This window comes from Oncorhynchus mykiss, chromosome 8, assembly GCF_013265735.2.
Source record: "Oncorhynchus mykiss isolate Arlee chromosome 8, USDA_OmykA_1.1, whole genome shotgun sequence".
Classification (NCBI taxonomy): domain Eukaryota; kingdom Metazoa; phylum Chordata; class Actinopteri; order Salmoniformes; family Salmonidae; genus Oncorhynchus; species Oncorhynchus mykiss.
The window spans coordinates 30759421-30881316 of record NC_048572.1 but is presented as its reverse complement, the minus strand read 5'-3'; the positions used below and the strand labels follow the sequence as shown (position 1 = coordinate 30881316).

General features: G+C 44.0%; 1 protein-coding gene and 1 long non-coding RNA gene across 3 annotated transcripts; one reads left to right on the top strand and one right to left on the bottom strand.

Annotated features, from left to right (window-relative positions):
• Positions 1-3121: 3121 nt before the first annotated feature.
• Positions 3122-71828, bottom strand: LOC110529772 (transmembrane protein 121). 2 transcript variants are annotated; one of them, XM_021612290.2, is made up of 2 exons: positions 71336-71828; positions 3122-6008 (listed from the first exon to the last, which is right to left on the bottom strand). In XM_021612290.2, the coding sequence occupies exon 2, from the start codon at positions 5230-5232 to the stop codon at positions 4267-4269; it is 966 nt and encodes a 321-aa protein (XP_021467965.2). In that variant the 5' UTR covers positions 5233-6008; positions 71336-71828; the 3' UTR covers positions 3122-4266. The 2 variants fall into 2 exon arrangements, with proteins under 2 accessions (XP_021467965.2, XP_021467967.2); XM_021612292.2 differs by lacking the exon at positions 71336-71828 and adding an exon at positions 12125-12238.
• A 40143-nt stretch (positions 71829-111971) lies between these two features.
• Positions 111972-114066, top strand: LOC118965507. Its single transcript, XR_005052854.1, has 3 exons — positions 111972-112268; positions 112911-113475; positions 113611-114066. It is a non-coding gene; the product is annotated as an uncharacterized LOC118965507 (long non-coding RNA).
• The last annotated feature ends 7830 nt before the right edge of the window (positions 114067-121896 follow it).

Below are 121896 nucleotides of genomic sequence, written 5' to 3'. Positions count from 1 at the left end.
TTAATTAATCATTGTTTATACAACGGGCGGGTCTAATCCTGAATGTAGATTTGTTAAAATCGCATTCCAGCTGGTGTCTATTCCACAAGTTACCACAGGCTAAATCTATGACGTTAAAATGCCTATTTACTCTGTTCCATCTGACAGCGCAATCCACTGTCTCATCAGCCCAGCCAGGCAAGTTATAAACTTGATCTCCACTTTAAAAAGCATCTAGACATTATCTCACATTTTGTTTTCAACAACGAAGAGATTTGTATAAACCTTGCTGTCTGTTTCTCCGACATTTGCAACATTGTTTCGATATTCAAATTCGATCTCCAGCTGTCCCATAGTAATGAACGTGTCGGGGTCGGTAGTGTAGACAAGACAGACAGACAGGCATCGTATTTCAGCCAGTCGAAATCATGAATCAGCTGGCATCCTTTTTATGGATATACAAAGAAATGGAATTTGAAAAAAAGGTAAAAATGAAACAAAGTGCAGCTAGTTTGCAGTCTTTCCAGCTTCAGTTTGAAGTTGGCTAGCTCCTTCCTGACGAGAGAGAACTTTTTATACGCCAGGAGAAATCGCTACTTATTAGCTCATTGTTATGCATGTATCCAAATGTCACTAGAAAACAGCTTAAACTGTTATTCTGTCTGCACTGTTTGACGTGACTGTAAATTAGCCGTAGATGGCTAGCTAGCAAGCAAGGGATGAGAACGGACGACTGATACAGAAAGATAAGAATTAAATGGGCATGGTCTAGTTATCTGAACAACCAAGTTTAGCTTTCTTAATGAACCAGAAAATCTAGAGTTATTTCTGGCTGTCTATTTTGATGTTAGCTGGCTAAGTCATTGAACCTGCTTTGTAGTATACTCCCGTGTTCTATTTTTATTTGTAAGTATTGTACAGTCACTGGCTAGTATCTCCACTTGCAAATAAAAGCCTCACTCTGGGCAAGAAAATATGCTCCACTGCATAAAATACCTCCACTGCTAGGGCGCCCTCTGTTGCAGTTGAAGAAATATATACATTGTAGTCTATTTGTTCATGTTTTGAGAATATATTTTGATGCATTTCATCCATAGCCACTTGTTAGGAACATTTGTCACATCATTCATTTAAAAGTGTTGTGTTTCTGCGAAACCCAGAGGCTGAGAAATTGGCGATTGAGCTAATCTGACAACCCGACCTCGAGAAAGGAACTAATCTTGAGTGATGAACTCCAGCGGTTTCTGCAAGGTTAGACGGAATGTCTGGGCAGAATTTTAGTAGTGTGCTTTGCATTTTGAGTGAAAGTTCATGAAGACAAAAGCCAAGCGGGCGCATGGAATTATTTCATTGGGATGGACATAACTGAAAGGTATGCAGATATTTGATCTGAAAGGTGGGTGAAATGTTTGCCTCAGTATACATTTCATTAATGTTAAAGTTATGTGTTGTGTCGCTCACGGGGATTCAAGCATTTTTTGATTGGTTTAGGCTCCAGAGAAAGGCATTGAAAATGAGAAATGGCTTCTGACTAGGCCTACAGGAAAAGGTGTGTTGGGTGAGGTGGTAAAGTCTTGATGTATTTTGAAAACTTTTCGGGGACAGTGTTGTTTATTTCCCTTGTGCGTGTGTTATTGCCCTGGTCAAAATATGTGCACTATAAAAAGAACAAGGCGTCATTTGGAATAACCCTCCCTTTCTCTCAATTTGTTGATGAGGTCTCTAGTGGCAAAAGTGTGAATGACATGTACCCACCAGAGGCAGAGCTCCAGTACCTGTATTTCCATATAGATGGGGCTCCTTCTCACACAGTGGGAAGTGGTATTGGGCTCAGGGCAGCTAGCGTGGCTGGCTAAGTGATTCAAGGGTTTGGGGCGTAGTAGAGCAGAGGATAGACCAGCCGCATGGAGATTGGAGAAACAGTCGAGTCAGCAAGGTTGGTCAACACCCACAACACCCGCACTACAGTAGCTCGCCTGAGTCCCCTTATCGCCTCTATGCACGCCGTCCTGAATTAATGTTCTCGAAATTGAATATTTCACCAAGTTATGGATGCAAAATAAATCACAGGTAGGTAGAGATAGAAAGTGCTTCACAAACCTTATTACATATGGAGGGAACACAGTTAATTTCCAGATGCACAGGCTCTGGTTGATTTGTGAATGAGTCTCGCCCTGCAAGAGTTCTCGCTAAGGTGAGCTCCTGCTAAGGCGGCTACAGGTAATTTATCCCTATTTCCAAGTTTGCCATTTACTTTCTCTCCCCTCTGACAAGATTTATTCAAACAATAATGGCAATCTGTGGTGGTGTTAACGTGGTGTTGTGTGTTATTGGAACAACTGTGCCCTGAGCTGGAGACACACTGAGAGCAAGGCGAAGATGTAACAAACCCACATTTATACCTTCTAGTAAGCTGAATGATCTTCACAACAGTATTTCTGTTCGTATCCTCTTTAATCTTAAAGCAATAGTGTAAAGTTGAAAGGGCACTGCTCATTTTCAAAGAATGGAAAAAAGAGAATTGTCATTCTTCCATTTGCTGTCGTCAGGTGCTGCCTTTCTTTCCTTTCCGTAGGTTAAAGGGCACAGTCACTGAGTTCCAGTCAGTTATTGTTGATGGGGTCAAAGGGCCCTGAGGATTCTCCATTGTGTCTTGGAGTGCTGTTACCTGTGGTTGACCTGTGCATGGATCATTCCGGTTACATAATAGTACATTGTTCACGTGGCTGAACTCTCTCTGTAATGCCAGGGTTGGCCCATGTAACAATGTTTCCATGGCAACATCAGAGTTCACATAGCGTTTGAAGTGTGATTTGACAGGGGCCATGGAAGAGTTCAGACAATAGGAGAAAATAGAAAAATATGTAAGTGCTATTTGGAAAAAGTGCATTCAATGGAATTGTTAATTTGTCTTATTTTTTTTTTACATCGGTTTTCTTTAGAAAAACTGAAAAGAGAATGAATCAATTTTCTTGTAGACAAAAGTACATTTTGGATCCTTTTTAACCTGGCTCCTTAAAAGGTTACATTCCTCTTCTGTATAATGCTGAGTACTACAGCACGTCCTCGGTTATGTAGCCTCCAAGTCAGAGACTGTGGGTTAAGAGAAAGACAAATCTCTCACATTCTTTGGACACTTTTATTAAAACATTACTTGCCTCCAACATAACGTTTTTTGTAAAGAATGTACATAATAATAATATTAATCATATGAATAATACTTTAACACTCACTTCATCAGTTAAGTAGAAATAGTTTGCAGTTCTCAGGTTGGATTGTACATTTATATTTCAACGTTTGTCAACGAGGCAAGGTCTGCACTTCTCTGCATTTTTTGACTTCAAGGCTGTACAGTAAGGGAAATCAGCACGATCTTTCTCCCTTCTGTTTTTCTGACATGAACACATCTCTTCTCCCCTTTGTTGTTTCTTTCACACCCACTTTTGTTAAGCCACACGCTTACAGTACATGAAAATACAGTTTCACACGCTCCCCCCCCCCCCCCCCCCCATCCGCCCACACACACAGAGAGTTGGCTGCCTTGAGTGGAGTGTATAGTGCTGAGCTCTGGTGCTTTTATCAGACATTTGGTCATAAAACATCACACTGACAGAGGCAGCAGGCTCCTTTCTCAGCAGAACTAAGCAGAGGCTGAATTTTACTCTTCTATTGCCACCCATCCCCCCACCGCGGCTCAAACAAACCTTCTTATTGACCCTTTCTCCTTCCCGTTCTCTCCATCCTCTCTTTCTCCACTCCAACTGAAGTGCTTCTTCAGAGCGAGGGGTGTACCTCCGTTTCTAAGGACAACAAAGAATAAAAGCCACGCAATGGACGGTCGAAAAGGGGCATTTGAAAAAAATCCCATATATATTCAGGGAGGAACACATTTTCCAATTTACTGTTACACAACATACGTACATCACTGAGCTGCAGAATATGGAGATTGTCCGATATTATTAATAAAGTTTTAAAACGGTTAATTTAAAAACACAATTCGATACACAATTCAATAAAAACCATGTCAGTTCCTTCTTGTCAGAATCAAGAAGGTGAATCTTTCTCCTTCTCCAACAGACAGTCTAGGCTATAAATATCCCTCTAGTTGTTATATCCACAGTTGTTCACAGTTGTATGACAGGAAGAACAATACAATCCTGTCTTGAAACCCATTTCTCTCTTAACACCAACATCTCCACGGCTGGATAGATAGAACAAGTCCAGCCAGAACTTAGGGTTTTGGTTAGTCACTGATCACAACAGTGGAGTGACTCATGTGTCTGGCGGTCATGTGTCTATGTTGCGAGCTGGCGAGGGTTCGTGGGGCAGGTTGGTGGAGTTGGGCAGGGTCTGCGAGTGCGATGTGTGGGGCGCATGTCCATGGCACACCGAGTTCTGCTGCAGCTCCAACGCCATGGTGTTCTGCGGATGGGGGAACTCCTTCACTTGACGCCGGTACTCCAGGAACGTGGACGCCTTCGTAGCGATCGCCACCACGTTCTTGCCCACGAAGATGGTTGAGACTCTACTGTCCTGGAACAGGACCATGTTGACCCCACGGATCAGGATGGTGACCACGTTGATGGTGACTAGGCTAAGGATGGGATAGAGCATCATCTTCTGGGGCGACACGTGCTCCCCTTGCATGGAGATCTCACTGAGCGAGACGCAGGGCAGGATGAGGAGGAGGATGTAGCAGTAGAAAAACATCAGTCCCTCGGCCCAGATTGGCAGGCCGGTCCGCTGAGGCTCCCACAGGTTGGCCTGGATGTCCAGAAGATCCAGAAGATCTAGAGCCACCCAGAAGAGCCTCCCCCGCATGTCCTCCTTCTTCCTGAAGGTCCTCACGTACTCCATGTTGTCCAGAGCCACTAGAACCAAGTAAAGCCCTGGGACGCACACAGACAGTAACAGAGTCAAGGCTTTCCGGGCCACAGTCTCCAGAGACTTCCTATCTGCCTTGCAGTTCTGGAAGACGAAGTAGAGCTTGATCTCCAGCACAAATATGTAGAGGAACCAGAGGATCATGGCGTAGCCGCGGCGGGCCGTGCGTACCTCGGCGCCCACCCACACGGCCACGTAGCGCAGCACGATGAGGAAGCAGATGTCCCCGACCAGCACGATGATGCACACGCCGATCTTCCTGGGCCCCTGGTTCTGCTCCACCAGGTAGGCGTCCATGAAGGCCATGCTGGTCATGATGACGATGGTGGTCAGGCACACGTGGCGTTTGTCCGGAGGTGGCAACACCATGGCGAGGACTGGACCCGACCGCCTGCTGGCCCTCACCTCCAGTTCACGGTGTCCGAGTTTAGAAAAATAATGGGTTCCTGTGGGAACACCAGTGAGTCATACAGTTAATCTATTGAGAGTCAGTCCAGTGAGTAAAAACAGTGAAGTCGTGGGGGAGGGGGGGTGTGTCAGTCTTTGCAGGGCTGCTGGTAGGTCATTTCTCAGGCCATGCGAACACAGGAACATCATCTCATCACTCAGCGCAGTTCCATTGATCCCCCCCTGCTAGTAAAGCAGGCGCCACTGTGAGGTGCTATATGGCTGACGGTCCATGACTGATACTGGGATGCTAATCCACACACTGAGGGGGAGTGGAAGATACACAGAGGGGTGTGTGAGGGGCATGTATAGCACACAGAGTGCAATATGAGGCTCTATGGGGTAGAGAAAAGCAGTGTGTTTGTGCAGCTCAGTCCCTCAGTGCGTGTGGAGGCTGAGAGAGATTCTGTTATTCAGTGTGTGGCGGAATCACCCTGTGGGGCAGCACTGGCGAAGCTGGTGCAGTGTGTGTGGCTCTGTCCAGTGGTGCAGTGTATGTGTTTGTGAATGTGAAAGTGAAAGAGGATTCTGCAGTGGCCAGATCCCCAGTAGCCATAAATCACAGAGACAAGGGAGGGGGAGGTCAGTGGCCCGTTGGGCCCCGCGACCAACGGCAACTTTCCCGGAGGGAGGCTCTCACACTGGGCCAGAGACACAACATCCTCTCGCCTAACGCCACGTGCCGGCTTCGCCACTGCCTGGGAGAGAGAGTGAAAGGTAGAGAGGGGGATGGGGAAAGGGAGAAAGAAAGATAACTGTCAGTATAACTGGGCTATATAATGCAGCGCTCATTACCAAAGACAGCAGGCTGTCCACAAGCTAGAAGCCAGGAAGTGTGTCAGTATGGTTAAGATGTGGTCTTGTTTGTTACAGTGTAGGGAGGGAGGAAGATGCTGCACCACTCAGGATAATTTTAGACCGTATGTCATTGCTATCTCACTGTGTAATAGGGAGTGCCTGAAGACCATGTTAAAATAACTTAGAATGGCAGGTAGGGGAGACTGGGGGAAATTGTAACAGGGGGCAAGTGTAACACAAGCTAGAGTGATAAAACTCACACGGTACATACCCAGAATTTTCATCACTCTGTTGGCCAAACATTGACATGAATGACAGGTGTCAATTTTGTTGTCTCTTGCTAGGCATATGAGGTTTTGTCATGGCTGTTGGGTTGGGGGCAATTATACAGTGCCTTCGGAAAGTATTCAGACCCCTTGACTTTTTCCACATTTTGTTACGTTACAGCCTTGTTCTAAAATTGATAAAAGAAAGACATTATTTATGGAAGTATTCAGACCCTTTGCCATGAGACTCGAAAATAAGCTCAGGTGCGTCCTGTTTCCATTGCTCATCCTCAAGATGTTTCTACAACTTGATTGGAGTACACCTGTGGTAAATTCAATTGATTGGACATGATTTGGAAAGGCACACACCTGTCTATATAAGGTCCAACAGTTGACAGTGCATGTCAGAGCAAAAACCAAGCCATGAGGTCAAAGGAATTGTCCGTACAGCACCGAGACAGGATTGTGTTGAGGCACAGATCTGGAGAAGGGTACGAAAAAATATCTGCAGTATTGAAGGTCCCCAAGAACACAGTGGCCTCCATCATTCTTAAATTAAAAAGTTTGGAACTACCAAGACTCTTAGAGCCTCCAAACAATCGGGGGAGAAGGGCCTTGGTCAGGGAGATGACCAAGAACCCGATGGTCATTCCGACAGAACTCTAGAGTTTCTCTGTGGAGACGGGAGAACATTCCAGTGAAAGGCGCGTGACAGCTCGCTTGGAGTTTGGCAAAAGGCACCTAAAGACTCTCAGACCATGAGAAACAAGATTCTCTGGTCTGATGAAACCAAGATTGAACTCTTTGGCCTGAATGCCAAGTGTCACGTCAGGAGGAAACCTGGCACCATCCCTACGGCGAAGCATGGTGGTGGCAGCATCATGCTGTGGGGATGTCAGGATATATGCAAAGATGAACGGAGCAAAGTACAGAGAGATCCTTGATGAAAACCTGCTACAGAGCACTCAGGATCTCAGACTAGGGTGAACGTATACCTTCCAACAGGACAACGACCCTAAGCACACGGCCAAGTCAACGCAGGAGTGGCTTCGGGACAAGTCTCTGAATGTCCCTGAGAGGCCCAGCCAGAGCCTGATCGAACCTCTCTGGAGAGACCTGAAAATAGCTGTGTCGCAACGCTCCCCATCTAATCTGACAGAGCTTGAGAGGATCTGCAGAGAAGAATGGGAGAACTCCCCAAATACAGGTGTGCCAGGCTTGTAGCGTCATACCCAAGAAGACTCAATGCTGTAATCGCTGCCAAAGGTGCTTCCACAAAGTACTGAGTAAAGGGTCTGAATACTTAGGTAAATGTAATATTTCAGTTGGCTTTTTATTAAAACATTTGCAATAAATTCTAAAAACTGTTTTTTGCTTTGTCATTATGGGATACTGTGTGTAGATTGAGGGGAAAACATATTTTTTTAAATAACATTTTAAATAAGGCTAGCATATGTGGAAAGAGTCAAGGGGTCTGAATACGTTCTGAAGGCACTGTACATGAATTATCCAAATAATAACTTTAAATAGCCTTGGGGTCCTGTAGAGTGACAAAGAAGTTGTAAACACATATCATCTGGGCACCATCAGAGAATTCAGATGTTTTCAGAGGAACTGAATGACCATGCAAAATAATGGGTGTTACTATAAATATTGGTTTCGTACAAAGACATACTCATATTTCTTACACAATCATTACGTGTCTATGATAATAGACAATTCAATATTTTTTAGTTGCTACATTTGAACCCAGCTACTGCAGCTACCCCTGGCACCAGGGCAAATGTAGCAGACTTCCGGACTTTTCTGATTCAAATCAATACTGTGAGCTGACCGTCTTATGTATAGACATAGAAATGGTATGAATGATTAGGAGACAGATGTACGTTTATTTATATATATATAACAAAAAGTTACTAGACTTGTTCAAGTGGTCTCTGAGCAAAAGAGTAAAATACAAAAACGGTCAAAATTGCCCTCAGTCGCCCCTATCATATTGTGATAAAAGATGATAGCTCGTACTACAATAACTTCAGAACTGTTTGGACCTTTGCTCCATTTACTCCTAGATCATTCACAGGATCTGCATTAATCCCAAGTGATCAGAAGTGGGTACACAATATCATAGAATAGACTTCTCAATACACACTTTCACAAGTTAAATAGACAGGATATGTCTCTGTCCAATAGGCCTCCATAGAAAGGAGAGAACGTATTTTCTCAATAAAAACAGACGTCTCAATGCCAGTCAATAACGTTAGAACATTCAGCCGTCCTGCAGAGTGTTACTTAATATATCAATAATGCATCAAGCTTTCCCTCTGATTCTGTTGAATGATGTTTGAAGGTGCGTGTGGTTTGACCTGCTTAGTATTCATATTGACATGCACGTTGAGCGCTATGACAGGTGAGGTCACAGGTGCACTCGTCAACCGTCTGCTCCGAAATTTACTGCACTTTGTAAAACAAAAATGATGCTGGGCGCCCAAACATTACCAGAATACGCCAGCCACTCGATCTTGCTCGCTTTATCCATAAATAACACACCAGCTTATAAATGTTAGAATGTAGAAGAAACGGAACTGGTTAATCGAGCAGAAGTGTCTTCTTCAATTTTAATTGGAGCGTCAGTCGTCACACGGTTACGTCCGACAGCCGTGACAGGTATACAAAATCGAGCACACAGCCATGCAATCTCCATAGACAAGCATTGGCAGTAGAATGGCCTTACTGAAGAGCTCAGTGACTTTCAACGTGGCACCGTCATAAGATGCCACCTTTCCAACAAGTCAGTTCGTCAAATTTCTGCCCTGCTACAGCTGTCCCGGTCAACTGTAAGTGCTGTTATTGTGAAGTGGAAATGTCTAGGAGCAACAACGGCTCAGCCGCGAAGTGGTAAGCTACACAATCTTACAGAATGGGACCGCCGAATGCTGAAACGCTTAGCGCGTAAAAGTAATCTGTCCTCGGTTGCAACACTCACTACCGAGTTCCAAACTGCCCCTGGAAGCAACATCAGCACATTAACTGTTCATTGGGAGCTTCATGAAATGGGTTTTCATGGCTGAGCAGCTGCACACAAGCTTAAGATCATCATGCGCAACGCCAAGCGTTGGTTGGAGGGGTGTAAAGCACGCTGCCATTGGACTGGAGCAGTGGAAACACGTTCTCTGGAGTGATGAATCACGCTTCACCATCTTGAAATCCGACGGATGAATCTGGGTTTGGCGGATACCAGGAGAACTCTACCTGCCCGAAAGTATAGTGTCAACTGCAAAGTTTGGTGGAGGAGGAATAATGGTCTGGGGCTATTTTTCATGGTTCGGGCTAGGCCCCTTAATTCCAGTGAAGGGGAATCTTAACACTACAGTATACAATAACATTCTAGACGATTCTGCCCTTTCCTGTTTCAGCATGACAATGCCCCCGTGCACAAGGCGAGGTTCATAGAGAAATGGTTTGTTGAGTTCAGTGTGGAAGAACTTGACTGGCTTGCACAGAGCCCTGACCTCAACCCCATTGAACACCCTTGGGATGAATTGGAACGCTGACTGCGAGCCAGGCCTAATCGCCCAGCATCAGTCCCGGAACCTCAGTAATGTTCTTGTGCCTGAATGGAATTAAGTCCCTGCAGCAATGCTCTAATATCTAGTGGAAAGCCTTCCCAGAAGAGTGGAGGCTGTTATAGCAGCAAAGGGGGGACCAACTCCATATTAATGATATGAGATACTCGACGAGCAGGTGTCCATATACTTTTAGTCATGTATTGTATGTAGCATTTCAATTTCATGTACAGTGCAGCATTTAAAAATATATACCTGAACTACTCTTTAACAAAGTTGTTCAACATTGAAATGATTTGGTCAAGAAAATGAATAGAAGTGCATATACTGTACATATCCTACATTACGGCTTCCTATATCGCAACAAAGCATCCTTTACTCATGTTGCCAAACATACCCTCGTAAAACTTACCATCCTACCGATCCTCAACTTCGGTGATGTCATCTATAAAATAGCCTCCAACACTCTACTCAACAAACTGGATGCAGTATATCATAGTGCCATCTGTTTTGTCACCAAAGCCCCATACACTACCCACCATTGCGACCTGTACACTCTCGTTGGTTGGCCCTCGCTTCATACTCGTCGCCAAACCCACTGGCTACAGGTTATCTACAAGTCTCTGCTAGGTAAAGCCCCACCTTATCTCAGCTCACTGGTCACCATAGCAGCACCCACTCGTAGAACGCGCTCCAGCAGGTATATCTCACTCTTCACCCCCAAAGCCAATTCCTCCTTTGGTCGTCTTTCCTTCCAGTTCTCTGCTGCCCATGACTGGAACGAATTGTAAAAAATCTCTGAAGCTGGAGACTCACATCTCCCTCACTAGCTTTAAGCACCAGCTGTCAGAGCAGTTTACAGATCACTGCACCTGTACTTAGCCTATCTGTAAACAGCCCATCTATCTACCTACCTCATCCCCATACTGGTATTTATTTTGCTCCTTTGCACCCCAGTATCTCTACCTGCACATTCATCTTCTGCCGATCTACCATTCCAGTGTTTAATTGCTATATTGTAATTACTTCACCACCACGGCCTATTTATTTCCTTAACTTACCTCATTTGCACTCACTGTATATAGACTTTTTGTTTTCTTTTGTTCTACTGTATTATTGACTGTATGTTTTGTTTATTCCATGTGTAACTCTGTGTTGTTGTATGTGTTGAATTGCTACGCTTTATCTTGGCCAGGTCGCAGTTGCAAATGAGAACTTGTTCTCAACTAGCCTACCTGGTTAAATAAAGGTGAAATAAAATAAATAAATAAATAAATACATTAAATACTCTTCCAATAACATACCCTCTTTGTTTGACACTGCAAGACAGAATATCTCAGCACTATATGTTGAGACTCAGAGCTGCGTTGGACACAAACGTAGATTGCCACTTGTGAGAGGAAGCTTCAAGCAAAGACCATCTGGTGATACAGGCAGTACTGCAGTTTCACTTCTGTTCAGGAGAAACACAAGGCCATGCTGCTATGTGCTTTTGAAAATCCAAATGTGTTAATGCTGGAGGGATGATCAACAAGCAGTATTAACCAACATTGATCTACAAATCATTAGGGACACAGTCAGACAAATGTGTGCATCCTGAAGCTGACTGTGTAACATGCATTGGCATGAAAGGATAAAGTGAACATTTTAAAAGAGACATTGCCCCTAAAAGAAATGGAATTATGAAACTCTGAAAATAATTTTGTTACTGTATGTACCTGGCCAAGAATATGTTAACACACTATATTGTGATGATAATTGCCTGTTGAATAGTAGGTCTTCAAGGCTGAAGCGATAGGTGTGGTTGGAGGTGTGTCCAACTCACAGGTGCCATCTTGAATTGGGCTGCAAGCCCAATGTTTGGGTGGTCAGTAGTTTCCACAGCCACAATGTCAAAATTGGCTATACAGTAAAAATGTATGAAAACAAAAATGTCCTTTTTGGTCTTAATTTAAGGTTAGGGTAAGGCATATGGTTAGCAGTGATAAGGGTTAGGTTTAAATCCGTATTTTAAGAAGATAAATTGTATAAATAGGCTGTGGTTACTAGCAACGACCAATTGTTTGAGGAGAGCCTTGTCACAATGCCTCGATTGTCTTGGCAATGCCAAGCACATTCACATAGAAAACCCCCCAACTAAATGTCCCTTCTCTGTCACGAATGTTGAACACAGGTATTTGAACTTACTCTGCCGATTGTCCGTGGTGTTGATTCTTCAGCTGGTCGAAATTGTAGACACAATATCCTCAGTATTATTAAACTGACTTTGTGTGTGGCAATCAAAATGTTTGCTCATGACCAAAGTACATGCACGCGATGCATGCATACTAACAGGCGCTTACATGGTTTTGCACCTGAGCCAACTGGCACTCTAAAAATGTTGAGCAGCTGAAGGACCAACCGGTAGAGGTAGTTCAAATGTAATTTTATTAAACATTCTGGCTTGTAAGGAAAATGTCCTCTATTTTGCAGTGCTTTGTTTCAGACTGTATATGTATCAAAGTCAGATTTTTTGGGGCAAAGGTGAGCCTAGCATTGTTTGCTAAAAATAGTGATTTTAGGCCACTTTTCTCTCATTCCAGACTGCTTTAGTGGAAAATAGACAGAGCTATCTATTTCCATTAGACCTATTGGATTTCTGTTGGATAATTTACTTTATATTTTCGTTTTTTTAATGTTTTTTAATTGGACCGAAGACCCAAAGCCTCAACCAGAGGTTCACGTAGGGCTCAGGTTTTTGATTTACATCTTCGGACAGTTGGCTCTGACAGGACTATTCATTTGTTGAACCCCTATGATTTTCCAATCGATAGACTGATATTGCAAAGACCAAGTTCCCTAATCTTTCATTTCTGACAAGTTTGTGGTTTATGAAAGTAACTTTGCCTTGTGTCGAGCCCTATTTCTTGTTAGTTATTTTTGTTTGGAAGAAATCGATAGATACACATGGTAAGAGAATGAAAGGAATGTGGTAGGTTTTGGACAACACCGTGGATAGAAGAAGCCTTGTAAGGGCACTGTGCACCTCGTTTGTAATCCTATCGAGTGTTTGAATGTTTAATACCTATTATGTAGAACAGGGCCAAAGTGAGAGATTAAATTCATAAAATGTTGATTAATTGACTGATTAGCTGAAGCCTGTGTGTCATTCTCATGCTATAAGGGACAGTGCGCCCATATATATATATCACATAATAGTTTAACTGACATTAATTATAAACTTTGTCAGAGATCTGTTTTCCTAATGAACGGATTAGCGTCTAAATGCTTGTGATAACATGAGCCCGGCTGGACGGTTTGGACCTCTTCAGGAATGAAATGGGGAGAACCGTGAGATGCCATCAATGTTTCAGTGCCACGTAGTGAAGCGAGAACCGGAAATTGTGATACATTTTGGCAGTAATGGATGATTGTTAATCTACTCTGTCACATTGTCTGCTAAACCGCCGTAGTCTGCAGAAACGTTGAGTGAGGCGTGTGTGGCAGCGCTTTGCATATCAATTCTATTAGCACATCCGTAATGTGTTGCTCTCATCCACTGTAGATCCATCTTGGGGTTTAGCATAGAGCTAGAATAAGTAGAATGGACATTCCAGGACAATGATCCATTATGTGGATTGGCAGCCATATTGGGTGTATTATTTAAAGCGTTTGATGAATTAACACCTATCACCTGAGGAATTGATATGCAATCAATTACAGTGCCTTCAGAAAGTATTCACGCCCCTTGACTTTTTCCACATTTTGTTGCGTTACAAATTAATTACAAATGAAAAGCTTAAATATCTTGAGTCAAGTATTCAACCCCTTTGTTAAGCCTAAATAAGTTCAACAGTAAACATTTGCTTAACAAGTCACATAATAAGTTGCATGGACTCACTGTGTGTGCAACAATTTAACATTGTTTTTAAATGACTACCTCATCTCTGTACCCCACACATATGTAAGGTTCCTCAGTCGAGCAGTGAATTTCAAACAGATTCAACCACAAAGACAAGGGAGCGTTTCCTTATGCCTTCCAAAGAAGGTCACCCTTTGGTAGATGGGTGAAAAAAATATCCCTTTGAGCATGCTGAAGTTATTAATTACAGGTTGGATGGTGTATCAATACGCCCAGTTACTACAAAGATACAGGCATCCTTCCTAACTCAGTGGCCGGAGTTCAATGGCTGTGATAGGAGAACGCTGAGGATGGATCAACAACATTGTAGTTACTCCACAATACTAACACAATTGACGGAGTGAAAAGAAGGGAGCCTGTACAGAATAAACATATTCCAGAACATGCATCCTGTTTGCAACAAGGCATTAAAGAAATATTGCAAAAAATGTGGAAAAGCAATACACTTTTTGTCCTGAATACAAAGTGTTATGTTTGGGGGCAAATCCAATACAACATATTACTCGGTACCACTCTCCATATTTTCAAGCATAGGGGTGGCTGCATCATATGATGGGTATGCTTGTAATCATTAAGGACTCAGAAGTTTTTCAGGATGGAAAAGAAACAGAATGGGGCTTAGGAAAGGCAAAATCCTAGAGGAGAACCTGTTTCAGTCTGATTTCCAAATTACAGAGAAAGACAGAGCTGTAATCACTGCCAAAGTTAAACATTTTTGCAATAAAAAAATAGTTCATTTTAATACTATCCAATTGGTAGTTACAGTCCTGCCCCATCGCTGCAACTCCCGTACGGACTCGGGAGAGGAGAAGGTCGAGAGCCGCGCATCCTCCGAAACACAACCCAGCCAAGCCGCACTGCTTCTTGACACAACGCCCGCTTAACCTGGAACCCAGCTTCACCAATGTGTTGGAGGAAACGTACATCTGGCAACCGTGTCTGAGAGAATTGTGCCCGGCCCGCCACAGGACTCGCTAGTGCACGATTGGACAGGAACATCCCTGCCGGCCAAACCCTCCTCTAACCCGGACGACGCTCGGCCAATTATGCACCACCCCATTGGTCTCCCGGTCGAGGCCAGCTAAGACAGAGCCTGGACTCAAACCAGGATATCTAGTGGCACAGCTAGCACTGCGATGCAGTGAATTAGACCACTGCAGGACTCGGGAGGCCCTTCTACAAAGTATTGACTTCGGGGTGTAAACTCTAAATTTCATTTTCAATTAATGTGCAAAAAAAATGGGGAATTATGTGTTGATGGGTGAGAAACAACAATGCAATCCATCTTGAATTCAGGCTGTAACACAACAAAATGTGGAATAAGTCAACGGGTATGAATACTTTGAGGGCACTGTATCTCTATAATTATCACATCATCTCTCAGAATGCTTTGTTCTTCATGCAACAACAATACTATGGAGGAACACTATCTATTTTACCCATTCTATTTACACTGAGGAAAACATTCCGCGATGCTGGCCCATGTTGAGGCCAATGCTTTCCACAGTTGTGCTTGGGTGGTGGACTATTCTTGATACACACGGTAAACTGTTGAGCGTGTGAAATCCAGCAGCGTTGCAGTTCTGGACACATTCAAACCCGCACACCTGGCACCTAGTACTATATAGTACTGTTCAAAGTCACCTAAATCTTTTGTCTTAGCCATTCACCCTCTGAATGGCACACATACACAATCCATGTCTCAGTTCTCTTAAGGCTTAAACATCCATCTATAACATGTCTCCTCATCTACACGAATTGAAGTGGATTTATTAACAAGTGACATCAATAAGTGACCATAGCTTTCACCTGGTCAGTCTGTCATTGCAAGAGCAGGTGTCCCTAATGTTTTGTACACTCAGTGTACATGGCAGCCACAGCCTTGTTATCTTGTTGTCGTTCTGGACATCCAGGGTCCTATCTAGACACTTCCTCAGGCCCAGCTATGTATCACACCAGTGACAGAGGTCGGGGCAGACAGTGGGAGTAAAGCACCAATTTGTTTCTTTGCCAACTGCTCTAAAACACCACTGCCTGGAGAAGGGAAGACAGGACAGGTGTAACAGGTGATGAGGGAGAAGAAGACGACAGAAAGGTTGCAGAGCTTTAATAGTTAGCTATCTAGGTTTATCCAACACGGGACTTCAGGGGTTTAGAAAAGGATTTACAGGTAGCTTATTTGAGGTATTTTTACATTTTCATTTCAGGTTTTTGCTTTGTTGTTGGATGAGTGTGTTTTCCATTTGCACTTTTCATTACACTTGATTGTTTGGCGTATACCGTATGTTAGCTTTGTGCCCAAGGGCATTCAAGTCTTTGAAAACTACTAGTTTCCACAGAAGTACATTTTTTCTTTCGTGAAGTTTGTTTGGTGAACTGTTGCCTTGAGATAGACATGCGTTTGTGGTGCCAGCACCTTAGAAACTCCCTCCCTCATGTCAAAGCTTTGAGCATCTGCCTCTTTACCTGTGGCTCGGTGTCTTCAAAAACGGCGTACTCATTTATCGGAGTCGTGATGTTTATGCTGTTGGGAAGATGTATGGTTATGCATTAAATAACTATCATAGTATGCAGCTTGGCTACAACCGTAAACCAGCTTCCTCCTCCCACTCAAAATACCCCAGGTCGAATATACAGAGTGTTTGTTTCAGTGTTTGATTTAATTCTGTGTTTTACTACTTTACTTGCTTCCATGTCAAAAACACTGCAGTGGGGGGGACAGCTTGGATCTGCAGTGACTGAGGAGCTGTTCTTTGGCTTGCAAGCCTCCCCCTTTTTCCTCCAAACATAACGATGGTCATTACGCCCAAACAATTATATTTTTGTTTCATCAGACCAGAGGACATTTCTCCAAAAAGTACAATCTTTGTCCCCATGTGCAGTTGCAAACCGTAGTCTGGCTTTTTTTTATGACGGTTTTGGAGCAGTGGCTTCTTCCTTGCTAAGCGGCCTTTAAACTTATTTCGACATAGGACACGTTTGTGGATATTTATAATTTTGTATGACAGCTGTGTGGTCCCATGGTGTTTATACTTGCATATTATTGTTTGTACAGATGAGCGTGGTACCTTCAGGTGTTTGGAAATTGCTCCCAAAAATGAACCAGACTTGTGGAGGTCTAACATTTTTGGCTGATTTCTTTTGACTTTCCCATCATTTCAAGCAAAGAAGCACTGAGTTTGAAGGTAGGCCTTGAAATCCATCCACAGGTACACCTCCAATTAACTCAAATGATGTCAATTAGCCTATCAGATGCTTCTAAAGCCATGACATCATTTTCAGGAATTTTCCAAGCTGTTGAAAGAAAGTCAACTTAGTGTATGTAAACTTCTGACCCACTGGAATTGTGATACAGAGAATTATAAGTGAAATAATTGTCTGTAAACAGTTGTTGGAAAAATGACTTGTGTCATGCACAAAGTAGATGTCCTAACAGACTTGCCAAAACTATAGTTTGTTAACAAGAAATTAGTGGAGTGGTATAAAACTAGTGTTAATGACGCCAACCTCAGTGTATGTAAACTTCCAACTTCAACTGTATTTATGTCTCGCTGTTTTCATTAGTCTGCAAAATGAGATCCATATGTCGGCCTGGCTCTCCGCCATCGCTATCCCTCCCAGCAGGTGCTTTCTGATTCTGACGTCCTTTCGTGTTTGGGCTGAGCAGTGAACACTCTGCCAGTTTTGCTGATAGGTGGCAGATTGCCTAAGACCCTCCCAGTGGAACACAGAGGAACTTTGCACACAGCTCTCTCTCTTCCCTGTCTTATTGAAGGGGAGGAGGATGCTGACAGGGTGGTTATCATTGGATCATGTCTCTCTCACATTCACGTCCATCACTTCCGATCACATGCTGGAACCACATGTTTTTTTTTACAGCAGTAAAGCATCATAGTCCAACCACCTTAGTATGTTTGTTATACCGCCTACTGGGGCTAGTCATAATAGGCCTGAGTAAGAGACCTGGGTTCAAATACTCTCTTTTGTTATCATTATTTCAGGCGTGTTTGTGTCAGTTGTTTTCTGAAAAAATGCAGTTTAATGCAGTTTAATTTGAGGCTTGGGCATTTTGCGCGAACACAATACCGTGCTCAGCTATTTAGGCACACCTTAAAACCCCATTCTTCTCTCGGTTGCTTTACATTATTAGTGTGGTACTGCGGTATAATTTGGCTATAATTGCTTGTGAGGTTGCGGTGGGGCGGAATACTGAGTAGGACAACCTTTTGAGTAAAGAGGCTCGTGGTGTTTGTAGCTGTGGCTGAGATTATTTTACCATCCATTACGGATGATTAAGGTTGATGTTCCCTCTCTAAAGCACTCTGTCATATTGTATGTTCAAAGAGCTTGAGTGTTTCAATGCACTCTCCTGTGATCAGGATTCCTGAAGCGTATTCAAGAGCTTTCCTTCAACGATTGTTGAAATAGGATCAAACGTAATCGCCCAATCGAATATATCGAACATGACATGCGTTGGACGTGCTAAAAAATACTTCTCTCTCTCTCTCTCTCTCTCTCTCTCACTCCCCTAGGTTACATTTATGTTTAAAGCCCCTCGGAAATCTCTCACTCCAACTCAATCTCAACAGTAAAAACCGGGGGCTTTTCAACTTGACAGACGTGTATTTTTCATTAAAATATTAGAAATGTGTGAAAAAACGTCACACGTGGCACATTCTCTACTCACGAAGCGAGGGGAAAGAATCACGGCGAATCACGACATTAAGAGTCATCATCAGACGGAAAGCCACAGACCTCTGACATCACATCCCTCCTGACAGTATAAGTCACTAATGCAGGGGAGGAACAAACAGTACTTGTAAGGGCCAAGGTCCTCATCCGTGTAGAGAGTGACACTGTCACTGTGTGGGAGTATTCATAAAGTCCTTCAAAGGAGAGGGGGATTTCAATCTCCTTTGGTACTTTTGTGACAGTCTGGTTGGAAAGGAGAGAAGAGGAGGATACTTGAAAAAGCTTTACATCAACATGTGAACCCACGTAACCCAGGGTAGACGCATATTCCAGTGTTGGCAGAGCTACCACCAGAACCCTTGTTAAATAAATAGTCCAAATAGCCCCCCCAAAAAACACACAAAAAAAACGATTTGAAAGTGCCTTTCTATTGAAGTATCACATGGTATCTTTTAGTTTTACTGGTTAGGTAACATTGGGCCATTTTTTGCCAGGTGTTTATAGAGGGGGAACCTGCACCCCTCAGCATAGCAGCAAAAAAGGACGAAGAAATGAAGGATCGGTGCTTCACACAGCAACAGCAAATAAATATACTGTGGTTATAGTGGTTAGAAAAATACTGTAGTTATTCCAGTTCTTGGAAATGTCTTGTAATGATTCACATCCATCCTTCGTGTCTTAAACTGGTAACAAGCTACTGTATGTAATAAAGCAGCCTACCGCTTAAGTGGAATTCTCCCTCAGTGAGAGTTAGAAACATATTGATTTTGCCTGTGCAAAACATGGCACAGTTCTCTAATGATGATTTGGTGCTCTGATCACCTCAGGCTAGTAGTGATTTTTATCCACTGGTTATGCAGGGGAGATCCACTTAATCTTTGTGTCGATACTTCCCCCCCAACTTCCTCTTTGGATGTGCCTTGCCATTTCTCTCTCTCTCTCTCTCTCTCTCTCTCCTCTCTCTCTTTCTCTCTCTCTCTCTCCCTCCCCTTTCTCTCTATTTCTCTTTCCCTCCCCATTTCTCTCTCTTTCTCTCTCTCTCTTTCCCCCCTCTCCCTCACCCCTTTCTCTCTTACCTCTCTCTCTCTCTCTTTCTTTCAGACAGTTGCCATTTCTGCTCTTGCCGCACTACGGGAGTGGCGTCTAACTTCATTGTATTGATGTTGCATGGCATTCTTGGTATCATCACTGCCTCACGATATCGACAAAAATGACTCTCAAAAGACGGACACAATCCCAGAGACCTAGCACGATATAAAATAAAGCAGTAATGGATTTAAATGCTGTAATTATTATCTGTTTAAAAAATGTCCTTTTAAAAGTTGTGAGTTTTGTTGTTGCCCCCAGGCCAGACGACTCGCTGTAGTTCCTATCCCAGGTAAACACACACCACAAACACACAGTCTCCCTTCGCCCCTATGGCGTGCTTAAGACCAACGTGTAGTGAAGGGGAGAGAGCAGTCACTTTCATGCACCGGCGCAACGGTGTAGAGGAGTGGAAATAAAGGAGTGGAGAAGAAGATACTGAGGGAGAGCGAGAAGGAGGGAGGGAGAGATGAGGGAGAAGGAAAGAGAGGGAGAGATGAGGGCAAGAGAGGGAGAGATGAGGGAGAGGGAAAGAGTGGGAGAGATGAGGGAGAGGGAAAGAGAGGGAGAGATGAGGGAAAGAGAGGGAGAGATGAGGGAAAGAGAGGGAGAGATGAGGGAGAGATGAGGGAGAGATGAGGGAAATAGAGGGAGAGATGAGGGAGAATGAGAAGGAGGGAGGGAGAGATGAGGGAGAGGGAAAGAGAGGGAGAGATGAGGGAAAGAGAGGGAGAGATGAGGGAGAACGAGAAGGAGGGAGGGAGAGATGAGGGAGAGGGAAAGAGAGGGAGAGATGAGGGAAAGAGAGGGAGAGATGAGGGAGAATGAGAAGGAGGGAGGGAGAGATGAGGAGAGGGAAAGAGAGGGAGAGATGAGGGAGAGATGAGGGAGAATGAGAAGGAGAAGGAGGGAGGGAGAGAGAGATGAGGGAGAGGGAAAGAGAGGGAAAGAGAGGGAGAGATGAGGGAAAGAGAGGGAGAGATGAGGGAGAGATGAGGGAGAGGGAAAGAGAGGGAGAGATGAGGGAAAGAGAAGGAGAGATGAGGGAAAGAGAGGGAGAGATGAGGGAGAGGGAAAGAAAGGGAGAGATGAGGGAGAAATGAGGGAGAGGGAGAGGGAAAGAGAGAGAGAGATGAGAGAGAGATGAGGGAGAGGGAAAGAGAGGGAGAGATGAGGGAAAGAGAGGGAGAGATGAGAGAGGGAAAGAGGGAGAGATGGGGGAAAGAGAGGGAGAGATGAGGGAAAGAGGGGGAAAGAGAGGGAAAGAGAGGGAGAGATGAGGGAAAGAGAGGGAGAGATGAGGGAGAATGAGAAGGAGGGAGGGAGAGATGAGGGAGAGGGAAAGAGGGAGAGATGAGGGAAAGAGAGGGAGAGATGAGGGAGAACGAGAAGGAGGGAGGGAGAGATGAGGGAGAGGGAAAGAGAGGGAGAGATGAGGGAAAGAGAGGGAGAGATGAGGGAGAATGAGAAGGAGGGAGGGAGAGATGAGGAGAGGGAAAGAGAGGGAGTGATGAGGGAGAGATGAGGGAGAATGAGAAGGAGAAGGAGGGAGGGAGAGAGAGATGAGGGAGAGGGAAAGAGAGGGAGAGATGAGGGAAAGAGAGGGAGAGATGAGGGAGAGATGAGGGAGAGGGAAAGAGAGGGAGAGATGAGGGAGAGATGAGGGAAAGAGAAGGAGAGATGAGGGAAAGAGAGGGAGAGATGAGGGAGAGGGAAAGAAAGGGAGAGATATTTTTTTTTTTTTTTTTATTTCACCTTTATTTAACCAGGTAGGCTAGTTGAGAACAAGTTCTCATTTGCAACTGCGACCTGGCCAAGATAAGGCATAGCAGTGTGAACAGACAACACAGAGTTACACATGGAGTAAACAATTAACAAGTCAATAACACAGTAGAAAAAAAGGGGAGTCTATATATACATTGTGTGCAAAAGGCATGAGGTAGGCAAATAATTACAATTATGCAGATTAACACTGGAGTGATAAATGATCAGATGGTTATGTACAGGTAGAGATATTGGTGTGCAAAAGAGCAGAAAAATAAAAATAAATAAATAAAAACAGTATGGGGATGAGGTAGGTGAAAATGGGTGGGCTATTTACCAATAGACTATGTACAGCTGCAGCGATCGGTTAGCTGCTCAGATAGCAGATGTTTGAAGTTGGTGAGGGAGATAAAAGTCTCCAACTTCAGCGATTTTTGCAATTCGTTCCAGTCACAGGCAGCAGAGAACTGGAACGAAAGGCGGCCAAATGAGGTGTTGGCTTTAGGGATGATCAGTGAGATACACCTGCTGGAGCGCGTGCTACGGATGGGTGTTGCCATCGTAACCAGTGAACTGAGATAAGGCGGAGCTTTACCTAGCATGGACTTGTAGATGACCTGGAGCCAGTGGGTCTGGCGACGAATATGTAGCGAGGGCCAGCCGACTAGAGCATACAAGTCGCAGTGGTGGGTGGTATAAGGTGCTTTAGTGACAAAACGGATGGCACTGTGATAAACTGCATCCAGTTTGCTGAGTAGAGTGTTGGAAGCAATTTTGTAGATGACGTCGCCGAAGTCGAGGATCGGTAGGATAGTCAGTTTTACTAGGGTAAGTTTGGCGGCGTGAGTGAAGGAGGCTTTGTTGCGGAATAGAAAGCCGACTCTTGATTTGATTTTCGATTGGAGATGTTTGATATGGGTCTGGAAGGAGAGTTTAGAGTCTAGCCAGACACCTAGGTACTTATAGATGTCCACATATTCAAGGTCGGAACCATCCAGGGTGGTGATGCTGGTCAGGCGTGCGGGTGCAGGCAGCGAACGGTTGAAAAGCATGCATTTTGTTTTACTAGCGTTTAAGAGCAGTTGGAGGCCACGGAAGGAGTGCTGTATGGCATTGAAGCTCGTTTGGAGGTTAGATAGCACAGTGTCCAAGGACGGGCCGGAAGTATATAGAATGGTGTCGTCTGCGTAGAGGTGGATCAGGGAATCGCCCGCAGCATGAGAAACATCATTGATATATACAGAGAAAAGAGTCGGCCCGAGAATTGAACCCTGTGGCACCCCCATAGAGACTGCCAGAGGACCGGACAGCATGCCCTCCGATTTGACACACTGAACTCTGTCTGCAAAGTAATTGGTGAACCAGGCAAGGCAGTCATCCGAAAAACCGAGGCTACTGAGTCTGCCGATAAGAATACGGTGATTGACAGAGTCGAAAGCCTTGGCAAGGTCTATGAAGACGGCTGCACAGTACTGTCTTTTATCGATGGCGGTTATGATATCGTTTAGTACCTTGAGCGTGGCTGAGGTACACCCGTGACCGGCTCGGAAACCAGATTGCACAGCGGAGAAGGTACGGTGGGATTCAAGATGGTCAGTGACCTGTTTGTTGACTTGGCTTTCGAAGACCTTAGATAGGCAGGGCAGGATGGATATAGGTCTGTAACAGTTTGGGTCCAGGGTGTCGCCCCCTTTGAAGAGGGGGATGACTGCGGCAGCTTTCCAATCCTTGGGGATCTCAGACGATATGAAAGAGAGGTTGAACAGGCTGGTAATAGGGGTTGCGACAATGGCGGCGGATAGTTTCAGGAATAGAGGGTCCAGATTGTCCAGCCCAGCTGATTTGTACGGGTCCAGGTTTTGCAGCTCTTTCAGGACATCTGCTATCTGGATTTGGGTAAAGGAGAACCTGGAGAGGCTTGGGCGAGTAGCTGCGGGGGGGGGGGAGCTGTTGTCCGAGGTTGGAGTAGCCAGGCGGAAGGCATGGCCAGCCGTTGAGAAATGCTTGTTGAAGTTTTCGATAATCATGGATTTATCGGTGGTGACCATGTTACCTAGTCTCAGTGCAGTGGGCAGCTGGGAGGAGGTGCTCTTGTTCTCCATGGACTTCACAGTGTCCCAGAACTTTTTGGAGTTGGAGCTACAGGATGCAAACTTCTGCCTGAAGAAGTTGGCTTTAGCTTTCCTGACTGACTGTGTGTATTGGTTCCTGACTTCCCTGAACAGTTGCATATCGCGGGGACTATTCGATGTTAGGAGAAATGAGGGAGAGGGAAAGAGAGGGAAAGAGAGGGAAAGAGAGAGAGAGATGAGAGAGAGATGAGGGAGAGGGAAAGAGAGGGAGAGATGAGGGAAAGAGAGGGAGAGATGAGAGAGGGAAAGAGAGGGAGAGATGGGGGGAAAGAGAGGGAGAGATGAGGGAAATAGGGGGAAAGAGAGGGAAAGAGAGGGAGAGATGAGGGAAAGAGAGGGAGAGATGAGGGAGAATGAGAAGGAGGGAGGGAGAGATGAGGGAGAGGGAAAGAGAGGGAAAGATGAGGGAAAGAGAGGGAGAGATGAGGGAGAGGGAAAGAGAGGGAGAGATGAGGGAGAGATGAGGGAAAGAGAGGGAGAGCGAAACAGAGGGGGGAGGGAGAACCATACAGAGAAAGGAGGGAACTACCATGAAAGGGGAGAGGCGCCAATACAGAGAAAACGAGCGAGGAAATCTCTCAAACTGATTGAGTGCCAGCCAGACACACAGGGAGAATCATCTAAAGCACAGGTATAATGAACCAGACTATGTAGCAGTCCCAGGAAGCGTTCTAAAGGAGAACATAATGAATTAACTTTTTTTTTTTAGAGACTTCCGCAGAGACCCACAAATGAGGCAGTGTGGATATGTCAGACAGGTCTTCCAACCCCTTTTGTGTGATTCATAATAATATTTTGGATGTTGTCTTGCGAATAACTCCAAAACAGGAGTTTTGATGAAATGACACTCAACTGTCGCTCTCTCGCTCCCCACAGCGACACCTGCACTGTACGATAATGAAATGGAAAGCAATATTTCACTCAGGTTTAGAGATTCCTGTTCACACCACGACAAGACACCACCACACGTTGACTTCCATAGCAACCGGTTTCCGGCGAGGAATGAGCGAAAGAAAGAATGAAGTAAAAGTTTGTGAAGGTGTGTTGTATGTGTGTCATACAATTCATATGTACCCATGGGAACTGCATCCCCAAACATGTTATTTTAAGACAATGCAAATATATCTACACTCTTAGAAAAAGGGGTTATTTGAGGGTTTTTCTCTTTTTGGAAGACGAGACTTCTTTGTAAGGCAACGGGTTCTACCTAGACCATTAATCATTCTAAGAACAGTTGATGATTCTTTGAAAGCCAAGAAGGAATCTACATAGAGCCCTTCTGCATCTGAATAAACTTTTTGGCTATTTTGTATATTTATACCCTCATATGACCAATATATTTGACATACAGTGTATTCGGAAATTATTTCGCCCCATTGACTTTTCCCCATTTTGTTACGTTACAGACATATTCTAAAATGGATTAAATTAAAAGTTTTCCTCATCAATCTACAGACAATACCTTATAATGACAGAACAGGTTTTTCATAAATGCTTGCAAATTTATAAGTAAAAACAATAAAATGCTGTATTTATATACGTTTTCAGACCTTTTGCTTTGAGACTCGATATTGAGCTCAGGTGTGTCCTGTTTCCATTGATCATTCTTGAGATGTTTCTACAACTTGATTTTAGTCCACCTGTGGTAAATTCAATTGATTGGACATGATTTGGAAAGGCACACACCTGTCTATATAAGGTCCCACAGTTGACAGTGCATGTCAAAGCAAAAATCAAGCCTTGAGGTCAAAGGAATTGTCCGTAGAGCGCAGAGACAGGATTGTGTCGAGGCACAGATCTGGGGAAGGGTACCAAAACATTTTTGCAGCATTGAAGGTCCCCAAGAACACAGTGTCTTCCATCATTCTTAAATGGAAGAAATTTGGAACCACCAAGACTCTTCCTAGAGCTGGCCAAACTGAGGAATTGGGGGAGAAAGGCCTTGGTTAGGGAGGTGGCCAAGAACCCGATGATCACTCTGATAGAGCTCCAGAGTTCATCTGTGGAGATGGGAGAACTGTCATGTATTGTCATGTTGTGTCTTTCTGTCCTTTCCTTTCACCCTGTCTCCCTCTGCTGGTCGTACTAGGTTACCGTTTCTGTCCCTCTTTCCCCCAGCTGTTCCTTGTCTTCTCTGACTACCTCATTCACCCCTTTTCCCACCTGTTCCCTTTTTCCCTCTGATTAGGTCCCTATATCTCTCTCTGTTTCTGCTCCTGTCTTTGTCGGATTCTTGTTTGTGTGTCTCATGCCTGAACCAGACTATCATCGTGTTTGCTGCAACCTTGTCCTGTCCTGTCGGAATCTACCTGTCCATCTGAGCCCACGTGTGTTCATCATTAAAGAAACTCTGTTTGTTAATTCGCTTTTGGGTCCTCATTCACGCACCTGACAGAAGAATCCGACCAAGAATGGACCCAGCGACTTCGGATCCTCTCCACTCAGCCGTCGAGATCCAGGGAGCGATGCTAGGCAGACACGAGCAGGAATTGTCTGCTGCTCGACATGCCGTTGAGACCCTGGCCACCCAAGTCTCCAACCTCACAGAACAGGTTCACCATCTCCGCCTCGATCCACCGGCTACTTCCAGGGCTTTCGAATCTCCGGAGCCCAGAATCAATAACCCGCCGTGTTACTCTGGGGAGCCCACTGAATGCCGCTCGTTCCTCACCCAGTGTGATATTGTGTTTTCTCTCCAGCCCAACACTTACGCCAGGAGCACTGCTCGTGTCGCCTACGTCATATCTCTCCTTACTGGACGGGCTCGTGAGTGGGGCACGGCAATCTGGGAGGCAAGGGCTGAGTGTACTAACCAGTATCAGGACTTTAAGGAGGAGATGATACGGGTTTTTGATCAATCTGTTTTTGGGGAGGAGGCTTCCAGGGCCCTGTCTTCCCTATGTCAAGGCAATCGATCCATAACAGACTACTCTATTGAGTTTCGCACTCTTGCTGCCTCCAGTGGCTGGAACGAGCCGGCTTTGCTCGCTCGTCTTCTGGAGGGTCTCCGCGCAGAGGTAAAGGATGAGATTCTCTCCCGGGAGGTTCCTTCCAGCGTGGATTCCTTGATTGAACTCGCTATTCGCATTGAGCGACGGGTTGATCTTCGTCACCGAGCTCGTGGAAAGGAGCTCGCGTTCTCCGTTGCCCCCCTCTCCGCATCACTACCATCTTCCTCTGCCGGCTCGGGAGCTGAGCCTATGCAGCTGGGAGGTATCCGCATCTCGACTAAGGAGAGGGAACGGAGAATCACCAACCGCCTCTGTCTCTATTGCGGTTCTGCTGGTCATTTTGTCACTTCATGTCCAGTAAAAGCCAGAGCTCATCAGTAAGCGGAGGGCTACTGGTGAGCGCTACTACTCCTGTCTCTCCTTCAAGATCCTGCACTACCTTGTCGGTCCATCTACGCTGGACCGGTTCGTCAGCTTCCTGCAGTGCCTTAATAGACTCTGGGGCGGAGGGCTGTTTTATGGACGAGACCTGGGCTCGGGAACATGACATTCCTCTCAGACAGTTAAGGGAGTCCACGGCCTTGTTCACCCTGGATGGTAGTCCTCTCCCCAGGATTCAGCGTGAGACGCTACCTTTAACCCTCACTGTTTCTGGTAATCATAGCGAAACCATTTCTTTTTTAATTTTTCGTTCACCTTTTACACCTGTTGTTTTGGGCCATCCCTGGCTAGTTTGTCATAATCCTTCCATTAATTGGTCTAGTAATTCTATCCTCTCCTGGAACGTCTCTTGTCATGTGAAATGTTTAATGTCTGCTATCCCTCCTGTTTCCTCTGTCTCTTCTTCACAGGAGGAGCCTGGTGATTTGACAGGGGTGCCGGAGGAATATCACGATCTGCGCACGGTGTTCAGTCGGTCCAGGGCCACCTCTCTTCCTCCACACCGGTCGTATGATTGTAGTATTGATCTCCTTCCGGGAACCACTCCCCCCCGGGGTAGACTATACTCTCTGTCGGCTCCCGAACGTAAGGCTCTCGAGGATTATTTGTCTGTAGCTCTTGACGCCGGTACCATAGTCCCCTCCTCCTCTCCCGCCGGAGCGGGGTTTTTTTTTGTCAAGAAAAAGGACGGGTCTCTGCGCCCCTGCATAGATTATCGAGGGCTGAATGACATAACAGTGAAGAATCGTTATCCGCTTCCTCTTATGTCTTCAGCCTTCGAGATCCTGCAGGGAGCCAGGTTTTTCACTAAGTTGGACCTTCGTAACGCTTACCATCTCGTGCGCATCAGGGAGGGGGACGAGTGGAAGACGGCGTTTAACACTCCGTTAGGGCACTTTGAATACCGGGTTCTTCCTTTCGGCCTCGCTAACGCTCCAGCTGTCTTTCAGGCATTAGTCAATGATGTCCTGAGAGACATGCTGAACATCTTTGTTTTCGTTTACCTTGACGATATCCTGATTTTTTCACCGTCACTCCAGATTCATGTTCAGCACGTTCGACGTGTCCTCCAGCGCCTTTTAGAGAATTGTCTTTTTGTGAAGGCTGAGAAGTGCACTTTTCATGCCTCCTCCGTCACATTTCTCGGTTCTGTTATTTCCGCTGAAGGCATTAAGATGGATCCCGCTAAGGTCCAAGCTGTCATTGATTGGCCCGCCCCTAAGTCACGCGTCGAGCTGCAGCGCTTTCTCGGCTTCGCAAACTTCTATCGTCGTTTCATCCGTAATTTCGGTCAGGTGGCAGCTCCTCTCACAGCCCTTACTTCTGTCAAGACGTGCTTTAAGTGGTCCGTTTCCGCCCAGGGAGCTTTTGATCTCCTCAAGAATCGTTTTACATCCGCTCCTATCCTTGTTACACCTGACGTCTCTAGACAGTTCGTTGTCGAGGTTGACGCGTCAGAGGTGGGCGTGGGAGCCATTCTTTCTCAGCGCTCCCTCTCTGACGACAAGGTCCACCCATGCGCGTATTTTTCTCATCGCCTGTCGCCGTCGGAACGTAACTATGATGTGGGAAACCGCGAACTGCTCGCCATCCGGTTAGCCCTAGGCGAATGGCGACAGTGGTTGGAGGGGGCGACCGTTCCTTTTGTCGTTTGGACTGACCATAGGAACCTTGAGTACATCCGTTCTGCCAAACGACTTAATGCGCGTCAGGCGCGTTGGGCGCTGTTTTTCGCTCGTTTCGAGTTCGTGATTTCTTATCGTCCGGGCTCTAAGAACACCAAGCCTGATGCTTTATCTCGTCTCTTCAGTTCTTCAGTAGCCTCCACTGACCCCGAGGGGATTCTCCCTGAGGGGCGTGTTGTCGGGTTGACTGTCTGGGGAATTGAGAGGCAGGTAAAGCAAGCGCTCACTCACACTCCGTCGCCGCGCGCTTGTCCTAGGAACCTTCTTTTCGTTCCCGTTCCTACTCGTCTGGCCGTTCTTCAGTGGGCTCACTCTGCCAAGTTAGCCGGCCACCCTGGCGTTCGGGGTACGCTTGCTTCCATTCGCCAGCGTTTTTGGTGGCCCACCCGGGAGCATGACACGCGTCGTTTCGTGGCTGCTTGTTCGGTCTGCGCGCAGACTAAGTCCGGTAACTCCCCTCCTGCCGGCCGTCTCAGGCCGCTTCCCATTCCCTCTCGACCGTGGTCTCACATCGCCTTAGATTTTGTCACCGGACTGCCTTCGTCAGCGGGGAAGACTGTTATTCTTACGGTTGTCGATAGGTTCTCTAAGGCGGCTCATTTCATTCCCCTTGCTAAGCTTCCTTCTGCTAAAGAGACGGCACAAATCATCATCGAGAATGTTTTCAGAATTCATGGCCTTCCGTCAGACGTCGTTTCGGACAGAGGTCCGCAATTCACGTCTCAATTTTGGAGGGAGTTTTGCCGTTTGATTGGGGCTTCCGTCAGTCTCTCTTCCGGCTTTCACCCCCAGTCTAACGGTCAAGCAGAACGGGCCAATCAGACTATTGGTCGCATCTTACGCAGTCTTTCTTTTCGCAACCCTGCGTCTTGGTCAGAACAGCTCCCCTGGGCAGAATACGCCCACAACTCGCTTCCTTCGTCTGCGACCGGGCTATCTCCTTTTCAGAGTAGCCTCGGGTACCAGCCTCCGCTGTTCTCATCTCAGTTCGCCGAGTCCAGCGTCCCCTCCGCTCAGGCTTTTGTCCAACGTTGCGAGCGCACCTGGAAGAGGGTCAGGTCTGCACTTTGCCGTTATAGGACGCAGACTGTGAGGGCTGCTAATAAGCGTAGAACTAAGAGTCCTAGATATTGTCGCGGTCAGAGAGTTTGGCTCTCCACTCAGAACCTTCCCCTTAAGACGGCTTCTCGCAAGTTGACCCCGCGGTTCATTGGTCCGTTCCGTATTTCTCGGGTCATTAATCCTGTCGCAGTTCGACTTCTTCTTCCGCGATACCTTCGTCGCATCCACCCGGTCTTCCATGTCTCCTGTATCAAGCCCGTTCTTCGCGCCCCCGCTCGTCTTCCCCCCCCCCCCCCCATCCTTGTCGAGGGCGCACCCATCTACAGGGTCCGTAGGATTTTGGACATGCGTCCTCGGGGCCGTGGTCACCAGTACCTCGTAGATTGGGAGGGGTACGGTCCTGAGGAGAGGAGTTGGGTTCCCTCTCGGGACGTGCTGGACCGTGCGCTGATCGAGGATTTCCTCCGTTGCCGCCAGGTTTCCTCCTCGAGTGCGCCAGGAGGCGCTCGGTGAGTGGGGGGGTACTGTCATGTATTGTCATGTTGTGTCTTTCTGTCCTTTCCTTTCACCCTGTCTCCCTCTGCTGGTCGTACTAGGTTACCGTTTCTGTCCCTCTTTCCCCCAGCTGTTCCTTGTCTTCTCTGACTACCTCATTCACCCCTTTTCCCACCTGTTCCCTTTTTCCCTCTGATTAGGTCCCTATATCTCTCTCTGTTTCTGCTCCTGTCTTTGTCGGATTCTTGTTTGTGTGTCTCATGCCTGAACCAGACTATCATCGTGTTTGCTGCAACCTTGTCCTGTCCTGTCGGAATCTACCTGTCCATCTGAGCCCACGTGTGTTCATCATTAAAGAAACTCTGTTTGTTAATTCGCTTTTGGGTCCTCATTCACGCACCTGACAAGAACCTTCCAGAAGGACAACCATCTCTGCAGACAGAAGCCACTCCTCAGTAAAATGCACGACAGCCCGCTAGGAGTTTGCCAAAAGGCACCTGAAGACTCTCAGACCATGAAAAATAAGATTCTCTGGTCTGATGAAGCCAAGATTGAACTCTTTGGCCTGAATGCCAAGCGTCATGTCTGGAGGAAACCTGGCACCATCCCTACGGTGAAGCATGGGGGTGGCAGCATCATGCTGTGGGGCTGTTTTTCAGCAGCAGGGACTGGGAGACTAGTCAGGATCGAGGCAAAGATGAACAGAGCAAAGTACAGAGATCCTTGATTAAAATCTGCTCCAGAGCGCTCAGGACCTCAAACTGTGGTGAACATACACCTTTCAACAGGACAACATCCCTAAGCACACAGCCAAGACAATGCAGGAGTGGCTTCGGGATTAGTCTCTGAATGTCCTTGAGTGGCCCATCCAGAGCCCAGACTTGAACCCGATCGATCATCTCTGGAGAAACCCCAAAATAGCTGTGCATCGACACTCCCCATCCAACCTGACAGAGCTTGAGAGGATCTGCAGTGAAGAATGGGAGAAACTCCCCAAATACAGATGTGCCAAGCTTGTAGCAGAGATATTCACAAGTCTTTGAGGTAAAGTCCAAGTCAAGTCTCAAGTATTTTAGTGCCAAGTCTAAGTCAAGTCCCTTTTGGCAATGGCTTTCTTCCTGCTGTTGCATGTTACAATGTATTGTACCTAACAATCAGACTCTCCTTCAATTGAGCTTTATCTTCATGTGGTTTGAGGACATCATGATCAAGCCAGAACAGGCAGAGGGACGGGTCCAGAAGTGCAGCCATTATGTATTACATTGTCATCAAATGGACGTTTTGTTGCCTGTTCATCCGAGTGCTCCATTCTGACATTCACAAACACCCCCTGGAATCGGCGTTTGAGTGACTACTGCAGTGCTTTTACTTGACTGACTAGGTGACGACTTGTGCTCAGTATACTTTGCAGATGATAGTTGAGTGACAGTACACAAGGAAGGGCAGCACTGAGTCACCACTTTCTCCCCCCGAGTAAAGTCGGTGGCCTGGACAAAAAGGGTCCAAAATGTCCACTAGATCCAATAGCTGTCTCCATACCCTTGGTGATAAGCAGAGCTCCTTGTGTCCTTGGGCCTCAAGTAGAGTATTGAGGCTTTGTTGATTCAGATTGGTGACTGCTTTAACAAGCTGGAGGATGGAATTCCATCTGGTAGACACAACAGCAGGGATACTACGATTGGCTCCGAACTCAGCTTCACATGCTTCTTTCAGACCACAGGTAGTATGTAGTAAGCTGCAAAGTTTAGTTACCTTAGCCATCACACAGTTTATGTTTTTTGTTTCCTTTAGTCCATCTCTAAATCACAGTTGTAATGAATGGGCAAAGCACTTTAAGCACTGTTGCCCGCAGTTGGTTTAGATAGCTTCTACATCAGCAATGTACTCTTCACCAAATTATTCCCATAGGCTTCCCATCTTCCCATCATCATCATCGCTTGCTTTGGGGAAACAAACTGTGAAGGCCCTTTCATGTTTGCAGCGTTATCACATATGATATCATCTAATTGATGTTTTATGGCAAAATGATCGCAGATTATTTCAAATGTGTCACTGATTCTTTCCCCAGTGTGTGACCCGGTGAATCTATCACAGCTCAACAGAACTGACTCCAGTCGGGGTGTTTTTTTTCTCTTCCATGGGCCATGTAATGGGCCGTTACTCTCATGGTCCTGTCAGTCCATATATCTACAGTGACAGACACTGATTCTGTCTGTTCTAGGGCACTTTTGATTGTAGCCTCTATGTTCAGTGTTAAGTCATGCAGGCGCCTGGTCAACGTGGGCCTATTTACTGGTCTATATTTGTCATCTACCACTGACATGAAATGCCTAAAGTGAGGGTTGTCCACTAAGGACATAGGCAGGTTGCAGGAAATGATCAGGTCTTGCAGTGGTAGCCTCTGTTATGGCCTTCTGCCTGGGGGGGGGGGGGGGCTGTACACATGGACACCTGTGGTGGCCAAGAATGAGTCAATGCTGCTCTGTCCTTCTGTCCCTGCGCTGGCCACCGTTGCTTTGCAGAATTCAGTGAAACTGCAGATGAACAACATGATGGATAGTTGTTGCTGATTGGAGATGGAAGTACAAGGACACAACCAAATATATATTTTCCTGCAGAAATGTCCAAGAGGTTGCATGCTTTGAACTCTAGTTTCATACTAAGCTACTTCCTAGGACCAGGCTACAACAGAAAGTACATTACATCTCAGAGTGGTATGCATGACCCCGAGATATAACTTAATAATTTCTGCTTAAAAGTAGACATTTCCAGTTAGCTAGAAGACGACACGCAAGAAAGCTAGCTATATATCTAGCTGGCATCTGCTTAACAGACTACTATTAGTCTAACCACATTGTAATGTTGTTAGCTAGCTAGCCTAACTGACCTCTCACGGTGCGTTTTCATACGTTGGGTGAAGTTCGATGGAGTTGCGCCAGCATCTTTAATGTTCATTCCACAAGTTTTGAAAAACAGCATTTTGTTTTTTTTTGTCACTGGCATTAAACTGCAGGTTCTTGTAACCAAATGTAATAACGAAAGCCTCACCACCTGATGACATTGTTGCTGATGTACGATTGTTTCGCTGTAGTACTACAGTGACGTGCGAATGAGGCAGACGTTCTAGAACGTTTTTCAGCCTTCTGTATTAAACTACTTTCTCTGTGTTACAACACCGCCTCTTCCATGTTATCTGACAGAAAATGCACAACAAAAACGTATCCCAGTACTGACTTGCATTGTTCACGAGTCTCATCTAAGGTCCAAGTCAAGTTTCAAGTCAATTGATCACTACAAGCCAGAGATAGAAATTCGAGTCCGAGTCTCAGAAAATGACTTGCAACTTGACTTGGACTCGGATTTCTATCTCTGGCTTGTAGCGTCATACCCAAGAAGATTCAAGGCTGTAATCGCTGCCAAAGGTGCTTCAACAAAGCACTGAGTGAAGGGTCTGAATACTTATGTGAATGTGATATTTCATTTTATTTATTTTTTATGAATTTGCAAACATTTCAAAAATGTTTTTGTCATTACGAGGTATTGTGTGTAGATTGATGAGGGAAAACAAATATTTAGAATAAGGCTGTAACTTAACAAAATGTGGAAAAAGTCTAGGGGTCTGAATACTTTTAGAATGCCCCGTATATGGATTACCTAGAAGCAACAATCATAGCAAAATATCAACATATTTCCTATCAAAACATCATTAGACAAGTAAAATTACAGTTCTTTTCCATATAGTGTAAAATGTACATATTTTTCCCCTTAATGAAGTAATGTGCAGCTTTTACAATCCACATAAGTACTAAACAGATGATTTACAATAATTTGATGGTAGTTGACTACCATTTAGTTTTTTTTTACCACAGCATTCTGTAGCGATACGCCATCCCCCATCTGGTTTGGTTTAGTGCGACTATCATTTGATTTTCAACAGTTTAATGACCCAACACACCTCAAGGATGTGTAAGGGCTATTTGACCAAGAAGGAGAGTGATGGAGTGCTGCATCAGATGACCTGGTCTCCACAATCACCTGACCTCAACCCATTTGAGATGGTTTGGGATGAATTGGACCTCAGAGTGAAGGAAAAGCAGCCAACAAGTGCTCAGCATATGTGGGAACTCCTTCAAGACTGTTGGAAAGCATTCCAGGTGAAGCTGGTTGAGAGAATGCTCAGCGTGTGCAAAGCTGTCATCAAAGCAATGCGTGGCTACTTGAAGAATCTCAAATATCAAATGTATTTTGATTTGTTTAACACTTTTTTTGTTTACGACATTCCATATGTGTTGATGTCTTCACTATTATTTTATAATGTAGAAAATAATAAAAATAAATAAAAATCATGAAATGACTAGGTGTGTCCAGACTTTGGACTGGTACTGTCTGTATATGGTAAAGATGACAGCCATCTACAGGGGCAGTACACCAACATGTTAAATATACTTACTTTTATTGACAACAAGTGATTCATCCATTGATATTGAGAGAGAATGACCAAAACTATGGCTTAGATGTCTTTTTTTGCTTACCCCACAGCTAGCATTTGCATCGCTGCTAGTGAAACAATTGGAGTGGTAGGGCCTATGGCAGGGTGCTTCAAAAATTCATGGCTAAATCCTCAAAGTCAATTCAAACCAAATCTTATAGCAACCGAAATACCATAACAAGATGCACGTATAGAATAGTGGAGGATATTCTGGGAATTCTGGTATTTATAGAACATTTCCTGTAAAATAAAAAAAAATCTGAGAATACGCACGAACAGTTCTACCATGTATTCATACCGCTGACATACTTTTCTAAGCTGTTTTGACTGCAGCTAAGAATATATGAAAGGTAATTAAAATTTTGTTTACACTAATGCCTAGTTATAACCATAGGTGAGTACGTAATCTGCAGATGATCTGTCTATCTTGTCAAAATCACTGATACGGCGCCCCCTCCACCCTCTGGTGGTATGGATAACGTGTTATTATGTCTCCAGAGAAACCTAGATTCCAAGAAATGTCCTATCTATGAAATTACCATTGGTGGAATTAGGTGGTTTTGGCTGGGACTGATACAGAAACACCAAACTATGATTTAGATTTATAAATAACTTGTTTATTGGCAAAGTCATGAAAAACTGGAAGATTTGAATGAACCACCTATTGGGATATGTTTAAAAACAAGATGCCTCTGGGGTCGTCGGTAGTATGGGGGTTATGTAGTGCCTGAGCATGATTGTTTACCTCAGAGTTTAAACTTTAACATCAAGAGTTTGAGTAATCTGAAACTGCTAAAAAGATAGCTGTGAGAATATTCATCGGTACCTAGAGTATAGGAATTGTTGTGCATGTGTCTGGTATTCTCTTAATCATTTTACATATCCAGTACTGACAGTTATCTTTGCCATGATCTCTGTCTTTAAAATGTGTTTTTTTTTCTCTGTGATTTTATTGAACAGATAGTAGGAGAAGAGAAGGGAATCGGAGTGAACAAGCAGAGTTTTGTATGATACGCAGCAAATTGGCAAGTGCTACCTAGGGCTTTTTTGTGACTCAGTGGTGTTAAAGAACCCCAGCGTTGAGTGTGATTACATTATGCCGCTTTTACTCTGAATAATCAAAACCATATCCATCATTATCGTATTTCCCAGCATCCTCTATTGTAGGTTGGTTTTCAGAATTGCTTGTTTTAATATCTGTGTTTTTGCATGTACATTGATTGGTTTATTAATCTTATGCTGCACAAAGATAAATAACATACATTTTTTACATCTGTTAGTAGTTGGATTTATTGCACCAGTTACTGAGATGGTTGTTCCAGTTTAGATGATCGAGGTAGTCTTCATACCCTGGCAGTCATTCTAAATGGTGGTTGCGGCTGATTCAAAGATCCAATTGTTGAATATCTTCACTTTAGCTGGATTCCAATAGGAATTACACATAATTTTGCAAGTCAGTATAATGAGACTTGCAGGCCTGATTTGGCCTAAACCAGGAGTTTAGACCACTGTGTTTGGGTGTAACTAGGCCCTCAAAGAAAGGACTTATGATATACAGTATGTGATGTATTGTCAGAGTTACATTTTTTAAATAACAAAACTAAAGGGTTCTTGGCAGAACCGTTCATAGAGGGTTATAGGAATAATCTTTAGACGATGAAAGGGTTATTGGTAGAACCATTTATAGAGGGTTCTATGAAGAAGCCAAAGAACCCTATATGGTTATACTTAGCACCTTTCTTTCTAAGAGTATAAACACAACTTACAAATCAATACTCTATGTACACTATTCAGTAAAATACATCCATATCAGTCTATCTTATTCCCCTAAGAGGCAGTTATCTACCACTGAGGCCAAACAAAACAACAGAAGCCTTGTTTGGCATCAGCAAACACAAAATGACAGCTCAGTGGCAGCTTTCCCCATTGAAAAGAACAGACTTCTCCTGACACTGTACTACACAAACAGATAGTTATTAAAGGGACTCGCAAAGCAATCCCCACACAGACCGATGCCATGCGCCATCCACAGCCAGGGAGATCCAGCCAGGCTGTCTGGTCTCAATCCCCCCCTAGAGGCCACCTAACTGGGGAAGGATCACAGAGGAGCCTTTAACCCACCCACCCCTCCTCCTCACCAGACGAGAGTGCTTGTCAGCTGATCGATTGATGTCTGCGCCTGATAGGCTGGACGGTGTGTAGTCGGTTAAAAGCCAAAGTGATCAATCAACCACCTGCTAACAGCCTCTCCAGAATGAGGACGGATACCTCAACGAGCCAGAGAGAGAACCTCCTCTGCTCCTCCCCTCCTCTTTTCCTCCACTGCTCCTCTCCCCTGCTCCTCTTCCTCTCCTCCTCCTCCTTCAGTACATTGTACTGATCTATACCAGACCTCCCACAGAAGCGAAGTGTGAACGACCGGCGTTCAAACCCATGTCTCCTGTGCACCTCAAGATTTGGTTAGCCCCCTGAGCTAAAGGCCCTTAGCTTGAGCCACTGTGAGTATTCAGGTCTAATGAAATGGTCATCTCCCTTCATCACACGCATCGAAAGGGAGATGCCAATTACACTGTCCCAAAAGGTTCACCATTCATTCTCAACCGTCTCCACTCTCATCCCAATATGTTCATTTGTAGGGTGTGGGCTAGTGTAATGAACCGATTAAATGCCAAAGTGTAATTGAGAAGGAGGAATTCATCAAAAGAGCATTGGCTGTCGGGCCCTGCCAAAATGGGACTAAATCACTCTTGAAGATGTCGTCTCATTTTCGCTGCTGTATTATGAAGACCGCTCATCATTATCTTGGAAGGAAAGACACTGTAGTGTGCTAGTTCATGTTGGGTCTTTGCTATGGCCTTTGACAGAAACCTGTGAAGGCCTGTGTTTAACTGCCTCCCACATACGGCGCCTTCAGAAAGTATTCAGACCCCCTGACTTTTCCCACATTCTGTTAGGTTACAGCCTTATTATAGAATCGATCAAATCGCTTTTTCCCCCCTCGTCAATCTACGCACAATACTCCATAATGACAAAGCTAAAACAGGTCTTTAGACATTTTGGGGCTCTGGCTGGGCTACTCAAGGACATTCAGATACTCCCAAAGCCACTCCTGCGTTGTCTTGGCTGGGTGCTTAGAGTCGTTGTCCTGTTGGAAAGTGAACCTTCACCCCAGTCTGAGGTCCTGAGAGCTCTGCAGCATGTTTTCGTCAAGGCTCTCTCTGTACTTTGCTCCGTTCATCTTTGTCTCGATCCTGACTAGTTTCCCAGTCCCTGTCGCTGGGAAGACATCCCCTCACCATACTTCACCGTAGGGATGGTGCCAGGTTTCCTCCAGACGTGACGCTTGGTATTCAGGCCAAATAGTTCAATCTTGCTTTCATCAGACCAGAGAATCTTGTTTCTCATGGTCTGAGAGTCTTTCGGTGGCTTTTGGCAAACTCCAAGCGGGCTGTCATGTGCCTTTTACTGAGGAGTGGCTTCCGTCTGGCCACTCTACATTAAAGGCCTGATTGGTGGAGTGCTGCAGAGATTGTTGTCCTTCTTGATGCTTCTCCCATCTCCACAGAGGAACTCTGGAGCTCTGTCAGAGTGACCATCGTGTTCTTGGTCACCTCCCTGACCAAGGTCCCTCTCCCCTGATTGCTCAGTTTGGCCCGGGCGGCCAGCTCTAGGAAGAGTCTTGGTGGTTCTGTAAGAATATTTCAAAGATAAATACACAACGCAGAGGACTAAAGGTCAAGAGGGAATGAACGATGAATGGAAATAATGTTTTTTTTAAATGAATGATCAATGGGTCAGAGACATGGGAGGAATTTGTCTGTACATTGAGCCTGAAACAGGATACTTGTTATTTGGCCATTGGCCCAATTTTACTGCAAGGAATTCTAATTGGTCAACCACAGGCTAGAGTTGGTGGTTATAAATTTCATCCTGTCACTTTGTTCTATGGATAAAATCACTGGGGAGAATGAACATCGCCCCTCTATTCCCCAGCATGATTCGTTCTCTTTGAATAAACCTATTTTTCTCCCCCTGATTTGCTTTGGGGTCTGTCATTGAAGAGTAACATCAACGGCTAACAGTTCCTGTCACGTTCTGACCTTAGTTCCTTTGTTTTGTCTTTGTTTTAGTAAGGTCAGGGCGTGAGTTGGGGTGGGCAGTCTGTGCGTTTTCTATGATTTGTTTGGACTGGTATGGTTCTCAATCAGAGGCAGGTGTCGTTAGTTGTCTCTGATTGAGAATCATACTTAGGTAGCCTTTTCCCACCTGTGTTTCGTGGGTGATTATTTTCTGTTATGTGTATGTCACCTTTCAGAACTGTTTCATTTCTCCTTTTGTTATTTTGTTTAGTGTTCTTGGTTTAATAAATATATGATGAACATTTACCACGCTGCGCTTTGGTCCTCACCTCATTCCAACGACGAGCGTCACAGTTCCAAACTTCTTCCATTTAAGAATGGAGGCCACTGTATTCTTGGGGACCTTCAATGCTGCATAAATGTTTTGGTACCTTTCCCCAGATCTGTGCCTCGACACAATCCTGTCTCGGCGCTCTACGGACAATTCCTTCAACCTCAAGGCTTGGTTTTTGCTCTGACATGCACTGTCAACTGTGGGACCTTATATAGACAGTTGTGTGCCTTTCCAAATCATGTCCAACTAATTGAATTTACCACAGGTTGACTCCAAGTTGTAGAAACATCTCAAGGATTATCAATGGAAACTGGATGCACCTGAGCTCAATGTCGAGTTTCATAGCAAAGGGTCTGAATACTTTTGTAAATATTCTATTTATGTTTTTTTTATTTGTAATACATTTTTTAAAAACTGTCTTCTCTTTTTCATTATGGGGTTTTGTGTGTAGATTGCTGAGGATTTGTTTTGATTTAATCCATTTTAGAATAAGGATGTTTGGAAAAGGTCAAGGGGTCTTAAACGCAATTTAGTTTTTACCAACTATAAGTTGCGGCACTCATACATTATTCCCTGCTCCTTAGTGCTCTCTCTGTTTCTGTGTCTGTGGCTCTCTCTGTGTCTCTCTCTCTCTCTCTGTCTCTCTGAAACATACAATTACAATTACCAACCCATGCCTTTGAAAACAAATACCAAAGCCTACTGTTTCATGTTATTCGTACTGGTTTCTCAAATCAGTAGACAACCAACTCTCTAGTCTGAAAGAACTGCAGGTCTGCTTTTGAAGGAGAGGCAGGGAAGGTGAAGGTGAAACAAAGCAACGCAACAACAGCAAGAGAAGAAGAAGACGACAAGAGGAAGTAGGAACAGCTGGAGACATCCAATTACTGTAACACCGAGACGCTTGACATGGATCCTCCGTGACACATTGTGTTGCTTGTTAGTGAACGAACGCATCGTCACAACAGACGCTAACTAGAATCTAGTGTTTTATTATTCTAAGAATGGAATTCTGAACTCCTCACATGCTTTTTTTGGGGGGCAGAAATGTAGAGGGAGCAGAAATGCAGGGATCGAACCGGGATCCCTCTGCTGCAGGGGGAAGCAAATGTTTCCGAGGGCAAAAGTGTCACCCACTTGATCAGACTCTGGTGAGAGTCAAATGTTTCTAATGGGATAACAAGGAGCTGTCAATCTATTCCAGATACACTTGTATTGTTATTTATTACAGTTAGTGGAACTTTGTTAATTCAGCATGATCAGGGCTGTTGTAATGTGTGTGTGTGTGTGTATGTGTGTGTGTGTGTGCGTGTGGTTCAGTAAGTGTGTGTGTGTGTCTCTGTGTTCATGTGCGTGCATCCATTCGTGTGTGTGTGGTTATGACTGTTAATCGATGCCGTGTGGCTGTGTTGTTCTGTATGTCTCTCCCAAGTCCTAGTCATCTCTCCCCAGGCAGGCTAAGACCTCTCCTGCTATGTTGAGGCCCGAACTGGCTGAGCTTTGGAGAGAGAAAGAGGGATTTCAAAGCTGTAACGTTAATGGGAGGGGTAGAGAAAGAAACCATAAAGCTGCAATGGATAAAACGAATCAATAAACGTTCACGCTCACATGTATATATACACACACACGCACGCACGCACGCACACACACACACACACACACACACACACACACACACACACACACACACACACACACACACACACACACACACACACACACACACACACACACACACACACACACACACACACACACACACACACACACACACACACACACACACACACACACACACACACACACAAGAGCACACCTCTCACAAACCTGAGCTTGAATGATGAGCATCCACCAGGGAAAAATTCTCAAATTCTCCAATTTCTCCCCTTGACTGAACCCCCGCTTTCCTCCCTGCTCCCTCGCGGCTCTCTTCTCATCAGAGAATATTTTTTTTCTTCGAAAAGACAGATCTGCCCTCTTCAACTCAGAGTTCACACTCATTTTCATTCAAAAGTTGTCTGCTGAACGTTTACTGAACGTTTACTGAATGTCCATATGATGTAGCTCAAGCCTCAAGGTCATTTACCAGATAATGAAGTGCAAGTTATACATTTATAATTATTAATAATATTTAGGGCTAGGGTCCTTTTTTCAGTATTTCCGCCTGACTGACGTGCCCAAAGTAAACTGCCTGTTACTCAGGCCCAGAAGCCAGGATATGAATATAATTGGTACCAGTGGATAGAAAACACTTTGAAGTTTGTATAAATGTTAACATAATGTTTGAACTATAACACAATTTATATGGTAGGAGAAAATCCAAAGAAAAACCAACCAGAATTGTTTTGTTTGAGATCCCATGCTCTTACAATGGAAAGCAATTCCTATGGCTTCCAGTAGATGTCAAATAGTCTTTGTTCAAGGTTCGAGGCTTGTTTCTTCCAAAACGAGGAAGACTTTTGAGTTTTGGCACTGGGAACACTTGCTAATTTTATATTTCTATTGAACATACTGTCGGGAGAACAAGTTTTTGATACACTGCTGATTTTGCAGGTTTTCCTACTTACAAAGCATGTAGAGGTCTGTACTTTTTATCATAGGTACACTTCAACTGTGAGAGACGGAATCTAAAACAAACATCCAGAAAATCACATTGTATGATTTTTAAGTAATTCATTTGCATTTTATTGCATTACATAAGTATTTGATCACCTACCATCCAGTAAGAATTCCGGCTCTCACAGACCTGTTAGTTTTCCTTTAAGAAGCCGTCCTGTTCTCCACTCATTACCTGTATTAACTGCACCTGTTTGAACTAGTTACCTGTATAAAAGACACCTGTCCACACAAGCAATCAAACAGAGTCCAACCTCTCCAAAATGGCCAAGACCAGAGAGCTGTTTAAGGACATCAGGGATAAAATTGTAGACCTGCACAAGGCTGGGATGGACTACAGGACAATAGGCAAGCAGCTTGGTGAGAAGGCAACATCTGTTGGCACAATTATTAGAAAATGGAAGAAGTTCAAGATGACGGTCAATCACACTCAGTCTGGGGCTCCATGCAAGATCTCACCTCGTGGGGCATCAATGATCATGAGGAAGGTGAGGGATCAGCCCAGAACTACACGGCAGGACCTGGTCAATGACCCGAAGAGAGCTGGGACCACAGTCTCAAAGAAAACCATTAGTAACACACTACGCCGTCATGGATTAAAATCCTGCAGCGCACGCAAGGTCCCCCTGCTCAAGCCAGCGCATGTTCAGGCCCGTCTGAAGTTTGCCAATGACCATCTGGATGATCCAGAGGAGGAATGGGAGAAGGTCATGTGGTCTGATGAGACAAAAATAGAGCTTTTTGGTGTAAACTCTACTTGCCGTGTTTGGAGGAAGAAGAATGAGTACAACCCCAAGAACACCATCCCAACCGTGAAGCATGGAGGTGGAAACATCATTCTTTGGGGATGCTTTTCTACAAAGGGGACAGGACGACTGCACCGTATTGAGGGGAGGATGGATGGGGCCATGTATCGTGAGATTTTGGCCAACAACCTCCTTCCCTCAGTAAGAGCAGTGAAGATGGGTCGTGGCTGGGTCTTCCAGCATGACAACGACCCAAAACACACAGCCAGGGCAACTAAGGAGTGGCTCCATAAGAAGTATCTCAAGGTCCTGGAGTGGCCTAGCCAGTCTCCAGACCTGAACCCAATAGAACATCTTTGGAGGGAGCTGAAAGTCCATATTGCCCAGCGACAGCCCCGAAACCTGAAGGATCTGGAGAAGGTCTGTATGGAGGAGTGGGCCAAACTTCCTGCTGCAGTGTGTGCAAACCTGGTCAATAACTACAGGAAACGTATGATCTCTGTAATTGCAAACAAAGGTTTCTGTACCAAATATTAAGTTCTGCTTTTCTGATGTATCAAATACTTATGTCATGCAATAAAATACAAATTAATTACTTAAAAATCATACAATGTGATTTTCTGGATGTTTGTTTTAGATTCCATCTCTCACAGTTGAAGTGTACCTATGATAAAAATGACAGACCTCCACATGCTTTGTAAGTAGGAAAACCTGCAAAATCGGCAGTGTATCAAATACTTGTTCTCCCCACTGTACTTCTTTGAAATATGAAATATTATAGTTTAATTACATTTTAGGGTACTTGAGGATTAAATAGAAACGTAGTTCGACTTGTTTTAACAAAGTTTAGCGGTAGCCTTTTGGATTCTTTTGTCTGCAACTCAAATCGATGGTGCCAACTAAACTGACTTTTTGGGATATAAAGAACGATTTTATCTAACAAAACGACCATGCATGTTGTAGCTGGGACCCGTTGGATTGCAAATCAGAGGAAGATTTTCCAAAAGTAAGTGATTATTTAATCGCTATTTGTGATTTTATGAAGCCTGTGTTGGTTGAAAAATATGTTGATGTGGGGCGCCGTCCTCAAACAATCGCATGGCATGCTTTCGCTGTAAAGCCTATTGTAAATCGGACAATGCAGTTAGATTAAGAAGACTTTAAGCTTTTAACCGATATAAGACACTCGTATGTACCTAAATGTTTAATGTCCATAATTTTTACGATTATATATTTGAATTGCGCGCCCCCCCATTTTCACCGGAGATTGTTGACAGGTATCCTGTTGACACTACTCCTAGCCCTAAGAAGATCTATATAGATTAACATCAAATTAATGCTCTACCTAATCACCAGGTGAATTTAATCATTTGTGTTTAACAGTTACCTTATTATGACTGTTTTAAATTAAAATGGTCAACAATAAACAAAAATAGCTTCTTAGCAAAGAACAGTTTCTCAAGCAACAATTTTGCTATGACCGTCTGGGAGTGGTCTGAGTGTGTAGGGAAAAATCTGAAAATAAGCTGTTATTGGTAGAGAGGTTTGGAACGCTCTTTCTTATTGGTCTATTAACAAATTTACCGCGTAGTGTGGACATCCCACCAAAAAAAGTATATCTTACACCAAAAAGGCATCATCATAATTTTCACAACATTATTACAATATTATTACAACCAACCTCTTTAAGTGGCGCTTAGGATTCACCCTATATAGACGGAAGGACAATAAATGTCTTATAAATTCTGGTGTGATATAACTAGTAAAATGACCCAACAGGTTTGCAGGGGACAGACCTGAGCTTGAAAAGTCCAAATGGGCAAACACAACTGTGGGAAAGTGCATATTCCTTGGTTGCTGGGGCAACCGGTCTCTTGGTAGAACGGTCTTAGTGGTGGGATATGGAAGTGTGGAGTGTGTGTGAGAGAGAAACAGAGAGAAGGTGTGTGTGAGAGAGAAACAGAGAGAAGGTGTATTTGTGTGTGTGGGCGGTGAGGGGGGTGCATAGGTGCGTGTGTCTGTGTGTATGCAAGAGAGTGATTGTGTGTGTGTGAGAGAGAGAGAGAGAGAAAATGAGAAAGAGAAAATGTAATAACAAAGACCCCGACTGACCCAGAGACTGTAAACAACGACTCCCCCCTCGGTGTAGAGCAAGGATCTAGATCTACCCATGTAACAGTCAACATACGCTACGTTATCCGTCCTTACTCATCCTTCATGTTAAATATCCCTCCATCCACACTCTCTCTTATGGATTATTCAAATGATGGGTCCCTCATCTAAGGAATTAGAGTGGTAGACATATGGTCCTATAAATTGGCTTCATCGGATAACACATTCTAGCTGAGCGAATCTCTATGATATACTGACACCTGTGTGTCCTAATGCACTATTACTTCATTCTGAGCTAGCTGGTGGATGCGTCCAAAATGGTGCCCTATTTCCTACATAGTGCACTACTATTGACCCGAGCACTATGGACCCTGGTCAAAAGTAGTACACTAAATAGGGAATACGTTGCCATTTGGGACGTAGGCCAGTGAGAGCAGTGAGAGCTGCGTCTGTGTCACCCAGCAAGATTAAAGTCATAAAACCTTGCAGGGAAATGACGTGACATTTCAGCCAAGCAGTAAAACTTCTTGGTCTCGGATGCTACTCTCTTACACACTGTACTGTAAATCCGCCGCTAGCAACAAGAGGGTTTACAGTCAACTAGATATTTGCATGGAGTTGAAACATTGTGTGTGTGCGACGGTATCTGTATCTGTGTATGTTCACGTGTGTGTGTGTGTGTGTGTGTGTGTGTGTGTGTGTGAGAGAATGACTGTGTAATGCACAGTGAGTATCTGTGTGTGTGCCTCATCCATCAAGTGGAAAAAGAAGGGACAATGAATGACATTGAAAAGCGGCAGCAGACGTGTTCTGTAGTACATCACTCACTCATTATCTCGCTCTCTGTCCTCCTCTCTCTCTTTATCTCTCTCTTTCTCTCTCTCTCGCTCCCTCTCACTTTCTCTCTCTGTTCTTCTCTCTCTCCCTCTCTCTCCCTTTCTCTCCCTAACGCTCTCTTTCTCTCTCCCTTTCTCTCTCGGTTCTTTTCTCTCTCTCCCTCTCTCTCCCTTTCTCTCCCTATTGCTCTCTCTCTCTCTATCTCCCTGGGACACAGAGGCCGATCACTGATAGCAGATGTCTCTAATTGCTGAGGGGAACTCCGGCCATGTCTCTGTCTCCTCTCCCTCTATCCCTCTCCTTCTGGCCCTGCCAGAAGCTAACGACCCCAGAGCCCCAATCATGCTATCTGCCCATAACTGGCCTTATCTCCCACCTTCAGCATGCCTCTGCAGCCAGCCCCACACTACTAGGGAGGGACAAGGAGAGGGGGAGATGGAGGGCGAAGAGTGGGAGGAAGAGATAGGGGTGGAGGTAGGTACAGGGGAGAGGGGGAGATGGCAAGCAAGTGGGAGATATGGAGGGAGGGACATGGATTGGAAGAGGAGGGAGATGGAGGGAGAGACATGGATTGGAAGAGGAGGGAGATGGAGGGAGGGACATGGATTGGAAGAGGAAGGTGAAGGGGGAGATGGAGGGAGGGACATGGATTGTAAGAGGAAGGTGAAGGGGGAGATGGAGGGAGGGACATGGATTGGAAGAGGAGGGAGATGGAGGGAGGGACATGGATTGGAAGAGGAGGGAGATTGAGGGAGAGACATGGAGTGGAAGAGGAAGGTGAAGATGGAGGGAGAGACATGGAGTGGAAGAGGAAGGTGAAGATGGAGGGATACACATGGAGTGGAAGAGGAAGGCGAAGATGGAGGGATACACATGGAATGGAAGAGGAAGGTAAAGGGGGAGATGGAGGGAGAGACATGGAGGAGGGAGATGGAGGGAGATGGAGGGAGGGACATGGAATGGAAGAGGAGGAGAAGATGGAGGGATAGACATGAAGTGGAAGAGGAAGGTGAAGGGGGAGATGGAGGGAGAGACATGGAGTGGAGGAGGAGGAGATGGAGGGTGAGACATGGAGTGGAAGAAGAGGGAGATGGAGGGATATACATGGAGTGGAGGAGGAGGAGATGGAGGGAGCGACATGGAGTGGAAGAGGAGGAGGGAGATGGAGGAAGAGACATGGAGTGGAAGAGGAGGAGGGAGATGGAGGGAGAGAAATGGAGTGCAGGAGAAGATGGATGGAGATGGAGGGAGGGACATGGAGTGGAAGAGGAGGAGGGAGATGGAGGGAGGGACATGGAGTGGAAGAGGAGGAGGGAGATGGAGGGAGAGAAATGGAGTGCAGGAGTAGATGGATGGAGATGGAGGGAGGGACATGGAGTGGAAGAGGAGGAGGGAGATGGAGGGAGGGACATGGAGTGGAAGAGGAGGAGGAAGATGGAGGGAGAGAAATGGAGTGGAAGAGGAGGAGGGAGATGAAGGAAGAGACATGGAGTGGAAGAGGAAGGTGAAGGGGGAGATGGAGGGAGAGACACGGTGTGGAGGAGGAAGAGATGGAGGGCAAGACATGGTGTGGAGGAGGAGGAGGGAGATGGCGGGAGAGAAATGGAATGGAGGAGGAGGAGATGGATGGAGATGGAGGGAGGGATATGGAGTGGAGGAGGAGGAGGGAGATGAATGGAGGCAGGGAGGGACATGGAGTGGAAGAGGAGGAGGAGATGGAGGGAGATGGAGGGATAGACATGGAGTGGAAGAGGAAGGTGAAGGGGGAGATGGAGGGAGAGACATGGTGTGGAGGAGGAAGAGATGGAGGGCAAGACATGGTGTGGAGGAGGAGGAGGGAGATGGTGGGAGAGAAATGGAATGGAGGATGAGGAGATGGATGGAGATGGAGGGAAGGATATGGAGTGGAGGAGGAGGAGGGAGATGAATGGAGGCAGGGAGGGACATGGAGTGGAAGAGGAGGAGGAGATGGAGGGAGATGGAGGGATAGACATGGAGTGGAAGAGGAAGGTGAAGGGGGAGATGGAGGGAGAGACATGGTGTGGAGGAGGAAGAGATGGAGGGCAAGACATGGTGTGGAGGAGGAGGAGGGAGATGGTGGGAGAGAAATGGAATGGAGGATGAGGAGATGGATGGAGATGGAGGGAAGGATATGGAGTGGAGGAGGAGGAGGGAGATGAATGGAGGCAGGGAGGGACAAGGAGTGGAAAAGGAGGAGGAGATGGAGGGAGATGGAGGGATAGACATGGCGTGGAGGAGGAGGGGATGGAGGGTGAGACATGGAGTGGAAGAATAGGGAGTTGGAGGGAGAGACATGGAGTGGAGGAGGAGGTGATGGAGGTCGAGACATGGAGTGGAAGAAGAGGGATATAGAGGGAGAGGAATGGAGTGGAGGAGGAGGAGATGGATGGAGATGGATGGAGGAGGGAGATGGAGGGAGGGACATGGAGTGGAAGAGGAGGAGAAGATGGAGGGATAGACATGGAGTGGAAGAGGAAGGTGAAGGGGGAGATGGAGGGAGAGACATGGAGTGGAGGAGGAGGAGATTGAGGGTGAGACATGGAGTGGAGGAGGAAGAGATGGAGGGTGAGACATGGAGTGGAGAAGGAGGAGATGGAGGGCGAGACATGGAGTGGAAGAAGAGAGAGATGTAGGGATATACATGGAGTGGAGGAAGAAGAGATGGAGGGAGAGATGGATTAGAGGAGGAAGAGATGGAGGGAGAGACATGGAGTGGAGGAGGAAGAGATGGAGGGCGAGACATGGAGTGGAGAAGGAGGAGATGGAGGGCGAGACATGGAGTGGAAGAAGAGAGAGATGTAGGGATATACATGGAGTGGAGGAAGAGATGGAGGGAGAGACATGGAGTAGAGGAGGAGGAGGGAGATGGCGGGAGAGAAATGGAGTGGAGGAGGAGGAGATGGATGGAGATGGAGGGAGAGACATGGAGTGGAAGAGGAGGAGGGAAATGGATGGAGGGAGGGAGGGACATGGAGTGGAAGAGGAGGAGGAGATGAAGGGAGATGGAGGGATAGATATGGAGAGGAAGGTGAAGGGGGAGATGGAGGGAGAGACATGGAGTGGAGGAGGAGGTGATGGAGGTCGAGACATGGAGTGGAAGAAGAGGGAGATAGAGGGATAGACATGGAGTGGAGGAGGAGATGGAGGGCGAGACATGGAGTAGAAGAGGAGGGAGATGGAGGGATATACATGGAGAGGAGGAGGAAGAGATGGAGGGAGAGACATGGAGTGGAGGAGGAGGAGAAGATGGAGGGATAGACATGGAGTGGAAGAGGAAGATGTAGGGGGAGATGGTGGGCGAGACATGGAGTGGAGGAGAAGGAGATGGAGGTGAGACATGGATTAGAGGAGGACGAGATGAAGGGCGAGACATGGAGTGGAGGAGAAGGAGGGAGATGGAGGGAGAGAAATGGAGTGGAGGAGGAGGAGATGAAGGGAGAGACATGGAGTGGAAGAGGAGGAGGGAGATGGATGGATGGAGGGACACGGAGTGGAAGTGGAGGAGGGAGATGGATGGAGGGAGAGACATGGAGTGGAAGAGGAGGAGGGAGATGGATGGAGGGAGGGACATGGAGTGGAAGAGGAGGAGGGATATGGAGGGAGGGGCATGGAGTGGAAGAGGAGGAGGGAGATGGAGGGAGAGAAATGGAGTGGTGGAGGAGGAGATGAAGGGAGAGACATGGAGTGGAAGAGGAGGAGGGAGATGGATGGAGGGAGGGACATGGAGTGGAAGAGGAGGAGGGAGATGGATGGAGGGAGGGACATGGAGTGAAAGAGGAGGAGGAGATGGAGGGAGATGGAGGGAGAGACATGGAGTGGAAGAGGAGGGGGAGATGGAGGGAGGGACACGGAGTGGAAGAGAGGGAGATGGAGGAAGTGATATGGAATAGAAGAGGGGATGAAGGGGGAGATGGAGGGAGGTTGAAGGGGGGTAAAAATGAGGCAGACTGGCTGGGAGAGGAAGAAGGAAAGATGGAGTTAGGGATTAGGAGCGAAATGGGAGGGACGGGGGGAGGAAGATGGAGGTGCTGGATGGAGAGGGGCAGAGTAGCTGGGAGAGAGCAGGGTTGAGGGATGGGATAATGAATGAGGTAAGTAAGAGTGAGGAGAGGGATCAGTTAGAGAGGACGTGGGAGGAAGGAAGGTGAAAAACATGATAGAGGTGGAGAAGGAGAGTGGGATGTGAGCAGAGAGCGAGAGAGTGAGAGGGAGGGAGCACGGTAAGGAGGAGAGATGGAAAGACACAGAGGGCAGGAGAGAGATGGATAAGGAGATACTGAGAAGGATAAATAACTAGAGAGAGACAGTCACAGAGCGAGAGACAGCCAGTGAGTTAACGAGAGCGAGATAGAGAGATAGAACGATGGAGGTAGGGAACTTAGGAGTCCATCTCCTGCACACTGCTCCCGCTGTCTGAGCACCTCTTTAAAATCAATTGAAGAAATTACCATGCAGCCAGAGTTCCAGCATTAGGATTTAATAATTTCATCTTCCTCCTCCGGTGCCTTTATCCCCTGGCCTCTCAGTTAATCTCTGCAGCACAGCCCCAGTGAATAATTAACCACGGCAGTGAGCAGGGAGACGATGAGCAACACACACACACACACACACACACATACACACACACACACACACACACAGTCTATCAGTCACACACACACGCACAATGAGCAGTGTACACAGACACACGTGCACACAATAGCAGGCATTGACGCACACACACATTTAGGAATACACATACACTATCTTTGATGAACACACACACACACACATACATCTAAGAACACAGACACACACCCTACAGTGCATTATTGATGCACACACACACATTCAGGGATACACATGCTATCGTTCACACAGAAGCACACACCGCGGCAGGCACAAATACACACAGTGTACACACTCACGCGTGCACACACAAACTACTCTTATCGCCCAGCACGGCACACCGTCTCTCTCTGTTTCCTCTCTTACTCTCTACTATCTAATTCCCCCCTGGCACTTTAGTAGATATCACAGTGGGAGTAAAGGCAGGGAGGGGAGAGGAGGAGGCGAGGCTTCGTCCTTCACAGCTTCAGATCCCTGCATGACATAGCTGCTGGCTTGGCCTAGGTCTAGAGAGACTAAGCATGCTGGGTCTGGGTCTGGCTGAGAGAGCTGACCTGGTCTGTGTCGTTACTACCAAGGGCTTAGCTTTAAGTTCAACTGTGGGGGAGCCGTTATGTCAAGGCAATAAATGCTGCAGACTCAAGTGGCTGTCTCTGGATTGCTCCTGCAATTCAAACCACTTTCAGAGTCAATGCTGACACTCCAGTGGCTGTCTAGCTTCCGCAATCCACTCTCAGAGCCTTTTAGGAATAATCTTATGTGGCCATTACACTCTAATGTTTGGCTAATATGATATCCTACCGTCTAAAGTCCTATTCACACCGAACTTCTACTACTAAATGACTAGGTATATCCCCTGGTATACAAAAACCCTCCACATACTACAGGGTGACACTATTTTGTTTCAAGGTCCTTCCAGCCGGAGAGGAACCAGCGACCTAACTACAAGTGGTGTAAATGAGGCTTAAGATGTGGCTCTTGGATTCTGCATGTTAGTGTCTCAGTACGGAAGTAGTCTCACATTAGATATCCAACCTCCTTCCAAACCTATTGATTAATACCAATAATACTTGTGAAAGGCCTGCGGAGGACACGTGTAATAACCACCGGACTCCATCTGTTTTGCAGCCTTTAAACTGTTGGGCAATTACAATTAGATCCAGTGTGTAGAAGTTCTAAATTATTCACATTAGCCCAAGTGTTGACTAATTGTGACCATTAGAATCTTGACACTGCTGGTTAATTTGTTTCCCTGTATATTTATAGTGATAATTTGTTCCTGGGGAAGGCTAGCTACCAATGAAACATGAGGTGATTATTAGAGGAAGTGAATTTGATGAAGTTGGAGAGGGAGCTAGGTTGGGGTATGGTTGTGTGTGTGTGTGCGTGTGTGTGTGTGTGTGTGTGCGTGTGCGTGTGCGTGTGCGTGTGCGTGTGGGTGTGTGTGTGTGTGTGTGTGTGTGTGTGTGTGGGTCACGCAGGCCACAGTCCAACACTTCATCCTTCATACAGCAGGTTTGTTACCCGGACAGGGACAGCTAGCTACACAGAAATAGAAACCCAGCGTCATTAAGTCCATCAGCGATGGCGGGGGCACTTTGATCTTTGTGTGAAATCCATGATGAGAATACACAGGAATAGCATAATTAGTGTGGGATAGATCTGAGGAAATTGGAACATTGATCAGGTAAGCTACAGTGCAGACACAGGTTGCTTCACAAATGGCAGCCTTCTCCCTATATAGTGCACTATTTTTAACCAGAACCCTATGGGGAATATGGTGCCATTTGTGACACATGCGTGCTGTGAAATGAGAGATGTCAACCTAATAAAACATGGACCAGCGGTACAGAGTCTACCTTATGATTAACCTCATCCCCAGGCTAATTGCCCAACACAATCTCGCGGTCTCACTTCAGTACTCAACGTGTATCTGGGGGGGTGTGGGGGGGGATAAACATCTATGGGTGAAGTGAAAGTAAGTAAGGGTTTGACAGGATACGTTTGGGCATTCATTCAGAGTGATTGAGTTAAGGGTTAAGGTTTTTGGACAGGGTTAACACGAAACAAAACAAAAGTGCCTTGCACTGGGATTGAACCCATAACCTCGGAGCTGTAGCTCACGGTTTAAGCCCTTCCTTTATCAACATCCAAGCCACAATGGTATTGGATGGTAATAGGCATTCATGTTGCCCATAGTGGACGGTATTGAAGGCATCTCCCGACGTCCTGGGGACCTGGACAAACGTCTAATAATGCAGTGGATCTGGTGTGACCTGGCTGAATTGCCACTGTATTTATCTGGCTGGTGGATGAGCTCACCTCATGTTACATCTCTTTAAAGGACAATTATGTAGTGTTTTGTACCACCTGACTGATTTCAGATGGAAATGCGAGTTAAAGATCTGTCACTCTCATTGAAATCAAGTTTAAGAAGCTGTAGATCTGGGTCGGTATTTACAAAGCGTCTCAGAGTAGAAAATTGGTCGTAAGTGCTGAGAATGGAAACATTTTACTCCTATTCTTATGGATAAAAATTAAAGCTATGCATGAAGTCCTACCTAGTTGACAGATATTTACTAACCAGGTAAGCGTTACCAGCAGGTGTCTTGATAATAGAAAAAGTAGTCAGTGGTTCCTACACCACATGCAATTGCTTTGGACTTGTTCAAATAATGTTTTTATAGTTCTATATGATAAATCCATAAATAATGGAGACATACATGCTTTTGAAAATGATTTCACATGAGTCCTATTTCACATGATATGCCTAAATGCTTATAACCACATAGGCTAATAAATAATCACATCTTTTTCTTTCAATTATTTAATTAATTTAGATTAAAATTTAATTCATGTTATTTCAAGTTGTCCCTTTGGAGCGCGAAATCACGCTGTGAAAAACTATTCCTTAAGTGGTCATGCTTATAAGTTGGGGAATTAAAGGCATCTGGGGCCGATGTTAACTTTGGATTTGTTCGATTAGAATTATAGACCTTTCTAACGTTTTATGTAACATTATCAGCAAGTGGTTGGATGCCAACTGTGCCAAAGCAATTTAGAGTTGTTAAATGGGAGTGATGAGCGTGTTGATAATGAGTGTGACTAGTGTGTTGATTTTTAACAACTATCAGAATTGTCACCAAAAATATATGCACGTCACCATTTGAGCAAATAATTAAGACTATGCAAAGTGATTGTGTCAGGCGAATATTTGATCAAACATTTTACCTTGGGACGCACAATATATCGGTAAGCATATCGGAATCGGCTGATATTAGCTAAAAATGCAAACATTGTCCAGTTTAACGCCGATGTGCAAAACCAATGTAAACGCTGACGTGCATACCTATATAACGTAAGTAGATGAGGTGCATACCTATATAACGTAGGTAGATGACGTGCATACCTATATAACGTAGGTAGATGACGTGCATACCTATATAACGTAGGTAGATGAGGTGCATACCTATATAACGTAGGTAGATGATGTGCATACCTGTATAACGTAAGTAGATGACGTGCATACCTATATAACGTAAGTAGATGAGGTGCATACCTATATAACGTAAGTAGATGACGTGCATACCTATATAACGTAAGTAGATGACGTGCATACCTATATAACGTAAGTAGATGACATGCATACCTATATAACGTAAGTAGATGACGTGCGTACCTATATAACGTAGGTAGATGACGTGCATACCTATATAAAGTAAGTAGATGAGGTGCATACCTATAGAACGTAAGTAGATGACATGCATACCTATATAAAGTAAGTAGATGACATGCATACCTATATAACGTAAGTAGATGACGTGCATACCTATATAAAGTAAGTAGATGACGTGCATACCTATATAACGTAAGTAGATGACATGCATACCTATATAACGTAAGTAGATGACGTGCATACCTATATAAAGTAAGTAGATGACGTGCATACCTATAAAACGTAAGTAGATGACATGCATACCTATATAACGTAAGTAGATGACGTGCGTACCTATTTAAAGTAGGTAGATGACGTGCATACCTATATAAAGTAAGTAGATGACGTGCATACCTATATAAAGTAAGTAGATGAGGTGCATACCTATATAACGTAAGTAGATGACGTGCATACCTATATAACGTAGGTAGATGACGTGCGTACCTATATAACGTAGGTAGATGAGGTGCATACCTATATAACGTAGGTAGATGATGTGCATACCTGTATAACGTAAGTAGATGACGTGCATACCTATATAACGTAAGTAGATGAGGTGCATACCTATATAACGTAAGTAGATGACGTGCATACCTATATAAAGTAAGTAGATGACGTGCATACCTATATAACGTAAGTAGATGACATGCATACCTATATAACGTAAGTAGATGACGTGCGTACCTATTTAAAGTAGGTAGATGACGTGCATACCTATATAAAGTAAGTAGATGACGTGCATACCTATATAACGTAAGTAGATGACGTGCATACCTATATAACGTAGGTAGATGACGTGCGTACCTATATAACGTAGGTAGATGACGTGCATACCTATATAACGTAGGTAGATGACGTGCATACCTTTATAACGTAGGTAGATGACGTGCATACCTATATAAAGTAAGTAGATGACGTGCATACCTATATAACGTAAGTAGATGACGTAACGACGCCACGAAAAATACAGCGCTACACAGAACAAAAGCAGAGAAATACTAAGAGCACACTTCCAACAACTAAAAAAGGTTCAAGTCCAGCAGCCATTTGAAAGAGTAAGACAATGTCAGGTAGACAACTCCAAGGCAAAATCCTTTAACGCCAAAATAATGTCGCCATTGCCCTTGACAATCAACCTTTCTCTGTCGTGGATGATGTTGGCTTTCGCCAACTGAGCTTCTTGCTATGGGCATCACTGCTGTTGGCTTTACAACTGACATTTAGACCAGCGATGTAAGCCCCATGAGCATGCTGAGTCTGACAGCACAGTGGGTCGACAAGGATTTCGTACTGAGGAAAGCCATATTGCATGCTCAAGAATGTGCTGGTTCTCATACCGCTGCTGCCATTTCAATGGCATTTGAGAACATGTTTGAAACATGAACACACTCCTAGCTACATTCGAACAACTGACTCGAGAAATAAGCTCATCAACTGCATCTGTAGCAGACGTGAAACCCTTTGTCATGGCACTGAAACGCCTGCTCAACAAAACTGCCGACACAGACCGTGGGGTTAGACCTTACAAAAGTACTCTACAAGGGGCTGTGAACATGACCGTGGGGTTAGACCTTACAAAAGTACTCTACAAGGGGCTGTGAACATGACCGTGGGGTTAGAACTTACAAAAGTACTCTACAAGGGGCTGTGAACATGACCGTGGGGTTAGAACTTACAAAAGTACTCTACAAGGGTCTGTGAACATGACCGTGGGGTTAGAACTTGCAAAAGTACTCTACAAGGGGCTGTGAACATGCGATTCGATGGCATTCTTTTGAGCCTCTTTACTGTGTCGCCACCATGCTCGATGCTAGATACAAGGACCGCGACTTTGATGCAGACAAGAAACATGGTTTACGTGAAATGTTACATACACAGCTGGACAAGATGGAAACGGACCCAGTGACCGAGGAAGAGAGGCCACGGACAGACAGAGCTGAAACTTCACTGCTTGACATGTATGATGAAATCCTGGTTGAGACTGAACAAATGAACAACAAAACAGTGTGTGTGTGTGTGTGTGTGTGTGTGTGTGTGTGTGTGTGTGTGTGTGTGTGTGTGTGTGTGTGTGTGTGTGTGTGTGTGTGTGTGTGTGTGTGTGTGTGTGTTTCAACTATTTAAATATTTAATTGGGGCGGCAGGGTAGCCTAGTGGTTAGAGTGTTGGTCTAGTAACCGGAAGGTTGCAAGTTCAAACCCCCGAGCTGACAAGGTACAAATCTGTCGTTCTGCCCCTGAACAGGCAGTTAACCCACTAGGCCGTCATTGAAAATAAGAATTTGTTCTTAACTGACTTGCCTAGTTAAATAAAGGTAAAATAAAAAAATTGTACTAAAATGCTTAAAAGGCTGGGAAAATATCGGATATTTGTATCGGCCAAAAATGTCATATCGTTGCATCCCTAATTTTTTACCAAAATTTGACAGTCACATTCACCGTGCTTGTCTGAAGCGTGCACAGCTGGCGATGCCTGATCACGATTGGTTAATTCCCATAATTTGCAACAATGTCAATGAGCATCATCACTATTTTTCCTTTGCTGTACCTCAAACTGTTGTGATTATCGCTGAGAAACATTTATCAGTTGATTTTACTCCTGGCTCAGCGTTTGTCTGAGCAGTGTCTTAACATCATCCTAAAACCTACTCTGAGCTGGGAGTTTTGTTTGTTGTTGTCTTAAAACAGGTTTTAACAGGATTCCTAAGACCTTTTCTGATCTGCATTGCGGATACGGGCCCTGTTCTATTAGCAATATTTTCTATGCTTCTCCTCTGTAAGGGTCATGTTTTTGAATTGAAAAAAAAAGTTATGTTTTGTACATCAGTTGAAAATACAATAATTTGGATTATTCAAAAGATATTTCACGGGGGTTTAGAATGCACAATGATTCTCTACAGTGCTTGTTGTGTCACATAAATTGAAATCAGACAAATGTTTCAGACACCAGGAAATAGCAGAGCTATTTCTACATATTACATCTATATTACATGGGGCCGGAAGAAATGGCAGCAGTTTTACAGGCGCCCAACCAATTGTGCTATTATGTGTTTTTTTCGCGTTATTTGTAACTTGTTTGTACATAATGTTTTTGCAACCGTATCTTATGGCAGAAAAGAGCTTCTGGATATCAGGACAGCGATCACTCACCTCGGATTAGACAAAGATTTTTTCAACAACAAGCAAGACTCACATGATATTCTCATCCGGCAGGGAACGACATCCCAGGAATTGTTCAGCTAGCAGGATACACGCTGCACCGGCAGGATAGAACAGCACACTCCGATAAGATGAGGGGGGGTGGTCTGGTGCACGAAATCTAAGGAAGTCTCTAGATTTTGCTTGCCTGAAGTAGAGTATATTGTGATAAACTGCAGGCCATACTACTTGACTAGAGAGTTCTCAGCTATACTTATCGTGGCTGTTTATTTACCACCACAGACCGCACTCAGTCAGCTGTATAAGGAAATAAGCAAACAGGAAACCACTCACCCAGAGGTGGCGCTCCTAGTGGCTGGAGACCTTAATGCAGGGAAACTTAAATCAGTTCTACCAAATCTCTATCAACATGTTAAATGTGCAACCAGCGGGAAAAAAATTCCAGATCACCAGAACTCCACACACAGAGACGCGTACAAAGCTCTCCCTCGCCGTCCATTTGGTAAATCCGACCACAACTCTATCCTCCTGATTCCTGCTTACAAGCAAAAAATTAAAGCAGGAAGCACCAGTGACTCGGTCTATAAAAAAGTGGTCGGATGAAGCAGATGCTAAACTACAGGACTGTTTTGCCATCACAGACTGGAACATGTTCCGGGATTCTTCCGATGACATCGAGGAATACACTACATCAGTCACTGGCTTTATCAATAAGAGTATCAAGGACGTCATCCCCACAGTGACTGTACGTACAACCCCAACCAGAAGCCATGGATTACTGGCAACATTCGCACTGAGCTAAAGGGTAGAGCTGCCTCTTTCAAGGTGCGGGACTCTAACCCGGAAGCTTATAAGAAATCCCGCTATGCCCTGGGACGAACCATCAAACAGGCAAAGCTTCAATACAGGGCTAAGACTGAATCATACTACACCGGCTCCGACACTCGTCGGACGTGGCAGAGCTTGCAAACTATTATAGACTACAAAGGGAAGCACAGCCGCGAGCTGCTCAGTAACACGAGCCTACTAGACGAGCTAAATCACTTCTATGCTCGCTTCGAGGCAAGCAACACTGAGGCATGCATGAGAGCATCAGCTGTTCCGGACGACTTTGTGATCATGCTCTCCCTGATTGAGTCTGTAATACCAACATGTTTCAAGCAGACCACCATAGTCCCTATGCCCAAGAACACAAAGGCAACCTGCCTAAATGACTACAGACCCGTAGCACTCACATCCGTAGCAATGAAGTGCTTTGAAAGGCTGGTTATGGATCACATCAACACCATTATCCCAGAAACCCTCCAATTTGCATACAGATCCACACTGTCCTTTCCCACCTGGACAAAATGAATACATACCTATGTGAGAATGCTATTAATTTACTCAGCGTTCAACACCATAGCTCAAAGCTCATCACTAAGCTAAGGAACCTGGGACTAAACACCTCCCTCTGCAACTGGATCCTGGACTTCCTGACGGGCTGCCCCCCAGGTGGTGAGGGTAGGTAGCAACACATCTACCACACTGATCCTCAACACTGGAGCTCCCCAGGGGTGTGTGCTCAGTCCCCTCCTTTACTCCCTGTTCACCCACGACTCCAACACCATCATTAAGTTTGCAGACGACACAACAGCCTGATCACCGACAAGACAGCCTATAGGGAGGAGGTCAGAGACCTGGCGGTGCCAGAATAACAACCTATCCCTCAACGTAATTTTTATTTTACCTTTATTTAACTATGCAAGTCAATTAAGAACAAATTCTTATTTTCAATGACGGCCTAGGAACAGGCCTGTTCAGGGGCAGAACGACAGATTTGTACCTTGTCAGCCCGGGGGTTTGAACTTGCAACCTTCCAGTTACAAGTCCAATGCTCTAACCATTAGGCTACCCTGCCGCCCCAAGACTAGGGAGATGATTGTGGACTACAGGAAAAGGAGCACCGAGCACGCCCCCATTCTCATAGACGGGTTGTAGTGGAGCAGGTGGAGAGCGTCAAGTTCCTTGGTGTCCACATCAACAACAAACAAGAATGGTCCAAACACACCAAGATAGTCGTGAAGAGGGCACAACAAAGCCTATTCCCCCCCAGGAAACTAAAAAGATTTGACATGGGTCCTGAGATCCTCAAAAGGTTCTACAGCCTGAACATCGAGAGCATCCTGACCGGTTGCATCACTGCCTGGTACGGCAATTGCTCGGCCTCCAACTGCAAGGCACTACAGAGGGTAGTGCGTACGGCCCAGTACATCGCTGGGGAAAAGCTGCCTGCCATCCAGGACCTCTACGCCAGGTGGTGTCAGAGGAAGGCCCTAATAATTGTCAAAGACCCCAGCCACCCCAGTCATAGACTGTTCTCTCTACTACCATAGTTTTTACCCCCAACCCATAAGCATTCTAAACAGGTAACAAAACAGTTATCCAGACTATTTGCATACCTCTCTTTCTACACTACTGCTACACTCTGTTCATCATATATGCATAGTCACTTTAACGATACCTACATGTACATACTACCTCAATAAGCCTGACTAACCGGTGTCTGTATACAGCCTTGCTACTGTTATTTTCAAATGTATTTTTACTGTTGTTTTACTTCTTTACTTACCTACACACACACACACACACACACACACACACACACACACCCACACACACACACACGCATACCTTTTTTTTGCACTTTTGGTTAGAGCCTGTAAGTAAGCATTTCACTGTAAGGTTGTATTCGGCGCACGTGACAAATAAACTTTGATTTGATTTGACACAGAGGCTTCTGACATGGTTTGGAAAAAGACCATCACCAGACAGACCTGCGTTCCAATACTATTTGTTTTCTTTCAAGTACTTTAGCTGTTATTGGTTTGAGTTCGCCTGGCGCAATAGAACCAATGGAACAGTTCCACAGGTAATCTGGTCCTCCAGACAAACTTAATCAAATGCTCAAAGTATTTAGAGGATTTAAATTACTACACTCTTAGAAAAAAGGTAAAGCCCTTTTGGGTGCCATGTAGAACATTTTCCACAGAGGGTTCTACATGGAACCCAAAAGGGTTCTCTTATGGCGACAGCCGAAGAACCCTTTTGGAACCCTTTTTTCTTAGAGTGTAGCTATTGCAACACAGGTCTGCCACCAGACCAATACTCCAAAATGTCTTTTAAAAATGAAAGCTTGTTGTCTGGCTATTTACAGTTAGTTGTGGACTTCTCTTGGTATTCCTAAGTTCGCTCGGTTCTTCTGCATTGTTAGATATGAAAAACGATATGATGTGATGTTGTGTAGGTCTACCCTGCACTTATATTCAACATGTGATAGTCACACTCCTGTTTTGATCAACAGACCATATCTCCTAGCTCCACAGCTCCGATACCTAACAGATACATTATGATTCCTACTGAGTCTCCAAATCCAACAAAATAAATGTCAGCCCTTTACAATGATTATATGACAGATAGAATAGCATATAAATAATATTATAAATTTGCCAGGTCTGACCATAACCTTCAGAAGGTTGTATGGTGCAGGATGAAACATCATGAATCCTCGTTCTTAATTCTCATGGTGAACTCATGCAAAAATAAAAGATTTCCAGTGCAGAAAAAAATTGAGAACAATAGGGAGAGAGGGAAGGGTAGAGAGTGAGAGGGAAGGGTAGAGAGAGAGAGGGAAGGGTAGAGAGTGAGAGGGAAGGGTAGAGAGTGAGAGGGAAGGGTAGAGAGTGAGAGGGAAGGGTAGAGAGTGAGAGGGAAGGGTAGAGAGAGAGAGGGAAGGGTAGAGAGTGAGAGGGAAGGGTAGCGAGTGAGAGGGAAGCGAGAGAATAGGGGAAGAGAGTTATGAGAAAAAAATAAAGGGTGAAAAGCGGAAGGAGAGAAAACGAGACACCTATATATAGTGAGAGGTATCTGTTTATCACATATAGCCATCTCTTTTACCCAACATGTCTGCCACTGGAGGGCTGGAGTTGGATGGGTTGGCTGGATGATTATTTCCCCCATTATTGCTTTCTACCAGGGCTGCTGCAGCCATCCCTCTCCCTCTGTCTGGCTTTCATATGAAACCATGGGCACTAATACTGGGTACCTCCTGCAGTTGGACAGAGAGCTGTGGATATGGATGGGTCCAAGGTCCAACTATCCAACTATAATAACCAACAAGCTCAATCTGGCACCCAAAACCATTATATAAAACACTATATGGGTTTTACTCCTTATTGGAAGATGCCTGATGTTTTGATGTTGTTCAGGGCCAGAGTGAGTTGTTTGTAATTAGCGAATAAGCTTACACCTGTGGAAACTGAAAATGTCTAGTTGTAATGATGATAGTGCTCAGTAGCAAAATGAAGGCTAGGCGTGGATTGTTTCATCTTTGTTTGTTGATGTTTTTCTATGCTTTTCCAGGCTAATTACAGAGCGCTTCTGCTTCTCTCAGGATGCCTTGAGAAAGAAAATGGAACAGCTAAAGAGAACATGCTAATCACTGAACTGGGATCGACACACAGAGACACAGACTCAGATATGTGCACCAATGCGCACCAACATGGCACAAATGTCGCATAAACATCACACACAAACACAGCACTAGCGGCAGTGGTGGCAGCCTGTGTGTGTTAGTGTGTGTATGTGTGTTTGTGCTTGTGTGTGTCCTTGCATTCTCTCAGCAGCGCAGAAAAACTTATTGCAGCCGTGGGAGAGGAGCCGCGGTGTCTCAAGTGACACAGGAGCCATAGCAGTCAAAGGAGCTACAGCTCAGAGCCCAGAGGCAGTGACACAGCAGCCAGCTGCTGCAGCTAGTAGAGCTACTGCCCGCAGTCAAATCAAGCAGGCTGATTTTCCCCAGTCAGTAGACAAGCCAGACCAGTCCAGACCAGAAATGACAAGTTCAGACCAGCCAGACCAACTGCTCACCCTTCTACCCCAGCTAGCCTAATATAGTGTTGCTCAACCTGTGGTTCACAGACCAGTATCGGTCCCGAGGGTGTTGCTGACCGGGTCGTCAGATGGTTCACTGAGACCAATTCAGTCAGTTTTTGTACCTCAGCCTGGTACAAAAAAATTGACAAGCACTGGTCTAGTACATTTCACCCACCTAGGCCCGCTACTGCTGCTATACAGCTCCATGCTCAATGGGGCGAGATGCACCACCACACAGGCAATAATGTCCGACAAGCAGGTCACAGAGACCCAGACAGCAGGGTTAATTCACTGTGGCAGTGACCCCTGTCACTGAGCCGTGAGGGCTTGCAGCAGGGCAGGGGGGCAGCAGGGGACAAATGGGGGGGGGGGGGGGGGGGGGGGGGGGGGGGAGCGGGCACTGAGTGTGTGTGTGTTTGCACGGGCATACACACACATAGTTTGTGTGTGAGAGAGAGAGCGAGAGAGGGAAAGACAGAGAGAGCAAACGTGTGGCTGTGTGTGCGCTTGCTTGCGTGACCGTGACTGCTCGTACTTGCACGCGCGTGTGTGTATGTGTGTGTGTGTAATTAAATAACCCAGTGTTCTGAGACAGCATAGAGGGACCACAGAACACCAGCCTGTTTGCTGACACTGTGGACCTGACTAAATTACACCCAGAGTATAGAATGTAATTACAACTGCACAGCAAACACTGCTTGGGCCTGGGGACGTTCTAGCCTGGTCCCACAACTGATTGTGTTGTCTTGCCAGCACAAACTGATCTGGGACCAGGCTAGAGACATCCCCACCAGAGAGTCTAGCCTAGTGGTTAGAGCGTTGGGCCAGTAACCGAAAGATTGCTAGATCGAATCCCCAAGCTGACAAGGTAGGCTGCAAAGTCATTTTGTATAGTGCCATTTTGTATTTCTGCTTACATGACATAGTTACAGAGGACATTCCAAAGTCATTTTGTATAGTGCCATTTTGTATTTCTGCTTACATGACATAGTTGCAGAGGACATTCCAAAGTCATTGCCGCGACGTTATTGGAGCATAGCTTGTTAGCTGGACTGGCTGCAGCATATCATGATCAATATAATCTTAAAAGGCAAATGCATCTTCCACATATTGTAGCTTGTCATGCGGAGTTAGGATAATGTTTCTCAATATTTGCTGGCTGTGTTGAGTCAATGCATTCACCCCTTATTTAATCCCCCCTGCTAAATGTGCAAATGCAAGTGTATAGCTAACAGTTGTTTTTCTTCACACCCAGACTCCTGTTCTTACACAGCATGAGCATGAACCATAACTCAACTTTACCTCTAATATTCAAAAACAAGACTGTTTTTCTCTTTCATTATGCAGTGCAAACAGCGCCGCGTTTCGCTATCAGTTTCATCAGGTTCACCTCTGTCGGTCTGCACAGCTGCGCCGTAACACAACCTAGCCTCCATCTGTACCCTGTACAGCTGTACAAACAAATCAATGTGAGCACAACCATCTGTTGATGTACACAAAGCAGCTGAGCTGGGCTTGCCTGATGCCTGATTTACAGATCGTCACACTCTGAGATGATCTCCATTTGACTTGCGTCTTAAACGCCATGGCGGTAGGGGCACCAGACGGCCTAGCCTCGTATTCACCCCCGAGCCTGAGACACACACACACACACACACACACACACACACACACACACACACACACACACACACACACACACACAAGGACATAGCGTTATATTTTACAGCGAACGCTGCAGTAGAAGTGAACTCCTTCGTGCACTGGTCTTTCATCCGCATCACACCTACTCATACCCTAACTTCCACTAAGAGGATAGCCCTCTATGTCCTGGTGAAAATGGGTTTATATTCATCACTTTAATGGATTGTAAAAGAAACAATCTCTTTGGGATTACACGCTTTATTAATGTTTATGGCCACTTGGACTGCAGCCACCATTGCCTCTGGCTAACTCACCATCCCTGCTCTGTCCCCTGGCCAGTCCGAAGCAGCTCTGTCCCCCTGCCTCTCTTCCTCTGTCCTCCTTCCTCTGCCCCGCTTCCTTGCCATTAATCCTTTGAGGTATGACCTCTACTTTGAGTGTTATCCCTTTTTACAATCACCCTATGCCAGGGTTCCCCAATTGGCGGCCCGCCGGACGAATTTGGCCTGTGGGTGATATTATTTGGCCCCTCAAGTTTTCTGAGCAAAAAATAATAATTATATTTGTTTTATTGCTGGATAGAAAAGACTGTAAAAACACCAGCAAATCAGCTCCAAGTGATTTTAATTTTGGAAATCGGTTTCAAAGTATTCCCACGCATGATAGAGCGATGTATTTGATCCTATAGAAATATAAGCAAGATTTGAAAGGATTATGTTTTAGTCAAATGTTAGATCTGTTTGGGCTTCTTGCGGTCAATTTGCAGTGTACAAATAATTTGTGCATGGCCACCTGACTGTCAGCTAAAGAAAGAAATTGTCCCAGCGCTGAATTTAGTTGATGATCCCTGCCCTATGCTACCAATTATTTTCTGAGCAGGTTTCACCCTGCGTAGGCATGCATAGGGCAATATAGTACATGCATAAACTGGTCAAATAGCAGTCATAAATGAATCGTGGAGTAGTGAGAGAGCAAGCATAGATTAGTACTTTAGCAGACATAGAACAGTCATAGACCAGGCACTCTTTAGTGGAGTGGTCTCTCCTCTCTTCCAGGACAGGACAGGGCACACCACTTCAGCTGACTGATTTCCCATCAGCCCTGTATCTCTGATAACTGCATGCTTAGAGGGCTGCAAGCACTGTTTCACCCTGCACCGCATCCCTGCGCAGCAGCCGTGTGTGTGTGTGTGTGTGTGTGTGTGTGTGTGTGTGTGTGTGTGTGTGTGTGTGTGTGTGTGTGTGTGTGTGTGTGTGTGTGTGTGTGTGTGTGTGTGTGTGTGTGTGTGTGTAGAAAATGTTCTGGGAACAAGAGGAATTGCATTTTTTAATGCTGCAATTATATTGACATAATAAACACAGATGACACATCCATTAATAATAAATGGCTCATTAACGTTATGTTGATTTTAAAACTAAAAGCTACTTTTTCTCTAGTCCCAATGCTGAACTGAAATAGCCTCGAGCTGTCATTTCCACCGTCTCTAGCATTGCCACGTTTTGTACATTACGGTATCTAGGCCTATTGATTCCTGCTGCCATTTGGCTATTGATTGGAGTGGATGTCATTATGCCAGTGAGATTATAGCCCTGCAGCACTGTTTCTGAAGAGACGAGAACCAGTGATGAGATGACTGCTGACTGTTAAAGCGGCTGTGTGTTTCAGCCAAGATACCAACGCACAGCACAGCACAGCACAGCATAGGACAACACAGCACAGCAAAGCACAGCAGAGCACAGAAAGAGCACAGTGCTCCAAAATACATCCCACCTTTCTCACTCTCTGTACTCTGTAGAAAAGGCTGACAAAGTGCACAGCGGAGTGAGTAAGCGCATCCTGTATTCTGAACACACACATCCCTTATTGGCATGGCTCATTGCAACCTAATATTCTCTGAGACAGCCACATCCAGCGCTACTGAGTTTGGCCTGCTCTGATTATTCAAATCGACCACAATTGACTAAAAGTGAGGAAAGGGAAAGGGTTCAGGGGTTTGTTTGTGTGTATCAGTGACGGCTGCTCAGCTGAGGAAGGGGAAGACCATCCTTTTCTGAATTTCATTTCAAAAAAATTGTGAAACATTAAAGTTATCCTCTTTAGGTAAAACTATACTGATTTATGTTCACGTCACCAAATAATTTATTAAAACACACAGTTTTGCAATGAAGGTCAACAGTAGCTTTAACTACACTCTTTAGGGCAGCACCATGGTGTAGCCGGAGGACAGCTAGCTTCTGTACTCCTCTGGGTACATTGGCTTCAATACAAAACACAGGAGGCTTGTAGTTCTCATCCCCTTCCAGAGGACGTCCTCCAACCAATCAGAGCTCTTACAGGATGAACAGACATGTTGTCCATCCAATAAAAAGATCAGAAAATGAATCTAGTACTGAAAGCATAAGCTACAGCTAGCAAGCACTGTAGTGCATAAAATGTGGTGAGTAGTTGACAGAGAGAGAAAGACAATAGTTAAACAGTTTTGAACAAATGTATTTATTTAAAAATTAAGGAGAGAGGGGGAGAGAGAGCGAGAGAGAGAGAGAGAGAGAGAGAGAGAGAGAGAGAGAGAGAGAGAGAGAGAGAGAGAGAGAGAGAGAGAGAGAGAGAGAGAGAGAGCTATATGTAGTTTTTTACATATTTTTTAAAACTTTTACTTAATTTATTAGCGAAGGCAATCCAACTCTGGAACTTTTCCAAGTCAAGGTAAGCTTTTGGTTGTATATATTTTTTGCCACCTGGGCCTGCCAGTGTAACTGCTGAACTGCTTGCTGACTGTACTGCATGATTGTAGCAGGTTTACTAAGGCATTAGTTCTAGTAGCTACATTGACTATGACGTTACTATGTGGACAACGTTGCAGGCTGTGTGTAGCGGTTAGTGGTTATGATATGGGCTTGGAACGTTTTTTTTTCCCACCTGGTCACAGACAGCTGACGTGTTATGCACTGAAGTTCAGAAGCGAAGGGAAAAGGTGAGAGTAGGAGAGCGAGTAGAGGCGAAAAGGAATTATACAACGATCAAAGGGATCATGCTATTTGTATGTGGCTTCTATGAAATTCATTCTGTCGATTCTGTTGAAACACGTTTCTAAAACAGAAGCAAACTGAACGTAACAGAGAGACATACTTGAATTTGTTTAATAGAAAACTCTTGTTTGCAACTGTTGGACTAATGGTTATCGGGGTGGGCAATTCCAGGCCTCGAGGGCCTGATTGGTGTCACAGTTTTGTCCCAGCCCAAGCTAACACACCTGACTCCAATAATCACCTAATCATGATCTTCAGTTTAGAATGAAAGTTGATTAATCAGCTGCATTTGCAAGGGATGGAAAAAAAGTGACACCAATCAGGCCCCCGAGGACTGGAATTCCTCACCCCTGGTACACCCTAGATCAGCTAGATGCAGGCAAGAGTGTGCAAGGCATTATTGAATGTGTCACTGTCTGTCACCTTGATCACTCAAATTTCTCTCGACCTGTGTGCACCTACGTTGTAAACCTTCATTCATAGGCTAGGCTGTAGCAACCTCACGGTGGGTATAGGGATGTTTAGAGTATCATGTAGTAGCCTAAACCTATTGATGTTACATTGAACTGGGTGTATGGAATATGAATGACAGTCATCCAATATGCTGTAATAGAAAATAAATAAAAAACATCCTCCCTCATCTTAAACGGCACCGACCGCCACTGCTGTGTACAGTATTTGTGTGTGCTTGCGTGTCTGTGTCTGTGTGTGCACGCATGCGAGTGTGTGGGATGGTGTGTGTTTACTTCAGCCTTCTCTCTGCATGATCTTACTGTTATGCTATACTGTATGTAGTTATAATGACATCCATCTAGCAGGGTTTGAATTTAAAGAGACTCATAAATGTGATTTGAGGCGTATAGGAACACAAGCCACAGTACAGTTAGCATGCACTCTCATGAAAACGCTCTGACCTGAAATCTAGATTATGGAAAAACCCCAGTGAACACAGTTATCAAACTGTCAGCCAGTCGTATTGGGTTCCTAGTGCTGTTTGTGAGATGTGATGTGTAGAACTTTGTGTGTGTGTGTGTGTTTCATATAGGTTCCTAGAACTGTTTGTGACAGATCACCCTGCTGCTATTGGACCAGGTCTCTCTTGGAAAAGAGATGTTATCTCAATGAGAAAAACCTGTATAAAAAAAAGGTCAAATAAAATAAAAATGTTTATCCCCAATTTGTTCCGTTTGCTTCCGTGTAAGAAATGTTTTTCAACAGAATCTGTGGCTTGATTTCATCACTGATCACCATAAACACAGTTCACTTTCATAGCAGCCTCGTTGTATTCCTTCTCTTCTCCTCTCACCTCTTCTTTAGCTTATGGACTTCAATGCACAACACATCAGCTGTATGTGACAGACGGTGATACAGCCTGACAAGATGAGAATAACAAGAGAACATCTGGTGAGGTCTGCACAACGCATCACCAGGGGCAAACTACCTGCCCTACAGCACAATCAGAGAAAATGAGTCGGAACGCGAGAGGAGCATCAGTGTGTCGGATAAGATATCTGTAAAAGTTTGTGAGGGTTTTAGGTGACAAGACAAATTTCTTTAGTCTCATGAGGTTGAAGAGGCGCTGTTGCCCCTTCTTCACCACACAGTCTGTGTGGGTGGACCATTTCAGTTTGTCCATGATGTGTACGCCGAGGAACTTAAACCTTCCCTCTTCTCCACTGCTGTCCCATCGGTGTGGATAAGAGGGTGCTTCCTCTGCTGTTTCCTAAAGTCCACGATAATCTCCTTTGTTTTGTTGACATTGAGTGAGAGGTTGTTTTCCTGACACCACATTCCGAGTACCCTCACCTCCTCCCTGTAGGCTCTCGTCGATGTTCGTAATCAAGCCCACTACTGCTGTGTCATCTGCAAACTTGATGATTGAGTTGGAGGCGTGCATGGCCACACAGTCATGGGTGAACAGGGAGTACAGGAGTGGGCTGAGCATGCACCCTTGTGGGGCCCCAGTGTTGAGGATGAGCGAAGTAGAGATGTTGTTTCCTACCTTCACCACCTGGGGGCGGCCCGTCAAAGTCCAGGACCTAATTGCACAGGGCAGGGTTGAGACCCAGGGCCTCAAGCTTAATGATGAGCTTGGAGGGTACTATGGTTTTGAATGCTGAGCTGTAGTCAATGAACAGCATTCTTACGTAGGTATTCCTCTTGTCCAGATGAGACATGGCAGTGTGCATTGTGATGGCGATTGCATCATCTGTGGACCTTTTGGGGCGTTGTGCAGGTAAGGTATAGGTGATATGATCCTTGACTAGTCTCTCAAAGCACTTCATGATGACAGAAGTGAGTGCTACGGGGCGATAGTCATTTAGTTCAGTTATCTTTGCCTTCTTGGGTACAGGAACAATGGTGGCCATTTTGAAGCATGTGTGGAAAGCAGACTGGGATAGGGAGTGATTGACTATGTCCGTAAACACACCAGCCAGCTCGTCTGTGCATGCTCTGAGGACTCGGCTAGGGATGCCGTCTGGGCCGGCAGCCTTGCGAGGGTTAACACGTTTAAATGTCTTACTCACGTTCGGCCACGGAGAAGGAGAGGGAGGGCCCACAGTCCTTGGTAGTGGGGCACTGTATTATCCTCAAAGAGGGCAAAGACGGTGTTTAGTTTGTCTGGAAGCAAGATGCCGGTGTCCGTGAAGTGGCTGGTTTTCTTTTTTTAGTCTGTAATTGCCTGTTGACACTGCCACAAACATCTCGTGTCTGAGCAATTGAATTGCAACACTTTGTCCCTATACCAACATTTCGCTTGTTTGATTGCCTTGCAGAGGGAATAATTACAGTGTTTATATTCGGCCATATTCCCAGTCATTTTTCTATGGTTAAATGCGATTTTTCGCGCTTTCGGTTTTGCGTGAATGCCGCCATCTATCCATGGTTTCTGGTTCGGGAAGGTTTTAATAGTCACAGTGGGTACAACATCTCCTATGCACTCCCTTATAAACTCACTCACCGAGTCAGCGTATAGATCGATGTTATTCTCTGAGGCTGCCCGGAACATTTCCCAGTCCGCGTGATCAAAACAATCTTGAAGTGTGGATTCCGATTGGTACTAATTTAATTATCTGATCCTTCGATTGGGTGGACAACATGTCAGTTCATGTTTCAAGAGCTCTGATAGTCTGGAGGACGTAAGCTAGCTGTCCTCCAGCTACACCAGCTACACCATACAGTAGTGCTATTGAGGCTACTGTAGACCTTCTTTGCAAAATAGTGTTTTAATAAATTATTTTGTGATGTGATGATATTTAGCATAATTTTATCTAGAATGGATAATTTTCTAAATATTTTACTTCTTACATTTTTAGGAAATTCATTGAAGAGGATAGTCCTCCCTTTCCTCCTCTGAGGAGCCTCCACTGATGCATATTTTCTCTGATGTCTTTGTGGGGTGGCTATTCAACTTGAAATACCTTGGCTATTTATTGTCCAATAAATTGAGCATGACATATTCGTTTGTCATTGTTTCACATAGTAAAGATAAAATGAAGTGTTTACAGACAATAACACTGCAGACTTCATAACCCACAACTCCTACTTTACAGTCAGAGCTCACTGTTTTCAGTCCTCAAGGAAGCCAGAGTGCAGTCTTCTGGAATAATGTCATTTCTGTTGGTTGCTTCTTCTCATTTCTGTCAGTGTCTGCACCTCTACTTAACAACTAACATTATTTTCACTCACACAGTGTGAAGGACCATTTCTTTGTTGTTTTGCGTTTACTAGGAAGGAGGTTTATTTTCATATTCAGTGTTAGAAAATGTCAAACCGCAATAGGCGTATTTGAAGCTACAACTGAAACAGTTCCTCTCACCGGAATAGTGGAAAGTAAGAGTGGGAGAGAGAGTGAGAGAGTGAGAGTCAGTGAGTGAGTGAGTGAGTGCGATAGAGAAATAGAGAGTGAGAGAGAGGCCTGTTTTTTTTCAAATGTTTGAGAGGGTGATAAGGTAAGTGGTTGTGCTAGAAAGGAGAGTCAGAACCACAGGTAATGCAAGGTGTCAGGATGTCTGCATGTTTCCAGATTATTGGACACTGAAGGACAAGGTCCATTGGTTAGTGCTGCTATCTCCAGCTCATTTGTAGGCCTATGTATTTTATGCAAATAAAATAGTTTATGATGTCAGTGTATTCCTGTGTTTTTTTTTCTTTGTCAGACATCGTTAATTAGCCGGTTTGAATTAGGATTCGGGGGTGTGAGTGCAGCACGCGCCGTTTCTGATTCTTTTTTTGTGCCAATGGGAAGATCTGTCTCGCGCTGAACAGGAGATGATTTTCTCTGTGGAGACTCGGAGGCATGAGCTGCTTTTTGCTGCTGAGTGGACACGCGCTGACTCCTCAGAATAAATAGCTGGTCTTAAAGAAAATTAGGTTTTTTTTCCCCCACCCGCCTCCCACAAACGGAAACACCATCCTTTGACAATTCTGCACGCGCAATTGTTGGTATACAATCACTTGAACCTCTATTCACTCTATCTCATAGTGAACAATATTCTTGACCATACACACGTCCAGTATCGAAATAGATAAGGCGTACTAACTTCATATTTATTCTTATGAATGTTATGTTGAGTAGCCTAATAAACTTGAGAGCGCAGAGGCAGGGACTCAAGGAAATAGAGCCGCAGCAGCGTTCATATTCAAACAGTCTGCATCCTTTGGAATATATTACAAACCACCCTCATTGACCTAACTCCCCCGAAACCCAATTATCGCCTTTGTGAAGGTCTCACCCTCCTCAAATGTATTCAAGGTATGCTAATATTTTGACATTCAAATGTAATAATGCACTTTTCTACCTTACAACTGTGGTAAAACATTACGCAAAAGATTACGCAAAATACATTTGAATATCTACTACTAGCTGATAAGTTTAGCGGACCCGCTTACCTCAACTGCTAGTCGCTGTCCAGGGTGCTGAAATTCCCCTATTCCTCTGCAGCAGGCTCCGGAGACGACCGTTTAATCCACTGAGAGCTAGGCACAGCACACAATGTAAAACGCGGTCCAACTACTGTGGCCGTAAATTACCTTGAAAAAAACCTCAATTCAAGCCAACAGCATCGATAGAATAAGCCAACTGTGAAAATAATATCTTCAAAAGTCTGATTTATAAAACCGACGATGCAGAAGTAGCCAAGTGGCTATGCTCTCCACGGCTCCGGGCCGATTTTGCCGGTCTAATTGGCGTCTCTTTGCTATTTGCTTCTTCTTTCCCGGATTTTTTTTTTCTCTCTCTCTCTCGCTCTCTCTCGCTCTCTCTCATTGGATTTATGGTCAATTTACTTAGGCGGTCTCCCCAGCCTACATGTTTCGTAGCCTATACACCACCTGCTCTCTTTCCCCCCTTTGCCCCTCTTTTCCTCTACAGTCCCGTGGTTTGCTTTTATTATAGCAACAGTTTCCTACATGACGGTTAGCGAAACCAGTGAAGGGGGTGAGGGAATATCTTTCTCCTTCCCTGGTGGGGGTACTGTGCGCGCTCTCTCTCTCTCATTAGCTTTCAACACCACATGAAGTGAACGGCACCGACTGCTACAGTAATTACACGAACTTATTGAGGATAGGACCGTCCTTTTAAACTTATTCAGGAATCACTTATCCGACACACTGATGCTCCTCTCGCGTACCGACTCATTTTCTCTGATTAGGCCTAGCTAATCAGTGTAAATTAGAATGATTGGCACGATGTGACGTGAATGCATGAGTGGGATTGGAGAACTGAAGGTTATATAGGCCTACCTTGGCTCAATCAAAGTGAATTATCTATTAGATATATCAAATCTAAGTTTATTGGTGGAGTACACAGTTTAGCAGGTGCTATAGTAGGTGCAGCGAAATGCTTACGTTACTAACAGTGTGTGTGTGAAATAAGCTACTAAGGATTTCACTTCTCTGGTCACTGTATCACAGTTCTATAACCCATTTCTTGGTATCAGAGTAATATTTCATTTTATATACAGTACTAGTCAAAAGTTTGGACACACCTACTCATTCCAGGGTTTTTCTTTATTTTTACTATTTTCTGCATTGTATAATAATAGTGAGGACATCAAAATTATGAAATAACGCATATGGTGGCATGTAGTAAACAAAAAAGTGTTAAACAAATCAAAATATATTTTATGTTTGAGAGTCTTCAAAGTAGACACAGCTTTGCACACTCTTGGCATTCTCTCAACCAACTTCACCTGGAATGCTTTTCCAACTGTCTTGAAGCAGGCGGTCATGTGCCTGTTACTGAGGAGTGGCTTCCGTTTGGCCACTCTACCTTAAAGGCCTGATTGATAAAGTGTTGCAGTGATGGTTGTCCTTCTGGAATGTTCTCCCATCTCCACAGAGGAACTCTGGAGCTCTGTCAGAGTGACCATCGGGTTCTCTTCTCCCCCGATTGCTCAGTTAAGGCCGGGCGGCCAGCTGTAGGAACAGTCTTGGTGGTTACAAACTTCTTCCATTTTAGAATGATGGAGGCCACTGTGTTTTTGGGAACCTTCAATAATGCAGAATGTTTTGGTACCCTTCCCCAGATCTGTGCCTTGACACAATCCTGCAACTGATTTCAATTTCAAATGTCATAGCAAAGGAACTTTAAACTTATGTAAATAAGGTATTTCTGTTTTTTATTTTTAATACATGCATGCTGTGGGGATGTCTTTCAGAGGCAGGGACTGGGAAATAGTCAGGATTGAGGGAAAGATGAACGTAGCAAAGTACAGAGAGATCATTGATGAAAACCTGCTCCAGAGCGGTCAGGACCTCAGACTGGGGCGAAGGCTCACCTTCCAACAGGACAACGACTCTAAGCACACAGCCAAGGCAACGCAGGAGTGGCTTCGGGACAAGTCTCTTAATGCTATTGAGTGGCCCAGCCAGAGACGGGACTTAAACCCAATCTAATATCTCTGGAGAGACCAGAAAATAGCTGTGCAGCAATGCTCCCCATCCAACCTGACAGAGCTTGAGAGGATCTGCAGAGAAGAATGAGAGAACGTTTCCAAATACAGGTGTACGAAGCTTGCAGCATCATACCCAAGAAGACTCAAGGCTGTAATCACTGCCAAAGGTGCTTCAACAAAGTACTGAGTCAAGGGTCTGAATACTTATGTAAATGTAATTTCAGTTTTTTTATTTGTAATAAATTAGCAAACATTTCTTAAACCTGTTTTTGCTTTGTCATTAAGGGGTATTGTGTGTAGATTGATGAGGAGCAATATCTTAATAATCAATTTAGAATAACAAAATGTGGAAAATGTCAAGGGGTCTGAATACTTTCCGAAGGCATTGTATTTCCTTTCAAAGGTGAAACACTACAGTAAGCATGTCACGGGTAACTTGGTGCATGAGGGAAGAATCAGGCGCAGAGAGCATATAGTTCCACAGGAAGACGTGCACTTTTAATATCGCACAGAAAATAATGCCCAACAAAACAGGGCGCAGAAAATGTGGACCAACCCAACACAACAGGGTACCAGGTCCAGAGCACGAACACCAAAAAAACATACACACGTAACATATGAGTAATCCCGCACGAAAACAAGGGCGGGTAAACATAATATAAATAAGGAAGCCAATCAAGCACACAAATCGACAGGTGCAACTAATAAGACAAAACAAACAGACAATCAAAAAGGGATCGGTGGCGGCTAGTAGGCCGGTGACGACGACCACCGAGCACCGCCCGAACATGCAGGGGAGCCAACTTCGGTGGAATTCGTGACAAAGAGTAGTTCTTCAGAATGTATTACATTTTTTTTTATCTAAGAAATCATATCTACCAATAAGTAATGAAAACATCTGTGGTACTGCAACAGAATAAGTCAACGTTCCTTTGACTATAATAATAATTACTTGTGGAATTGCCTTTTAAGTGCTGTAGTTTATTGGTGCAAATAATATCATTTTTCTGAATGAAATAATAGCCCCCTAACCACACTAATGTGTGAAAGCAATTTTTGTGAACAAATGTTTCATTTTGTAATTATAACAAGGCTGTTAGAAATATGTGAGAATCATTTTTGGAGCTGTTGCAGCTCAAGTCTGTTGCAGTGTAAGTCTACTACAAAACCCACAATCCAATGCTCTGCCAATCTGGGCCGGCCTTGCTAGTTAGGTTGCTGGCTAGCGAGAAAACATAGCTACACAAAATAATGCAAAGGTCAATATCAGCATGTGTTGTAGCTAGCTGTGAGATCGCCTAAACAAGCTGCACTATCAATTTAGCAGTGGTACTCATGAGTTCAACTTGCGGTATGTCTCTGCCACTGAGCTATAAACGTCTCTACCCAGAGAGAGAGGGAGACCAGAGTAATGTTGCTTTACCACAGAGATACACTACCGGTCAAAAGTTTTAGAACACCTACTCATTCAAGGGTTTTTCTTTATTGTTACTATTTTCTACACTGTAGAAAAATAGTGAAGACATCAAAACTACGAAATAACACATATAGAATTCTGTAGTAACCAAAAAAGTGTTAAACAAATGTAAATATATTTCATATTTGAGATTCTTCAAAAAATCACCCTTTGCCTTGATGACAACTTTGCACACTCTTGGCATTCTCTCAAACAGCTTCATGAGGTAGTCACCTGGAATCCATTTCAATTAACAGGTCTACCTTCTTAATGTATTTGAGCCAGTCAGTTGTGTTGTGACAAGGTAGGGGGTATACAGAATATATACCTAATTGATAAAAGACCAAGTCCATATTATGGCAAGAACAGCTCAAGTAAGCAAAGAGAAACGACAGTCCATCATTACTTTAAGACATGAAGGTCAGTCAAAACGGAACGTTTAAGAACTATGAAAGTTTCTTCAAATGCAGTCGCAAAAACCAAGTGCTATGATGAAACTGGCTCTCACGAGGACCGCCACAGGAATGGAAGACCCAGAGTTACCTCTGCTGCAGAGGGTAAGTTCATTAGAGTTACCAGCCTCAGAAATTCCAGCCCAAGAGTTCAAGTAACGGACACATCTCAACATCAACTGTTCAGAGGAGACCATGTGAATCAGGCCTTCATGGTCGAATTGCTGCAAATAAACCACTACTAAAGGACACCAATAATAAGAAGAGACTTGCTTGGGCCAAGAAATATCAGCAATGGATATTAGACCAGTGGAAATTTGTACTTTGGTCTGGAGTCGAAATTGGAGATTTTTGGTTCCAACCACCGTGGCTTTGTGAGATGTGGTGTGGGTGAACGGATGATTTCCACTTGTGAGAGATGATGGAGTGCTGCATCAGATGACCTGGCCTCCACAATCCACCGACCTCAACCCAATTGAGATGGTTTGGGATGAGTTGGCCTGCAGAGTGAAGGAAAATCAGTCAACAAGTGCTCAGCATATGTGGGAACTCCTTCAAGACTGTTGGAAAAGCATTCCAGGTGAAGCTGGTTGAGAGAATGCCAAGAGTGTGCAAAGCTGTCAAGGCAACCGGTGGGAATTTGAAGAATCCCAAATATAAAATGTATTTTGATTTATTTAACACTTTTTTGGTTACTACATAATTCCATATGTGTTATTTCATCGTTTTGGTGTCTTCATTTTTATTCCACAATGTAGATAATAGTCTAAATAAAGAAAAACCCTTGAAGGAGTAGGTTTTCTTAAACTTTTGACCGGTAGAGTACATTTAAAACTTTCCTGAGCATTTGACAATAGACTCCCAGAGCCCAGTTGAACATGAAGAAACTGAATAAAAAAAGGATTGAATGGGAGTCAATTTGGTGTTTACCTTAACAAGAAGTACAACATTGCAACAAGAAGTACAACATTGCAACAAGAAGTACAACATTGCAACAAGAAGTACAACATTGCAACAAGAAGTACAACATTGCAACAAGAAGTACAACATTGCAACAAGAAGTACAACATTGCAACAAGAAGTACAACATTGCAACAAGAAGTACAACATTGCAACAAGAAGTACAACATTGCAAATATTTTCCATGTGAGATAATTAACGTGTTGTCTGTAATGTCGTATAGCTTTGGAATCGTGACATTACGTACTTTCGAGGAAGACAGGCATGTTTCTCGACTCATACTCTGACTTTGAGAAGGGACAATTAGCTTAGCAACCGAGTGACGCTGCATGACAACGTGAATGCAGTGGGTCGACAGCCAGTTGGGTGGGTCGTTTCTCCATTCATTGCCCAATGGGATTTATATCTCTTTCTTATTGTAATATCTCGGTTTCCCACAGACACAGGGCACATTGTGACATGGTAACTTGAAGTAGAAATGGAGTTGAATAATTTGGTATATTGTTTAGCTTGAGCACATATATATAAATATATACTTTGTCATGGCGGTATGAGTGGATGGATGCGTTCTCTAGACTAGTATGTGTATACCATCTATTGGTTGATTAGGCGATCTGGTGTGCAGGCAATTGTTTTAAAAACATTATGAAATGTGGTAGTGTGTTATCCCCTATCTCCAGTAAAGAGAATGATGTAGCTATGACACGTTCCTACACGTTTTTCTGATTTTCACAGACTGACCACTTAGAAGTTCAATCGTAAGGAATTGTTTTATTTTACACACTGACAGGAGAGGCTTTTGCTCAATTGACAGGAGTTTCATTGAAATTGACCGGAGTTTCATGATTTTTATTTCTGTGGGTGAATTATACCTTTACGTAATGTCACAGGGCGCAGATTGTTTATATATCCTTGCGTTCCCTTACGTTGAGGACTTTTTACTACGTTGATTCATCGTCAAAACATTATTTTTTTCTTCTTCTGTGCAACATGGAAACAACATTGATTAAAACATGTTTCCCCCCAGTGTCTATTCTCTATACATTATTTCAAAGCATCAAATAACAGTTATTGAATATCTTCACCTAAGAATTTATAGACATTTGAAGTTCATCTTGCCCTGTTGTTTTCCCTAATGATATTCTTTTAACAGCGGTGTCAAGTTTTTTCATACTGATTTCAGTGTCACAGTTCTCTTTAAATGCAAAGTGGATTTCTCTCCTGTCTCCTTTTTTATTTTTTATAAATCTCTAATGTAAGAACGCTTGTTTTCCCCTTCCTCTATCCATCTAGCGTAAACCCTACATTTAAGTTTTTCCTGTATTCAGATTGTAGCCTACTGAACACAGACCTTCCTGTTGAGACACAGAGGAGGAATCTGCTTTCCTCTTCTGACAGGCTGAAATTATGATTAGTATTCTTGAGTCCTCCTGCAGCAAATATGCATTTCATGCTTGCATGCACACAGAGTGGCAGCTGCGAAGGACCCTTCAGTGACCAAGTGCTCTAGCCAGTCACACAGTCTCTTCAGATGTGTCCTAAATTTGCTCATGCTTTGAAATGCAACTTGAGCTAATGAGCCTTGGGGAACACCAGTCAAAAGAAATAGCTAACGGGATCATGTGTCACAGACTGTTTTGTATGGTTAGCAGTTAGCGCTACAGAAAGTACTGGTAACTCATCATCAGACTTTGACCTCCAGTGCCAAAATACAAATATCTGTCTGTTCCTCCTTAGCTAGATTAGAGAGTGTGTGGTCACATAATTATTTTTGTACCTCATAAAAGTATGATTTGACACATTCGGCCTGTCTGCCTACCTTGTAGACTCTGTACCCTTCCTCAGCCCCATAACAACCCTGCTTCTGTCTTATCACTGTACACACACAGACTAGTTTGGGATTGTGTGTGTTTGTGTGGTATAGTTTATGCAAGCCTGCATGCATCTCATTTAGCTACCTCTTTTGATATTTGGGCTCATCTGCATGGTTCCTAGCTGCATTATTTATTCTTCTTGCATGCTACACTCTCTTTCTTGCCTTTCTCCCCTTTGTAGCAGCATTATATGTCCAAACCATGCCAAGCCAAGCTCTACTGGCTGGCCTGGTTACGCAGCCACCATAGTTCTTGGAACTGTGTTGGAAAGGACAATGTGAACAGCCAAAAACATAATGCCACAGTATTTTTTTTTAATGTTATGACGGTACTTGGCGGTTTCTGAAAAATGTAAGTTGTAAATACGTTTTATGCAGTGATGTAACGGTAGAAGAAGTGGATAAACTATAAGCTCCAGTGGATAAGTCAAACAACGGACATAAACGAAAACTTCAGACATTTCAAGAAGTGTGTTTCTTGCATTTTGATTGCATTTTAATGTAGTCTTATAGGGATGGCCTAATGTCATTTTATGTATTTCAAATATGAACCGAGTTACACATCAGGTCAGCCCTCCCAGAATGCTTCATTTAGACTAAAGTCAAGAGAAATAGAATGGGGAGATGCTCTGATCTTCATCTAAGTCACAACGATAGACACAAATAGTGTGCTTCAACTAATAACACACAAAGTGTTGTATTTTTCTTGTCTATATTGAATGCATCATTTAAACATTCACAGTGTAGGTTGGGAAAAGTATGTGAATCCCTAGGCTAATGACTTCTCCAAAAGCGAATGGTGTTCGTTGTGGAGAGCACCACGGAAGAAGCCACTGCTGTCCAAAGAAAACGTTGCTGCACGTCTGAAGTTTGCAAAAGTGCACCTGGATGTTCCACAGCGCTACTGGCCAAATATTCAGTGGACAGATGAAACTACAGTTGTGTTGTTTGGAAGGAACACACAACACTATGTGTGGAGACAAAAAGGCTCAGCACACCAACATCAAAACCTCATCCCAACTGTAAAGTATGGTGGAGGGAGGATCATGGTTTGGGGATGCTTTGCTGCCTCAGGGCCTGGACAGCTTGCTATCATCAACAGAAAAATGATTTCCCAAGTCTATCAAGACATTTTGCAGGAGAATGTTAGACTATCTGTCCACCAATTGAAGCTCGACAGAAGTTGGGTGATGCAACAGGACAACGACCCAAAACACAGAAGGAAATCAACAACAGAATGGCTTCAACTGAAGAAAATACGCCTTCTTGAGTGGCCCAGTCAGAGTCCTGACCTCAACCCGATTGAGATGCTGTCGCACGACATCAATAGAGCAGTCCACACCAGACATCCCAAGAATATTGTTGAACTGAAAGAGTTTTGAAAAAGAGGAATGGTCCAAAATTCCTTCTGACCATTGTACAGGTCTGATCCACAACTACAGAAAATGTTTGGTTTAGGTTAATGCTGCCATAGGAGGGTCAACCAGTTACTCAATCCAAGGGTTCACATACACAGTGTGTTCAATAAAGACATGAAAACGTATAATTGTTTGTGTTATTAGTTTAAGCGGACTGTCCTTGTCTATTGTTGTGACCTAGATGCAGATCAGATCAAATTGTATGACCAATTTATGCAGAAAAGGGTTCACATACTTTTTCTTGCCACTGTCTGTACGAGGTAGTTGTGATGATTGATTGAGGTAATATGTACAGTGCATTTGGAAAGTATTCAGACCCCTTGACTTTTTCCATATTTTGTTATGTTACAGCCGTATTCTAAAATGGATTAAATCATTTCCCCCCCCCCTCATCAATCTACACACAATACCCCATAATGACGAAGCAAAAACAGGTTTTTAGAAACGTAAGCAAATTTATATATATCACATCTACATAAGTATTCAGACCTTTTACTCAGTACCCTGTTGAAGCACTTTTGGCAGTGAATACAGCCTTGAGTCTTTTTGGGTATGACGCTACAAGCTTGGCACACATATTTTTGGGGAGTTTCTCCCATTCTTCTCTGCTGATCCTCTCAAGCTCTGTCAGGTTAAGTGGGGAGCGTCGCTGCACAGCTATTTTCAGATCTCTCCACAGATGTTCGATCAGTTCAAGCCCGCTCTGGCTGGACCACTCAAGGACATTCAGAGACTTGTCCCGAAGCCACTCCTGCGTTGCCTTGGCTGTGTGCTTAGGGTTGTTGTCCTGTTGGAAGGTGAACCTTCTCCCCAGTCTGAGGTCCTGAATGCTCTGGAGCAGGTTTTCCATGAAGGATCTCTCTGTACTTTGGTCCATTCATCTTTCCCTCGATCCTGACTATTTTCCCAGTACCTGCCGCCGCTGAAAAACATCCCCACAGCATGATGCTGCCACCACCATGCTTCACTGTAGGGATGGTGCCAGGTTTCCTCCAGATGTGATGCTTGGCATTCAGGCCAAAGAGTTCCAACTTGGTTTCATCAGACCACAGAATCTTGTGTCTTATGGTCTGAGAGTCATTTACGTGCCTTTTACTGAGGAGTGGCTTCCGTCTGGCCACTCTACCACACAGGTTTGATTGGTGGAGTGCTGCAGAGATGGTTGTCCTTCTGGAAGGTTCTCCCAAGGTTCTCCCATCTCCTCAGAGGAGCACTCTCAGTGACCATCATATTCATGAGAAAAAAGCATTAATGCATTTTAAAATAAGGCTGCAATGTAACAAAATGTGGAAAAGTCAAGGGGTCTGAATGCTTTCTCAATGCACTTTACATGTAGATTTGGTTAGATGACTGATTAAAGTACTATGCACATGTAGGTAGGGGGTGAAAAGCCGAAAGTACAGGTAGGCCTTTAATAAATTAACTGTTCAGTCTCATGGCTTTGAGGTAGAAGCTGTTCAGGAGCCTTTTGGTCCCATGCTTTGCCCTCTACTACCGCTTGTCATGTGGTAGCAGAGGGAACAGTCTGTGACTTGGGTGGCAGGAGTCGTTTAGTCCTTAGTTTAGTGATGAGCTTGGAGGGCACTATGGTGTTGAACTCTGAGCTGTAGTCAATGAACAGCATTCTCACAGAGGTGTTCCTTTTGTCCATGTGGGAAAGGGAAGTGTGGAGTGCAATAGAGATTGTGCCATCTTTGGATCTGATGGGGTGGTATGCGAATTGGAGTGGGTCCAGGGTGTTCGGTGTTGATGTGAGTCATGACCAGCCTAGCAACATTTTTCGTGGCTACAGATGTGAGTGCTAAGAGGCAATAGTCATTTAGACAGGTTACCTTAGCATTCTAGGGCACAGGAACTATGGTGTTCTATTTGAATCATGTGGATATTACAGACTGGGTCAGGGAGAGGTTAAAAGAATCTCAGTGAAGACACTTGCTAGCATGCTCAGTGTCCGGGTAGTCCATTTGGACCTGTGGCCTTGTGAATGTTAACCTGTTTTTAATAGTCTTATTTTCATCGGCAACGGAGAGCGTGGTCACACAGTCGTCCAGATCAGCTGGTGCTCTCATGCATGGTTCAGTGTTGCTTGCCTCGAAGCCAGCATAGAAGGCATTTACCTTCTCTGGTAGGCTTGTGTCACTGGGCAGCTTGTGGCTGGGTTTCCCTTTGTAATCCGTGATAGTTTGCAAGCCCTGCCACATCCGACAAGTGTCCGAGCCGGTGTAGTAGGATTTGATCTTAGTCCTGTATTGAGGCTTTAACTGTTTGATGGTTCATCTGAGGGCATAGTGAGATTTTTCTTTTTAAATAGTCCGGAAAAAAGTGTTTTTTTGAAAGCACCGCCTCTAGCCTTTAGCTCAGTGCAGATTTTGCCTGTAATTCTTGGCTTCTGGTTAGGATATGTACATATGTATGGCCACTGTGGGGACAACATCGTTGATGCACTTATTAATGAAGCCAGTGACTGATGTGATAAAGTCCTCAGTGCCATTGGATGAATCCCGGAACAGATTCGAATCTCTGTTAGCAATATAGTCCAGTAGCTTGGCGTCCGCTTTATCGGACCACTTCCGTATTGGGCGCATCACTAGTACTTCCTGTTTGAGTTTTTGTTTGTAAGCAGGAATAAAGAGGATAGTTATGGTCAGATTTACCAAATGGAGGGTGAGGGAGAGCTTTGTATGTGTCTCTGTGTGTAGAGTAGGTGTGATCTAGAGCTTTTTTTTTGCTTCTAGTTGCGCAGGAGACATCCTGGTAGAAATGAGGTAAACTTGATTTGTTTCCCTGCATTTAATCCCCGGCCACCGCATCTGGTTGAGCATTGTCTTGTTTGCTTATGTCCTTATACAGCTTGTTAAGTGTGGTCTTAGTTACAGCATCGGTTTGTGGTGGCACATAGACAGCTATGAGAGATATAGATGAAAACTCTATTGGTAAATAGTGTGGTCTATGGTTTATCATGAGGTATTCTAACTCAGACGATCAGAGCCTCGAGACTTCCTTAATATTAGAGATTGTGCACCACTGTTGTTGACAAGGAGGCACACACCCCCTCCCCTCAGATGACTTAAGCAACTATTTGCCAGTTGTGCACTCATTCTTCAAGAGTCAGGTTTTTGTTTATTTGGGGGATGTCTGTAGAAACGTCTGGAGACGTGGGACCTTAAAAATTGCAATAATAAGTGGGTAAATGCTAAGTAACCAAATAGCAATGGACGTAAATGGCGTTTACCCTCCACTACATCCCTTGTTTAATGAATAGTTGATGACTGTAGGATGGCAACAAATTAATTATAGGTGGTTTCAATGGTCTTTCTCCATTCTGATTGTTTAATAGCGAACCAAACTAGGACAAAACTGACATTGAAGTAGTCCAAATTGTAGAATTTTTTATTTATTTGGCACTATATCAAAATATCGTTATAGACAGCATTGAAATAATCCATACCAGAATGTGGATCCATACCGGTACACTCTTAGATAAAAAGGCGCTATTAATTCATAATTGATTGAATTCATATAGCGCTTTTCACCCAAAGGGGGTACTCAAAGCACTTTACATAGTAGGGGGAACTCACCTCATCCACCACTAATGTGTAGCACCCACCTGGGTGATGCACAGCAACCATTTGCTTGTGCCAGAACGCTCACCACACATCAGCTAAAGACGTAACACAGGGCAATGTCCCCTTCATTTCCTTGGGGTATTGGGCTCTCCTTAGACCAGAGGGAAGAGTGCCCCCTACTGGCTCTCCAACACCACTTCCAGCATCATCTGGTCTCCCATCCAGGGACCGACCCTGCATAGCTTCAGAGGCAAGCCAGCAGTGGGATGCAGGGTGGTATGCTGTTGGCAATATAACCTAAAAGTGTTCTTTGGCTGTCCCCATAGGAAAACCCTTTGAAGAACCCTTTTTGGTTCCACGTAGAACCCTTTTTGGTTCCATGTAGGGGGTTCTACATGGAACAAAAACAGGTTATCCAATGGGGACAAAATAACCTTTTTGGAATCTTTTTTCTAATATATATATACCTTAAAATACAATATATTGCCCAGCCCTAGCCCTAGACTAGTACAAAACACAGTCTATAGCCCTACTCTACCTAGTTCTCTGTATGACCTCCATGGTCTTGGTTGTGCTCTGTAGGGTGATCTGTGTATCTAATTAAGTACCCCCCTGGCACTACATCAGCATACAGACCTTTCATCCGTATATCTTTCATAGCGTGCGTGTTTCTTATCCCCTGGCAAGAGGAGGTGTCAAATAGAAGGCTATGTGTTCCGAAGGAGTAGAAAACAGCTCCCCCTCCTCTTCCTCCTCCCTACCTCCCTCCCTCCTTCCAGCCTCGTGCTTCTCCTCGCAGCTCTTTCATCTGTGCTGCTCTATAAACAAACCTCTTTACCATTTCAAAGATTCCACCTGCGTGCTCTTCCTCCAGTATACAGTTCCACAGCACTGCATCACACCATGCCATGGGGAGGGGCAGGCCTGTGTCACCCACTGGCTATGTGGCAAACCAGGTGGTGGTCATTTGGAAAAGGAGGAGGTAGGTGTAGGTATGTTTTTTGGGGATGTGGAAATATAGGTATGTCTATTTAGTAAAGGTATTCCGTGTTCATGTTTGTTTGCAAATCTACAATATGTGAACAGTGCAGTAGTTATGTGAGAACACTGTATGGTGTGTGGGTGTAATTGTTGAATAAAGAGAGACATTGTTGGAGAGAATCTCCGTCATTATGTCGTTATGTGTATTTTTGAATGGGTTTCTGTGAAGGAGAACGAGGGATAGAAGAGGCATTGTGAACTGTAAAAATGTGTGTGGATGCGAATGCACCGCGAGTGTGTGTAGATGTGCTGTCGGTGTGTGAGTGGGAGCATGGAGGTGTGTTAAAAGGTTGGCTGGCAGAGAAAGAGAGAGAGAGAGACCTGTTCCAGGCTAGGACTCGGCTTAGATCAGCATGTTGAGTTTTTGCCAGAAATTTTCTCCCTCTCCGTTAATAATTTCCTCACTAAAGCCATATCTTATCAAACCAATTCCTTTTGTCTGTCACAGCACTTGTTAAAAGGGAAAGGTCAGTATTTTATAACTCAATGTTAGATGGTTCCTCACCCTGAAAGCAGTCTATGAACCAGGTGAACCATGGATTACAGTTTCTACTTTCGACATTAACTTGTAAAAAGCTGAACTTCCCCTTTAATAGACTATAGAGACTTTTCTCCCAAATGTTCATTCATATTTAATTTTATGAATATTATTCCTTATTTCTAAAAGTTATTTTTATTGTGGTTTTATATGAATTGAATGTTGTTTTCTTTAATCCTTCATACTTGCGGTTAACGTTGTTTTATGCGTTACATCTATTTGTTAGGTAAATACTTGGGCACAATAAGCATTTTGTAAGCCATGACAATATAGAAAATTGTATTTCATTTCGGGACTGAATTTAATGGAAGTGTGAGAGTGCGATAGAGACTAGAGAGAGAGAACGAGTGAGGGAGAGAGATTATAAAGTGGAGAGGGAGGTCAGCGGGGTATTAGAGGCATGGGGAGACTGAAAGCGAGAGAAAGAAAGGAATGATAGGTGAGAGCGAGAAAGAAAGAGAGTGAGAGAGAGAAAATAATACATTTGTGAACAGAATTATGTTAGCAGGTGAGTGAGTATGAGAGAGCGTTTGATATTATATGTCATATTTGTTTATGTTTACTTTGAGCCTTGTCAATAAAGTATTAGAGAGAGAGAGGCAGTCATGTAGACGAACAGCTCCTGACTTGTTGTAACTTTCTGGTTGTTTAGAGTGAGATTACAAGGTTAAATGAGCAAAAAATATATAGGTAATCAAATTGTTCAACTGAAGATCAACACAGGAGGAAAATATTGACATAGTTAAAAAAACAGTCTTAATCATGCTAGCTAGCTAAATTCAAATGTGTCAGCTAGCTTACTGGCCAGCTTCAACTCTTTACTGGTGGTAACAATGGCAACATGGCCACTGAGGCAGCAGCAGCAGAGACTGAGAGACCCCACTCTTTAAATAAAAAAATCCATCAGAAATCAAATCAGAGAAGGTAAGAATCAATTCTAAACACAGAATTCAGAGGGAGAACCCAATAACTTTGTTTACTGGCTGCTCAAACAACAGGACTGTTACGAACCTGTTATTTTACACAGACCACTCTACTGCCTGGCATACAGCTGGAACCAGGCATTTCAGCTATACGACAAAGAAAGGCATCTGCAAGGGAAGGCAAATACACATTTTAGACAACGAAAAAGACCAGGAAAACATGTTTCTGACGGTAAACATGTACCAGAACGGCACTGTCATGGTCCAGGGCAGTGAGGCTGCACTCAGCTCTGTTGTGCAGGACTTCCCCACTCTAAGGAAGACAGCGGAAAACAAAAAGTACAAGGACAGCACCCCGACCTCTTCCCTCACCTCAGTCACTCCAACAGCAGGAGCCCAGATCCACACAACAGGTCTATCCTCCCCCTGCCTGCATATGACCACCAGAGCCAAGACCACACCACCATCAGCCTGCTGAGAAACAGGCTGGCTCTGTTAGAAGTATGGGTTACTGAGCTAAAGGAGCAGCCCCCCTGCTACACCACCTCCAGCCCAGACACAGGACCAGATCAACCAGTGCAGGACCCAGCTGAATAACAGTCCAGGAGCTGAGAGAGAGCCTTACCACAGCGCTCGAGGAGGTAAAGGCCACCATGAGGAGAGAGCTAGTGCAGGTAAAGGAGGTGATGCCAAAGGAGTTGTCTGTCATCAAGAGGGTGCTGCAGCACAGAGAACAGACTGGGACAGGAGTACTCTGTAGGATTGATCAAGATTAAACAGCTGCACTTAACACTTACACTTACACTTACACACACACACACACACACACACACACACACACACACCAAAAATACTAAAATAATGATTTTCCAGAGAAGATCCAGATCTCAGGGAATTAGACCAAAGTTCTCAAATGGTATAAAATATATAGAGTACTGCACACACTACTATTGCTTTGGTTAAAAAATAATCTTAACTGAACGTCCAATCAATCAGAATAAACCAAATTATAACACAGTCAAAATAAAACTACATTGTTTATTGGGAAGCACAAACACAAAGCAAAATGCAGTGCTATCTTGCCTTAAATTGACAGAACACTGTGGCTAACTATTTGACCATGGTTACTTATCAAAACCTTAGAAAAAAAGTAAAGGCTGAGCAACCACTGCACCACAACATAACCTGAGACAGTGCTGCATTTCCTGACAAAATGTCAAAAATATAAAACAATTAGAGAGTGTAATTCCCCCAAATTTGAAACCACTTTTCAAGGTTTCAACGACCTCTCTGATGAGAAGAGGCTACCCTTCCTGTTGGGGGATGTCACGTATAGTCCCTCTCCGGCCTCTAGATCATCAGGCTGCTGATTACCCCACACACCTGTCACGATTGTCTCGTGCACCTGTGCCTCATGATACTCACCTGGACTCCATCACCTCCTTGATTATCTTCCCTATATCTGTCACTCCCCTTGGTTCTTTCCTCAGGTGTTATTGACTGTTTTCATGTCTGTGTGTTGTTTGTGTTTTGTGGTCATTGTTTGTTTAATTTATTAAAACACTCACTCCCTGAACTTGCTTCCCGACTCTCAGCGCTCTCGTGACAGGGGAGAATGCTGAGAGCTGTCAGTTGGCAGCACACTACATTGCTGCCTGCCGTAAGATGAGGGACAGTGTCTGACTGACCAACCAATCTGCACATGTCCTCTATGCTTATTGTTGTTGTTCAACATATGGTTATTTTGACACTTAATTATTGTTGTTACTATTGTCCCGTTGACAATATTGATTATTTTAATTGTCTTAATATTGTAAATCTCAAAAGTAAGCTTTGGCAATATGCACATTGCTACGTTATGCCAATAAAGCAAATTGGAGTGAGGGAGGGGGAGAGAGAGGTGAACCGAATTGTGTTGCCAGGTTGAGTGCTGAAGTTGATGGGTCAAGAGTCAAAGCTGGTCACAAGGGGGTCAATTTGTCTCCCACACCACACTCACCATAGTGACCCCATCATCAAGGTTTCTGCCTCATTACCTAGCAGCCCCTGGGCTCAGCAAGTTCTGACACTGTGCGCCAGGAGAGGGGAAGGAACCACGGAGAGAGGATGAGGGAGGGATGGAAGAAGAGCAAGGAAGGAATGAGGGAGGGCTGTGTCTAATCAGACACTAACATCAAGGATAGGTTTGTAACTAGAGAACCATAGTGAAACACCTCCCATACAGATGTAGCGTCTGGCTAGAAATAACACACTATGATGAAATGTATCACGATTAAATACATCATAAGAAAGACTGTGTTCCTCTCAGGTTGTTTGGGATCTCTACTCGGGTTACATTATTGTCATCTCTCCATTGTCTGACGCTACGTGTGTTCTATTTCAAATATTAATTTACAGGCATAACCTTAACAAACCCCCAGATGCTACCTGTCTCATTATGTTATGAAAGGTTTTCCAGAGAGAAAGGTAGGGTGGGGAGGAAACACATGGAGGAGAATGGAGAAGAGGATTAGAGAGAGGCCAATAGAAGAAGAGGAGGAAGGGGAGAGCGGGATTGTAAACATGTGGAAGAGGATAGGAGAGCAGGAGACAAAGAGGAAGAGGATTGGCTTTAGACTAGTACACGTGGTAGGCACCATTCAGCTCTTATTTGTGTTAGCTCCGGGGCAGCGTAATGATAGATTTATACAACCCTCAAACGCTGACCTTTCAGTCTCTTTCTCTCAGCAGCTCCACCAGACGCCCACTTTCCCTCTACTATCCTCCCCAGACTGAGCATCCCTTCTTGGGCCTACCGTAGCCCGGAGATCCCCGCCGCTTCCAAATTCCCACCCGCTTTCCACATCTCTTTGTGCTGATGATTGGAGAGTCGGGCAGGGTTTGACTGCTGAGCAGAGCTGAAAGGAGAACAGAGAAAGAGAAAGGATGTGTGGGTTATTCATGGCAGTTCTTTAGAGATTGTAGATATAGAATGGAACTGAGGGCCGAGGATCCGTTCATTTCTCTGAAACGGAATCAGAATCACACTACAGTTGTGTAATCACGATGGCGTTTTACAGAGATACTGTATATCATAATAACAGCTTAGTGTGTGCTTGTCATTCTCTTTCTCTGTCCTTCTCTCCCTCTCTTTTCCTTTCTTCCAAACTCTTGCTTTTGCTTGCTGTCTCTTTTGCTCTCCTCCTCTGTCCATCTTTCTCTCTCTTTCTCTGTCCCTTTCGCTATCCCCTTTCTCATGTCACTTTCTCTCTCTCTCTCGCTCTCTCTCACTGTCCCTCTCTTTCTCTCTTTTTCTCTCTCCCTCTCAGGCTCTTTTTCTTTCTCTCCTACTTTCAAAAGCATGGTAGGGTAAAATATCTAGACCCAATAGCAGTGACCCAATTACTCTAAGAGTTGTCCCACCCCTGTAGGATGTCTCTGTCCCTGGGGATCAAATCTGCCATGGAGAAGCTTTCCATCACTCCATGCCCACTCTCTCGGCCAGACACCTCATACTTCCTCCCTTTATTACTGTGTCACATAGACACACACACACACACACACACACACACACACACACACACACACACACACACACACACACACACACACACTCCCTCTCTTTCCTGATATCAGGTTGTGTGGAGTCTGACGTGTAGACAATTACTTCCTGAGCGCTGGCATCTCATCACACCTCCTGTCTTTGTTTGCACAATCTTGTCTGCGTTGTACAACCTTGTCATTATAATTTGATGAAGGAGGTTGATATAGCAGCAAGTGGGTAACTATTAATTTGCAGAGATTACATTTTGCTGTAAAAGTAATAAAAGTGGTGGCTGCTGAAAATAGGTGCTAATGGTTAGGAATGAGATCCTCATAGTGATACAAGGTTCATTACCAGAGGGCATATCTATTTAACGTGACAAATTGAGAGTGCTTGATGTCAACCAATTTTGTAATGTTTATCTAAGACTGTCTTAGATTGAATCTCACCCGTGCTGAGATGCATAGACAACCGACAGGCAGAGACACGTACGTACGTACGAACGCATGCGCGCACACACACACCCACGCACGCACACACGCACGCACACACACACACGCACGCACGCACGCACGCACGCACACACACACACGCACGCACGCGCGCACACACGCACACACACACGCACACACACACACACACGCACGCACACACGCACGCACGCACACACACACACACACACACACACACGCGCGCACACACACACAGACACACACACTTAGAGCACACACACACACACACACACACACTTAGAGCACACACACACACAGAGCATGAAAATAACAATGTGATGACGTCAGCCGTTCTCAACCTGAGCATATCTTTCCTATCTGTCAGATCAGTGGAGGAAGCCTAGCAAATGGGGAGAAATGGGGGAACATGATGATCTTCCAGCCGCGAGACGAGTCAATAAACACTAATTGATAAATGGGAGATGTCAGTAAATGTAATTGTGGGTCTAATCATGCTCATTAGTTTAATGGGGAGAAATGCTGAAACAAGCGAAGAATGGTCCATTCTTTGTCTGTGGAGATAATGTCTTATGGGTAAGAATTAGGGTCTCAAAACTACTGGTAATTTACCAAAGTTATCCAAACTTTCTGTTATTTTGGAAATTAACAGGTAATATATGGAAATCTATGGTAACTTTTGATAATTTTATACTTGAATAACAAACCCAAAAAATGTATTCATTTCTGGTATCATTTTTTCCATTAACTGTGAAACTCTTCCAACTATTGACTTTTTTCTCAACTGACACCAGTTTGGCAACCAACACATTTACAACAATGACATGCTAACATATTAAAATAAATAAACTGTGCAAAAAAAATGATTAAGGATATTTCTTGCTGAAGCTCTCATATTAAACACCAATGGTATTTACAAAGTTTATGTTTTTTTAACTTTTGTTTTACAGCTTTGTCATAAAAATAAAATAAAATAAAAATCTTATTTGATTCTTTTATATATTATAAATGTCATAAGGCCACACAGAGGGCCAGAGATAATTATAGACGATGATCTGTGATCATCTGAAGTACCCAACAATGACACTAAATGTCATGTGATAAAATTCCCTTTTGGTCACACTTTATTTGGATAGTGTGGATTTTCTATCTGTAGATGCTCTACAGATGGTTATACCATCAAACAAACTATCTGCTGATAAGCAATTGCTTGATATGGTTAGGGTTAGGTTTAGAATAAGATTCAGGGTAAAGGTATACCACCTTTCTACCCCTGTATACCACCTTTCTGCCCCTGTATCCCACCTTTCTGTCCCTGTATACCACCTTTCTGTCCCTGTATACCACCTTTCTGCCCCTGTATACCACCTTTCTGCCAATGTATACCACCTTTCTGTCCCTGTATACCACCTTTCTGCCCCTGTATACCACCTTTCTGTCCCTGTATACCACCTTTCTGCCCCTGTATACCACCTTTCTGCACCTGTATACCACCTTTCTGTCCCTGTATACTGCCTTTCTGTCCCTGTGTACCACCTTTCTGTCCCTGTATGCCGCCTTTCTGTCCCTGTATACTGCCTTTCTGTCCCTGTATACCGCCTTTCTGTCCCTGTATACCACCTTTCTGTCCCTGTATACTGCCTTTCTGTCCCTGTGTACCACCTTTCTGTCCCTGTATGCCGCCTTTCTGTCCCTGTATACTGCCTTTCTGTCCCTGTATACCGCCTTTCTGTCCCTGTATACCACCTTTCTGTCGCTGCATATCGCCTTTCTGTCCCTGTATACCACCTTTCTGTCCCTGTATATCACCTTTCTGTCCCTGTATACTGCCTTTCTGTCCCTGTATACCATCTTTCTGTCTCTGTATATCGCCTTTCTGTCCCTGTATACCGCCTTTCTGTCCCTGTATACCACCTTTATGTCCCTGTATACCACCTTTCTGTCCCTGTATACTGCCTTTCTGTCCCTGTATACCACATTTCTGTCCCTGCATATCGCCTTTCTGTCCCTGTATACCACCTTTCTGTCCCTGAATACTGCCTTTCTGTCCCTGTGTACCACCTTTATGTCCCTGTATGCCACGTTTCTGTCCCTGTGTACCACCTTTCTGTCCCTGCATATCGTCTTTCTGTCCCTGTGTACCATTTTTTAGCCCACATATAGCGCTTTCTGTCCCTGTATACCACTTTTCTGTCCCTGTATACCACCTTTCTTTACCTGTATACCACATTTCTGTCCCTGTATACCACCTTTCTGTCCCTGTATACCACCTTTCTGTCCCTGTATACCACCTTTCTGTCCCTGTATACCACCTTTCTGTCCCTGTATACCGCCTTTCTGTCCCTGTATACCACCTTTCTGTCCTTGTTTAACACCACTCTAAAGCCCTCTGGACTTCTTCAGCCACTCCTCATACTGCTCCTCTACCTTGCGAGAACATCTTTCTCCCTATATACCACTGCTATGTTTCTGTACCAGTCTAAAGCCCTCTGGACTTAGAAGGCTCACACAGCTACTCCTCATGCCCCTCACGGCTCCCCACCACAGTCCTGACATCCGTCTATAAAGCCAGATAGGGCCCAGAGGTTATCCGTCCATCTGCCAATCAAAGACTCAGGTGGACTACAGGCACCCGACACAAAGGAGGAAATACAACTGAGAGGAAGGACATATTCATGATGGAAATAGGGAGAATCTGGGTTTGACTGGTGGATTGTTTTCTCCTCTCTTCTTTTCCATAAGCGGGAATCTGATTTGTACATGAAGAAAGACCTTCTTGGCATATTGTTCCCTTCTGTTAGAGAGACAAGATTAATTTAGAGATTATGCAGAGAGTGGTTAATTTGATGTTGTGAGGAAGAGATGGCTGAGTGTGTGCTTGTGTGTGTGTGGCTGTGTCTATTTGTGTGTGTGTGTGTGTGTGTGTTTAAGGTGATGGCATATGCACATCAGAAAATGTCTGCATGTGTGTGCGTATCTGATGGTGTTTGTGTGTCCCGCTGTGCTCCCCCCATATTGGAGTTGGGAGCTGCTTACGAGACAAAGCGCCCATTGAACCATTGCGCTCTCTAGCATTCTGCTAGGCGCCCATTAGAAGAGAGAGCTCCTATTCTCAGTCATGCTCCCATGCTCTCATTACCAGCCTGCGCCACAGCGGAGGCAATATGGCTGACATTTAGCCATGAACCATTATCCTCTACCCTACTTCCTATCTAACCTGTGTTAATTGACTGAGTTAACAAGTGGGATAAAGACTATGTAAAACTACATTAAGGATACAGTGTGAACGTACCAAGTCAGGGTTGGTGGTTTATCCCAACATGTGATTATTTCTGGTAAGCTTTTCAGTAGTATATCATCCCATGCATCGTTTTTTGGGATAAAGTGAATGCTTTCAAATGCAAGTACAACTTTCACTACATGTGCAACGTTTCAGTACTGTACGTATGAAACATACGGTGTGCCGTCAGTGTGAGCATGCAGTAGGTCATCATTATGGTGGCCTCTTGCGTAACCCCCTCTCATTATGGGTGGAGATGCAGTCTGGTTTTCATCATGTTTAAACCAGCTGGCTGAAATAAAGAGATAATTACCAAAACACTGAATGAGTGTGTGTGTGTGCGTGTTTGTGTGTGGTTGTGTTCGTGCATGTGTGTGTGTGTGTGTGTGTGGGTGTGTGTGTGTGTGTGTGTGTGTGTGTGTGTGTGTGTGTGTGAGAGAGAGAGAGAGAGAGAGAGAGAGAGAGAAAGGGAGAGAGAGAGAGCGAAGAAAGACTGAGCAAGAGAAAAGTGTGAGAGAGATGGCGTGATGGAAAGGGGGAGAAGGAGCAAGAGAGATGGAAAGAGATGAAAGAAAAAGAGCAAGTGCCAGGGAGAGAGAAAGAGAGAGAGAGAGAGAGAGAGAGAGAGAGAGAGAGAGAGAGAGAGAGAGTGCATGCAACTGAGCAAACAAGCTGGTACTCGGTCACCATGGCAACGCTTTGAAGTGTAGGTACCATACCTGCTAGGTATAGGGAAGTTTGTGTAAAGTATGTTTCCGTTTGTCTAAGTTGTGTGAGTGTTGATTGGCGCTTTTATTGTTCTGCATGTACAGAATGATCTGCGTGGGTATATTTCAATGTGTTTTCTGTCTGCGTCATTCTATCGGGTGTGCAGGAAAGACAGACAAAGCTTGAAGCTTATTGGCTGATCCCTGTACATCCTTGCCCATATCCTCACTCGCTCTCTCTCTCTCATGCTCTCTCTCTCTCTCTCTCTCTCTCTCTTGAATCCAATTCAATTTAAAGGGGCTTTATTGGCATGGGAAATATACACTCAGGGATACATTTATTTTGTATACACCACCCTGTTCACAAAAGTGGTTCGCTCCAAACAGACAGTGAGTCATGTGGCTTGCTATGTAAAGAAGGCAGACAGGCATCGAGGAATTCAGTTACTGTTCGATTGAACGTTAGAATGGGCAAAACGAGTGACTTGAGCGACTTCAGTGGGCACGCGATCACCAATACTGGGGAACTGAGGAGAGTGGAAAAACATTGCCTGGGCCGACTAATCCCGGTTCCTGTTGCGTCATGCTGATGACAGAGTCAGGATTTGGCATAAACAGCATGAGTCAATGACCCCATCCTGCCTGGTGTCAATGGTACAGGCTGGTGGTGGTGGTGTGATGGTGTGGGGAATGTTTTCCTGGCACACGTTAGGTCCCTTGATACCAATTGAGTAACGTTTCCATGCCCTGAAGAATTCAGCATATTCTGAAGGCAAAGGGGGGTCCGACCTGGTACACGATGGGTGTACCTAATAAACTGGCTACTATGTGTGTGTTTCCATTGCCAAAGCAAATGAAGTAAACAAAAATACAAAAAAAAATGTATCGTAAACATTGCACTCATTAAGGTTTCAAATGTTATATTACCAGCTACAGTGTTTTAACAATGTGCAAATAGTTGTAGTATGAATAGTAGGGGAAGACAAGTAAACAGATAAATATTGGTTGTATTTACAATGTCGTTTGTGTTCCACTGGTTGCCCTGTTTTCATGACAATGGGTCACAGATCTTGCTGCTGTGATATCACATGGCAGTATTTTGACTAACAGACATGGGAGTTTGTCAATGTTTGATTTGTTTTCAAATTCTTTGTGGGTCTGTGTGATCTGTGGGAAATAATGTGTTTCTAATATGGCCATACCTTTGGAGGTAAGGAAGTGCTTCTCAGTTTCCACCTCATTTTATGGGCAGTGTGCACACAGCCTTCCTTCTCGGGTGAGCCAGGCCTGCCTATGGCGGCCTTTTTTTAATTTGCAAGGTTAGTCTGTAAATAGTTTTGGGTCTGTCACAGTGGTCAGGTATTCTGCTACTGTGTACTCTGTTTAGTGCCAGATAGCATTCCAATTTTCTCTGTTTCTTGGTTGATTCTTTCCAGTGTGTTAAATGGCTATATTTTTCTGGATTAAAACATTTGCGCGTATAGTACATAATTCTGCTCTGCATGCAATGTTTTGCGTTGTACATGAAGTACATTTTTGCAGAAATCTGTATGCATTCTCAATTTGGTGTTTTTCCCATTTTCTGAATTCTTGGTTGGTGAGTGGACCCCAGACTTTCAACCATTCAGAGCAAAGTATTTTTAGCCAGATGGTGATTGGGATGTCAAGTTTTACGTTCCTTTTGATGGCATAGCAGGCCCTTCTTGCCTTGTCTCTTAGATCATTCACAGCCTTGTGGAAGTTACCTGTGGCGTTGATGTTTAGGCTGAGGTAGGTATAAATCTTTGTGTGCTCTAGGGCAAACGGTGTCTAGATATAATTAGTATTTGTTGTCCTGGCAACTGGACCTTTTTTTGAACACCATTATATTTGTCTTACTGAGATGTACAGTCATGACCCAAGTCTGACAGAATCTGTGCAGAAGTTCTAGGTGATGCTGTAGGCCTTTTTGGTTGGGGACAGAAGCACCAGATCATCTGCAAACAGTACCCATTTGACTTCAGAGGCTAAGGGCAGGCTGGGTGCTGCAGACTGTTCTAGTGCCCTCGCCCATCATTGATACACAGTATATGTTGAAGAGGGTGGGGTTCAAGCTGCATCCCTGCCTCACCCCACGGCTCTGTGGAAAGATAGACAGTATGTGTGTTTATTGCCAATTTTAACTGCACACTTGTTGTTTGTGTACATGAATTTTTATGGTGGTGTATATTCCCCCCCAACACCACTTTCCATAAATTTGTACAGCAGACCCTCATGCCAAAATGAGTTGATTTCAAGTATGTTGATTTTAATCTCTCTCTCTTTCTCTCTCTCTTTGTTGCACTTGTCAGGAGACCGGGGGAAGTTATAACATATTTTGTATTTTAGTCTATTACGGACCTGTTTGGGTTAGTGATCATTTGTTGAGTGGCTCTCTATTTTCACCATGGTGAATGTATGAAGAATCCATATGTTCTTCTGAAATAGGAAGCAGAAATACTGGACATTTCTTTACTCTTATTATGGTGCCGATTTTACACAATTACAATCGTGGTCTTGAATTGGACTCTCATTTTTCTGGTCTCAGTCTTGACTCAGTCTCGGACCCCTAACCTCCCTCCGGACTTGGTCTTGACTCGGACTCAATTTGCTCTGGTCTTGGTCTTGAATCGGTCTCGCTTTAGGGGGTCTCAAACACAACGCTGCTATATAGTGCACTATTTTTGACCAGGGCCCATAGTGCATTATGTAGGGAATAGATTGTCATTAGGAACAGAGCCTGAGCAGCAGGTACTGCCTTAGACTAGGCTAAGACTCTACAGGCCTACAACGCAGAACAAAACACTCACAGTCTTAAGAAACATCAACAGCCAGCAGACAAAGCCAGACATGCAGAGAATTTGTTTTGTTTGTCACATACACCAGATATGTGCAGTGGAATGTGTTGTTTTACAGGTTCAGCCATAGTAGTTCGGCGCCCTTGGAGCAAATTAGGGTTAAGTGCCTTGCTCAAGGGAACATTGACAGATTATTCACCTTATCGGCTTGAGTATTCAAACCAGCTACCTTTTGGTTACTGGCCCTAAGCTCTAACCGCTTGACTACTTGCCACCCTATAATAATAATACTGATACTACCACGCTGTGACACACAAAACACTTGTGGAGACACACAAAACACTTTTGGAGACACATAAACGGATAAATGTACACACCATATACACACCACAACAACATACGTATACATAATACACACACACACACACACACACACACACACACACACACACACACACACACACACACACACACACACACACACACACACACACACACACACACACACACACACACACACACACACACACACACACCAAGACTCCCGTAGCAGCACTCCACCACCCGCAGCAAAGTGATTCTCCTCAGGATCCTGCAGGGCAGAGTGAATAGGAGTGGTGTTTTCTGCCCCTTTCAGTTTGCAGTGCCTGTACTGCCTGTAAAGCCTTTGAACAGTAAACTAGTATGCAGGTACTCACGCACACGTGTGCACACACACACACAGCGATCAGTGACCGGCCTCAATAGGAATCATAAATACCCAGATGAATAAATAATGACACTGTCATATTCACACACCTCCACCCACACCGAAGCAACTGTGCTCCTCATGCCACGCCGCCTGTCACTCACTCCCTGCTCGGAGGTATGAGGTGTTTACTCACACACACGTGCCTGTCTGTCTGTATTTGTGTACGTTCCAGAAAAATGTCCCCAAGCGTATTATGACCTCTGCCATCTACTTAAGCAGCAGCTGATTCTTAAAATGCTCCCTTCCTTCACTCCCTCCATCCTTCATCCCTCTCCTCCTCCTCCTCCTCCTCCTCCTCCTCCTCCTCCCTAGAGGTGTATGCACCCCCTCATGGCAGTGTACAATATAAGACACAGGTAAGCACTACCACACATACAAAACCTATACCTACCACAGGAGAGGCTTTGGATGAATGCCAACAAACACCCTCTATGAAGCATGTCTCACAGAGAGAGCTCAAACTGTTTTTGTCGACTCATCGAATTTTCAAGACTAAAAGTTTTCTCCAGAGAAGAGCCAGGCATATCACAGTTATGTTGAGGATTTCACTCTCACAGTCTCAGCCTGTCATCCCCGTCAGACTTTGAGCAGTTGTGAGGGGGAATATCGAAAGTGTGTGTGTTTGTGTGCGTGTATTTGTGTGTGTGAGCAAGTCTGTGCGTCTACACACACTCCCAAATGCACACCCTACAACTCAAGCATAATTCTCTGCAGTCTATGTTCTTTAACTCCATACAGCAACAGGGGTAGAGGGGCTTTATTTTCAGTTCAATGCACGATGTCAATAGACAATTAGACATTTATGTGATTCTCCCCGAAAGCTAATTACAAGTCTGTAATTAGTGGAAGCTAAAGCTCAAGTGTTCCCAAAATTAAACAGCAGAGTGCCACTTCCCGAGTGCTGCGTTGTGCTTGAGCCTGACACTGCAGCCTCTCACCACAACCTGAGAGTCAGGAGAGACACTCACTGTAGAAGGACTGGAGAGCTACAGTAGGAGAGAGGAGGAGTACAGCAACACACACACACACACACACGCACACGCACACACACACACACACACACACACACACACACACACACACACACACACACACACACACACACACACACACACACACACACACACACACACACACACCCCCACCTAGACCTGAGAGCCATTCACTGTAGAAGAAGGACTGAAAAGATAGGAGATGCTCAGTGCTACATTATGGTAGGCTAAGGAGTGACACGGGGCTAATAACAGTGCAGACTATATTCCTCTCTTGGGAGGGGCACTATAGATGCTTGACCAGCAGTTATGGGGGTAGGGTGCCACCATCACGCTTCCTACTTCCCTCCCTCACGCTCCCTCTTTCTCTCCATACCTCCCTCCCTCTTCCGACAGCCCCTTGACAATTCTCTCCATACAGTCTGACTCCATTCCATTTCAATTCAATCCGTTCAGGGAAAGGATTTGAAATCCCAGTCGAGAATGTGAAAATAATTGACAATCTTCTGTATTGACTCGACTGTATTGGAAAAATCCTCCCAAAACAACTGATTCTCTTAATTTACAGTGTTAAATAACACTAACATGTGAGAACAATATGTTTTGTGATCAAATGTTTCATTTTGGCATAATAACAAGGTTGGTAGTAATAGGGAAAATCATTGTGGAAATCTCTTGCAGCTCAAGTTGACCACAAAATCCAAAACGCAACCCTAGATGACTAGCTAGCAAATGTAGCTACACACAATAATAACAAAGACAATATCAGCATGTAAATTAGCTAGTTGGCTGTAATATCGCCTACACAAACTACACTATATATTTAAGAGCCTACAATCTCACCATGTTCAACCTGCAGATCGGTGTGTCTCACAGAGTGACGTCTGACATTCGCAACGACAGATATACTATTGAGGAGATGGGAAATGTTGCCTATGCTACATCAATGACACGCGTGATGGATTCTGGGAAATTCTGGGACAAAGAGCGCTCTCCTTCAAGGAATTGGGCACTAGCTCAAAAACCACAAAATTAGCACGAATTTTGTCACAACTTTACAAATCTTTTCTGACATGTGAGATAATTCACTTGCTATCTGTAATATCGTATAGCTTTGGAATCGTGACATTACATACAGTACCAGTGAAAGTTATGTTTTCTATTTTCTACATTGTAGAATAATACTGAAGACATCAAAACTATGAAATAAAACATATGGAATCATTTCGTAACCCCAAAAATATTTTAGATTCTTCAAAGTAGCCACCCATTGCCATAATGACAAATTTGCATATTCTTGGCATTCTCTCAACCAGCTTCAACTGGGATGCTTTTGCAACAGTCTCAAAGGAGTTCCCACATATGCTGAGCACCTGTTGGCTGCTTTTCCTTCACTCTGCGGTCCGACTCATCCCAAACCACCACAATTGGATTGGCGTCGGGCGAATGTAGAGGCCAGGTCATCTGATGCAGCACTCCATCCCTCTACTTCTTGGTGAAATAGCCCTTACACAGCCTGGAGGTGTTGTTTGGGTCATTGATAGTCCCTCTAAGTGCAAACCAGATGGGATGGCGTATCGCTGCAGAAATCTGTGGTAGCCATGCTGGTTAAGTGTGCCTTGAATTCTAAATAAATCACTGACAGTGTCACCAGCAAAGCACCCCCACACCATTGCACCTCCTCCATGCCTCATTGTGGAGACCACACATGCGGAGATCATCCGCTCACCTACTCTGCATCTCACAAAGACACGGCGGTTGGAACCAAAAATCTCAGATTTGGACTCATCAGACCAAAGGACAGATTTCCACCAGTCTAATGTCCTTCGCTCGTGTTTTTTTGCAACAATTTGACCATGAAGGCCTGATTCACGCAGTCTCCTCTGAACAGTTCACGTAGTTAACCCACTGTTCCCCGGTAGGCCGTCATTGTAAATAAGAATTTGTTCTGCACTGACTTGCCTGGTTAAATTAAAAACCTTGTCACGGCACAACTGATTTGCTCAAACACATTTAAAAGGAAAGAAATTCAACGTGTGACTACCTCAGGAATCTGGTTGAGAGAATCCCAAGAGTATACAAAACTGTCTTCAAAGCAAAGGGTGGTACATTGAAGAATCTCAAATCTAAAATATGTTTTGATTTCTTTAACACTGTTTTTGGTTACTATGTGATTCCAAATGTGTTATTTCATAGTTTGATTTATTCACTATTATTCTACAATGTAGAAAATAGTAAAAAGGAAGAAAAACCCTTGAATGACTAGGTGTGTCAGCTTTGACTGGTACTGTACTTCAAGGAAAATAGGTATGCAATGAACCATGGACTAACAGGAGAAAAGAAATAGGGAAAATCTGCAAGACCCTCTGTTAAATTAGTAATTTCTTGAGGTAGGAATATTGCAAAACTATGATCAGTGGTGTCATTGGAGAGAAGACATCCTTCCAAGTTATGACATTGGCCAGTATTGAAATCTGACATGTATGATATTCGTTTTAGCGATGTAAAAGTCGTATTCCTATTAACCCATTTAATCCCACATTTTTCCCAGACATGAACATTTCAAAATCTTGTGTCATTAGTAAGCCTTTGAAATAATCAATCGTATTTTAATTTTTTTACATTTTCATGGAAAAGTAGGTGAAAAAGTGTGTTTTATTGTGACCGGTGGGATAATGTGATGGATACTGAATTAACATATTTCTCCTATGCAGTCATGAAAATTCTTCTATATCCCAGCCCAGTTATTAACACATTTAACACAGTCCCCAGCATTGCTACTAGAATGCCCCATCACATTCTTGTGTGACTTTTTTACATAGCAAAAACCCTTATACAACACCCATATTAATACTGAGAGCAAAAACAAAAAAACACCCATCAACGTATTTCAACATTGTTACTTTATTTTATTAACATATATCTTTACTTTAGTGCAACATGGATTGAAACATTGATATTGTAACTTTATTGTAACATTTGAACCTGTATTTTAGTGCAATAGTCATTGTGACATTTTCGTGCAACATTCACTAACAACTGGATAGCAGTCGTGTCATTCATTCACACTGAACATAAAGGTAACATTCAGGATAGAGGTAGCCTGTAGAACATGCATTCAAGTAGAGGCCTACACTGAACAAAATAAAGAAATATATATATATTATACACAAAAATATATTTATTATAGAGGTAGGCTTCAGAACCAAGTGCACGATTATTTTGTGCATCATTATTTTGAACTAATATCAGTCAGACCTACTGGCATAACATTATGTCTTGAATCAAGTGATCCTCTTTTGCAAAAACATTTCAGTCATTTTGATTGTCTCTTTCCCTTTTACGTCAACTTTTCAGTCCGTGGTACTGCTTCTCCTCACCCGTTGACTTTTCTTTTCTTCCTAGAGTCCGTGGTACTGCTTCTCCTCACCCTTTGACTTTTATTTTCTTCCTAGAGTCCGTGGTACTGCTTCTCCTCACCCTTTGACTTTTCTTTTCTTCCTAGAGTCCGTGGTACTGCTTCTCCTCACCCTTTGACTTTTCTTTTCTTCCTAGAGTCCGTGGTACTGCTTCTCCTCACCCTTTGACTTTTCTTTTCTTCCTAGAGTCCGTGGTACTGCTTCTCCTCACCCTTTGACTTTTCTTTTCTTCCTAGAGTCCGTGGTACTGCTTCTCCTCACCCTTTGACTTTTCTTTTCTTCCTAGAGTCCGTGGTACTGCTTCTCCTCACCCTTTGACTTTTCTTTTCTTCCTAGAGTCCGTGGTACTGCTTCTCCTCACCCTTTGACTTTTCTTTTCTTCCTAGAGTCCGTGGTACTGCTTCTCCTCACCCTTTGACTTTTCTTTTCTTCCTAGAGTCCGTGGTACTGCTTCTCCTCACCCTTTGACTTTTCTTTTCTTCCTAGAGTCCGTGGTACTGCTTCTCCTCACCCTTTGACTTTTCTTTTCTTCCTAGAGTCCGTGGTACTGCTTCTCCTCACCCTTTGACTTTTCTTTTCTTCCTAGAGTCCGTGGTACTGCTTCTCCTCACCCTTTGACTTTTCTTTTCTTCCTAGAGTCCGTGGTACTGCTTCTCCTCACCCTTTGACTTTTCTTTTCTTCCTAGAGTCCGTGGTACTGCTTCTCCTCACCCTTTGACTTTTCTATTTTTACTTTATGGTCTTTTTCAGCCCCTTTTCATTCGCTCTCATCTCCTTTTCTCCTGTCCATGGTATATCTTGAAGCACTCAATGTGCAGTGGCGCTTTGCATTTCTCACATGCATAGGTAGTGTGTTTGTCACAATGACGACTTCTCTGGAACCGGTGCATTGTGTTGATTGGCCAGTGAGAAGCTTTGTCATATCTTGCCTGATCTTCAACAGTAGCAGCGAGTAGAGATCTACTTCTGTGGCTCAGTGGTTTTGTGCCAAACTTTTGCATAAGAGACTGAGCCACTATCCATGAGAAGGTGAGCAGGTTGATGGTCCCTCCCAAAACATCTCTGTCAAATAAATGTCTGTTTACGAGTGCACTGTTGAGAGACCATGCAAAGATGGGCCACCACCACTTCTTAGAGATATGGAATCTTGAAACCTGTAGGTTGTGAAGTTCAACACCACCCATGTACTCATTGTATCGGTTGATGCATTTTGGTTGTGGGACTTTGCCAAAGCCACGTCGCACCTTGTTCCATCTCTTGACAGAGGTCTCACTGTATTTCTCCTCTATGTTTGTTGCCACTGTGACAATGTTATTCTCTTTCTAACGGACCAGCAACTTGTCTCCTTGGGTCAGAACCTCAGAGGTTCCCTGGGGTAACTACATGAAGTCCTTTTGTGGCTTGAATGATACATCAAACAGACGATTTTGCCTCATCGTTCCAGAACTCCCATATCCTCTTTTTGTCATTTCATCAAGGAGTGCAAGCGCAGTGAAGAGGTTGTCATGAAGGAACTTGCAACCTTGAGGCACCTGAGATTGCTCTGCAACACCAATAACAACACTGGGTCCCTGACCCAACCCAGTCTCAGGGAGGAGAGTGAGGGGTAGGTCACCATCAATGATAACGTTGTTCCTGTCATGATCAGTTTTCATAGGTTCAGCATATACATTCAAGAGCCTGGCTGGCAAATGGCCTGTCTCGCCCTCATAGTCCATATCTGACCCATCGCTATCACAATCTCTGAGGGATAACTGCAATGTTGCATGCCTTGTCTGAGCAGTCACCTAGATCCAACATATCCAGAACTCGACTCAAAGTGTAACTAAAAGAAAGAACAGAGTAGAAAGTGAGGTAGAACAAGAACTATGTATGTGTATAAGTATGTGAATACCTGGATGCACTGTTATCCTATTATCCTGTTGCCGTCAACAAGAGTTTACTCATTCTATGGCCACACCGAACAAAGTTGAGTAATTGCAAATGCATATATCAATACTAGACACCTTAAAAATGATGTGTACCAAAAATCTTTGTCCTATCTTAATGTTAACATACCCTACTAACCTTTTGTTTGGGGGCTTTGATGCAGCCATCGTCTTCTCATGGTGCAACCAGGAAGTAAACAGCTCTGGTCAGGTGACAATTTACACTAAACATGTGACACTGCACATATTTCCTTGACACCCTTTATTATTTCAATATTTGATGGAAATGCATAGATTTATCGTTCAGTAAAACTTTAAGAGCCTTATAACTTGAAACGCTTTTTTTACGGTCACTATTGTGACTGATGGGATTAAATAGGTTAACTTCCAGTGTAGTGAGAGCGACTTAATCACAGTACTACGTCATACCCGCCGGATTTCTGTCTGCTTTAATGCCAATAACTCAATACACCTGAAAACATGAAATGACGCAGGGAATCGATAGAAGACCATTCAGAGATGCACAAAAACAATATAACATTCAAAATGGGTGAACGTTTCCTTTAATGGAAATGGAACCGACCCCATTCAAACCTTGTATTATCAATCCTCTTGACACCCCTTGCACCTTTGCTCCCTTCCATTCTCGGTATCCCCTTTCCATCCCCTTCTCAATGATTTCCCTCTCTCTTTGAGTCCATGTGTGGTGACCCCTCTCTCTCTCTCTCTCCCTCCCTTTCTCTCTCTCCCTCTCTCTCTCTCTCTCTCCACCTCTCTCTCTCTCTCTCTCTCTCTCTCTCTCTCTCTCTCTCTCTCTCTCTCTCTCTCCTTTCAGATCATAATGAATATGATTTTATCGACAAAGGGGATCTGATCTAAGATCAGCTCTCCTATTCTGAGACGCTTTATGAACATGGTCCCAGGTGTCCCAGCTCCCTAATTAGAAGAACGAATGCAAGGACTATGACTTCACAGTTGCCTCCTTGTTAGTTCTCTCTTTTCCTCACCTCATCATTAGTCTTTTTCTCTTCTAGTGGTGTCAGTGAACCTATAATATCCTTCCACCACCAGACCAAATCCTCCAAATCACTCCGCCAAACCAAATTACTCCTCCCAGCACCAAAGCAACATTCATAGTCCCTCTCTCAAACATTTAAATCAATCAGAACTTCTTTCTCTCAGCTTGTATCTGTCTATCTCTCTCTTCCTCCATCATTACTCTTCCTCTCTTTCTCCTCCTCTTTTCTTATGTGTGTGTGTGACAAGACTGTGTGCTGTTGCTATCTCCTCCTGTGTGTGTGTGTGTGTTGTCTCTCCTCAGGAGTGCGTGTTGGCGTGACAGAATGGAGAGTCATTGGGCTTGTTGTGGCGTTGTGTAGCTGTCAGCCCCACGGCGGGAGGAAGACGTATGAAGACACAGAGACAGGAGGACAGGAGTGCGTCAGAGAGGATTGAGCTGTCACTGATTCACAGCAAACTGCTCGGTCATCACACTGCTGCTGCTCAGAGCAGGTCAGCGAGACTGAGAAATAGAGGGTGTGGGGAGTATTTCTGTGTGTACTATAGGCTTTCCATGACGTGTGTGTGCGCGCGCTTGTGTGCCTGAATGTGTGAGAGAGAGAGACAGAGATGTGATAGAGCAACAAGCTCTCACAGTCTCACTACAGAATCCAATGTCAAATGTTAAAGGTTAAGTTTAGGCATTAATTCCGAATGGTTACGATAAGGGCTAAGTTTTGGGATACAGTAAAAATGAATTTGAAAAAAGAAACGAGTGCCAAGCCCTGAGATGGAACACGCGACCCTCAGAGCTGAAACTCGCTGCTTACGCCCATCTGTCTACAACGCCTGAGCAAAACCCAGGCCCGCTTGATGGCCTCACCGTTGCCCCTAGAGGCTGGTTTTGAAGTCAACTCCCAAGTCATGCTTACCTGGACGGAGTCGAATTTCGTAGTGGATCTTAAACGACCTGGCTGGATAGAGAGAACCTAATCTTGAGAGAAAATGAGACAATGTTTACAGTATCTGTCTCTGTGTTTGTGTGTATCTGCAATTCATTTTCAATACATTTGCAAAAAAATAATTAAAAATTAATTTTGTCATCTTTGGGTAGTGTGTGCAGATGTTGATGTTGAAAAATCCATTTTGAATTCAGCTGTAACCACGGGAGGCTGGTGGCGCCTTAATTGGGGAGGACAGGCAGGTGTTAATGGCTGGAGCGGAATAGGTGGGAAAGTATCAACAACATTAAACATATGGTTTCCATGTTTTTGATGCCATTCTATTTGCGCCGTTCCAGACATTATTAAGAGCCGCCTTCCCCTCAGCAGCCTCCTGTTGTAACACAACAAAATGTGTAATAAGTCGATTGGTATGAATATTTTCTGAAGGCAATGTATGTGGGTGTATGGATTCATTCAAATGCTTCTATGTTTTATACCTGTTGGTGTACTTGCTATGTGAATGAATGTGTGAGTTTTAATATGTGTGTGTGTGTGTGTGTGTGTGTGTGTGTGTGTGTGTGTGTGTGTGTGTGTGTGTGTGTGTGTGTGTTTCTGCACTACCCCTGTGTATGTTTGTGCCTGCATCCATGCTTGTACTATTCCTGCTCCTGTGTGTGTGTTTGTGTATGTGTGTAGTGCTGGCCATCTGCTCTGACACTGATAAATGTCTGTGGCTCTTTGAGGAGCGGCGCAGAGAGCCTCAATCCCTCCTGCCTGCCTGTCTGTGCTCATTGCGCCCTCCTATTATTTATTAGTGAGCTAGGAGCCTAGCTGCAGCCTGGAGCGCCTGGGTGGGGCTCTGTCTGTCAGGCTGCAATCTGTCTGCAGTAAGAAGCCTCAGTCCTGTCGGAGAGGGAGACACAGAAACTGTGCAGATACTTTCTCCCCTCTGCTAATTTACTCACTTGGAATGATACTGCTCAAAAACAGATGGATGGAGATACGGAGCTTTGTAGTCTACCCACATCCAATTATTTCCACAGGCGAATAATGCCTTCCGGGGTACCACTTTCCTGCCCCGTGACTTGAGGTCCTTACAATTCACATAATATACCTTTCCTGGCTTGGTAATACTGCTCCAGATACAGAGTCTTGTGCCAGCATTGCCCAATTATTTCCGGATGTGAATAGAGCTTCCTATAGTACCACTATCCTGCCTTTATGAATTGAGTTTCTTACAATTCCCATAGCATACCTTTACTGACTTGGAATGACATTGCTCACCAACAGTTAGAGTCACAGAAAGAGCTTTGTATCACCCATTTCTTTCCAGAGGAGAAACGCTTCCTAGGGTAGCCTTTGACAATTCTGGCATATGACTTGAGGTCCTTACAATTCACACATTATTATACTTTTCCACACTCGATACTGAATGATACTGCTTGCCAACCGATGGAGATGGAGAGTGAGGACCTCGTACCATCACCACCTTTCCATTTGAGTAATCCAAAGGGCATAACGCTTTCTAGGGTATGTCTATTCTGCCCTATGACTTGAGGTTCACGCGCTATAGTAGACAATAGACATACTGTGTACTATTGTTGTTGCTGCTATATGATACTGCCTCTGTGCTGTATGATGTGTACAATTAACTGTGTGGCTTACTTAAGCCTACTTAAAGGCAAAGAGAAGGGTGTTAAAACGAGAGAATGAATAGGCTGTTGTGACTTCAAAGTGATAATGCACCGCCCCACCAGTGTTTAAATTAACTGGGTCATGGACCACTTCCACTTCTTTCTGTTTTACCCGTTGTTGTGTGTCTGCATGTGTCTGTGTGTTTGTGTGTTTGTGTGTACATATTTATGGGTGCGTTGTTACCTGTTTGTACAGACACAGAGAGAGAGTGAACAAGAAAGAGAACGAGAGAGAGAGAATGCAAACAAGAGGGAGAGAGAACGAGAGACAGAGGGAGAGAGAATGAGAGACAGAGAGGGACAGAACAAGAGAAAAACAGGAGAAAGAGAGACACACAGAGAGAGAGAAAGAGAGCGAGAGAGAGAGAGACAGATATGCATAAACGACAACCAGTTCTGCCTCTTGGTGTTGCATGTTATCTGATCCAATTTTCCCTCAACAGTTCCAGATATGGCCCATCCATTTTGCACGACCAGCTGGGAAACTTAGAATGAGGAAGTCAAACGGTCGCTCAGCTGTCTTTATCAGAAGGGAATGACAGTTTTCTGTAGAGCCACTCTATACTGGGCCACTGGGGTAGACGGATGGCTCCTTTTAGAGCCCAGATGTTGCTTTTCTGCTGCTGTGATTCTGTTGAGCTGGCACAGGTGTTGGGAAAAGAGAGAGAAATGTAGAGAAAGGAGGGGCACACTCGTTTGCTCGTTCCTTTGGCACTCTTTCTCTCTGGTCTCTTACTCTGTTTGGCATTAGCTTTAGAGATTCATTCCCAGAAACAGGACCGGTTTCTGCCAGCCTGCCTTTTGTTCTGAACACGACCTTTCACACTCAATCATAGCTAGGGGATTTACTCTGGACAAGTGTTCTCCTGTCCACCTTTTATGGTTGTTTATTTGGTACAGATTTTTGATTAAATAGCTGAAAAGGCTTCATTTAGACCTAATTAAACCATTTCTCTGTGTGTATGTGTGTGTGTTTCTGTGTGTTTGCATATTTCTGTGTGTGTTAGTTGTTACCTGTTTAGTTTAAATGTATATAGCAAAAGTCTGAAAACAGGGCTCATTTTCAAGATGTATCATAGTCTAAACTATCTCCTTTTAATACAATTGTCTTTCCTCCATCGTATTTCCTTGCCTCGCTCTGTGCCACTGACCAACAGTTAGTTACAAGGTTGACTGTTCTAGAGTATTCTGGGTGTTCTTGCCTGTTAAAGGACTGTCGTGGAAGTGACCACGAAGGACTCCCGGGCAGCCCACAGTGAGTGTCTGGTCTGGGCGGGTCCTCGTCATCTTTGGTCAGACGGGAATTTCCCTTGCATGCCTCCACATGGAATGCAACACCGGTGTTCCTTCACAGACACTCACTGCTGAGCCCCACAGGTATAATCTATCATCCTGTTTCCTGACGCCAAATTGTCGTGGAAATTACCACTATGGACTCCAAGTTAAATGAACAGATCTTTATTATCCCGGCCGGAGAGGTTACAACAAACTTCATACTCAAAGTACAAGTCTGTCAGAAGCTGTGAAGGGATGCTCTCCTTTCAGCACTCTTTATACTCATGCACAAACTAGGCACCTCTGCTCTCAGGGTGCAATAGGCTGATCATGACCTTGCACACATAGTTTATAGGTGTTGGGCCAAAGTAACAATGTGTTCCCTTCTTTATTTTCTTCTTCTATCAGTCCCCTTCCTGAGAGCAAAGCCCCAGGACATCCTAACACAGTAACAAGAAACAATACAGTACATGTAGTCACTAATTTGCAGAGACACAGAGGAGACAAAAAATGTCCACTACACTCCCTCCTTGTAACATCATATGTGATAACAGAGATGTACTTGACTTCTTAACATACATTCAGTCTACCAACAGGAGTGCATTTAGTAAATACTGATTGTTACATACAAGAGGCATAACAGTAGGCAAAAGTCCATCTTTACCTTTTTTTACATTACTCTTTCCATTATACGGTTGCTGTCGTTTCATGACATAACTTCAAACTTTCAGGTACTTAATCAAACATGGATACTAACTCATTCTGGCATATTATAGGGGGAAAGGGGAGTTCCTGGAGAGACAGCAAGTAGCCTTGAACATGATAGTTGCTGAGACTTGAGTTGCCAGGGAAGTACAAACAAGAAAGCAAAATGATCAAACACATTAAACAAAAGATTCCAACTATCACCCAATGAGCCATCTGGGAGACCCAAGCTCCAAAGAGGCCTTTCTGCCAACCAGTAAACACACACTCTGATTCCCCAGAATGAGACTTTGCATCATAGGCAATATAGTTGGCAAGATCAGTCACATTTGATAACACATCTGGGACAAACGTGTAGCATTCGTCATCAATGAGTGCAAAGGTACCCCTTTGACTAGCCAATAAGTAGTCAAGTGCCTCCCTGTTTTGCAGGGCCACCTTGCAGAGTGCTTTTACTTTCTCATTCAGAGCAACCAAGGTGTCTCTGGTAGTATATCCCATTTCCTCAACATTAATAGCCAAATCTCAAATTTCATTAAAGGCATATGCAACTCCATATTGGGACAGCAAAACACCAGCGAATCGGGAGAAGGTCTGCACCTGAGCGACATCTGCAAGGGATCGCTTATTAAAATAGGAGTCGGCTGATGATAGTCAGTGAACAGAACCCTCAATTCTGTTTCAGTGTTTCCAAGAACTCTCGTGGCCGGCACCCCAAACCCAAGAGTACACGTCCCTCCCCAAATAGGTGGTTAACTTTTAATAAACAAATCGACCACACAACCAATAGGTACCATTTGGGTCTCCTTTCAGTGTTAGAGACTTATTAAAGACAGAAATTGTATAACTCATATATCCTGGTGCTCCTGTAACAGAATCATATATTACAAGAGAGCAGTTATTGCTACCATTAACCAACATAATAAAGTTACAAAAATGTTCACCCAAATGGTTACTCCCATTTCCTCTAATACACCAGGGGGCTACCAGGGATCCTACCATAGGGATGGGTGGGACACTGCAATTGTCTGGCTTAGGACATGCAAGGCTAAAATAAGCATTGTAGGTTGCTAAATAAGTCATAGGGTTGGGATTCCTTGGGGGGTAGTAGCCAATGACAGTATTGGGGACAGTGAAATAGTTAAGTTCACCCCCAAGGGAACCCCTACATATGGGAGACCCTAACCTACTCCCACAGGACCCAACAGACATACCAATAATAAGTCTTATTTGAGGTGCCATTTGCCACCATTTCAGCTGGAGAGTGGAACAGATTCCCTCCCTCATCTTGACTTTTTACTTCTCTTTTCCTTGGGCTGACTTCTCCTTCTGGACCACTACTTCGGGTCTGCGGTGTTTCCTTTAGCTCGGGACTTTCATCTTCACCTAAACGGCCACCCACTGTTCCAATCAATACAATGGTGCAGATCCAGACAGACCAAATAGCAAAACCTGATATGGTCCTCTCCAATGAGGATCCTTCCAGCTCTTCCTTCTGTAGTCTTTTACCACAATAAAGTCTCCAGGGCACAGACAATCCTCAGTTCCTACTGACAGGTCGGGCAGAGAAGCCTTCATCTGTGGGAAGAGAGTCTTAAGAACATTGCAAAGTGAGACACAGTATGCTACCATGTCTTCTTCCAGTCCCTCAACATAAACTACGTCCAACATTATTAGTTAAACCGATCACACATTTTTTACAAAAGAATTCGGCAAACACAGTAAATACTCCAATATGTATTTACAAGATCCACCATCCCTCTTTTTGACACATGGTCTTGACCCTGTGACAATTTAGCAAGGTATTGGAAAGTACAACGGGGCATGGCAGGTCTATCAGAATCATGTGTCCTTTGACAGTGTTCAACCCACTGCCCGTTTCTCAGTCGCATCAGCTGCTGCCTGCAAAACAACATCATCATTAGGAGAGAAGGGGTTAATGGGAACAGGAACTGCTGCCATCTGTAGAAGGGGGAAACAGAAAAGGAAGCAGCCAGCTTGGCCGAACAATCAGCTTTAGCATTCCCTTGAGAAACACTGTCCTTTGCAGAAGAGTGTGCTTGGCACTTAACCACTGCAATAGATGAGGGGAGCTGAACGGCCGTCAGCAAAGAGGAGACAAGATCGCTGTGAGCAACAGTTTTTCCAGAAAAAGTAAAAAATTATCTTCTTCCACAATGTGCCAAAATCGTGCACAACACCAAATGCAAATCTACTATCAGTGTGGATACTAACAGAGCAATCCTTAGTCAAAATACATGCTCTTGTTAAACCAAAGAACTCTGCTGCCTGAGCAGACCAGTGGCGGGGAGGTCTTACACTTTCCAGAGTTTGAACAGTGGTGACATCAGCATAGCCTACTAAAGGTGCACCCCTGTCGTTTCGCTGGGCAGAGTCATCCACAAAAAACTCAACGTCCGAATTCAAAAGAGGAACTTTTGAGGTAAATCCTAGGGCTACAGTCAATCTTAGTGGTCAATTCACAGTTATGTTCTTCACCGGCATCAGCTGTAGGTAGGAGAGTAGAGAGGTTAACTTCTTATGGTACAGGGGACGGTTGCGTCCCACTTGGGCAAATAAATAGGGAAAATGCCTCACGGCAAATAAAAAATAAAAACGATATAAAAATCAAACTTTCATTAAATCACACATGTAAGATACTCAATTAAAGCTACACTCGTTGTGAATCCAGCCAACATGTCAGATTTAAAAAAGCTTTTCGGCGAAAGCATAAGAATCTGTTAATGCAGAAATAAAATATGAAACATGCATTACCTTTGACGAGCTTCTTTTGTTGGCACTCCAATATGTCCCATAAACATCACAATTGAATCCTACAGACGAAGAACCATATATGTGACATTTAAAAAAAAAATGAGATATACATGAAAAATCATTATTGGACACCATTTTTCTATAGTGAACCGGTTTCACAAGCTTTCCACGCGCTAATTAACAATCATTTTAAATTTAAAGATAGGCTCTCGTGGAATAACCGTTTATGTGCACCACTCAGAATGGACGGACAAGCGCACAACCTTTCTGTTGCTGATGAAAATCACAGAAATGTGGGAAAGAAACGTAAAACAAAACTAAAAGAATGGAAAGACAGGCAAAGGAAGATCTTACGGGATGCGGGAAAACCCTATACAAATCGTAAGGGTCAAGAAAAAACTGGGAAAAGCTGTCCAAAAGAGGTATGTGGAAGAACCGTATATCAAACAATCAAGCTAGCTAGCTATAGAGTACAGTAACTAACATGTATGTTCTGGGTTGTCTAATTTGTAACTATAGAGAAAACATATTAGCTAAAGTTCGTTGGCTACTAACTCATACATTATCGTTACAAATGTTATTGCTAGATTATAGAAGAAACATAGCTAGCTACTTTTTCTCCGTCCACCGGATGATTCGACATGGCTACAGTAGCTAGCTAGTTACACTGTATCCTGCAGGGAAGAGCGTGTTCCACGACGTGCAGAAAGAATTGTGGAAAGTTGACTGATGAACGCAAGCTGCATCTGTTCAACAGGTTCTACACTGTCCCATACGAGAAACAACAAGCGTTGATTCTCTCCGGCTTAGAACAGGTTAGAAATAAGACAAAACGCCTATTATTATAATAGCTATATTGAACACTTGCATAGTTTAACTTTGACAGTAATGATACGTACATTAACGTTAACTCTAAAAGTGCTGTGTTACACAATGGTGCAATACAAACTCATTCTGTGTATAGATTGGGAGTGTGTGAAAGATGGAGGTCCTGATCAAGCAATATCCTGAATGTGCTACAGTATATTAAATTCTGAATTCATCATTGTCAATTTTTATTGCAGCATGAGGTGAAACGGAGACGTAAACCTGAGGATACAAAGGAGAACAAACGACGGAAACAAACCTTCAAATACCATGTACAGCAAGCAGGCCAGAGATTGAATGTGTGCAAGGTTACTTTCATGTCTGTGTTCCAGCTAACCAACAGCCGTCTTCAGGCAAGTGAAAATATGAATTAATGTCTATATGAATATCAATTACAAACATATTGTATTCTCTGTACAGATGCTGACAGATGCTGTGGGCAGAATAACAACTGGCGGATGCTCAATCTGATGTCGATGCTCGTCTCTATGGGTTACTTTACCCAAGTTGAGCAGAAGTTCATGGTCTCTGGTCATTCTTTTCTTCCTTGTGATCGATCTTTTGCCACCATCGAGAAGAGGCGCAAGGTGTCAGTCCTTCATACACCTGATGATGTTTCAAAGATGATACTTGAAGCACAACCAGCAAAACCATTCAAGGTGATGAGGATGCAATGTGAAGACTTCAGGCACCTCCCAGATTCTGTCCTCAAGCGACCAGCTGGACTACAGATCACCTCAGTGAGGTGGTTAAAAGTCACAGGTATTGCACAGAGAATAGTTTACTAACATCCCATCAACATGCAACATGTTGTTCTAACAATAAAATATCCTAATGCTTGACTGTGAAAGTTGTTATTGATGTCAGGAACTTAAAATGTTTCTGTTCTAATTTCAGTTGAGGATCCTTGGAATCTGTACGCCAAACAGAGCCACAGTCTGTTTGAGGGATGGAAGTCGTGGCTGATCTCCAAACCAAAAGGAGGAGCTACACCTCAACCTCCCTATTTTGCAATCCACTACCCTAGAGCATATGAGAGTCCTCTGCCCATCAAAAAAAAAAACAAGTACCAAGATCTGATGACCATGCTCAACTACTTGCCAGCTGCTGCACGCTCTTTTTATGAATCACTGCAGAGTGAATAATTTGTTGTTAAACCAAGCTACATAATTAAACGTTTTTTCTGTGAGTTTATGATCCCCTGAACCTGTATAGTATGTTGAATCTGAATACATTTCAGAAGACATGTCACCCCTATTGTAGGAAATTAAATGTATCGTAGGTGTTTTCTATGTGAATCAATTTGTGTATGATTTGAACCAGCACAATATATTGAATTAATTTAATTTTAAGATGTTGTTTCTAGTGTAGAAAATGTTATGTACAATGTGTTCTGTTGATAATTATTTTGTGTGATCATTTGAACCTTTTTTAATCTGAATGAATTAAAAACAAATAAGTCATCACATACAGTATGTGAGTATTCATTTGATCTTGATTCCCTTTTTTTATTCATTACAATATACACTGTCTCTCTGTCACCACATTTAGCATTAACTCATTTACTGCTGTCACCTCAGTGCAGAAGGACATTTCTTGCTTTTAGCATGGGTTTAACGCAATTCACAACTTAATTGTGTTAAACACAAAGAGAATGGTTTTCTGAACGTTTTGTAATATTGACCTTCGGGACCTGCATAATGGACATGCATATTGGCACATCACATTTATCCCTATTTGATATTTACAAGTTGTGCTTGTTTTGATTGAATTAATTTAATTGTATTCTATTTTGGTAGTTCTATGGTATGTTCACATTGAGGGCTTCATTTTAAATGAGACTAAGATTTCATGACTCAACTTTTAAGAAAAGTCATCATTGCTAAAGTTGATAGACCACCTTTAAATGAACCTCCATACAAATGAATTAACTGCATATTGCATTTAAGTTATTTACATGAAGGGCATCTGTACTTGAAAGTACTTTAAACATCATATCAGGTGTTAAAAAAGGACATCTTACAAGAGTCATGCAAAATGTCACATATACTGACTGTTCTTCCACAAACTGAAATCATCACTGGAGATATACTGTTCTTCCACATTCTAAAAATTAAAACGGCAATAAAAAAAGTATTATTTGAAATAACAAAAAAATATAAATTGTTGTTGGAAGATATGGGTATGGTGAATTATTTCTCAACCATAAAACACCTAATGTGGTACACACAATTAATAATATAAAAATAACTGATTATCTTAAAATGGAAAAATTGTCACATATATGGTTCTTCGTCTGTAGGGTTCAATTGGTCCTTTTGTTTGATTTATTCCGTCCATATATATCCAAATGTCCATTTATTTGACGCGTTTGATCCAGAAAAAAACAGCTTCCAAAAAACGCAACGTCACTACAAATACTTCAAATGTTGCCTATAAACTTTGCCAAAATATTTCAAACTACTTTTGTAGTACAACTTTAGGTATTTTTAAACGTTAATAATCGATCAAATTGAAGACGGGTCTATCTGTGTTTAATACAGGAAGATAACAAACCATGCTACTTTTCACGTCTTGCGCAACTCTCAACAGTGTTACCCAGTTCCTAGATGGCCTACTTCTTCATTGCACAAATGAATAACCTCAACCAAATTCCAAAGACTGGTGACATCCAGTGGAAGCGGTAGGAACTGAAAACAGGTTTCTAAGAAATATCATTTGCCAATGAGATATCAGTGAACAGACAGAGACCAAAAACGGTTAGTCCTCTGGGTTTTTCCTGCTACATAAGTTCTGTTATACTCACAGACATGATTCACAGTTTTAGAAACTTCAGAGTGTTTTCTATCCAAATCTACTAATAATATGCATATCTTATATTCCTGGCATGAGTAGCAGGAAGTTGAAATTGGGCACGCTATTTATCCAAAAGTGAAAATGCTGCCCCCATTACCTTAAGAAGTTAAGTACAGTACATCTCCTCGGTGTAACATAAGACATCTTCAAAATAATGTTCTCATAATCTAACAATCTGGCAGGTGTAAGATGGACAGTTTTAGCCTGTGTAATAATGGCATGAACCACATGGGGAACATGCACCGTCAGCTCATTCATTGTTGCAATATCAGAACATGCAAAAACTGCCTCAGTTGCCGCAGCAACAGAGCGGAGGCAAAAAACTATGCCTTGGATAAGTGTCTAAATGCTTGGAGTTGTACCCAATAGGCCTATAGCCAACTCTGTGGTACTGTGTCAACACAGCAGACATAAACCCATGATTCTCAGAGACAAAAAGATGGAATGGTCTGGTGTCATCAGGCAAACCAAAACAGGGGGTTGACATTAGAGCTTGCTTTAACTTAATCAAGGCTAATTCCGCCTCAGGTGTCCATTCCACCACTTCAGACATTTCCATCTTTCTGCCATAAATACAACGCTGCAGTCTGTACTGTCTCCGCTTCGTCTTTCAACCATGGGCCACAGTAGCCAGCCACTCCCAACAGTGACGTGCTGCTTTGTAACAGGTTTAGATGGGGACTTTATCGCCTCAAGCCTATCTTTAGAGAGGGCGCTACCCTCAGAAGTAATGTCATGAACCAAATATTTAACAGAATTTCTACACAACTGCATCTTAGAGGGGGAAGCCTTAGGACCATTTTCAGCTGAGAAAATCAACAATGCCTTAGTATCTTCATGACAGATTTCCTCAGATGAGGATTAGGAAAACAGGTCATCAACGTATTGAACCGCATTACTACCTCCAGGGGGAATAAAACCTTCCAGATTCCTCGCCATTTCCTTGGCAAAAATGGCAGGTGATTCAACGTAGCATTGTGGCATCACCGTCCAATTTCATTTTCCCCCAAGAAACGTAAAAAGAGAACCAATCCTATGACCCAGGTTCAACAGGGAGGCTGAAAAATGCATTTACCAAATCTACAACTGAAAAACAACAGTTCCCTGGGGGAACTTGGGAAAGAATAGCAAGTGTGTTCGTCACCAGGGGTGCTCTTGCGTGAACAGCATCATTACATTTTAACAGCATCATTAACCTAAGATCTTGCACAAACGATATTCACCAGATGGCTTCCTAACAGGTATAATAAGGGTGTTACTGGCAGAATTTGGGCATGGGATCAAAGCCCCATTTTCAACCAGGGCCTGATGGATGGGAATAATACCCTTTTCTGCTTCTTTGCTAAGAGGGTACTGAGCTTTATATGGTCTGGGATTATTCTTCGGGACAACTTTCACCTGGATGGCAACTCTCATCTTCCTGAAATCGGTCTTGGAGACAGCCCAGAGCTGTTCTGGCACTTCATCCAGCCATGGTATGTAGGTGTTATCTTGGGACACGAACATCATACTTTTGTTAGGAATAGGTTGTTTCTTCTGAATCGTTCGAGTAGTAACCCAGAAAGGGGAGAAAACGGTCGCTGTTGATGGAGACCACTTCCCATTCCTCTCCCAGGCAACCCAATCAGTGACTGTCAATACACTTCATCCAAGATCCAGCATCTTTTCATTTTCGATTGGGGGTACTTCATACACCGATCTCTGTGTTACAGACAGCAAAACTCCAGCCACTGTAAATTCTTCACCGTCGCATATTCCATCAATTGTCAATTCCACTCTGCTTTTCTGCTTTGTCCATTTTTGTTGATATTCAGGGTCTTCTACACACGAGGGGACAGCTGTTGTGCAGTGAAGATGTTCCGGCACAGTGGTGTGGGGAGGTAAGTGATATCTCATACAGTGCCTTCGGAAAGGATTCAGACCCTTTGACTTCTTCCAAATTTTGTGATATTACAGCCTTATTCTAAAATGTATTACATATTTTTTCACTCATCAATCTCGACACAATACCCCATAATGACAAAGCAAAAACAGTTTTATAGACATTTATGCTAATTTACGTAAATATTACATTTAAATAAGTATTCATACTCTTTATTCAGTACTTTGTTGAAACACCTTTGGCAGCAATTACAACCTCAAGTCTTCTTGGCTATGACGCTACAAGCTTGGCACACCTGCATTTGGGGAGTTTCTCCCATTCTTCTCTGTAGATCCTCTCAAGCTCTGTCAGGTTGGATGGGGAGTGTTGCTGCCCAGCTATTTTCAGGTCTCTCCAGAGATGTTCGATCTGGTTCAAGTCCGGGCTCTGGCTGGGCCACTCTAGGACATTCAGAAGCCACTCCTGCATTGCTTTGGCTGTGTGCTTAAGGTTCGTTGTCCTGTTGGAAGGTGAACCGTGGCCCCAGTCTGAGGTCCTGTACGCTCTGGAACATGTTTTCATCAAGGATCTCTCTGTACTTTGCTCCGTTCATCTTTGCCTCGATCCTGACTCGTCTTCCTGTCCCTTGTGCTGAAAAACATCCCCAAAGCATGATTCTGCCAACACCATGCTTCACCATAGCGATAGTGCCAGGTTTCCACCAGAAGGGGCGCGTGGCATTCAGGCCAAAGAGTTCAATCTTGGTTTGATCAGACCAAGTAATCTTGTTTCTCATGGTCTGAGAGTCTTCAGGTGCCTTTTGGCAAACTCCAAGTGGTCTATCATGCCTTTTACTGAAGAGTGGCTTCTGTCTGGCCACTCTACCATAAAGGCCTGATTGGTGAAGTGCTGCAGAGATGGTTAGCATTCTGGAAGGTTCTCCCATCTCAACGGAGGAACTCTGGAGCTCTGTCAGAGTGACCATTGGGTTCTTGGTCACCTCCCTGACCAAGGCCCTTCTCCCCCGATTGCTCAATTTGGCCGGGCAGCCAGCTCCTGGAAGAGTCTTGGTGGTTCCAAACTTCTTCCATTTAAGAACGATGGTGGCCCCTGTGTTCCTGGGGACCTTCAATGCTGTATCATTTTTTTTGTACCCTTCCCCAGATCTGTGTCTCGATTCAATCCTGTCTCGGATCTCTACGGACAATTCCTTTGACCTCGTGGCTTGGTTTTTGCTCTGACATACACTGTCAGCTCTCGGACCGGGTCCGGCAGCCAGGGGTTGGTTTTGGGCTGGCTGTTGGTCAACCCCACCAAGAGGTCCTCCCAGAGGAACTGGAGGGGATGGTGTCGGTGCTGTTGCCAAGATTGGATTACAGTCAGTTCAAGTCTTCTCTCAGCGTTCACCTACTTCCCTCGTCTTTCCCTTGCACTTGCTTTACCATCAGTCCTTTGACTGTTTTCTCCTGCAGAGAATTTGCTCCGACTTCCTAAAATCATCCCACTTCACTTTAATCTTCATATTACTTTTCTCTTGCCTGCTTTCTTATTTCCTCCAATTTGTCAGAACTCAGGGTGCCATCCTCAGGGAAACCACCATCAGTCCATCTACTTTCACTGTTCCATTTCCCATTATTACTTTTTAATTATACCCTGGGAATCTACTTTGCTCTAACAATTATCACACTCATACCACAATCATTCTGGGAACTAATTTCCCCTTTTCAGTAAATTAGTCAGTCATACAAAAATCGTTCCACTCAATTACTTAAAATGGAGTCCCCAGAACTTCCATCTAGTTCGCAGAACTACGTAAGTATTCCCTGATACCTACAGACAACGTTTCTGATGGAGTCTATCTACACCCACCTAGTCCCTTCTTGGCACTCTGGATCATTTTCTAAGCTCAAAACAGTTCTTATTGTTCAAAATCAATTTAAATTGAATTTCTAACAAAAAACCTTCCAGGTATTGTAGATGATGTGTTTTTTCCCGGGTAGCCCACAGTGAGTTTCTGGTGTGGGCGGGTCCTCGTCGTCTTTGGTCAGAAGGGGATTTCCCTTGCATGCCCTCACATGCAAGTCTGTCAGAAGCTGTGAAGGGATGCTCTCCTTTCAGCACTCTTTATACTCATGCACAAACTAGGCACCTCTGCTCTCAGGGTGCAATAGGCTGATCATGACCTTGCACACATACAGTGCCTTGCGAAAGTATTCGGCCCCCTTGAACTTTGCGACCTTTTGCCACATTTCAGGCTTCAAACATAAAGATATAAAACTGTATTTTTTTGTGAAGAATCAACAACAAGTGGGACACAATCATGAAGTGGAACGACATTTATTGGATATTTCAAACTTCTTTAACAAATCAAAAACTGAAAGATTGGGCGTGCAAAATTATTCAGCCCCTTTATTTTAAGTGCAGCAAACTCTCTCCAGAAGTTCAGTGAGGATCTCTGAATGATCCAATGTTGACCTAAATGACTAATGATGATAAATACAATCCACCTGTGTGTAATCAAGTCTCCGTATAAATGCACCTGCACTGTGATAGTCTCAGAGGTCCATTAAAAGCGCAGAGAGCATCATGAAGAACAAGGAACACACCAGGCAGGTCCGAGATACTGTTGTGAAGAAGTTTAAAGCCGGATTTGGATACAAAAAGATTTCCCAAGCTTTAAACATCCCAAGGAGCACTGTGCAAGCGATAATATTGAAATGGAAGGAGTATCAGACCACTGCAAATCTACCAAGACCTGGCCGTCCCTCTAAACTTTCAGCTCATACAAGGAGAAGACTGATCAGAGATGCAGCCAAGAGGCCCATGATCACTCTGGATGAACTGCAGAGATCTACAGCTGAGGTGGGAGACTCTGTCCATAGGACAACAATCAGTCGTATATTGCACAAATCTGGCCTTTATGGAAGAGTGGCAAGAAGAAAGCCATTTCTTAAAGATATCCATAAAAAGTGTTGTTTAAAGTTTGCCACAAGCCACCTGGGAGACACACCAAACATGTGGAAGAAGGTGCTCTGGTCAGATGAAACCAAAATTGAACCTTTTGGCAACAATGCAAAACGTTATGTTTGGTGTAAAAGCAACACAGCTGAACACACCATCCCCACTGTCAAACATGGTGGTGGCAGCATCATGGTTTGGGCCTGCTTTTCTTCAGCAGGAACAAGGAAGATGGTTAAAATTGATGGGAAGATGGATGGAGCCAAATACAGGACCATTCTGGAAGAAAACCTGATGGAGTCTGCAAAAGACCTGAGACTGGGACGGAGATTTGTCTTCCAACAAGACAATGATCCAAAACATAAAGCAAAATCTACAATGGAATGGTTCAAAAATAAACATATCCAGGTGTTAGAATGGCCAAGTCAAAGTCCAAACCTGAATCCAATCGAGAATCTGTGGAAAGAACTGAAAACTGCTGTTCACAAATGCTCTCCATCCAACCTCACTGGAGCTGTTTTGCAAGGAGGAATGGGAAAAATGTTCAGTCTCTCGACGTGCAAAACTGATAGAGACATACCCCAAGCAACTTACAGCTGTAATCGCAGCAAAAGGTGGCGCTACAAAGTATTAACTTAAGGGGGCTGAATAATTTTGCACGCCCAATTTTTCAGTTTTTGATTTGTTAAAAAAGTTAGAAATATCAAAAAAATGTCGTTCCACTTCATGATTGTGTCCCACTTGTTGTTGATTCTTCACAAAAAATACAGTTTTATATCTTTATGTTTGAAGCCTGAAATGTGGCAAAAGGTCGCAAAGTTCAAGGGGGCCGGATACTTTCGCAAGGCACTGTAGTTTATAGGTGTTGGGCCAAAGTAGCAATGTGTTCCCTTCTAACAATTCTTTCCCTGAGAGCAAAGTCAACACCAGAGGAAGTTGCCACCACTATTTCAATGAAATGTCATGCCCTAGAGAGGAAATGCAAGTTTAGCTTCTACCTCCTAAGAATGATGAAGGCTACTTATACATATTCACAAATTGGATGTGGGAATTTACACGTGGAGTTGATAAACATCAACAAATGGGGCATCGACAGTCATCAGTGTAGCTAGCTAGCATGCTAACTTTATCTAGCTACACTGTAAAGATTAGCCAGTTGGCTCTATGTCTGGTTCTGGAGCTAGATTGGTCATAAACATTGATTTAGGGAAAACTTTGCCACAGATGGAAACCACTGGTCTATCTTTGACTTTGTCATCTATTGTTATCTCTAAAGTTTTGACATCTTCCATAATTTGCAGTGCGAATCCACCATAGAAATAGTTAGAAAGAATAAGATTAATAATATTTTTAAAAAACTATTTAGAGATAGCTGATACGTGTTTTTCTACACTGTAATGGACAAGGTTCTACCTTGGTAGGGGACAGTTCAAACTCTAGTTGTCATATAAAATAAATGCAACCCCTCCCCAATGTTCAAATTATTTTTTCTTTTTTATTTAACTAGG

Excerpts from the sequence above, each read along its gene's own strand:
- LOC110529772 (XM_021612290.2), bottom strand. The coding sequence starts at position 5,232 with ATGGTGTTGCCACCTCCGGACAAACGCCACGTGTGCCTGACCACCATC.